Source organism: Schistocerca cancellata, unplaced genomic scaffold (assembly GCF_023864275.1).
Source record: "Schistocerca cancellata isolate TAMUIC-IGC-003103 unplaced genomic scaffold, iqSchCanc2.1 HiC_scaffold_756, whole genome shotgun sequence".
NCBI lineage: Eukaryota > Metazoa > Arthropoda > Insecta > Orthoptera > Acrididae > Schistocerca > Schistocerca cancellata.
Window position 1 is genome coordinate 15119 of NW_026046767.1, and position 144179 is coordinate 159297.

The window sequence follows — 144179 nt, forward strand, 5'->3', positions numbered from 1 at the left end:
ATGGTTGTCGTGATAAATAGTTACTTTATTGACCGTAGCACTCGTAGAGATGTACTGGTTCGTCGTTAACAATGTCACGATGCCAACTGGAGAACGCGTTTTTATCAGTAAAAAAAATTATGTTCATAGTTGCTACATAAGAATCTAGACAGGTGAACATTATGGAATCAGAAAAAAAAGGGCGATGAGTGGCGACTCGCTGATAACTTACGTTGCGAAGCCATCAGAGTGCAGCATGCGATATAGTACTGTAGCTACACGTTATCCAGAACTTTTGATTGTTCTCTTCTAATGAGACTGTACGCAACAAATACAACTGTGGTGGACGCGCCACGATAAAGTAATTTGTTACACAAAACACTTACTTGCTGTCACCTGGTGCATAACACTGCGGTTTGTGGAATATAATTAGCTGTCTTTTCTTAGGGCTCAACCTACATTTCCTTTTTACTGAGTTAAGATATAGTGGTTCAAGTTCCTATGTGATCTAATGATACATGCTCTCGTTTATTTCCTTAATAGGGTTTGAGGTAAATCCTGGATTATTTCCATTAAAAGCGAACAGCAAATATCATTCCGGATTCCCTCAATCAAACTTTTGGTTCGTCTCGGAACATTGTAGTTGACGGATGTTTGTCGCTAATCTTCCTTGTGTTCTTCTTTTCCCAACATTGCTCGTTGACTGCAAGTATCGCACAGTGGTTAAATAGTCGCATTTCGTCCCCTCTGCTAATTATCGTGTACGCTGACGAAGATCGCAATTGAAAGTTATAAAAAACATACTTCATCAAAGCCTGTTGCTCTTCCCCCATGCGCGGAATACTTCACATCGAAATGATACTACTCTAAACGTGAATATCATTTTCTCACACGACTAGTTTAATGCTGTTCACCGCACACACAACACAAGCTTATTCATGCCGCACACCTGCATTCACCCTGACACTAATACCCAAGAAACGAAAAAGTCTCGAATCAGAGACTTTTCCTCTTTTATATTCCGACTTTTAACGCTTAAACAGGGCTCCTGAATATTTTCATACATGTAACATTCAACAAATCGCCCAAAATATTAACCTAGAACATCAAATAAAAAGTGACATTCCATAATTACACTAATAGCTACCAAGCTACAATTTCGTTGCAAAATCTCTACGAACATACGGGCCGATTTCATTTTTGCCTGCAGTGGTACATACCAAACTTCAGTATTCCATGAATCATATGCTGCATGAGGAGAGTCCACAACGCCGTTGTTGCTACAGGGTGTTCACTCGGTCTATTGAAGATCTTCTGCGCTGGAAACTGACCTGAACCACAGTGAGGTGACAAAAGTCACGGGATAGCGATAAACACGTGTACAGATGGGGACAGTATAGCGCACACAAGGTACAAAAGGGCAGGGCATTGGCCGACCTGTCACTTGTACTCAAGTGGTTCATGTGAAACGACTTATGGCGTGTTTACGGCACACACGATGGGAAATAAGCGACCTTGAAGCGGAATGGTAGCTGGAGCAAGACGAATGGGACACTCCACTTCGGAAATCGTTAGGGAATTCAATATTCCCAGATCCGCAGTGTCAAGAGTGTGCCGAGAGTACCAGATTTCAGGAATTATCTCTCACAATGGACAACGGAGAGGCCGAAGGCTTCATTTAACGACAGAGAGCAGCGGTGTAAGTGTAGAGTTTTCAGTGCTACGGTATAAACAACACTGTGTGAAATAAACGCAGCCACAGAAACTAATGCAAGACGTCCGACGAACGTATCCGTTAGGATAGTGCGACAGATTAGGCGTTAATGGGCTATGGCAACACAATACCGACCCTAACATCTTTGCTAACAGCACATAGCCTTCAGCGATTCTCTCGGGCGCGTGATCACGCCAGTTCGACTCTAAACGACCGGAAAACGGTGGCTTGGTCATATGAGTGCCTATTTCAGTTGGTAAGAGTTGATAGGACGATCGAAATGAGGCTTAGAACCCCATTTGCAGTGCCCAGGGTCCTGTAGTCAAACTGAACTGATCATGGACTGGAGATCGTTACTGTCGTGTACCTGGAGATAATTTCTAGCCATTCATAGACTTCATGTTCTAACACAACGACGCAATTTTTATGGATGACAATATGCCATGTCACTGGAGCACAATTGTTTGCGATTCGTTTGAAGAACATTCTGGACAATTCAGGCAAATTATTTGGTCACCCAGATCGCCCAACATCTATCCCATGGTATGTATATGGGACACAGTCGAGATGTCAGTTCGTGCACAAAATCTTACACCGACAACACTTTTGCTGTTGTAGAAGCAGCATGGTTCAGTATTTCAAGAGGGGCTTTAGTTGAGTCTGTGGTACGAGTTGCTGCATTACGCATGACGATAGGAGGTCTGACACGATGTGAGGAGACATCCTATTACATTCGTCACCTCACAATAAATAAAAAAAATTAAATGATGAGCGAAAGTAGCCCACATCTTTTGGAAAAGAGGAAGCTGCATTGGAGGAAATAAACAGGATGTAAGAATGGGAAATTACTCGCCGCGAACAAAGTGAGTATGTTAGTTATCGTTTCGAATTGAGACGGCAGTGTGCGTACGATTTTTGATGCCTTAAAGTTAAATGAGATTCTAGTAACTGAAACTGAGTGCCCTGGTCGTGGTTACAAACTAAGCAAAAACTTATATTCAAATAACTATCAGGACGTGCATCTCAGAGATCGAGGATATATAGATTTTCATTATAGTTTATGTTAGTATCATTTGGTTTCAGGGTATCATTTTTGTCCATTAGTGAGGGCAACGGAGCCGAGATTTTGATTCGAATAACTGTATCAATGATAATTGACACCTAGGACGTAATTCTGAGCATATCCGCTTGGATGAAACAATACGAACTGATGGAAAATGTCTTAGTGGTTTTCAAAATAGTGGTATTAAATGAAAGTTATGTGAGGCATTATTTGTTAGGAGTGAATTGTATTTTCGAGACACGTCGTTACTGCTCAGAGAATAGTTCTGAGGGACTAACTTCATGGCTATAAAGACGTTCCAAGGTTGTAAGAATGAAAGGCTATTATGGACAATGTTCCGTTTATTTTGTTTCTGTAGGTGATTCGTGCCATCACAATCGTTTGTGGCCGATGCGTTAATCGACCATTATAGAAAAACGTCAAATGGGTATGCACAGGGGAGAGAGATTAGCAGAGGCTAACGGGTGAATTAGTTCAGAGAAATATTATGTATCATCCACGCATTTCACAGCCACTTTCCATGTATACTGATGTTTGCGGTTATGAGATAGCTCTGGAAATTTTGACAAATAGACGTTAAAGATCAGTAACCAGTAAATTGTGGATTGGGCGTGGTTGTGCAGGGAAATAATAATTTTGGAAATTGAAGAAGGCTGCACTAGAAAGAAAAGGAATGTGATATGGGAGGAACATTCTTAAATAGTCTATAGCCACGAATTTATTTAAAAATAACTGTGCGAAGTTGGAAAGGATATCCACATGTGAGTGATTGCTTCACTATGAACTCCTCAGACATTCCAATATGGTAAACCACCATTTAATGCACTACGGTTATGAGTCATTCTTGTCGATGAAAGAGCAAATAAAAGTTACATTATTTAGAACAGCACTAAACTTAACCTAACGGATTCTGAAAGACATTCCACTTGCTATAAATATTTATGGAGGATAATAGTTCAAACAGTTGCACTCTCGAGCTGTAAGGTAGCCCTTGTAAATGCAAATCTCGTGATTGAATGCAATGACGTGAGACACCACTGCTGAAGTGTACGATGCTCAGTACAATGGAAAACGAAAGTAATGTTATTCCATTAGAATTAATAGTACTAGTATAAAGTCATTTCCTACAAGAAGTGACTTTTCCTTTTTTACAATGTTATACGTGTAAATTATTTTCTTGTTGTGTGCGACAGATAAAAGGAATGAGGTGCCTGCCCCGCCAAGAAAATTTGTTTACTAGTTGCAGTTACTTAATTATTGATTAAGGTGTATTTTAACCAACTACTGAGCAAGTGACAGTATACGGATGTATGCTTTTATGTGAATGTGATTCTACAAGATTTGTTGTGTGGGCGCAAGTGATGCAGCACTGTAAAGTTGGATGCAGTAAACCTTAAAGTATGATATTCGCAGGAACGTCGATTAAGTTTATTTCAGCGATACAGCAATTACTTAAAGAATGAAAATCTGATGGCGATTCTTCAACGCTTGTTGGAATGCTACGTATATTATACTCAAGTAAGCTAGAAAGTTGTCTTCGCTCAATAATAACGGAATAAAGAAATCAGTGTGATAGCTGACATACAATATTGTTAAGTGGATAGACAGAAGTTCTTCAGATATGTTAGGGAACCCCAGCGAGGTCAGTTCAGATGTTTGTGGTCTCTCACTTGAGTTACACTTCGGGAAATGACCGAACGGGTTGCGATCTCAGATGGGTAGGAAAGAGGAAGTGAGAATTCCAATTGCTGATATGGTAAAAAAAAAACCTTAGCCCCCCTCTCTCATCTCACATACCATCCGAAGGAAGAGGAACAGCTGGTGAATATCTTCACAACCGTCCATAATTCATCTATCACTGTCTTCCGCAACGCTAGAGACCGAGCTACGTTCATCGCCCTACTAAAGAGCTTTAAAAATCAAATATTATTTTCAGAAGCCGTATCGATAAAAGAACCGAACATACAACCACAAAGAACATAAATATTACACACAAACAAATATATAAATATTACACAAATTTTACACACAATAAACTTAAAAAATCGTTAGTTCCAGTCCTGTATGTCGTAAGTTTTTTATATACTGGTAGTTGGTATCATGGTTTTCGTACTCAGGTTGAGTACCAGGAATTGGTCAACATATACAAACAGCCATTCCGAACTGTTTTAAAAACAAAGCGTAACGAACGACTCAAAACACTTTCCTTGGAGTCTGTTATTGAACACAAGCGACGTTTATCATGATGTTGACTTACGATTCTACCTTAATTGTTGGTCACTCACACCCAACAAATGCAATAATGGTTCAAATGGCTCTGAGCACTATGCGACTTAACTTCTGAGGTCATCAGTCACCTAGAACTTAGAACTAATTAAACCTACCTAACCTAAGGACATCACACACATCCATGCCCGATGCAGGATTCGAACCTGCGACCGTAACGGTCACGCGGTTCCAGACTGAAGCGCCTTTAACCGCACGGCCACACCGGCCGGCCAACAAATGCAATATAATTGTACAAAATTAGTGGGGTACTTAATTATGGTGTCCCATATGTAGTATCGACACAAGACAGCCAAGTGTTGTAGAGATATATTGGGTGGACTCGAGAGATGATTCGCTTTCGCGACAGTGAAATCACACAGAACGACTGAGAACACACTTCCCTGCACACAGCTACGGTAGAGAGTTTCCCAGTTTGTCACCTCATACACTTCACACACAAGGTACGGTACAACATAACCAAAAGGGGATCGATTTTGTAAACAAATTATTAATTTCATGCAGGATGCATCACTGTTGTCGACAATATATTGCGTTTTCTCGGATAATATGTAAACATCTCTTTTCAAAAATGTTGGGGTTTCTGAGGTTGATGATATCTTAAAGGATCGGTCTGTAGTTCTCGAAGGAGTTGACGTATTAGCCAGTGAGGAAATTGTGCAGGGAACCGAGTAGATGGAAGTCAGAAGAGGCAGCGTCCATCGATTAAGGTGGTTGGGCAACACATCCCAAAGAAAAGGACTCAGGTTTTGATGCGTCACCATGGAGATATGTGGTCTGCAGTTGTTGTGGTGAAAGATGACATCGTGTCCAAAATCCGCTCATTCAATGGCGGACACTAGATCTCTGAAGTAATAGTCTAATTCGGACGAAGTTCGTAATACAAGACGTCTTCGCAATCCCACCAGGCGCATAGCAGAATCTTTCCGAGAAGCATCCCTGGCTTAGGACCCGATAGAGGTGGCTGCCATGTCTTGCGCCACGATTTATTCTTCCAGGCGTTGTTGTACCCGATCCACTTTCCATCTTCAGTTACCAGTCATTAACGAAAAGGAGCATTGTGACTGCGTCTCAGTAAGAAGCCACAGACGGACACGCTCTGAATGAAATTCGCTTCTCTCAGTTCATGAGGAACCCACGCATCGCGAATATTTACGAACCCAGGTTCTCCAGGTTCCTGGCTGCAACAGCAAGAGCGTCATGGATCTCCAATGCCAACACCCGCGTTGTCATTTGTGGATTATTGACTATCATATCATTAAGCCACAACACATCTGTAAACGATGGCTGACCAGATCGGATGTTGGTGTATTAGGGCCAAATTCCAGGTCGAAGTCCACTAAACCACTTCTGACTTTCTCGAGCCATTAGTACATCTATCCATTATACATCACAACTCTTCTTCCTGCTGTGTGAGGCGGTTTTTCCCATACGTTAGTAAAACAGCGTAAGATAGCGCTAACGTCCTTTGCTGCTTTCCGTGTCTTGTAAAGACACATTCATGCTGTTCCATGCAACGCCAGGCACAAATACACATTGACATATCCAATGTTGCGACAGTTTGTCGATCTTTGGTGCGTTTTCATATTTTTTACAGCTGGATGGTACACGAGATATTTAGATGTCTCAACGATCCTTAAATGTTATAGTTTGGGATTTGTAATCGGTCACACATGCCATCGGAAGTCCACTCTCCACACAAATTCCATATACTATCTGTGTTAAAAGTCACGGAGCAACTACATTTATAATGTTTTGTTAAGTATCACACTTAAACATATATTAAAAGTACGAAGAATGTAGATAAACACACGTGAATATTACGATTGGGCGGCATCCATAGATATGAGTATAGTACTCACTACCAGTTACCTATAAAAGCAGTACGACTCTTATGTATGCATGGAATCGTGAGCTGGCAGAGAGGCAGGAGTGTTAAATGTATCTGACATGCCGAATATTTATCAAGTGTCCGGTATCACTGCATTCACATCGATTATACAATAGATGCTCATCTGCAATATGAACATTCCTAATTCCAATAAACATATGCTCTGCATTCGAGATTACTGCAACCATAACATCCCTGGCGATAACATAGTATTGAACTCTGTCTCCTTCAGTGAGTTTGTGTGATGCCATTTGTTTTACTGCCACTTTCATTCTGCTTAAAAAAATGAAACCAACTTTCGTCTATGAAAATTTTTTTTTTGCAGAATCGTCTCTCCCTCTTAATGGAAGTGCTGCATCAGTTGGGATGCAGTTCTTTTCCTTGCTTCTTCATTCTGGTCGGATAAAGTTCTTCTCAATCAAGCTGTACAAACATATGAGTATCCCAGTGGTTGAGTAATCGTCATCACGCTGCCTTTACTGAGTGAGGAATCGAACTTCTAACATTGGTGATATCCACCGATGCATCACTGTACGCAGTTGTCGTTTTTCGTGAATACGAATGGGTATTTCGCCGTACACAGTTGTCACTTTTTCATGAATACGAATGGGCGTTTCACCTTCTGAATTCAAAAACTCTGTCACACATCGATGCCTAATACGGACACCGATGATAGCCATTTTGCAAGCGACTAAAATGTAGGCATCTGGTGAAGCAGAAAGTTACTATGCCAGTAGTTTGAAAAAAAAAGCACTCAGTAATAGCGCAACATTAATTAGTTCACTTCCAAAACTGTATTAAAAGAGGATGAGGTAGATAGCATTCATTCTGGAATGACCTCCTTACACAATACACAATGAAACACTAATAGTTTATACCTCATTGCTTAATGGCAAAAAATTCTACTTCCCTCATATTAAAAATCGACAATATTCTTGTAATCACATTTTGTGGTTCTGAACATCACCGTTTTCAGTACACATGAAATATGAATAATAACGTCTCGCGTCACCGAAAATTTTATATTTTATTAAATCACACAGCGCATTTCGGATCCAGTGTGCCCATTAACGTTTTACCTAACCTTTTGCTGAGCCCTTCAATCTAAGCCGTTCTTTTATTGGCATACATGAAATGGTTCCATTGCCATGCAACCATCTTATCTACAGGCTTACTCTTATCAAATTTCAATTATGGTGCGAATGTTATATGATTCAGTCTTTCCTACTGTTGCAGGCCATTAATAATAGATACCCTGTGCTTCACATTAATCATATTACAAGCCAGAGGGCTATTTTACTGGTTGCTCTTATTAAATAAGTTTCTTAGGCCATTATTTGTATTTTTGTAAAACAGTGAGGTATTTTGTGCAATACATGATAGTCAGGAACACAGTTTCCAAAAGTATGTGGACATTCCGATTTTAAATCCCATTACGACTTCACTAGCTTTTTTGTAGACTTGTCTATTTATACTACTTGAGTCTACAGATACGATGAGCACCGCCTCATTATTTAACTTTAGGAGATGTTTTTGCTGTGTGCATACCTTCTATTTTTCTTTAGAATATATAGCTATTGATTGTACCACCATTGCGCGTATGTTAAGTATGTGACTCGGTGAATATCACGTTAATCATCTGTGATAAGATCACATATTCAGTTGTATACAGGGTCATAAACTGTCGTATAGCTTAACACATCAAGACCTTACTTAACTACTTAGGATAGCAGCCTCTTCATACAATACAGCGCACAGCACCGAGATGATGCGAAATGTGCGTTCCAGTTGTGAGAGGGTTACATGTTAACCTTATAAATTCTCAATTTAAACGATCTCGAAGGAGATGAAAAATAGTGGAAAACTTCCAAAAGGGTCCTGTCAGACTATTTTAATATATGTAATGTCAGCAAACGTTGATTGCTTATGGTGCAACTGCACAGCATTTAACTCTACGCACACACCTTCCTCTATATCCCACAGATATGAGTTGATCAAAATGTTACTTGTTATGTAGTGCCAGATAGTAGCGTTATAAAGTATCATAAGACATGTAAAGTGCTAATTTAAACGGCTATTTTTTAAAAATTACTTAAATATCTATCAGTTAATTCAAGCTTTGTGGTTTTATGCAGGTGTATAGCTGTATGCTCGAGCAGATGAAGTGACTAACAATTCATCTGATTGTGTAATGTTACCAAACTGGTTTCTGTCTACTCTCTGATGTGTTAAGTTTAGCCCTTATGTTGTGCAATATCTTGCCCACGCGCGAGGCGATTTCTGTGAAGAGACATAACTGCAGGCAAGCCTTGCGGAGATTTTTGACGGATCCTACCTGCCGATATCAAGCGTGCCGTTATCCACTAACATGCAGGGCCCGTCTTTGGGTTCCGAGCAGACGACTCGAACCATAGTGTGAATGTTAAACCGGTGGATTTTCGTGACTTATCCGGGATGCCAGGACTGTGCTGCATGCTCAACACAGCAGATATCACAGGCGACATATTTCTGTCGTTTCGACTATGTGTCGTAGAAAGTAATGTGTACAGTGCAGCGCTTTTAGGCACTTTTCCGTATGGTGAATTTTGGGACTTTGTAACTATTTTTGAAAGTTGAGGCGAAGTTAGCATGCACGACAAGAGGAAGAAATTTGGGGCAGACACCGGTGACTTATACGCCATGCGCTCATACATTTCTCAAAAGAAACATCAGTCAGTGGATTGCCGAATATCAGAACACTGCCACATGGGTCTGACTCAGAAACGTGGGAACTTCTTTGAGATTATTGAAATGACGATATGCTGGGAAGACGGTGCTCTTGATCCTTTGTCAAGTAGAGTAACTTCAAATACCGGTAAAAAATGGTCGCAACACAGTTAGGGGTGATACAATAATGAAGAGTGAAAACAATTTTTTATTGACTCTCGCCGGCGAGTTTGATTAGATAAGGAGTGATCAAAGGAGGGATCACAAAATTACGTTTGAGGGCGTTTCCATTTAAGTGTTTATGGAAGCTAGCGGGGCTTCAGTGCACATTTGTAAACACTAACATGTAGGCAACGAATCTGTGAAGGATTCGTGTGTTCCCGAAGTGCACGCCGTAAATGCACAAATGTGAATTATGTCGACGTTACTACCAAACGCATCCAAAGAGAATGAATGCGATGTTATTCTTTTCATAGCTGCTGAAACCAACGCTCGCAGACACTCTTCGGAGAATGATCAACACTTGTCTTGTGACAGCGAGAGCGAGAGCACCAGCAGCAGCACAGTACTGTTTGTATAAAGCGTTTATTTTGCATTTTGTTTACGACCTTCCACTAAGGAAGGGATTCTATTTGTGTTTATCTGCTCTGCATAGTAACTAACAGTTCTTGATAAAACTTTACGTAGTTTTCGTGTTAGATTTCTTAGTGTTTTCTTGATCGTTTAGAACAGAAAGCGCCCTAAAACCGTCATTTGTTTGTTTCGCGGCCGTTAGCCACTAGTCACTTGAATCAGCAGTTGTCTTGTGACAGCGAGAGCGAGAGCACCAGCAGCAGCGAGTACTGTTTGTATAAAGCGTTTTTGTACTTATTTGCTGCGCTTAGCTTTTAAATAGTTTTTCTGGGAAAACCTAGCGTAGTTTTCGCTTCAGTGAGTGTTTCTTGATTATCAGAGTAGCTCATCAGAAGATTATCTTGGGAATTTGTCACCGTATAGGGTAGGGTAAACATAGTCATGTGTAGGGACTGTGGTTGTTGTGAGCGGACGCAAGGAGAATTGGCCACTCTTCGGGGGCAGGTGGAGGCTTTGTCTGTTAGGCTCATCGAGCTCGAGGCGCAGGCGTCGGCTCGTAGTGGCGTTGGGGCAACTGTGGTGAGACCTATGCCTACTTCGGTGGCCTTGGAATCACATGGAACCCCTGATGTCGCTGCGTCTTCCGGCAGTGAGCATCTTACCGGTCAGCCATCACTCCAGGGTGAATGGCGGACAGTGGTGGGCTCGCGCGTGCCTGGCCGAAAGGCGAAGGTGGGATCTGGCCGTGTGGCAGCTGCCTTACCCCTTTCCAACAGGTACGGGGTGCTTCCTAGTGGTGATGACATCGTTTCCGAGCCACCACAGGATGCCTCGCCTGTTGGGCCAGTGGCCGATTCTCCGGCAAGGTCCCGACAGTCACAGAGGGCGGGCCTATTAGTTATAGGGAGCTCCAACGTTAGGCGGGTTATGGAGCCCCTCAGGAAAATAGCGGGTAGGTCGGGGAAGAATGCCAGTGTGCACTCGGTGTGCTTGCCGGGGGGTCTCGTCCGTAATGTGGAGGAGGCCCTTCCGGCAGCTATTGAACGCACTGGGTGTGACCGGCTGCAGATAGTAGCACATGTCGGAACGAATGACGCCTGCCGCTTGGGTTCTGAGGCCATCCTTGGTTCCTTCCGGCGGCTGGCTGATTTGGTGAAGACAACCAGCATCGCACGCGGAGTGCAAGCTGAGCTTAATATCTGCAGCATAGTGCCCAGAGTCGATCGCGGTCCTCTGGTTTGGAGCCGTGTGGAGGGTCTAAACCAGAGGCTCAGACGACTCTGCGACTATAATGGTTGCAAATTCATCGACCTCCGTTATTGGGTGGAGAACTGTAGGACCCCCCTAGACAGGTCAGGCGTGCACTACACACCGGAAGCAGCTACTAGGGTAGCAGAGTACGTGTGGCGTGCACACGGGGGTTTTTTAGGTTAGAGGGACCCCCCCTTGGGCGAAACGATAAAATACCTGACGGCTTACCAGAGAGGACATTATCATCGTTGATAAAGAACGTCCGTCCTCAGAGACCAAAAACAGGAAAAGTTAACGTAATATTGGTAAACTGCAGGAGTATCCAGGGCAAGGTTCCTGAATTAGTATCTCTTATTGAAGGAAATAGTGCGCATATAGTATTAGGAACGGAAAGTTGGTTAAAACCGGAAGTGAACAGTAACGAAATCCTAGACACAGAATGGAATATATACCGCAAGGATAGGATAAACGCCAATGGTGGAGGAGTATTTATAGCAGTAAAGAATTCAATAATATCCAGTGAAGTTATTACCGAATGCGAATGTGAAATAATCTGGGTTAAGCTAAGTATCAAAGGTGGGTCAGATATGATAGTCGGATGCTTCTATAGACCACCTGCATCAGCAACCGTAGTAGTTGAGCGCCTCAGAGAGAACCTGCAGAACGTCGTGAAGAAGTTTCGTGATCATACTATTGTAATAGGGGGAGACTTCAATCTACCAGGTATAGAATGGGATAGTCACACAATCAGAACTGGAGCCAGGGACAGAGACTCTTGTGACATTATCCTGACTGCCTTGTCCGAGAATTACTTCGAGCAGATAGTTAGAGAACCAACTCGTGAAGCTAACGTTTTAGACCTCATAGCAACAAATAGACCGGAACTTTTCGACTCCGTGAATGTAGAAGAGGGTATCAGTGATCATAAGTCAGTGGTTGCATCAATGACTACAAGTGTAATAAGAAATGCCAAGAAAGGAAGGAAAATATATTTGCTTAACAAGAGTGATAGGGCACAAATCGCAGAATATCTGAGTGACCACCATCAAACGTTCATTTCTGAGGAAGAGGACGTGGAACAAAAATGGAAAAAATTCAGAAACATCGTCCAGTACGCCTTAGATAAGTTCGTACCGACTAAGGTCCAAAGCGAGGGGAAAGATCCACCGTGGTATAACAATCATGTACGAAAGGTACTACGGAAACAAAGAAAGCTTCATCATAGGTTTAAGAGTAGTCGAATCATAGCTGATAAGGAAAAGCTGAACGAAGCGAAAAAGAGCGTAAAGAGAGCAATGAGAGAAGCATTCAACGAATTCGAACATAAAACATTGGCAAACAATCTAAACAAGAACCCTAAAAAGTTTTGGTCATATGTAAAATCGGTAAGCGGATCTAAATCCCCTATTCAGTCACTCGTTGACCACGATGGCACCGAAACAGAGGACGACCGAAGAAAGGCAGAAATACTGAATTCAGTGTTCCGAAACTGTTTCACTGCGGAAAATCGTAACACGGTCCCTGACTTCAGCCGTCGCACGGACGCCAAAATGGAAAATATTGAAATAAACGATATCGGAATTGAAAAACAACTGCTATCACTTAGTAGCGGAAAAGCATCCGGACCAGACGAGATACCCTTAAGATTCTACAGTGATTATGCTAAAGAACTTGCCCCCTTTCTATCAGCAATTTATCGTAGATCGCTGGAAGAACGTAAAGTACCTAGCGACTGGAAGAAAGCGCAGGTCGTTCCCATTTTCAAGAAGGGTCATAAATCAGATGCGAATAATTATAGGCCTATTTCGCTTACGTCAATCTGTTGTAGAATAATGGAACATGTTTTGTGTTCTCGTATTATGACGTTCTTAGATAATACAAATCTCCTTCATCATAACCAACATGGATTCCGCAAACAGAGATCATGTGAAACTCAGCTCGCCCTATTTGCCCAAGAAATTCACAGTGCCGTAGACACTGGCGAGCAGATTGATGCCGTATTCCTGGACTTCAGGAAGGCATTTGATACGGTTCCGCACTTACGTTTAATGAAAAAAATACGAGCTTACGGAATATCGGACCAGGTTTGTGATTGGATTCAGGATTTCCTAGAAGAAAGAACACAACATGTCATTCTTAACGGTTCAAAATCTGCAGATGTAGAGGTAATTTCGGGAGTACCGCAAGGAAGCGTGATAGGACCTTTATTGTTTACAATATACATAAATGACTTAGTTGACAACATCGGTAGCTCCGTGAGGCTATTTGCAGATGACACGGTTGTCTACAAGAAAGTAGCAACATCAGAAGACTCGTACGTACTCCAGGAAGACCTGCAGAGGATTAATGCATGGTGCGACAGCTGGCAGCTTTCCCTAAACGTAGATAAATGTAATATAATGCGCATACATAGGGGCAGAAATCCATTCCAGTACGATTATGCCATAGGTGGTAAATCATTGGAAGCGGTAACGACCGTAAAATACTTAGGAGTTACTATCCGGAGCGATCTGAAGTGGAATGATCACATAAAACAAATAGTGGGAAAAGCAGGCGCCAGGTTGAGATTCATAGGAAGAATTCTAAGAAAATGTGACTCATCGACGAAAGAAGTAGCTTACAAAACGCTTGTTCGTCCGATTCTTGAGTATTGCTCATCAGTATGGGACCCTTACCAGGTTGGATTAATAGAAGAGATAGACATGATCCAGCGAAAAGCAGCGCGATTCGTCATGGGGACATTTAGTCAGCGCGAGAGCGTTACGGAGATGCTGAACAAGCTCCAGTGGCGGACACTTCAAGAAAGGCGTTACGCAATACGGAGAGGTTTATTATCGAAATTACGAGAGAGCACATTCCGGGAAGAGATGGGCAACATATTACTACCGCCCACATATATCTCGCGTAATGATCACAACGAAAAGATCCGAGAAATTAGAGCAAATACGGAGACTTACAAGCAGTCGTTCTTCCCACGCACAATTCGTGAATGGAACAGGGAAGGGGGGATCAGATAGTGGTACAATAAGTACCCTCCGCCACACACCGTAAGGTGGCTCGCGGAGTATAGATGTAGATGTAGATGTAGATCCATCGTCCCTTCGTCCTAAGAAGTTCAACGGACAGCAATTTGTTGTTTTGGTTACCGGTGCCCATTGCTTCAAGATTTCACTGACCCTGGTGTCTTACACATTGGGGAACGGTAATGGGCTACACTGGAGAAATGACGGCCCGTTATTAACGCGAAATATCCGCAAAAATTGCGTGATTGACTGTGTTGTGACTTGGCAAGACAGCCAAGCCACTATGATTGGTAGCCGAAAGGCACGCGTTTAGCTCACGCAGGTTGGCGTGAGGTCTGGAACAGTTAAAGGAGTTGAGTGTAGTAAAAATAATTCGTAGCTGCTGGAATACTTAACTTTAATCCATAATTGGTGAACATCGGTCTGACGGTACACGCATCACAAGATAAATAGCAAATGGTAATGGCGCCTTGCTAGGTCGTAGCAAATGACGTAGCTGAAGGCTATGCTAACTATCGCCTCGGCAAATGACAGCGTAATTTGTCAGTGAACCATCTCTAGCAAAGTCGGCTGTACAACTGGGGCGAGTGCTAGGACGTCTCTCTAGACCTACCGTGTGGCGGCGCTCGGCCTGCAATCACTGACAGTGGCGACAAGCGGGTCCGACGTATACTAGCGGACCGCGGCCGATTTAGAGGCTACCACCTAGCAAGTGTGGTGTCTGGCGGTGACATCACATTCCTCCCCCGCAAATGGGCGAACGGTTGTGATATAAGGCTTCCGCCCGCCGTGGGGAGGACCCCATGTTGACGTATGCGACGAGGTGGGGAGCCCAACAACAGGCGAGGCTGTGCCACCCGCACCCTGCCATTCAGGCCGCGGGGAGCTAGGAAACGCCTGAAAACCTGCTCCAGGATGCACGCCAACATGCGGTGTATGCGCCCGTAGAGAGACAGGAGGGGCCGAAGGGTCGACCTCCATCGGGCCGGGGCACCCTACGAGCGAAGACGACATATGGTCCGCAGCGGGCAAGAGTTCCATGTTGGAGGACATCTGGTCACGGGAAGCGATCGGCGGCGCGTGACCCAGGGAGGCGCTCGGCGGTTGCAGCGACGCGTCCACTGCGGGCGTCGCCGGCGGGAGAACAGGCGGCGGCGGCGGCGGCGCGTCCCCATGAGGCAAAATGGAAGGCAGCGTCGGTAACACCTTGTGCTGAGGCGAGCCAGTAGATGGGCCCCAGGGCGGTGACCGGACGTAACCGTCGCTGAAAGCAGACGGGGAGCGGCAGATCCCGTGCGACGACAGAGGCGCAGCTGATTGAGATGCCGACGCACCTCACCAGAGGCCCCCAAAACCAGATACATCGCGCGGACGAGGCAGTGAAGAATGCGCCCTTCAAGCCAACGCCGTGATCCTCGATAGTTGCGATAATATACAACGTCGCCTGGGGTAAAACCAGGTGTCTGCCGCTGCACAGGAACCTGATGCGGCGAATGTAGCAAAGACATCAAGGTGCGATGAGGGCGACCGTGGAGCAACTCAGCTGGCGAGCAACCATCTCGTGGCTGAGAGCGATACGAGGACAAAAAGAGCAATAACTCGTCCTCCCGAGAATGCGACTCTTTCAACTTCAACATCTGTGACTTGAAAGTCCGGACCAAACGTTCAGCGGCACCGTTTGACTGTGGCGAAAACGGCGCGGACGTCAGATGTTGAATACCTTTGGCCTTGCAGAATGACTGAAATTCTGCAGACATGAATTGTGGGCCATTGTCAGAAACAATAGTCTGTGGAAGACCTTCAATGCAAAAGATAGCGGACAACGCTTGGATGGTGGCAGAAGACGTCGTGGAAGACATCCGGACAACAAAAGGAAAATTAGTGAAGGAATCGAAAAGACCCAATCATCGAGCATTCAAGAAGGGACCAGCAAACTCGATGTATAGGCGTTGCCACGGAGAAGTGGCTTTTGGCCATGCAAAGAATTTCCGCAGTGGTGCGGATTGTTGTTCGGCACACGCCATGCAAGAAGAGCACATTTGTGTAATCGGAGCATCGATTCAGAACCAAGTACAGTGCTGACGAGCAAGTTGTTTCGTTCTCACTATACCCCAATGTCCTTGGTGGAGAAGCTGTAAGACAGAGGACTGTAACGAACGTGGGACCACGACCCTGGACAGATCATTATCAGAACGCAACAGCAAAACATCACGTCGTACAAAAAGTCGCTCCTTGTGAGCAAAAAATCGGCGAACCAATGGATCCTCGATCCGTGACTTTGACAAGGGCCATTGCGTAGCAACAAAACGCAGAACGGTAGCAAGGACAGGGTCGGCAGCTGTGGCTGTAGCTACACGACGAAAATCAATCGGAAACGATTCGACCACGTCATCGGTTTCCGAATCAATTAACATGCAAGCAAGCTCGGAGGAATCGAATGCTCTATCCTCAGCAACAGGCAAACGGGACAACGCTTCGGCGTTTCCGTGCTTAGCAGTGGACCGATACAAGATATCGTAGCGGTACTGCGAGAGGAAAATAGACCAGCGAATGAATTTCTGCGCTGTACGTGGAGGTACAGGCCTGGTCGGATGAAAAAGCGATGTCGAAGGTTTGTGGTCGGTGATGATGGTGAAGTGACGACCATACAAGAAATCATGAAACTTTGTAACACCAAATACGAGAGCCAATGCTTCTTTCTCGATCTGTGAATAATGTCTTTGCGCAGACGAGAGCAATTTGGACGCAAAGGCAATAGGGCGATCTTGCGAACCATCTTTGTGCGCAATCACAGCACCGATCCCGAAATCCGATGCATCCACCATCAACAAAAGGGGTTTCTGGGGATCGAATGGCGTAAGGCAAGTATTGGAATGCAACGCCGATTTCAACTGGCGAAAGGCGTGTTCGCCTTCCGTCGTCCAGACGAACGGAACACCTTTACGGCGTAAGCGTTGAAGAGGAGCTGAAATGGAAGAGGCATGGCGCACATAGCGATGATAATAATTGATTTTGCCCAGCACACTCTGTAGCTGCTTCAAATTCTGCGGCGAAGGCAAGTCTTGTATGGCACGGAGGTGCTCTGGACTAGGATGTATGCCTTGGGCATTGAGTACATGTCCCTGATATGGCAAATCATGAGCAAAAAACACACATTTGTCCTTCTGCAAGCGAAGACCATGTTGTCGCAAGACCTGAAATAATGTTCTGAGATTGGCTAAATGTTCGTCTTCCGTCTTTCCGGAGATCACAATATCGTCCAGATAGTTTGCTGCAGTAGGGACCGACGCACAAACAATTTGTAGATATTGCTGAAACAATGCAGGGGCGGATGCACACCCGAATGGCAGTCGTTTGAATCGGTACAAACCAAGATGCGTGTTAACCACCAAAATGCGCTGGGATTCTTCGTCCACCGGTATTTGCAAGTACGCATCTGCTAGGTCCAGCTCGAAAAATATTTACCCGGGCACAGTTTGTCAAAATGGTCTTTCGGGCGGGATAAAGGAAAAGTTGCAGTCACTAGTTGTGGATTCACTGTTGCCTTGAAGTCCACACAAAGTCTCAATTTTCCGGAAGGTTTTTGCAAAATGACTAAGGGTGATGCCTAGAGGGAAGCCTGCACACGTTCAATAACACCTTGAGATTCCAAATCGTGTAATGTTTTTGCGACATCATCACGCAATGCGTGAGGAACATTGCGCGCTCTGAAAAATTTCGGTTGCGCGTTTACTTTCAGTTCCAAACGTGCTTTATAGTTCGTAGCGCAACCGAGGCCCGGTGCAAATATTTCTGCAAATTCTTCACATAGACGAGAAACACTGGCTGAAGGCACAGTCTGGTTCATTGATAGGACCTGGTTTACGATAGACAAGTTAAATAACTGAAATAAATCGAAACCAAACAAGTTCACTGCAGAAGAAGAACGAAGAACGTAAAATGACACAAGTTTTGTTTGTCCCTTGTATGTTGCAAGAAGGCTGCACTGTCCTAACACTGGGATCGCTTGTCCGGAATAACTAGTTAGCTTAACATTTGCGGCACACAACGGAGGTGTGCCCAGCTGTTTGTATGTGTCGTGATTGATCAACGAAACAGCAGCTCCGGTATCGAGCTGGAATGGGATCACCTTACCGATAAAGTCCAAGTCCAAAAAAAGTTTATTGTCCTGCTGACGACAAGAGCGACTGTCTCGTGCAACGTGAACTGACACTGGTACAGAATCACTTGCGACTGGACGGGATTTCCTGCGATGTCGAAACACACTATTTGTGGGACGAACACAGTCACTGTTAGAGAGAGTAGCACTTGGCAGAGTGGAATGAACTACGTGAATTTCCATGGGCGAAGGTTCTGGAGCCCGAGTATTCTTGGTTCGATTCCGGCGTGAAGCAAATGGCCTGGAATGGTTGTGAGTGTCTGATCGGAGCTTTTTCTGGCAAACACGTTGAACATGTCCTTTTTTATTACAGAAGAAGCAAATAGCCTGGCATGACGGGCAGTTCCCACGCGAATGTCTAGTAGCACACCGCGGCCATGATTTCACTGCATATGTTTGCTGACACGTGGCTGAGAGCCAGGCGGCATTGGCTGGTCGCGAGAACTGTTTACTGTTCCGTGCAGCTCGCCCGGCGGGCCAGTTAACGTGACACACAGGAGGCGAAGTTTCAAATGATTCCTGAGCAAAGTCAAGTGTGTCCTGCCGATCCAATATGTCCATCACTTGTTGAAGGGAGGGACTGACTAGTTGCAAAATCTGTTCCCGTATACGAACGTAAGAAAAGTTCCGTGCAATTGCATCACGTACCATAGTATCTGAATAAGGGAGTCCACATGCACACTCAAAAGCACAATCCCTAGTAAGGCCTTGCAAGGTTGCAACCCACTCCCGATTAGTCTGACCGGCCATACGTTTTGTACGAAAGAATGTATACCGTTTGGCAACTACATCTACCGATTCTTTGAAATATGCATCTAATGCAGACAAAATGTCCTCGTAGGACAGAGTTTCTACGTCGCGTCGGGGAAATAATTTCACTATAACACGGTACGTCTGGACGCATACGGATGCTAACAAAAAGACTGACGCTCATTACCTTGAATTCTGTAGGCGGCGAGATGGAATCCTAATTGGCGTAACCACTCCGTCCAGCTTTCCAGTGCCGCATCAAAAGGACGAAAAGGTGGTGCAACTGTGTGTTGTGGCTGCGGTAGCGGTGAAGCGGCGGCTGCCGCATCGTTTTGCAGTGCACGTTGACCCTGGACGAGCTGTCCAAGGGCATCCAAGAAGGCCTGTGTCTGCTGATTCTGCAAGCGATAAAATTCGGACAGTACATCTGGACAATGTGGCGAAGCCATTACACATATAAATCAATACGAACGCAAAATTCTCGTCGCCAATTTGTTGTGACTTGGCAAGACAGCCAAGCCACTATGATTGGTAGCCGAAAGGCACGTGTTTAGCTCACGCAGGCTGGCGTGAGGTCTGGAACAGTTAAAGGAGTTGAGTGTAGTAATATTAATACGTAGCTGCTGGAATACTTAACTTTAATCCATAATTGGTGAACATTGGTCTGACGGTACATGCATCACAAGATAAATAGCAAATGGTAATGGCGCCTTGCTAGGTCGTAGCAAATGACGTAGCTGAAGGCTATGCTAACTATCGTCTCGGCAAATGGCAGCGTACTTTGTCAGTGAACCATCTCTAGCAAAGTCGGCTGTACAACTGGGGCGAGTGCTAGGACGTCTCTCTAGACCTACCGTGTGGCGGCGCTCGGCCTGCAATCACTGACAGTGGCGACACGCGGGTCCGACGTATACTAGCGGACCGCGGCCGATTTAGAGGCTACCACCTAGCAAGTGTGGTGTCTGGCGGTGACACCACAGACTGTTGTGGCTTAATGATGACACATATCTGAATATCGCAAATGTCGTAACGCAGAATTGTTGGTGTCGTGGGGTTTCCTACCCTTGGGTTTCCTACAAGCAGTGGCGCTATAAACCTGTCAGAGGCCCGGGCCGGCAAAACAAATTGTGGCTCCCCTTTATGCCCCCTCCCACCCTCCTCACCACACAGAAGTTCCAGGAGAGTTTCAAACGCAAACGGAAGGAAGTCCCACATTGCTTATCATCTTCATTTTGTGTCGTGATAATTTACAAGGTATAACGCTATTTTACGTAACACTGAAAGTGACTGCTCTCGTAATCTCGTTGCTCTTATTTAATAGCTATGTGGCCCCTTATACGACAGAATTCATTACATGATTTCTGTTGTTCGAATCTAATATTTATGATTCGAAACTAAGTCGGCGTAGAGCAAGCGGGATGCATAAAAATAAATCTCTATTTCCCAAACCAAGAGGATGGTCACTGCCTACATAAAACGTCGTTCAGCGCATTGTGGAGGGTACTTTACTTACGGATTTCAACAAAAGCCACAGTGTTGCTCCGATCTTGATGAAATTTTGTACATTCGATCTTCAAAACTAGGGGAACCTCACCGTCTACGTGAAATTTCATACAATGTATTGCGGAGGGTACCTAACAACAGAGTTACACACTGTTCGACTGATAGCTTGGGAGTTGGCTCATGTAAGTATGTTTTCATGGTGAAGGCATGCTGCATGGCGGAGGGTTGACCTACCTTTAAATAAATTCAATATCGTTTCGTCAGTCAGCATGAAAGTTGGCAGACGTACGTATTTTTTCATAGACAGGGAAAGAGGAGATGGTATGATGGAGGCGGAGGAGGAGATATTCAGAGAGAGGAGAACGTGATGGAGTCGGGGACGGGGGAGGCTCTGAGCACTATGGGACTTAACTTCAGAGGTCATCAGTCCCCTAGAATTAGAACTACTTAAACCAAACTAACCTAAGGACATCACACACACCCAAGCCCGAGGCAGGATTCGAACCTGCGACTGGAGCGGTCACACGGTTCGAGACTGTAGCTCCTAGAACTGCTCGGCCACTCGGCCGGCGGAGAGGAGGTCCATCCAGAGAAGTGAGAGGAGCAGATTAAGAGAGAGGGAGTAGCAGGTAAACAGAGAAAGGGGAAGGTGGTGAATTACTAATGGAACACCATAATAAATACTTAACTTATGGGTGTTATAGTGAATATGATGTACTATTAAAAAAATCGAACGAGGAGGTGGACAGAGACAGAAAGATGGATGGAGAAGGACAGGAGAATGGAGAGGAGGAGGAAGTGTTGTGAGAGAGGGGGCAGATGGAGGAGATGGAAAGAGAGACAGATAGGCGGAAGGAGGAGTTGGGTAGAGAGACGAGATAGGACTAAATGGACAAGAGATATGAGGGAAGAGGGGATGAACTGATATAAAACTGGGATGAATAAATATCCTGACAACGCTGGGTTTCCTGTTAGTAATTAGATAAAGATTTACACGACAATGGACGTGTTCACCTGAAAGAAATTACAGAATATTTTCCTATGGTTAGATGCGGTGTATAAAGTCTCGATAACTAGAGTGTTGTTCTTGATGTCTACAGATGATAAAATTCGTTGCTTAATATAGATGACTCCACCAAAATTCATCTAGTGGGAATTTCATCTTTATAAAATGGACTACGTAACAATAAGCTGAAAAATTCTCCTGATGGAGCACAATAAAGGCAAAGATGATCGTGGTTAAAAGACTCTGACAGAAAAGAGGGCAATCAGCTCTTTGAGTCCTCATTCCTCCTTCCTCATCAAAAATTCGGGAAGCTTCACAGCACGAGTGACCATGTTATATAATAAATTTCCCAAGTAAAATTTTAGTTTTGTTGATCTATAAATTCAATAAATAGCAGATTTTGTTTAGAACTTTAGAAATACCGTTAAAAGCGTACTTTTGTGAATGAGATCAGCCAAATACAAATAATAAGTTTCGTATGACATATATGACGAAACTCCAGAATCGGCAAGTTAACTTTGCGAAATTATTGATGCTAGAAAAATATGTGCTGTACTTACACATACCGTTTTAAAACAACAATAGTTTTAAGGCTCTCACCAATTTTTCACACAGAACATCACGGTAAATTTTTTATCATCCAACTAATCGAATCTCTAGACCCCCTACGTGGTGACGCTCTTGTTTCCGACTGCAAATAAATATCGTATCCCTGAACTTTCAGACTGACATGAAAATAAGAACATCCCTTGACATTTTATCCAGGCTTAGGACTGGCTATGCACGTATTACATAGGCATGTTTAAATGTTTTTTTTTTTCATTTTATTTATTTTTATTTATTTATTTACTTTGTTTGTGTTGTTGTTTACTATTTTGTTGTTATTGTTGTTGTTCAACATTACAGTAGCAAATTCATAACCTTTTTTTTCTTATCAACCATAAACTCATATTCAATTATTTCTAAAAAGGTTAGAGATTTTAAACACCTTTTTAAATCTCCAGAGTCATCATATGTTTTCATAATGTTTTTTAATCTTTTGTTTAGGTCTGCGCACCTCTTCTCTCTATTTTGAAGAGGTAGGCCAATGGAATCTTTTTTAATTTCAAAAATAGTGTTCACTGCCTCCTCCTCCAGCTTTTGAATCAAAAAGCACACATTTGGATGTTTCTAGTTTATTGAGGAGTTCAGTTTTCTACGCCAACCTACGACAGCAATCGTGGCTCTGTGTTGTTGGTTAAAGAAATTCCACATTTCAAAAGGTATATTAGGATTTTCCATCCACTGATCAGCCATATAGTATTTAAATGCTGTGATCTTCCCTCCACTGACATTTATTTCATTATTAAAATCCACGCTTCATCAGCAACGTTAAGTGGAAGATGTGCCACTGCAGCACTCATGCGATAAGACAATCGCGCTTCCTCTCTATCCCTGTAGTCTTCCATTAGTCCCAGTTCCTGTATCTTCTTCCACAGACACTGGTTAAAGTGAATATTACAGCCAGAAAGTTGTGTTTCAGGGAACACTGAATTCATAGCTTTAATTTAGCAATTTCAAAATCTATCACTGCAGGTTTTGGTGACCACCGAGTCATCTTAGATGTAAATCAAAAAAAAAGTTTTTCATATGAATTTTTACTTTTTTCTGGCAGCAAAGCAAATAAAACAGGTTATATTTTAGTTGCCTCTTCTGTACTTCCGATGTCGACATGGATTGTGTACAATTGGTTGAACTATTTCGAAGAGCTGTCGAATGTCCCATCCATAAGCACAGTTCCATTGTCACAAAGGATTTTCTCTGCTTCTTCGTAAGTAAATAGTAGAAGTCTCTTGCCTGGAACAGAGCCATTATCAATCTTCAGAAAGCTATTACCTTCCGATAATTTCAAAAGGTCTTCGCTAAGGTGAATTTCCGCACTGGAGCCATGGTTCTGGGTTGTCACAGTAGCTCCTCTTCTCGCCTTACACAATAGAGTCTTGGAGCTGTCATAATTCGGAATATATGCCACGAATTCTAATACTTTATCTTTCAATTCTAGATATTTCTGCTCAAAAATTTGGGCTACAGGCACTATCTTTTCTTCACGAACTGTTTTTCTGCAATTATATAGTCTTTTCATTATCTCCTCTTATGTTTTGTCAGGCGGACAAGAAGTTGCTGTTGAGCAAAGATTTCACCATTTGCAATTTTTAAATGGCCTTTGCACCTACTTCGTTCATAATTTAAGCACATCCAGTTCGTATATTCTTCATTACTCCTGTAAATACGGTAGCGATGACCATCCTTGATAAGACACGTCCTCCCTTTCGTTGTTGTTATCACTCCCATCGTGTGACTGCATAGAACAGAAGTCGTATAGGGAAACGCAAGAAACGAAAGCTATCGACGACGACACTGTCTGAGAAACGGTGATAACACATGCACTCAGGGTGAGTGACTGGGATAGGCAAGCCGTGGGGGAGGCTCAGTTCTCAAACACCTCGTTAGGGAACCAGATGATCGGGACAGCTTCACTACCTGCTGCACCCTTGTAGGAAACACCATGATAGGAAACTCCACGTCAACCCAAGTGGGAGACACACGAACACCCACCCCATGCGATTATCACGGTTTTGGTCCCTCAAAACAGACTTTGAAGGATGGACGATTTTTGTTGTACGAAGATGTGCAGCAGCTAGATAAGGCATTTTCACTCAGTAGTATACGATATTTACCAAACGGGTGTCTTCATAATGGTGCGTCGATTGAGTGATTGCCCCAGTGCTGAAATCGAGTTTGACTAATCGGCGTACTGATTCTGGTTTGTAAGGCTTCGAAAGGAAACATTTTAAGCTTCTTTCTCATATCTTTCATAAATCTGATTTCATATTTTGTAGCTTACTTTTCGATTCACTTTGGCCCACTGTTGGAATGCCATCTACAAAGTGAATTACCTCAGTTTCAGTTGTATGGAATGTGCCAAAAAAATTGGTGAATATGATACGATGTGCTTTAACTAATTCTTTAGCTTTTACATCGTTAGGAAAGCATAAGAACATTTCATATGAATGAGAACAGGCCTCTAGGCCATTTAGCACTGTTTCAATCTTCACTGTTCCATCCTTTATCATTAGTTCATTTTTCCCATTTATCTATCTGACTTATATTTTTCTATTGTGTTTACCTCTGTCCAGCAATCGAATTTAAGTTTTTGCGATTCAACATTATATTTCATGTGGCAGATATCTCATTACATTTGAGTTTCCATAAATAACTCAGTCTGTAGCTTTTTAAATAGAACAGATTTGTTTATTTTGTTATTTTGTTTGATGCTCTACTGACACATAACTTGGTTAATTTCAAGTCTACTAATTATTTGGTTGATGTAAGTGGTATTTGTGTATTTGTATGTCTGATGAAGTATAAAGTGTAATACCAGCCACACTATATATAACAAGACAGTAATTTATCACCATTCAGGTTTCTAAAGCTGGATAGTAAGAATCATTATGTAGGAAACAGAGATATGTCAGGTAACACACTTTGAGATCAAAGTCATTCATACTTTAAAGTAACTGTTTATCACCTGAAAAGGATTAATGAGTCAAATGCAACACCCTCACCCCCCCCCCCTCCCCCACAAAAAAATAAAATCATGAATCTTGCAACCAGTGAGAGATTGTATGTGAATCTGATTATCAGGGTCAAGTTATGTTCAAAATGCAGTATTTATGTCATACAGATAATTTTGTCTGTGATAAAGTAATAATTACAGAGATGTTGAAATGCTAAGTTAATGATGAACGTTATTGGGATGTTGCAGTTAGCTGTAATGTAAGTGTAGTCTCACGTAATGAAGGTTACTGTGAGATAAGATATGTTTCGAAAACACACAAACTTTTCATCATCACAATGATTATAGCATTGTATTCAACATGATTATAAAGTTCATAATTTTGCATAACTATTTTAAATGTCACGTTAATTCTGTAAAAATGTTAATATCTGGGTTAGTGATATGCAGTATGTTTCGAACCATTAGCCATACATCTACTGAATATTGTCAATTATTTATTTAAGCGTGGGTTTGTTTATTGACAAGAATGTTATTAATTTGGCAACTGTGAGTGGTTTTGTGTAATAAAAGAAGGTGACATGTAGAGTTAGAAATTATGATGTAACAAAAACAGCCGGTTTTTGTGATCAGTTATAGAAATAAAAATCAGTTTCAGCATGTATGAAACATCACGAGAGAATGGCATGAGTGACCTGGTTGATTCTTTGTAGTTGATGTTATTTTCTGGGTAAGGTTAGTATGAAAGAAAGGAAGTTTTTGGAAAATTCAACGGAGAAGTCGGATATTAATATCAAATACTGCACCAATGAAATAACATTAGTCAAGATCGACTCGATAGAATAGACTGATTTTCATCTTTTTTGCGTTCGTAAATCTCAGGAGAAGGTTTGCACGAAAGAAAATATATGGAAAAGCAACTGGGAAATTTGGAAATTAAACTTAATTCTCGAAGATCATCACGTGAGAACGGCTCGGCCGTTTTGTAGTGTTCGTAATTGTGAATGGTAATGCTATTTTTCTCATAAAAAAGAAAAGAAAATAATTGCGATCTGTTTGACAGTTCTAATGTCACACGTTTTCAGGAAATGGAGTTAGTTGTGAGAAACAGTTTCCAAAGTTTAAGCCGGAAAAAGAAGTACATCCAACGTAATTCATAAGAGTAATTTATCGAGGTAAACCTCAGAAATGGATAATAATTAAAAAATTGATTTAGCACTAGGATATTTACGAGCTGATGCAGCAGGAGGGGAAAAGCTCATTCAGAGGAATTTAAAACGTGTGACGATTTCCTGAAAAAATTAAGAGTAAGTATTGGGCCACAAGTTCGTAAAAAAAACTGACACTAGGTAATCATAGAGGGTGGAATTACTGGTAGTTGGGAGCTCCAATGTTAGGCGCGTTCTGGTGTCCTACAATTACATGGCTGCCAAAGAGGGGAAGAAAGCCAATGTGAACTTCGTGTGCACACCGAGTGGAGTCATTACAGGTGTGCAACCGGTCATTCCGGATGCAATGAAGAGCTCAGGGTGGATCGGAAGAAATTGTCTCTGGTTTCGAGCACCTAACAGAAGTGGTAAAGACTGCCAGTCTTGCATGTGAGATGAAAGGGGAGCTCACCATTTGCAACGTAGTCGACAGGACCGATTGTGGACCTCTGCTAGAGAGTCAAGTGTAGGGTCAGAATCAGGGGCTTGCGACCGTGTAGGCTGCAGGTACCTCGTCTCTTTCTATGCAGATTGGAGTGAAAAAAAAATATTTTTCAATTGGAGGAGAAAGTTGGTGATGATCGTCTTTTTCTATGCAGGCCGGAGTGACAAAAAATATTTTTCACTCGGAGGAGAAAGTTGGTGAATGAAATTTCGTGAGAAGATTCCACTGCTTCTTATCTTTCTCTTCAGCTATTCTATTTTCTTTGAATTTTCTCCTACTATCTTGGAGAGATTCATGAAGGATATCTGTTAAAAGGGGTACAGATATACCTACATTTCGAATATTTAAGTATAACGTAATTTTTGTAATTCGTAGGAAGGTAAAGATTTAAAACAAAAATCGAAGCAAATATCAGCTTACGACAATAATTAATTATTTATTTCTACAATCTTTATGAAAATGACCCAACTACTTTTATACATTTAACATGTAGGATTTCGTAGTTTCTTCATATAAAGAATAGTTTTCGGTTTATTTATGTTTTCTAAGAACGGTTAATACAGGAATGAGAAATATATTTTGCTAAATACAGTAATACCCGTCACATGTTGTGTGTATATAAAATGACTAAGTACTCAAACGGTTGTTAACATCCACGAAGATGATTAACAAAGACATTAGGACACATGACAACAACTAAATGACATGTAACGTGTGACTACGAGATCTCTACTGGGTGGGTTAGGATCAGTGTTCGGGGTCTGAGATGGTGAAGCTGTGAGAGTTCGGTCCTTGCGACGTCACAATCGAGATCCGTAGCAGATGGGGAACCTACGAAGGGGGAGTGGATAGGGAGTGTGTATTTGGACTCAATCGTCTTTTTCTTCTCGATCCTAAAGCACTTATTCTTACACTTTCTTTTCTTTCCTTTCCACTAGGAGTAGAAATCTATTCTCCCTCTCCCCATATGCATATGGTACTACATCTGTAACCATTCTCAAAGGTGAAGCCGGTAGATCACGACAAAAATGTCATAGAGGGACACCGAAAAGCTATTTCTTTTTATTAAGCCTTCAGATCCTCGTGTAAGTTGAGTGGCTGGAGCTTATAGTAGTGACGCCTTCTAAAAAGAGGGGGGGGGAGGGAGTGGATTGGGAGACATGACAGAATGAGCTACAGAGTGACATAATAATACATGTTAAGTTCTTCATAGGTACTTGTATAGCAGAAAAACAGTAACAGTTTGAGACATAGGAGTTACAAGAGATGAAAAAGAAGTAAGAAATATTTTATATAGATGTCAGGTAAGATCTCTATGCTGAGAAGGAATCTAAAATATTGTTATTTGTAAAAGCCGTATTGTCAGAGACTAGGCGTATTATTGTAAGCATGAAGCTGGAGTATATCCAGATTTGGAGAGCGGTAATATGATGGGAGGGTAGATTTACTTAGGAAGAAGGGGACCTATATATGAGGTCAGGTTTATCCAAAGAAGGAAGGACCTGAGCCATTTTGGTAGGTATGAGAGGGTAGGTTAACCTATGGAAGAGGTAATCTATATATATGCTCATGTGGAACGAAGGAAAGCCGAACCTGATCTTTTTCAATTTTCGATGTTAATCTTTGGATTACTTATAAGATTATCCACAATGACGCTAATTGTGTAAGTTATTCCACAGGAATCCTTACATCTTAGTGGGGGAATCTGTAATGGTAGGTAATACTATAAAGCACAGAAACACGTCTCACTATGCGTGAGAAAAATGTTATCTTAATTAGTAGTAGAGTAAAGAGGCTCTATTGAGCCCTGGTTTACGTAATCTGGACTGGCCAGCGAGGGCTCACTAACAGTGTGTGCTCGTGCTTTGGGAGTGGTTTGAACTCCAAAGACGAATGGGGCCTGACGACAACAGTCAAGCACATAATAGAAATGAATGTGGTTGTGTAGACACTATGTCATTCTGTCTGGAATCAAGTACGAACTTATTTTTTTGGTGAAGGTCTGAAGCACCATATATGAACAGGATATCTGTAAGATTTCGTTAATTATCAGCAGTTGTGAGTTTGTAATTTGTTTGAATATGGAAGAATTACGGAAACAGTTTTTGTGGTTTCGTAGTGAGTTATTTAAATGTAGAAGCTCTCTTATAGCCCTCACCCCACTGCAGTCGGAAACGGAGTCTGCGGTTAAATACGCGGCACTGCATAGCATGACCACACCATCAAGAGGAAACCAGATGGTGACCGGGAAATTCGGAAAAGAATGGGATCGAGCACACACTTCGCATCTCGCAGTATATCGATAACGTAAAGTCAAACACCAAAAACAACCTACTCCAGGTGCATATTTCAGAAAGAAAAGGACATAGAAAAGGGCGAGGAAGAGATTGACAGAGGGAAGGCGAGGAGGTTATGCACAGAGAGGTGGGAGGAACAGGAGATGTATGGAGAGAGAAGAGGGACGAGAAGATGTGAAGAGACAAGAGGGACGAAGAACTGAAGATGTGTGTGCAATTCCAATACGTATTTAGCAACTGCAAAACACTGCCGAGTCCCTGGCGGATTAATAATAATTAACGCAGGATTCCTTGAGGTGTCATCCGAGGCACCTTTAGAGCACAGCAGATTGTCGAGGATATTTTATGCCCCATTTTGTTGCCCTTCATCCCAAGCCATCCTCGCCTTACATTTCAGTATGGTTGGGCCTGCCTTTGCACGACCAGAGTTTGTACTGCTTGGCTTTGTGCTTGCCAAATCCTAACTTCACGATCTAAATCGTCTGATCTTCCCCATTATTGAGAATGTTTGGGATATTATGGGAAGTTCCCCCAGCCAGTTTAGAATTTTGACGATAAATATACCCATTGGACAGAACTCTGCACCAAATCCCACATTATCACATTCAACAGTTCACCCCATTAATGCCAAGCCGAACAACTGCTTGCATTAGGGCAGAAGGTGGACCAACGTGTTATTCAATTTCTCAGTTGGTCGGGTTGTTTCTCTTGAATAAATCATCCAATCTTCCTGAAAGTTTAATCATATGTAAGTCACAGATAATGAATTCCCACTCGGCAAATTCTCTCATTCCGTATCCATTTTTTTCTGTCTTAGTGTGTAATAGTTACATCAAAAGAAGCTAATGTAGCACCTACAGGATTCTGTAGTTCTGAAACATTAATGATACAGTCATTTGTGTTCTTTATTCAGGATAACTCATTCCTTGAATTTTTTGGATTATGTGGTTTTTGCATTTGGATTTGAACTCTCGGTCTTGAGTTAATGCAGCTCATTATAATACATTTTCTTGCTAGAATTGTTTAAGCATGAACCTGAATTGATTAACGTTATTTCCGTATTTCTTCTCGAAATTTACTCTTGGATCTTGATCAAGCTCAGTGATGTTGTTTTCTAGAAGAACAACGTCAATGTCTGACATATACATCATTTTTCGTAACTACATAATTACTAACTCGTACTTTCTCGATAACTGAATCGTTAGCTTCGTTGTGTTGAGTGCAGAACGACCTGTGTTTGTGTCCTGGTACGTCCTCAAATGTTTTTGAGGTACTGAGGTGCCTCAAGATCTTAAATAAGAGATAGCTCAACTGAAGAACCAGTTGCACTATCAGGATTAATCTGCTCAAAATAACGACTGGAGGGATTGGTGACACACTGGTCACATGTCCCACGAACACAGAATACTGCTTGTTTCGCATCATAAGGCTAGTCAGAACAAGTCTTAGGCCTAGCTTCTGATTAGCGTTTACGTTTTACGTTTCCTTAGTCAGCTTTCAGCGTCATGGCATTGTTAAGTTTCATGTTTAAACTATGAAAATATTTCTCTCTTCAGAAACAGATTTCTGGTTTCGTTAATGGTCATTTATGTCCTTGTGAATGGTTTTACTAGTATATCTCATACAACAATCTGTTCATGATATTTAATTCTACTGAGTCAGTTGACTTCTTAATGTTCATTATGATGAATTGTATGCTACTGTTGATTACCTGTGTCTTACATTGTGCTTGAACCATCTCCTGAATAATTGATATTCTTTTTTACTAAGAGACTTCGATAGCCATTGCTGTGTCTGTAATTTAAGGCATTTTTTGAATTTAGAACCATACTTGTGAAAAAATAGTTTATAATACTAATACATAACAAGTTTCATCTCCAGTCTTCTCTTATTATACTGTATTGCTGAAGTGTTTCGCAAACAAATGTGCGCCTAAATGATCTGGTGATCAATTACGGCAGGAATTAATCGACATTTCCTGACATTAAAATATTAGAAACGTACTCCCCGAACTTTTTGATAATTTTCCATTGCTTTTCATCTATTTACAGTTCTTTGATTCGCAAATTTTAATTTAACGCTAAAAATCTCACAATGGGAACGTAGATTTAGCGTCACATCGCTCTAAGGCCAATATAAATAATTTATTAAATGATTTCTGCCTAGGTAATGAACCTGGGATCAGAAATATATTGCGTGACTTCAAACACCACAAAATTTTCTATCATTCAAGGGTTATTGTTAATACTTACATAGTGACGGCTTTGTACATGTATTTGTATGAAATAAATTATAAGTAAATGGGGGTTAGAGTTATGTCTGAATAGCAGCTAAAATACGTATATAAAAATTTAGAAACAGAAAATTTTTAAGGTCACTTGAAACTGATTCATATGTAGTTTTATCATGATACCATTCAGTGTAAAGGAACTGTAATAAATGAAAAATTATGTGAAGTCACTATACCACATGTCATACTATAATACATAGTGTGTGTAACAGTGTAATACGTAACATTCAAAAGTCATGAAAGCAGCTAGTGAACGAGAAAGAGACATGGAGGCAGACGAAGCCTTCAAACAGATAACGTAATGTTAAGACAGATCCTTCGAAGGCAGATTTTAAATTCTAAAACATTTCCGTTACCAGATGTGTAGTCGGACCATAGATTATTGCTTATCATCAGCTGATTTAAACTGAAGAAATTGCAGAAATATGGGTTATTAAAGAGATTGGAAGTTGATAAGTTGAAAGACACAGATGTTACTGCAACGCCCAAAGGGAACATTGATAAACGATTACCTGATACAGGAGCAAGGAACACAATAAAAGACGAATTAGTAGCTTTGAGAGACTGTGTATTAAAGACAGCAAATAACCAAATAGGCACAAAAAACTAAGCCCAGTGTAAATCCGTGTATACCGTGCCATATATCTAATTAACTAAGGAAAGGTTAGAATATAAAAATAAGCAAATGATAGGCAGAGAGAAATAAAGGCGTCGGAAAACAAAATTGACAGAAACTGCAAAATGTCAAAGCAGGAATGGCTATAAGAGTAATGCAAGAATCCAGGAGTATGCCTAACACGGGGAAAGGTTTGGATAAAACGCAAGGAGCGGAAAGATTGCTACAGCTTGTACTGAATCAAGAGTACAGTCGAACGACATGAAAGGGAAGAAGTAGTTCAATTGAAATGAGGCAGTACAGCAGCCTGCCCCCTTATGTTATTAACGCTGCATAATGAGTAGGCAATAAAGGAAACCTAGAAGAAATTTGGAAAAGGAATTTAAGTTCACTGAGAAGAAACAAAAATTTTCAGTTTCGCTAATGAAGTTTTAATCTTATCAGAGAGACTTGTGGACCTAGAATAGCACTTTTGTGAACGAATTGTCTTGGAAAGAGGTTGTAAGATGAAAAAATTTAAATGAAGGATAGTGAGCTGAAGTCGTATTAAATTATGTGAGACTGAAGCAATTAGAATAGCAAACGAAACACTAAAATAAATGAGTGTTTTGCTGTTTGGGCAGGAGAGTAACTAATTAAGGTCAAATTATTTAACGTCTGATATAGGTTTAAATGCTAGGAACCCTTTTGTGAAACTATTCCTCTGGGTGTAGATTTACGCAGAAATGAAAGACAGGAACTTGAAGAGAATACAAACTTTTGAAATATGGTACAACAGGAGAATGTTTAAGATGAGATGGATGGTCCTCATAACTTCTGAAGAGGCGCACAACTGAATTGGGGTAAAAAGAAATGTACAGCAATGTTCAGTAAGGGAAGCACTCATTTGCTATGATACGTCTTCATGCCTGAAGGAGTCATAAAGTTAGTAATAGAGTGTTGGAAGTTAATACAGGAGACCACGATTTTGAATGCAACTAAAAGACTCAGATGGATGTAGGTTACAGTAGTCATTTGTAAATGAAGATTTTTGCACAGAATAGAGTAACATGGCGAGCTGCATCACATCAGTTTTCAGACTAAAGACTCCAACAACAACAGTTTATTTTTCTTGATTGCTGAAACTCTGTATAATAATACACAGGTCAGGCTGCTTGGGTTCAGTCTGACTTTCTTTGTTTAAACTAATATACTGAACCTATATTGGACGAAATGCCTCTGAGACTAACATCGTCATAATCTCGTGATGTGTCTGATCTTGTTAAAATTCACACCTGTGCAACGTCGCAGTAAATCATTATGATAAGGAATAATACTGAATACGAAGTGAAAATTTGACTGAAGAAATAGCTTATTAATCTTTTCCGATTGCTTTTTCCTACTTAGCAATAGAGTCGACATTTTTATATAGCTTTCGGTACTTTTAACGACATTTTGGTCTTTGGGTGTAATTACTGACCTCATTACTCATCCTAGTAAGAAATCTGTGCTCCATCTGGCTGTGTCTATCGTAGACATTATGTTCAAGTGCCATAATATTTTCAAAATGTTTGCGTAGCATGTAAATGGAACAGGAAATGGGTACTAGCCAAGAATTTTCCTAGCTGGATACGGAAAAACGCCGCAAAGCAACATCCAGGCTGGCCATTTCACCAGCTCTCGTCGTTAATCAGGGGCTGGCTCACTTCTCCGTGTTGCAGAAGCTGGCTGGTAAAGACTTGCTACTAATGTTAATTTTTAGTAAATGCTTCGAATAACCTTTCGCTTATTAACAGTGAGGATGAGGTCTTGCTCTTTGGTTGTTTTATTATCTTTTTCAACAAGTGGACATTCACTTGTAGTGAATACAGCAGTCGAATAAAGGAATGTAAATCCAGTAGAATACAATACCTCTATTTGTCTCTTTAGAATTGGGGTTTGCATTAAACGACATAAGTCCAACATATAAGCTCGCTAATAATCTACAATTACGCATTAGCTGTATAAAATAGCTGAAATTCAGTTTCATTGTACGCATGTGTCAATTAATTTTATGGAATAACCTCCAATAGGAGACTCATAATATGGAACTAAAAACTGCTTAAAACGAAAATCAAGAAATCTGACCATAGTAATAAAACAAATGTTTTAGCAATGCTGGAATTTGCCTGCCTCAGGATTGTTTCCAAAACAAATGTTTTACTAACACAGCCCACCGAACCTGTACCCTATGTAAGTGGCTGCTAGCAAGAGAGCGTCTGCTACTGCCTAGGGGGTAGGCAGCCAGTAATATAGCTTTCAGTATTAAGAGTAAAATTTCAAGAGATCTAACAAACAGTGCACTTACCAGGACAAAGCAAAACAGGACCGAAGATTTTTACTTGGCACTGGTAGTACATTATAGAAAGCTAATTACAACCCACCATATTTAAAGGTGCAAAATTTCTCTGTACTGATTAGGTACCCCAGAAAATGTAGGAAATTACAAGTCAGTCTCAATAGCATAATCGTTCACAAAGATAATGAAAATTAAGCTAATGAATCACTTAATGCGGATTTTTCAGTAAAGAACAGTTTGACTTTACCCCTAGAAAATGGTCAAAATGTTTGGTTTCACCGTTTACATTAGCAGTTCCAGAAAAATCAATTGAAGGAGATCATATAAGTGAAGTTCCCAGACCCAGCTAAAACATTTGACACGGTTAGCACGCAGTATTGTAAAGGAAACTTCATGGGAATAGAATCATGTAGACAGTAAAAAATTTTCTATCCTATCTAGAAAACTGAATGGAAAGCATTGAGATAGTTTTAAATATTGAAACATTTAGATGTGTTATGAGGCATCTCCTACAGCAAAAGTAGTAGAAGCAGAGATTCAGTCCATTGGGCACAATACCATTCCGCAGGCGCGGCTCGTGGTTTCTATATGGAGAAGGCTGCGGCATTTATTGGTCGGGGCCAACATAGACCTCGGGGTACGCTACAGATTAGTCTGACATAAACAACTAAGAATTGAGGGGGACGGGGTGGGCAGATCACTCTCTACCCATAATTTTACGTACTGTATCTTTTATAATCAGGTATGAAATATCATTAGAAGCTAACTTCGAGTTAGAATCTTTGGTCAGTGTTTTTATACATCATCATTACATTTACTGACACTTTGCAGCAAATCATATGAAAAGACGCGTTTCGGAGAGATCTTTAATGCGATGAATGTTAACTTTGCGGCTGCTTAATATTTTTGGTGTTTTCAGTTCCAAACGTAAGGCGTTTATTGTGGTTACCTCCAAAGCTCAAAGTTTACGAGTTCGCATGACGATACTGTGATGTTTTGGTGACGTCAAAGGTCTTGTGCTGTGATTGGGTGGCATGAGGAATCCGTGCAACTACCATATTAATTCACTTGTTTGAGAAGCGAACAGTTCATATTTAGTGTGTATCATGAAAATATGCATTTATGTGAAATTGCGCACTAAAGATCTCTCCAAAATTTTTAGTACGGTTTGTTGTGCTAAAGTACACAAAACGTGAGACTGTAGCGCAACTCACTGTACCGGTACCAAAAGTTATTCGTTTCGGAAAATGTCACCACGTTTATGACTGGCTAAACATGATACTACCCTTTTTACTCACTTCACTTAATAGGCTAAGTAGGACTTAATATAAAGAAATTACCTCTTATCAATTATGAGAGCACTGTCGCTTACCTCAATTCATTTGCTTATAGACGAAGTCAGCTCGTCTCCCCTTCTGCGCAGCAAAATGGTCTATGACTATTTCATTCAAATTTGGTCGATTCAGTAATTATTTTTCTAGAGAACACATTGGAAACGCACAAAGTCTGTCCTCATTCATAGTGTTGCGTAAGAATGTTTTCACTCGCTTTAACGCAGAGAAGCAGCGTTCTGCTTCTCCTGTCGTCATAGGAAAGGTTACGATTATTTGCAGAAGTTCTACACTTTCAGGAAAAGAAAAGTTCAACAAGGTCAAAGCACCTGACGCCTTCATAAAATGTTTTTGGCTGTACAACACGTTCATCTCATGACGTAGATATGAAGACTGTAAATTGAACGAATTAACAGCTATTTTAAGCTCTTTTTCCGGAAAAATAGTTTGATGATTTGCAAACAATGATGGATCAAACAGCTGTACAATCGATAAGTGATCATTGGAACTGAATCGTTCTCTGAACTGAGTTGTGATGAGGTGGCAAACGTTTCGTGCACACACTATTCTTGATTCTGTGAAACGTCCCCGTTCTGCTGTTGGTTCCACCTGTTCCCAGGGATCGTCAGTTCCAAGTGAGGTCCTAATTTGCTGGACAGAATCTGCAAAGTGCGATACATATTCAACAGTTTTCACTGCATCAATATTCCTCTGCTGCAGTTGATTAAAGAGAATGTCACAATGAGGCATGACTGTATTAAAAAAGTTTAACCAGAAGAAGAAATCTTCGTCTTGCAGGCAACCCTTCAGTCCCATGGCCTTATTTATTATCTTGTCATCATCATCAATAATTCTTTCTAGGCACTCAACAACTTCCTTTTGGTATTTGTACACAGTGGTTACGCTCAGTGATTTAAAATTCCATCTGATGGACAGGTAGGAATACGCTTCTTCACTACTTCATCAAGAATGGCTGCACGGCTAGAAGACCGGAAAAAACGAAACGTTTGCTAAAGAAGATCCGCACTTGTTCATTGCCCGTCACACAACGTTCAACAATTAAATTTAACTGATGGGCGTAACAGTGAATAAAGTGAGCATTACTGTACATTTGTCTAATTCTAATTTAACTCCAGTTTTATGGCCACTCATAACAGGAGCACCGTCGTAACACTGAGCTGTCAGTTTTTCAGGTGTTTCATGTACATTCATTTTCTCTGGCTCGCAGAGAACAGCTGCAGTTACATCGTCTGCATTGTGACTTTTTGGGCGTACAAAGGAAATAAATCTTTCTTTCTGCACAGTCAGTAGTTTCATCAATTTCTATTGCGAGAAATTTTGCTTTCGACAGTTCACTCCTGATGAGATTGAGGCATACCTCATCAATTGATTCCAGGAGTTCATTTTGAATTGTCTTCGATAGCCCTAAGAAAACACGGTTGTCTGATTTCTCATTGTGCTGCTTCAAGACGCAGCCCAGTTCTGCCATAAGCCTGACTAATCCTCGAAAAATTCCTGGGTTTTTGGAATCTTCTGTTTCGTCGTGGCCCCTTAAGGCAAGCTCGAATTTGCCGCAAAATTTAATATAGTTTATCAGTTTACCCTAAATATACCGATTTTTTGATACATTTTCATTATATATCTTCATATTACCTCGGTAAGCACTGTCTAATTGGCACATAATGTCCACTTTCCCTAGCATTGAAAACTCAATGAAACAATTTAAAAGTTTTTCACTGGAATTATGTTTTTTCACCTTTGCGTGAAAATTCTTTAAGTCAGTGATACTAGCTTCAGTCCAGGCACAATCAGTACTGTTTTTAACAAGACAGGCGAAACAGAAACATGCATTTTTCACTTCACAACCACACAACCACTCAGATGCATAGTACATTGCTCTATTAAAACAGCGTTTGTATTCTTGCCTAGATTTGCACTGTTTCTGTTCTTGATTGATCGTTAGGTCGGGTCTGGGTGCACCAAGTTCTCTCACTTTCATCCTATGGCCGTGTTCCAAGTTTTTGCCTATTACATTGCACACTGAATTCATATTGCGCTGGTTTCACACTCGCGGTATGTCACAGATATTCACAAGCAAGTAAAACTCACTAAAATCTTGCAAAATACACTCCGAAAAGGAAACTTGCTATTATCACACGGTATCAACAAAAGCAGTCAGCATCAGCTAGCAAGGAAAGTAAAGTAAGAGGACAAATTTCTCGCGCTTTGTCCTGTAATCACTTATGAAACTCTCTCTCGCTAGATGGCAGTACTGTTATGTTACTGTAGTCTAGTGCACTGTGGCGGGATATTTGCAACCTTATTCTAAATGTGGATAAAATAGCCAATGGCTGAAACAAAACAACTATGTAAAACATTATCAAAACGATAATTTTAAACGTCGATTAATGACGCATCGAAGCGTTGTAGAGATGTGCAGAGACAGAAGTTGGATAGCGAAGTTTCGGCCACTCTACATTCCTTTATCACATAGATAGTGGAACGTGAAAAACGTGTGGTGGTTGGTACGACACCCTTAGGTTGAAAGCTCTGAGCCTTCAGGTCGCCCATAAAGAGCAGTACTATGTAGAAGCCACGCCCCCAAACCGCTACTACATGCAGCTTACGAACGTTCCAAGGCGCAGCCTAAACACTACTAACTGTTCGGAAAACATCTATCAATACGAACAGTTCCAAAAACGTTGACCGTCATTTTTTTAATCAGAATGGGAAATATGTGAAATTCGTCCTGATAAATTAAATTATGTAAACGGAGTCAAGATCATTACATATTTTTCTGTGTGTGGTGATACACTCCTTCACACTAAAAAATGTATCAAACTCTCAAGCATAAAAAATAATTAGTTATATCTGCCATTTAACACAACTGTACTTCATAGCAATGCTTACTAATTTGAGGGAGAGCATGCACAGCAGAGATACTGCTGGCCGTAACATGGAATTATATCAAACAAATTTTCAGACACAAACCTTCATCAGACTGATGCTGGCTTTCTACAGTTATCTCTGCTGAGGGATTATACATTTACTATCTTGAATGGGAGGCTGACTGCATAGAAGAAGTTTGCTTCTTATAACCATTGGAACTGTAAAGAAAAAGGTGATGGTGTGGCACTGGACTTCCATTTCTATTACCATCAATCGTCACATTATCCTTCTGGTCATCAGTGAAGTTTTTCTACAATAGAGAAGCATAAGAAGAGAATTATAGCTTCATATCCTAACAGCAGGTATAAGCACAGCAGCAGCAAAGAGAGAGAAACGTAACAAGGGAACATCTGCAAAACTCTTGTGTTTCCAGCCCTGAAGACAGTAGCAATAAACTGATGAACACATAGTAAAAACACCTGGAAACACTAACAGTGGATAAATCAAATATGGAAATATTTATCTACTATTAAAAACGAATCATAGCGTTTCCGGTTGGGGTGTCAAGTTTTCTGAATCAAGTTGAGTGAGCCGGAGTAGAGCATTTGGAGCATATGATTGCAAGAGGGAATCCACACATTTACGACATTAGTGTAAGGGCACACACGTAACTGTCTTATTGAATCGCACGTGTACTAACAATGCATGTTTAAAAGTGTAAATAGAAAGTTCTTCATCATGCTGTTCTTGTGGTCTTCAGTCCAGAGACTAATTTTCTGCAGCTCTCCATGCTAGTCTATCATATGCAAGCTTCTTAATCTTCCAGTACCTACTGCATCCTACATCCTTCTGAATCCCATACTAAATTGGTGATACCTTGATGCCTCAGAATATGTCCTACCAACCGATCCCTTCTTCTAGTCAAGTTGTGCCACAAATTTCTCTTCTCCCCAGTTCTATTCAATACCTCCTCATTAGTTATGTGATCTACCCATCTAATCTTCAGCATTCTTCTGTACCACCACATTTCGAAAGCTTCTATTCTCTTCTTGTCCAAACTATTTATCGTCCACGTTTCACTTCCATACATGGATAAACCCCTTACAGATACTTTCACAAAAGACATCCTGACACTTAAATCTATCTCGATGTTAAGAAATTTTTCTTCTTCAGACACGCTTTCCTTTCTTTATCATATGCGACTGTAGTTAATGCAAACTAACAAATGACCAAGCCGGACGCTGTGGTCGAGCAATTCTAGGCGCTTCAGTCCGGAACCGCGCTGCTTCTATGGTCACTACAGTTGCAGGTTAGAATCCTGCCTCGGGCATGAATGTGTGTGATGTCCTTAGGTTAGTTAGGTTTAAGTAGTTCTAAATCTAGGGGACTGATAACGTCAGTTGTTAAGTCCCATAGTGCTTAGACCCAGTTTTGAACAATGTGCAAACAATTTCAATAACAACACTCAACGCTAGATAACTAATCAAATTGTCATGAAAATTATAACAACTAAAAATTAAAAAGTGATGAGGTATTTCCAAAAGACGCAGAGTTGTGTGAACGTGCCTGTTTGACAACTACCCATTTCACGTTTATTATAGACGCTTCTTCACAATTATCTGTCAAGAATATAGATCGCTGTGCGAAATTTTTGCAGTGGTAGAAACACAGAACCGTTGTGTTGGCATTCATCAAAACACCAGAAAGTAATCCCCATCAGTTGTTAATAAACCGAATTCATAACGCTATGGAGCCTTTCAGAATACCTAACCCCCATTGGCTTCTCATTTGAAATGATTTTGTACGATAATTTTATTGGTTATTGAGTGTTGGGTGTTGTCATTGTTATTATCAATGTCTCTATGCTGTGGTTGTCATTCACAGAAAGTTGTTTGCATTAATTAAGACTCTGACTACTAGGAATTTCAACCGTGTTATGATTGATGTTGTAGATGCCACTTCATTACATAAGTCATCGATAGTTTAATCAAGACACGCGGTTATAAAGGATGAAACACTGATAATTAAAAATGAGTTCACATCATTGTAGGTTCCAGAAATATTTTTATCCACTGACTCGCTGTTGTTGTTGTTGTTGTGGTCTTCAGTCCTGAGACTGGTTTGATGCAGCTCTCCATGCAACTCTATCCTGTGCAAGCTTCTTCATCTTCCAGTACCTACTGCAGCCTCCATCCTTCTGAATCTGCTTAGTGTATTCATCTCTTGCTCTCCCTCTACAATTTTTGCCCTCCACGCTACCCTCCAATACTAAATTGGTGATCCCTCGAGGTCTCAGAACATGTCCTACCAACCGATCCCTTCTTCTAGTCAAGTTGCGCCACAAGCTCCTCTTCTCCCCAATTCTATTCAATGCCTCCTCATTAGTTATGTCATCTACCCATCTAATCTTCAGCATTCTTCTGTAGCACCACATTTCAAAAGCTTCTATTCTCTTCTTGTCTAAACTATTTATCGTCTATGTTTCGCTTCCATACATAGTGACACTCCGTACAAATACTTTCAGAAAAGACTTCCTGACACATAAATCTATACTCGATGTTAACAAATTTCTCTGCTTCAGAAACGCTTCCCTTGCCATTGCGAATCTACATTTAATATCCTCTCTACTTCGACCATAATCAGTTATTTTGCTCCCCAAATAGCAAAACTCATTTACTAATTTAAGCGTCCCATTTCCTAATATAATACCCTCAGCATCACCCGATTTTATTCGACTGCATTCCATTATCCTCGTTTTGCTTTTGTTGATGTTCATCCAATATCCTCCTTTCAAGACACTGTCCATTCCGTTCAGTTGCTCTTGCAGGTACTTTGCTGTCTCTGACAGAATTACAATGTCATCAGCGAACCTCAAAGTTTTTATTTTTTCACCATTGATTTTAATGCCTACTCCGAACTTTTCTTTTGTTTCCTTTACTGCTTGCTCAATATACAGATTGAATAGTATCGGGGAGAGGCTACAACCCTGTCTAACCCCCTTCCAAACCACTGCTCCCCTTTCTGTACAAATTGTAAATAGCCTTTCTTTCCCTGTATTTTACTCCTTCCACCTTCAGAATTTGAAGAAGAGTGTTCAAGTCAACATTGTCAAAGGTTTTCTCTAAGTCTACAAATTCTAGAAACGTAGGTTTGCCTTTCCTTAATCTATTTTCTAAGGCAAGTCGTAGTGTCAGTATTGCCTCACGTGTTTCAACATTTCTACGGAATCAAAACTGATCTCCCCCGAGGTCGGCTTCTACCAGTTTTTCCATTCGTCCGTAAAGAATTCGTGTTAGTATTTTGTAGCCGTGGGTTATTAAACTGATAGTCCGGTAATTTTCACATCTGTCAACACCTGCTTTCTTTGCGATTGGAATTATTATATTCTTCTTAAAGTCGGAGGGTATTTCACCTGTCTCATTCGTCTTGCTCACCAGATGGCAGAGTTTTGTCAGGACTTCTCTCCCAAGTCTGTCAGCAGTTCTAATGGCATGTTGTCTACTCCCGGGGCCTTGTTTCGACTTAGGTCTTTCAGTGCTCTGTCAAACTCTTCACGCAGTATCATATCTCCCATTTCTTCTTCATCTACATCCTCTTCCATTTCCCTAATATTGTCCTCAAGAACATCGCCCTTGTATAGACTCTCTATATACTCCTTTCACCTTTCATCCTTCCCTTCTTTGCTTGTACCAAGGGTTTCCATCTGAGCTCTTGATATTCCTGCAAGTGGTTCTCTTTTCTCCAAAGGTCTCTCTAATTTTCCTGTAGGCAGTATCTGTCTTACCCCTAGTGATATACGCCTCTACATCCTTATATTTGTCCTCTAGCCATCCCTGCTTACCCATTTTGCACTTCCTGTCGATCTTTTTTATTTTGAAAATTTGGTATTCCTTTTTGCCTGCTTCATTTAATTCATTTTTGTATTTTCTCCTTTCATTAAGTAAATTCAGTATCTCTTCTGTTACCCAAGGACTTGTATGAGCCCTCGTCTTTTTACCTACTTGATCCTCTGCTGCCTTCACTATTTCATCTTCCAAATCTACCCATGCTTCTTCTACTGTATTTGTTTCCCCAATTCTTGTCAATCGTTTCATAATGCTCTTCTCGAAACTCTCAACAACCTCTGGTTCTATCAGATTTTCCAGGTCCCGTCTCCTTATTTCCCACCTTATTGTAATTACTTCAGTTTTAATCTACAGTTCAAAACCAATAGATTGTGGTCAGAGTCCACATCTGCCCCGGGAAATGTTTAAAACCTGTTTCCTAAATCTCTGTCTTACCATTATATAATCTATCTGAAATCTTTCAGTATCTCCAGGCTTCTTCCATCCATACAACCTTCATTTATGATTCTTGAACCAAGTGTTAGCTATGATTAAGTTATGTTCTGTGCGGCTCCCTCTTTCGTTCCTTATCCCCATTCCATATTCACCTACTACGTTTCCTTCTCTTCCTTTTCCTACTATGGAATTCCAGTCACCGATGACTATTAAATTTTCGTCTCCCTTCACAATCTGAATAATTTCTTTTATCTCATCATACATTTCATCAACAATCGTAGTCATCTGCGGAGGTAGTCGCCATATAAACTTGTACTACTTTGGTAGGGGTGGTCTTCGTATCTGTCTCGGCCACAATAATGCGTTCAATATGCTGTTTGTAGTAGCTTACCCGCATTCCTATTTTTTATTCGTTATCAAACCTACACCTGCACTACCCCTGTTTGATTTTGTACTTATAACCCCGTATTCACCTGACCGGAAGTCTCGTTCCTCCCGCGACCGAACTTCACTAACTTTAACCTATCCATTGCCCTTTTTAAATTTTCTAACCTACCTACCCTATTAAGGGATCTGACATTCCACGCTCCGAACCGTAGAACACAGTTTCCTTTCTCCTGGTAACAACGTCCTCCTAAGTAGTCCCCGCCCGGAGATCCGAATGGGGGACTATTTTACCTCCGGAATATCTTACCCAAGAACGCCATCATCATTTAACCAGACAGTAAAGCTGCATGCCCTCGGGAAAAATTACGGCTGTAAATTACGGCTGTAGTTTCCCCTTGCTTTCAGCCGTTCGAAGTACCAGCACAGCAAGGCCGCTTTGGATAGTGTTACAAGGCCAGATCAGTCAATCATTTAGACTGTTGCCCCTGCAACTACTGAAAGGCTGCTGACCCTCTTCAGGAACCACACGTTTGCCTGGACTCTCAACAGATACCCCTCCGTTGTGGTTGGACCGACGGTACGGCTATCTGAATCGGTGAGGCACGCAAGCTTACCCACCATTGGCAAGGTCCATGGTTCATGGAGGGGTGGGGGGTAGTAGACTTCTATAAAATGGAACATTTTGGAAGAATGTGGAACCTAGACATGCCTACAACTGCACACATTGTAGCGAAATAAGGTTTAAAATCTTACCTGCACAGATCTAAATGAAGAAAAAGAAAATTGACTCCAGCTATAGTTGAATGCTCATGCTTTACATCCTAAACTGTCGGCCTATCCACTCAGCTATTGAAACAGATGTAAAACGCTCGTCGTCGTGGTAATTCTACCAACATGAAGTCTATATATTTCAACCATTTCAGAGTGCTAAAATAATAATTTTCAAAATAAATGATACATTTAGTTAAATTGCAGAGAATCTTGACGTGTACTGTACCCTAACTATTATATTATTTCTATTTCACGATGTAAACATGAAGACGAATATGCACAGAAATGGTTCAAATGGCTCTAAGCACTATGGGACTGAACAGCTGAGGTCATGAGTCCCCTAGAATTTAGAACTACTTAAACCTAACTAACACGGACATCACACACATCCATGCCTGAGGCAAGATTCGAACCTGCGACCATAGCAGCAGTGCGGTTCCGGTCTGAAGCGCCTGGAACCGCTCGGCCACAGCAGCTGGCTAGTTGCACAGACTGTCAGAGTTGTGAATAGTGGTACTTCTGAACTTGGGCATGTGCAATACTCTGTTCTTGGACACTAAATTATTTGGGCTGGGCAATCTTTTTGCCTCTCACTGTACTCAGATACTGCAAGCATTTGCACTGGCTGTAAACTGACCATGTATTCACAAGTTATAGTTTCACAAGTAAAACTGTATTGCTCTGCCATCAGTTGATGACAGGCAGCACCACTTTTTGAGCTAAATAAAGGGATGTTGTGCTGATGCATCGCAAATATTTGTTGTTGGGAAGTGTGCGAGTCAGAAAAGAAAAAACGGAAAAAGGAAACTGTTCTCGTGCAAGGAGAAAAATTTGTAACATGTTACGTAAAGACATTTAGAAGGCTACTAAATGGGAAATGTAATCATGGTATTATATGAAACACAATGTAGCACTGTGATTGAATATTATGTAATGGATAAAGCAGTACTCGTTAAAATTATGCAAAATTGTTTATTTATTTTTCATAGTTCGTTGAAGCACAATAAGTGTTCTCACATCAGTGCACATGCATTGATCGATGTAAGGATAAAAGTGCACAAGCTTGCTTTTGAATCAGTCTCCCACCCTCTCTGTTTCCCAGATTTGACAACATGGAAATTTTTCTCTGCTTCCTAAACTCAAAATGTGGAATAAACTCTTCACAGTTTTCTCAAGATTTGAAAAGGACACTATGAAAACAAAGGCGCTTTTCGTTGCGGCGGAGGCTTCTCACGAAATTGAAGTCAACAACTTTCTCCTCGGAATGCGAAAATATTTTGTTGACGCCGAATTACATAGGCAGAAGCGATCATCATAATAAAGTAAGGGAAATCAGAGCCGGCACGGAAAGATACAGGTGTTCGCTTTTTCCCGCGCACTGTTCGAGAGTGGCATAATAGAGAATAATTGCGAAGGTGGCTCGATGACCCCTCTGCCAGGCAGTTAAGTGTAATTGGCGGAGTATCCTTGTAGATGTAGATGTGGATGAAAATCAGTAGCTCACTGTCACGGTCACAAGCGTTAGTATGGCTCCTGTTCAATATGGTATGATGCCTCACAACATGACGCACAAATGGCGACCGTATACACGGGCAGCAGGTGTTGCAGCGGGTGGAGAATACCCTCGTGCAGCTTATTTGTGTGATCAGACTTCCTCAAATTTTAACAGTGATACATACTGATAGGTCTCAGCAGCAGTTTCGTATGGAATAAGTGATCATTGTATATTATACTTCGCATATAACTGTTTATGAGAGCTCTCTCGTTTATGGTCGGTATTTTTGAGCACTTCAATTGAAATGGTGGAAACTTTGCTTATCCTCAACAGCCAATATGCACACTTACCTAAATTAGCAAATTTAATCGTGAGAACTGTTGTACTTAACTTGTGTTACCGGCTTCTTCATATGCTGCATACATATTGTTGTGAATTGGCAGGAGCCAATTCACGGAGTTTGGAGGAAGCCGAAAGGAACCGCGATTAAGCTCACGCAGGCTGGCGTGAGGTCTGGAACAGGTCAGAGAAATAAGACTAGCAAAACAAGAGTAACTGGTAGAATACTTAACTTTAATCCACAATTGTAGAACATAGCTCTTGTTACTGTACAGGCTTCGCAATATTAATTATCAAATGCTATGGCGCCTTGCTAGATCGTAGGAAATGACGTAGCTGAAGGCTATGCTAACTATCGTCTCGACAAATGAGAGCGTATTTGTCCATGTAGCATCGCTAGCAATGTCTGCTGTACAACTGGGGCGAGTGCTGAGACGTGTCTCTAGACCTGCCGTGTGGCGGCGCTCGGTCTGCAATCACTGACAGTGGCGACACGCGGGTCCGTCGTATACTAGCGGACCGCGGCCGATTTAAAAGCTACCACCTGTCAAGTGTGGTGTCTGGCGGTGACACCACACATATAATTACAAACAGACATCCAGAAAGGCATTACTTATGCCATACGTGACTAAGCGCCTTGTTAGATGTTGCTTCCTACCAGCTAAAGGCTATGCTACACTCCTGGTTGACGTCCCGAGCAACAGTGGGCGAGAGCTCGCTAGATACTTGTCACAAGCCGCGGATCGGCGTAAGCGGCGCTAGTCGCGACTCGCGGGGCCAGCGATATCTATTACGGACTGCGGTCGATATCTGCAACCCCTAAAAACTCAGGTATCGAACGCTGATACCACAAGAACAAAAGCAGAACATACAATCGGAATATCTGAAAGCGTAGGTCGGAATGTGCAGTCAATTCAGCTGATTAACGTTTTGACAACATACCAATTCCCGTTGGAACATTTACTTTGCGTGTCTGTCACTGGATGTGGACCTCCGAATGGAAACCTAATATTCAACAAAGGAGATGGCAGATATGGTCTTCTGCTAAGGGAATCCACATGGAAGCAGCCTACTGGCATGCAACCTCTGTGATGCAAAATAACCACCACGCCGTATACTATCCGCAAAGATGTTTATTAGACTACTCCAGAGACTCTCAAAAACGGGATCCTTTTGCACTACGAACACGTAATCGTTGAAGATCTTGAGGAACGGGAATTAGAACATGTAGTATACAATTCTGGAAAGGGTTTCTGTAAAATATCTGCCGTGGAAGATGTTCCTAAGTTTATTGCCCAGACAGTCATCCATAAATAACAGATCTATCCCCAACACGCGCAGCGAGTCCGGGCTCTGGTACCGAACGATCGGTGAGGCAGATTACAATTCTGCCAGTGGCTTCTCGAAAATGTGTTGATGGTCTGTAGTTCACAACAGCAGCTGTTGTTTGTTGATGAGGCAGGCTTCACGACACACAGTACCGTAATTTACGGCAATACGCACATATGGGTCGATGCCAACCAACATGCACTTGGAGAGAGACGGCTCCAGCACACATTTACCATCAGTATTTCTGTTGGTGTCCATGGACCCCTACGTTCTATGCAACACAGTGAATGGTGTTTGGTATCGTCACTCCCTTCAGAACCAATTACTTTTGTTACTGGAGAATGTGCCACTACATAAACGACTAGGAATGCGATACATGCATGATGTGGTACGGGCCCACTTGGAATTTCGGGTATGTCCACACCTAACACCAATCTTTCAGTAATGATGAATTGTTCGCGAGGCCAATTCCTTCACCTGACCATTCTCCTGACCTGGATTTACGGTGCCTGGGATATTTAAATAATTGGTGCTTAGGTCAATGAAAATCATTTGCGTCGGCATTGATGTACTCGTCCATTTCTCTGAAGTCGTGAGGTATAGAAAACAGAGTGTTGAATGTCGTAATATATGGAACATAATTAAAATTTCATAAAAAGATTGTTTCGAGTGGAAGTACGCATTTGCCCCATTTTGTACAAATAAAACGGTTCAGATTGTCATATCTACGATAAATGAGGTAAATGGCCTCACAGATGACAAAAAATGTTCATGTAGGGTTGTCAGCACTCTGTTCAGTAGCGACCGTGACGGGTTTCGACTGTAGGCAAATCACGTCGCCGGTGTTGGTCGGGTGTGTGTGGCGTACTAGTAGTGACGGAAGTTTGAGTAAAATTACCAAATATGCAGCAACCAGTCGCAAAACCTTATATTATTTATTCACTTTTGCAAATCGACTTTAACTGATTAACATCCATCATCGATGCTACACATACAAGAATAAAAATAATTAATAACAGTGACCGAATGAATAAATGTACATAAAGCAACGTAAACCAATTAAATGTATATAGACGCATTAAACCATTTAAAATGAACATACAAATTTACCTTTTAACCAATATGTGCCCTGAGTAGTAATACTGTCTTAAGCAGAGCTCAAACATAAAGTCATACATCGAGAATTGACTATGATAACGAGAAACCGTAAGGGGGTGCTGCAAAGCAAACCCGCCCTCTATGCGAAAAGATAGAGCTAAAATAAAAATTACAAGAAGAAGAATGAGGTACGACATACAAAGTGAGGTAAAATTTAATGATGTAACACTAAAATTTACATGAAATGGATATATTGACAAAGATGTCAACCACATAGTACAGTTATATACACCAAAAAGCGATTGTACAAATTAGTATAAAGGAACAACTGCTTAAGACTGTATTACTACTCAGGGCACATGTTGGTTAAAAGGTAAATTTGTATGTTCATTTTAAATGGTTTAATGCGTCTATATACATTTAGGTTCGCAGGAGAGCTTCTGTAAAGTTTGGAAGGTAGGTGACGAGATAATGGCAGAAGTAAAGCTGTGAGGACCGGGCGTGAGTCGTGCTTCGGGAGCTCAGATGGTAGAGCACTTGCCTGCTAAAGGCAAAGGTCCCGAGTTCGAGTCTCGGTCTGGCACACAGTTTTAATCTGCCAGGAAGTTTCATATCAGCGCACACTCTGCTGCAGAGTGAAAATCTCATTCTGAATACATTTAATTAGTTTACGTTGGTTTGTGTACATTTATTCATTTGGTCACTGTTATTAATTATTTTTATTGTTGTATTTGTAGCACCGATGATGGCTGTTGATCACTTGAAATCGATTTGCAAAACTGAATAAATAAAACATGAATTTGCGACTGGTTGCTGCATATTTGGTAATTTTATGGTTTACGGTCGATGCACGACCTGGGAACCACAGGGAGCCCACCATTGGGAAATCTGATTGTCTTCGAAGAGTTAAATGTGGCAAATCGCATAGTAAGTGACATTTAATAATTGTAACAAATGTTTGACGTTTATTGCGAGATTGCTTCCAGACCTAGATGTGAACAGCAACGCACGAGTGTATATCCTCGATTTTGTGTTGCTACGTTGGGTAGACTACTGCACGAATTGCTATTTTACTGATGTTCGCTGATAGTAGTCTGGTTGCAAATTCTTATATAAAATACGACAGAGGTGGAGTACTCTTCGTTAATTTGGTGTTGATAGCGAGCGTACCGCCAATTTTGCGACGGTCGGTCCCTCTACAACAAATCACGTAACATCTGTGACGGGCAGGATAACTTATGATGAACTGCCTGGTACTTAAGAGACACAAGTTGGAGCCAGCATGTGGGCCGATGGGACGTGTGACAGAGTCTTTGGCGCCTTGGGGAAACTCCGGCCGCATGTAGAATGACACTACAAAGATAGATAAAAATACAAGCAATAGAGTTACAGAGGAGGCGGTAGTCTTCTTTTTAAGGGAACATTATGACTATAGTGTCTGCTGAGACGCGCCACCGTTATCATGTCATACTTTTAAATTATAGAGCTTAAACAATCATTATGTTGTGCGAAATTTGAAAAATTATATCTCAGCAACTCAATATGCGACAGCAAAGAATAACGTGTCAATAGCAAGGTGACGTTGGGCCCTATCAGGTCACCATAGCAGAATCATGATTCTGACGCACAATTTTTAATTTACGAGCGAAAGTGTGTTTTTACACCTAATATCATTATTTTTTTATTAAATAAAGTTACGTTAATAAAAGTAGTGGCATTACTCCGGTTCAGAGATAAGTAATGAAGATTATAACCTTCAAACATATTACTTTGTATTCATTTAATATGGAAAAACTGAAAAAATGCGTTATAGTCTCCCTCAAAACATGAATTACAAGTGAACTGTTAAAGGTAGAAAGAAATCATGTTACAAAATGAAAAGTTTAGAAAATGTAAGTAACAATTCTTATATAATATTTGAATAAAATGTTGAAACTGTAATTTTTGTACTTAAAATACATTGTCTTTCTTGATTCCCTTAGTAGGACACGAAGGGTATAATAGGCGGCAGCCATTCTGGATCGGGGATTGTGTGATCTCAGGTCTGGATGATATAAGACTTTTGTCGCATTTTGGCTCGGGAGTCTCAGTGAGTATTGAGTTTTGGGCTTATAATTTTTCGCCTAGGTTCATGGTCTCGATTTAGAATATTTTTGTATAGACCGGCGTTCGCGGCCTTGCAAATTTTCGGCGATACACAACGTCAGTACGCAGAAATATGCCGAGTTTACTTCAATTCTTAGCATAGTTTAGAGGCCGTTCTGACGTGGAACATTTTCCGTTTTCTGGGGATATGCTTAGTCAGTGAGTTGAAGTTGTGAAAATTCTGCTGAGATTCGTCAGGTGAACTTTGAACATTTTCCAGATGAGAAAAAGTTGAAGTAGTTTTGTGTTGAATCACACTCGCACACTTTGAAATTATTTCGTGGTGTTGGACCTACTCAGTCAACTATGGTTGTGATGTATTGGTAAGTCAGACACTGTGGATTCGTGTTTCAGTTCTATCGTTTGCTTAATAACATCGTCCTTCCTGTTCATACCTATTCGGAACAATAACTTTGCGTTGACATTCGCTACCGTGATAATTAAGTGTTTGGCGTCTAAATTTGATTTTCTTTAATGTAATACCGTTCCGTGGAAAACGTATATATATAGAGTTGTATTTTCACGGAAATATTTCATGTGTTTTAGTCAGCAATCCCTGCCTCATTTTATGCAGATATAATTAAAATTTATTAACTACTGACTGTTGGTTTATGAGACTAGTATTTATGCTAGCCCCACAGACCATACGGAAGCCCGATTTACTGAATCCCCGCCATACGCTGCGAATGCCTTCTGTCTAGTGTGATGGGTGCGTCACTTGCTTCATATCTTTCTTTAATTATTTTGTGTACCATACACACGGGGGTGGCTCAGATCTCAAACGCATACTTCGCAGAATGACCAAACAGTGAACGACACACAATATGCAAACTCCAATTCTTTCTGTTGCGCTAACATAACCCGTCATATGTTTATAATTTAGCATGAGCATACACCACCTTGTCACGTAATGCAGTGATTCAGTATCCTGTTATGTTAAGAATATTTTAACAGGTGTCTGTAGAACCGACCATTTAACTTGCATTTGTGTGTTTACTTTTCCATAGGTTTCCGAATTGTTAGAGTGTATGTTGGGAACACATTTACTCTGAATTACTTTCTCCCAAAAAGTCTGCTCGGACAGAGTGTTTGACTGTTTTCTGGAGATCGTCTTAAGTGGTTATTTATGTATTTTTATGCTCGTAACATGCTATTTTCCTTCTTGAAATTCAGTATTCTTTTATAAAAACGGAAATGAAATTTTAAAGTTTTGTGAATCTGATTATAATCATTTGAAATGTTATTTTAATTCTGGTAAGATGTTAATTATAGGATAAAGGATAGATAGTTATGGAGTGTAGTGTATTGCATGTGTTTTAACTTGTGCCGTGTATTTACAGAGAAATGAAAATTATGAATAATCTGACTTATTGAGATATGATACTTGACAAGAACGATATTAAAAGTGGCAACTATGACAGCTTTACTACTGTAAGCAAAAGTTGATAGACAAGTATACTTAGAACTTATAGTGTGACAAAAATAGCAAGTTTTTGTGATAATGGATTAAATAAGGAATATAAAACGATGAAATGTTGTCGCTGCCTTTATTTGATAACATGTTGCTAAAATGATTAAGAAAGTGCTGATAGATAATTAGAGCTGTTTTTCCTGAAAACAAATGAAATGTATGCTTTTTACTTAAATCGATGTGAACAGCTCTCATCAGTCCTATTTCATAAAAGTCTACTTTCAGTATGTAGACAACTTTCACAAGAAAGTAGGCAGGTGATTACGTATTGTGCCTCAACCGATATGAGAATTTCTTGATCGGAAACCATCCATAAATTGTTTATGGTTATGATATAGGAAGCAAGTAATAGAGTGTTTCTTCTTCCCCTGAACCCACCGCCGCTTTCGTGTGAGACTCACTGCTGAGTATTCTTTTCCCAGCAAGTCCTTGATAGTCCAAATGACAGTACAGGTGATTCCTTTCGCAGACATTATGAAATGATACAAGAAACAGTCACCAATGTATAACAAAATACGTTAATTCGAGCAGGGCAGAGTGTTGTATGGAGGATAGTGTGCCTAGAAACGCAAAATTTTTCTGTTTGGTGCTTCGTTCTAATGACCAATTGTAGAATCATATCAAGGAACGTAACCACAGGGATTTCCAGCACTGCCTATTGATTTCATTCTAGCTATGAGACATGAGATTACGCCCCGAGCAGTGTTTGTAAATACTTGCAAAGGAAATGCTTTTATTTAAGTTTCTGTGACCCTAAAATAGAAATATGCGTTGATACTAGCTTCCAATTTAAAATATTTGTAACTTGTAACTGATTTGTGAAAATGCATCTGCTTCTCTTGATTCCCTTACAGCTATTTGGTGTGTAGTATAATAATCACGTAACACATGGACTGTTAGATACATTACTGACAGTTTTTTCTTGTTTGGATATTTTTATTAAATTTGAATAGAACATTTGTTCCTAAGTCCATGACAATGTTGCACTATGGAATAGTGTTCCATATTTGGAAAATGCTTGCATTCGATACGTAATTTTTCTAATTTCAGAAAAGAGTGCAGCACACATAAAATGAATGGTATTATATCAAAACAGGTCAACTATCTTTAAGAAACTCTTAAAAGTGTTCCAAGGTACAACACTGTCCCTTGATGACTCTGCTCGATTTAGTATGTACGTTGCATAGTCCGTTAAGAACACTTCGTGGTTTGTGGTGATTGCCATGAAGATTAATCGGAGAAAGTTTCATGGAGAGTTGATAAGCGTTCTAGTAGGGAAAGAATGGACCCCGATGCGAATGTTTGAAATGAGTGACAACATTTTCGTCATATATAGTTGTGAAACATTCAAAATATGATGCTATAACATACATGAGTGAGAGTGTTACAGCGTTCTTCTTCAAAGCTGGTGCTTTCACTTTAACACGAAATTTAGCGTCATCATGTGCCTAGAGCTGAAATGTCACATCAGGAACTACCAAAGGATGCAAGACATAAGGAAAGAAGTTAAAAAATAAGTCTTGAAGGCACAGAAGAACGTGAGTACAGTTCTGGAATGTTCTAAGAAGGGACAATTGAGGAAAATACAAGTTTAACCCTTGAATTAATTTTCGGGAAACCACCTTTGTGACACTTATGTACCTCTTTTCACGATGCCTGTGATATAATCGATTATTATTTGGCCCATAAATTTCTCCAATTTTAACAAATAAACATAAAGGGCTGAATTTTCAAACATTTATTAGCTAAAACATGTTGTTCTGAGTCCTAAAATAACTATATGTATTCCTAGCAAAAAGAAATCAAATGTCCTGAAATCCTGTTTTATCAAATTCATTCAAATTTACTTATGTATTATTATTTTTATGTGTGTAGACATAAGGCACTAGTTTGGTAGTGATTGGTTTAATAGATAGAGAGAAAAAGGATCTTTAATTACATGAAGTGTATTACAATTTATAATTTATAATAAGTTATGAATTCGTATAAAAATTCTCAAAACTGAATTTGGCATTGTATTGTAATACTGCTAACCATCACATAAAATTTTATTTGTTGATCTTTAATATATAAGGCACACTGTATGGCAACTGGAAAATATGCATTTCATGCACAATCATCCTTAGGATAACTAAGCAAGCCGGTATATTGCTACCAGCAGGAGATGCGAGTTTGAATGCCAGGCTACACAAAGTTTCATATATCGTGCCAAATTAATTATAAAAACTCCCTCCTGGAAGACGTCCCGCTAACACCGTCTAACATCTCCTCTACAGTTGATAATGGCCTGAATTCGGTGTAGAAGAGTGTCCATGCGTTTTTCCACATATGCTGTATCACTCACTGGTGATGAAGTTCCAGAGAGGTACCAGACTGTGTGGGCATAATGATTGTTCCTTTAGTCAACAGTTCGAAATACTCTCAGATATATTCTAGATATTTAAGACAGAGTAATTTAGTGAACAGGTCGAGGAGTGCTAGGGTATCTGAGTATTTTTCAGATTTCTAAAGGAAGTACATTAGTCGAGTGCCTTCATTGATAGTGTCTGTAATGTTTTAAGAATGTTCCTTCAGACATGCATGCATGTGTGAAGTCACAGACACTGCTGACAAATCATGAACCATATTCACAAATTTTGAATACAGTACTACCACCACTTCGGTATTTATCAGAAAGAAAAGGAATGTGTGCTCCACTGGGACTTGAAGCCGGATATACAGCTTTACGTGAGTGGTCACCAACCACTTTTTATTTTGCCTTAAGAAAGCAGAGGAACTAGCTTCAGGCTGGTGGAAAGAACGTGGACAGTGGTCCAAAACCCAAGGCGCAGCCAAGACGCCTCCCACTTCTTCACCTTCGACCGCCCCCTGAAAGACTATTTTTTCCTTCAACTCCACAATCTGTGACTTAATGTTAATAAAAATCATTTCTGTTGTAGAGAAGCCATTGTAAACAAATTAAATAACGTAAGTCACCACAACGTCAAATGAAATGAAAGCACACGTAATTCGTGCGTCCATCTTATTGCATGAGGGTATCTCGAAATACACAAGAACAGAAAAGGAAATGGAAATAGCTTATTTGTATTGCTTTCGCAACGACACTACAATCGAATGAAACCAAAACAGTGTTGAAGCAAATCCTGCACACCATCCCACGTACTCTTCCCGTTCGCAGTGTTGATTGGTAGCAAGTTGATAACCAGTTCTCCTCATATCATGGGCCACTAAAGGGATCGTCAGCCTTTGCCACAGTACTCTAGAAATGTGAGAGTGGTTTTAGGAGCAACTACGCAAATTATTACTGAAGAGATGCTCCTAGCGAGGAGTGTGTTCAAGTGTGCTATGATTGCCTTGGAGATATCGCCAATAGTTGACAACTATCTGTCATCATCTCGGAATAAGTAGTAAATGCAAATGCCTTTGAAGAACATGAGAGCTGAGTCTTCTTGGTCTGGAAGGAAGTATCCATTGGCCATAGGAGGAGCTAGTGTTCAGTCGAGCAAAGTGAAGCGCAAAGGTTGCAGACGAAGATCTTCAGCACCAGCATACATATGTGAAACTTTTATTCACATTCTAAACGGTGTTCATCAGCGTGAGGGTGTTCATCAGCGTGCGGGAAGTGGCACTGTGGAAAGAGGGAAGACTCTGTCAGCAGAATAGAGTGCCACCGGTATCTCGTTGCGTATTTCCATTTGACAACGTGGGTACCACATTGCTTGTATCTGTGTAGGGAGGTAGCGCCGTGACACTACCCTGAACACCTCAGACAACAGCGTTGCCATGTTTTTACACTGAATCACTTTACAATTGATGAATCTGAGCCATGAGCAACAAATATCTCTCAGCTTGGGAGCTTGAGTGGTGGTAAAACCAGGGCGCACATATCTATATTTGAGTATGAATTCCGAGACGTCCGAAACAGTGTAGTGACGTGCGTTATGGAAACATGTGACAGGATGGATGTGGGCATCAGTTACTCTAAAAGATATCCAGTACGTGAATTATGCTGACGGGTCCACAATCACGCCGTTTTGGACAAATATAAGGCTGCAGCCATCGCTCATACATTAACAAGTTCCAGCCTGCCCTCGTGTGGAGTGACTGTGAGGGTGTTATACCAGACTTTAAATAGGAATCCAGCTGTAAAGTAATAGACAAGCGCCGCCTGCAGACTGCATGCTATCGCAATCGGTTGTGGTAGAACTTAAGCCAATGTGTATCACCTTGGTCGCCATGTGAAGATTAAGGCATTCAACACGATGCAGTAATTCCATGTGTCACAGTAGTTTCTGGCAAAATTCTGTGTGCATCACCTGCACAGTCATCTATAGTTCATGGTAGATGTGTATAAGTAATGTCCAAATATCTGATCACATCCACCTGTGGGAGGGGCACTATGCATCATTCCTGGAGGCCCCTTCCAAATGCAAAGCCGCAGTTTTGGATACATTCTTGTTTCTTTTCGCCGCCAATCGAAATCATTTGTTCTATTGAAGCCCGTGGCTCAACACATCATGTGACAGGCCAGCAGTATAACGACATTAGCATTCCCTACGATACAGAAGACGTGTTCACTGAATTTAGTCCCTGAGTGTCTGCTTTTCAGCAATCATGTGAGCGGTTCCCATGCGCTTGGTTACAACGTAATGGAGAGTGGTCATTCTTGACGAAACGAATGACACATTGGCCAAAAGCCGACGCTACATTATGTACCAATACATGGGACCATGCTCCACATAAGAGGCGTGAAAGTTTGTCAAGGGAGTCAGGTGGGAAGCCCATTAGTCCATTCGTGCCAGAAATGATGTGAGAAACGTGTGGTTCATTCTCTCCACCATTGGGTGAGGGCAGGGGGGGGGGGAGAAGTAAAAGGCTGTGAAACACCCTACATTCTCCAGCGGCTGCTTTTATGTTGGTCTCCCATTCCTATGTCGTTTGCTACACTGAAAGGATTTGTGGCAAGACTCTTTATGTACGCTGCCAGATGCTGGGTGAAGATCTCACAGTCCGAATTTAACATTCTAATCGGATGGTAGTCCTCGCTAGTTCATCTTCTTGAAGTCTTGTGTATCAAAATGAGTAGTCTACTAGCAAAGGCAGGTGACGCACAAAACATGGGGGACATTAGATGTTCGTACATGAAGATCATCGTTAGCGTGTGGAAATTCCGATAGATTTCGAAACGCATACCGTGTGGCCTGGGCGACACGTTATGTAGACCGTTGTCTATCACGTCCTCAACGTCGTCTTGCGAAGTCTCCGCTAAAAGCGTCGATGCTGCTTTGCTGTTGGGGGGTGACTGACATGTGCTGGCAAACGTCGTTACATCGTGATCCTCTATAATCTCTTTCTGTAAATGTCGTCGATAACGGTTTCAAAGGCATCCACCATGGCTGTCTGGATCGTTAAGAGTCGACCACCCAGCAAAATGATGTCCTTGAATAGCTGTCGTTGGGTTCGATGCATATCGAATACGATGTCGTGGCGAGGCAGAATTTCGTCTCTCGCTCTGTTTTGATGTTGCGACCATACAACCACTACTTCTAATTTTCCCAGTCTAAGAAACAATATTTTGGCTTTAATTCGGCGGCATAATTTTTCAGTCAGGTGGCAGCAGTTGGGATGCGAGTTTTGAAGCATCGGGTAATAAAAGTCTGAAGTATGGCGATGCTGTGTAGTGATTTCCATTCGATACTGTATTAGCAGCCACCGGAACGCCAGTGTTACACATTGCATCCATCATGCCAACATCAAAAGGAATTGACAGTCTACCCGTGTAGTCGGGATAAACTGATCGAATTCTCCAACCAGAGGTGTGCCGCATTCACCTCCTACATCCAATGGCTACTTCGTACCTGTTGTGGCTGGAGGGTGACACTACACATGAAGGTTATATGTTGTGAGAAGCCAAGCAGCCATCGTTCGGCATCTGACAACTCTGGCACAAGAACATATGGGACATAGGGTCGATTAAGACAATTGGCAAAGTTACAGATAAGATATGTGTATCCAGGGTGGTCAAATTGCACTTCTTCCCAAATATCAATGGGAAGCAGGTCTCATACCAGTTTCCAAAACTATTAGCAAGACGTGACATGTGGGTCCTGGTCTTTAGAGTGGAGCACACAGTTAATATCACTGCCACGGATATATTGATCCTAACAGTGAAGACGGAGAGAAGTGACTCCCTCTGAGTAGACTGAACAGATCTGTCATCTCTTGCGGGTTTTTAATAAGTATGAAAGATAGAAATACACGTACCCAGCGTCATGATTGTCAGCCCCCTGGCAGTTACAATGCCATCATGCAGTTGAATCGCCATACTGTTCCAGTCTGATCACCCAGTATCATATATGTGACATAACCACAGAAGCGGCTAAGGGATGCAATGCACATTTCTTGCAATGAAGCAAAGTAAATATATCTGGCACACGAATCATCCCTCGCACCAGATGGATCTTTACCATTGTTCCAAGACTATTAAGATTGATTGTGAAGATAGGATAAACCTGTCGCCGAGCTGTGGACGCCAAGTTATTGTTTATGTCGGCAGCGTCTGGTGAGCATCAGGTTATTAAGACAACTGTGGGCGTCCGAAGCAGCTTGGCTGGAACCGTTCTTAAAGTGCCAGCTCCAGCAGCGCGTGTCATCTTGTCATCCCCACACCACTGAACACAGAACAAGAACTTATTCCATTGTCTTCTCAGTCACAGGATGGGTACCCTCATTCCAGCACATGGGGGTCAGCAAACTTGTCACGTATCAATCTATGATCGCTCAGCTGCAAGTACAAGCAAAACTTTCTGTGTCCCATTCTGTATTCCCTCACTGCAGCTGGCAGCGGCTGTCTGTTTGAGAGCATTGTTCTGGCAGCCTAAGGAGTCCTCTGGTGGGTGGTTTTGAAGCTGCCCTGGCACCTCAGGTTACAGTACCTTGGTGATCAATTTACTCAGGAGTGCCTTTCTGTGTCAGATGGATGCAGTGACTCTCAAAGCTCTGTCAGAGAGGCCGCAGTTATGAAACTCATCACCTCTCGGCGGAGGTGGCGTCGTCGTTGTGAATTATACGGCACTTACAACGGGCGTTTCATCTTCCCAGTGCATCATAAGATACTGGGACGGGTCGTCAGGGAGTGTCAGGTGACATTGCGAAGTGGCAGTAGTCGTGGGGGCTGAAAAGTAACTCTCAGAAAGCACTGTCAGCTGCTACAGCGGCGCCATATCCACCAGCGGTACTTGCACTATTCTACAGTGGATGCATTGTAATTGGAATGCACCTCTTTCCCACATCCAGAGTAGCTTTTTAGTTGTCCGTCGTAAATGACGATGCCATGGTAGCTAGTGATGTACAGAGATGATCGAACATGTGCCGTATTTTAAGTTCACTTCAAGCCTGTCGGACTCTATTTATGGTAAGTTATGTTTGGAATTACGTCCATCTTTCCTCGACATGACTATCTAACATGCCAGATGGGAGAAATGCCCACTCGGCGTCTTCTGCTGGGAGTTCAAATGGAAGTTCGAGTATCCTGCTTGTGCAGAGCATGACTGACGCCCACAGTACCTACACTGCCATCAGCGTGGGAAACGCAGAGACCCTGTTTCTTCTCCCAAAGAGTCTGTCTATTTTGTGTTTGTGATGATCTTTACACAGACTATACTACTGAGAACATATAAATATATGCTAATGATGTAAATCGCCTGGATATTGACCTTTTATTGTAAAAATCTTCCTATTTTGAATGCTTTTCGTCGAGCAAATACGCTTGGGTACGGAAATGTGAGCATTGATCTTCTTTATTGCTTTTCCATGTTGATCTATATGCTTAAACCGGTGCACACGAAACAGCCGATTGCTGAATATACATCATGAGCACACCTTTCGCTGTGAGGAAATAAACAGCACTTCTGAAGCGCTGCACTGCCAAAAGCAAACGGTACCACTTTGGCTATAGAGCACGTATCACAGACAGATCCAAAATTCAGTATGTCCCGGTCCTTGGCTCATATAGTGCATCCATAATAATCTGATTCCCACACGTGGAAAGAAGTTAGCTGTCTCGTCAGGTTGCCTTGTCTTTCAGATAAATTACGTTCAAGGAGTGTCTGTATTTGACAGCCTCTGTAAAGTTCAATGTAGTGTTCATCTGGCAATCATAAATGTTTTGTAAAGCTGGATGCACTGTTGTTTCAAACGTGCTTGCATGTCCAAAGGAACAGATTTTGATGACGAAATATAACAATGCTACACCGTGAAATGTATTCGCGAAATGTGAATATGGAGACACCACAACTATATAATTTACTGGGAACAAATGAAACTTTGTGACGGCCAGGGACTCGAACCCAGATTTCCGGGTTCATGCGAACGATCCTATTAATCGTTCCGCAATCCTAGTTCAATACGTCCCAGTTTACACTTCCCAAAGTGCTACCACTATTATTTGATTCTTAGGCCAGGACAGGATTATTTAATTTTCTCGACAAGGTTCCTTCGCTTGGGCATGAAATTCTTCAGTGCAGTGTCCGTACATGAACGTATCTGTCAAGGATGGTACACTGTTCCTTCATTCACGCATGTATGTCCGAAGGTACATACACTGCAAACAATTAATAGTCGTATAAAATATTGACAATCATTTGAAAATTGGAGTACGGTGTTGCCGCAGCTATAAAATTTACTGAAATGAAATGGCAAAGTGTGCTGCGCCGGAACGCGAACCTGGATATCCTGCTTTGTGCAACAAGTTTATGGACTCTCTACGTCTTTGTTTGTCCCGTCTCTCGAACCGTTGTTGCGGCGGTCAGTTTGCTGCTCGGCTTTCAGATTTGAAACTCTCAGAGGAGAATCTCGCAGGCAGGGCGTTTTCCGAAGAAGCGCTGGTCTTCCTACGACGAAGTAAGGAAGTCCCATTGTTAAAAGTTATAACTGTTGGTTTTTGTGTAACTGCATGTGCGCACTTAAATGAAGAAATTTCTCGACCTACACGGCTTCGAGGACACTATCATTTCTTGTCCACGATTTGATGATCGATATTGATCTGCGTGGGCTGTAGTCGATCGTTGACCATTACAGATGGCAGCTTTGAATTGGAATCTCCTACTGACAAAATTCAGGGTGCCGTACTGCAACATGGAGGGCACTCCCGTACAACTTCCAAGATAGCACACAGACTGGATACGTAATTTTGTGTAATGCATACTATATTGAACAGAACATATCCCTTCTCAAAGGGGAAGAAATTGCGGCAACTGTCCCACTCGTCCTTTAATTTTTGTTTTCTTATTGATATTTTTCACAAAAGATCGTATTGTTTCGCATATATGGAATATGAGGGATAGCAAGGTGAAGTCCCGCGTGTGTTTGCGTGGGCTTTAGTAGGATTTCTGAAGTTTTTTTGAAGAAAAAATCGAAGGATAGAATGAAGGTAGTGCTTGCTTTCATAATTGCAAAAAAAGTTTTTCGTGCATGTCTTGTGATGCAAAATTGGCGTAATTAAAAATTAAATAAACTGAAGTGGCAAGGAGATAACAAACCCACTCAGTTGTCTAATTATTTCACCGCATTACGTCTGTCTACTAAGAGTAGCGTTCTTATGGAAGTTACAAAAAGAAAATCCGTCTGAGGGATCGCGGCTTGGTGCCAAGACCAGACAATCTGCGTTCGGGAGTTCCCCCTCTATGCAGCGGGCAATGGCCACCGAGCACTGGCCGCACAGCGCCAGGCCCACTGTGTGCGTTTCTGCACTCGCACTGGCCAGCACCAAATTATTTAATACTGTATGTTATTTAGTATTGTAGTTTTCAGCCCGAAGTATTTTCGAAAGGCCGAGTGAAAATCGTGCCGTAAAAACAGTGTCAGACCCTTGTTCATGCAGCATATGACTTGAAGCTTATGAAGTGTGTAATTTATTATCCCACGCAACACATATCCGACAAAAGTAGATTTATGCACACGTACGCGCCAATTTTGCTTTGGTTGTGGTTACCCAAATGCCATACCTGTATATTACAACTGCATTTTTTTTTTTTTTAATTTGACGCTTTAGCCTTGTACTTCTGATAAAATGTTGACTATTCGAAGCTTATGAAGTGCGTAGTTTAAGAGTCAGACAATGTAGTGGAAAACGGGAAAAAATTGATATGGATACTTTGTTTAATTTTGACAGATTTTCGTCATATATTTGAGGTCATAAATTGTTACTTTATTGACCGTATCGCTCGTAGAGATGTACCGCTCCGTCTTTAACAATGTCACGATGCCAACTGGAGAAAGCATTTTTATCAGTAAAGAAATTTTCTTCATGGTTGCTGCATAAGAATCTAAACAGGTCAACATTATGGAATTAGAAGAAATAGGGCGATGAGTGGTGACTCGCGGATAAATTCTGTTGCGAAGCCAGCACAGTGCAGCAGGCGATATCGTACTGTAGCCACACGTTATCCAGAACTTTTGACTGTTCTCTTCTAATGACACTGTTCCCAACAAATATAGCTGTGATGGGCGCGCCACGATAAAGTAATTTGTTACACAAAACACTTACTTGCTGTCACCTGGTGCATAACACTACGTTTTCTGCACTATAATTGGCTGTCTTTCCTTAGGGCTCAACGTTCATTTTCATTTTATGGGGTTAAGATATAGTGGTTCAAGTTCCTATGTGATCATAATGATACATGCTCTCGTAGATTTCCTTAAAAGGGTTTGCGGTAAATCGTGGATGATTTCCATTAAAAGGAAACAGCAAATTTCCTCCTCGATCCCCTCAATCAAACTTTTGGTTCGTCTCGGATGACCTTGTAGTTGACGGACGTTTGTCGCCAATCTTCCTTTGTCTTCTCAATTTTCCATCATTTCATATTTCGCAGTTCGTCTCCCCTGCTAATTATCGTGTACGCTGATTCAGATCGCAATTGAAAGTTATAAAAACATACTTCATCAATGCCTGCTGTTCTTCCCCCATGCGCGGAATAATTCACATTGAAATGATACTACTGTAAACAGGAAATTTTTTGTTTCTCACGCGATTAATTTAATGCTATTCAACCCATTCATGCCGCATAACTGCATTCGCCCTGACACTAAATCAGAAGAAATGAAAACGTCTCGAATCACAGCATTTACTCTTTTATATTCCGACTTTTAACGCTTAAACACGGCTCCTGAATATTTTCATTCATGTAAAATTCAACAAATCGCCCAAGATATTATTCTAGAACATCAAATAAAAAGTGACGTTTCATAATTGCACTAGTAGCAACCAAGCTGACAATTCTCCTTATAAATTCTCTACGAACATATGCGCCGATTTCAGTTTTTGCCTGCAGTGGTACATACCATACTTCAGTATACCATGAGTCGTCTGCTGAATGGAGAGTGTCCACAACGCCGTTGTTGCTACACAGTGTTCACTCGGTCTATTGAGGATCTTCCGCGCCGCAAACTAATCTGAACCACACTGAGGTGACAACGGTCACGAGAGAGCGATAAACACGTGTACAGATGGCGACAGTATAGTGCACACAAGGTACAAAAGGGCAGGGCACTGGCCGACCTGTCACTTGTACTCAAGTGGCTCATGTGAAACGGCTTATGGCGTGTTTATGGCACACAAGATGGGAAATAAGCGACCCTGAACGCGGAATGGTAGTTGGATCGAGACGAATGGGACACTCCACTTCGGAAATCGTTAGGGAATTCAATATTCCCATATCCGCAGTGTCAAGAGTGTGCCGAGAGTACCAGATTTAAGGAATTATCTCTCACAATGGACAACGCAGAGGCCGAAGGCTTCATTTGACGACAGAGAGCAGCGGTGTATGAGTAGAGTTTTCAGTGCTGCGGTATAAACAACACTGTGTGAAATAACCGCAGCCACAGAAATTAACACAAAACGTAATACGAACGTATCCGTTACGATAGTACGGTAAATCTGGTGTTCATGGGCTATGGCAGCAGACAACGGAATGAATACCTTTGCTAACAGCACATCGCCTTCAGAGATTGTCTTGGGCTCGTGAATACGTCAGTTCCATTCTACACGACTGGAAAACCGTGGCTTGGCCACATGAGAGCCTATTTAGTTGGTAAGAGTTGATAGGACGGTCCAAATGTGACACAGACCCCACGAAGCCGAGGGCCTAAATTGCTAAGAGGGCACAGTGCAAGCTGCTGGTGGCTCCGTGATGGTGTGGTCTGTGTTTATATGCAGTGGACAGGGTCCTGTAGTCCAACTGAACTGGTCATGGACTGGAGGTCGTTACTGTCGTCTACCTGGAGACAGTTTCCACCCATACATAGACTTCATGTTCTCAAACAACGATGGAATTCTTATGGATGAAAACGTGCCAAGTCATCGAAACACAGTTGTTCGCGATTCGTTTGAAGAACATTCTGGACAATTCAGGCGAGTAATTTGACCATCCAGATCGCCCAACATCTATCCCACGGAATGTTTATGGGACGTAATTGAGATGTCAGTTCGTGCAAAAAATCTTGCACCGACAACACTTTTGCTATTATCGATGGGTGTAGAAGCAGCATGGATCTGTATTTCTGCAGGGGATTTGTTGAGTCTGTGGCACGAGTTGCTGCATTTCTCCTGACAATGGAAGTCTGACACGATATGAGATGGCATCCCATTACTTTCGTCACCTCACAAACAATAACACATAAAGTAAATGATGAACGAAAGTAGCCCGCATCTTTTGGAAAAGAGGAAGCTGCACTGAAGGAAATAAACAGGATTTAAGGTTTCGAATGAAGACAACAGTGTGCGTACGATTCATCATGACTAAAAGTTAAATGATATTGTAGTAACTGGAACTGAATATCCTGGTCGAGTTAACCAACTAAGCAAAAACTAACACATTGAAATAACTGTCAGAACGTGCATCTCAGAAATCGAGTAAATATAGATTTTCATTATAGTTTTCGTTAGTATCGTTTGGTTCCAAGACATCATTTATGTCCATTTATGAGGGCAACTGAGCCGGGATTATGATCAGAATAAATGTATCATTTGATTATTGACGCCTAGGACGTAATTCTGAGCATATCCGCTTGGGTTAAACAGTACGAAGTGATGGAAAATGTCTTAGTGGTTATCAAAACAGTGGTATGAAATGAAAGTTATGTGAGGCATTATTTGTTGTGAGTGAATTGTATTTTCGTGACACGTTGTTAGTGCTCAGAGAATAGTTCTGAGAGACTGAGTTCCTGGCTATAAAGGCATTCTTCCAAGAATGAAGGGCTATTATGGGCAATGTTCTATTTTTTTTTTTCTATAGGAGATTCGTGCCATCACAATCGTTTGTGGCCGATGCGTGAATCGACCACTATAGAAAAACGTCGTATGGATATGGACAGGGGAGAGAGATTAGCAGAAACTACGGGTGAATTAGTCCAGAGAAATATTCTGTATCATCCACGCATTTCACAGCCACTTTCCACGTATACTGAGGCGTGTGGTTATGGGATAGCTCTGTAAATTTTGACAAATAGACGTTAAAGATCAGTAACCAGTAAATTGTGGATTCGGCGTGGTTGTGCAGGGAAATAATAATTTTGGAATTGGAGAAGGCTACCCTAGAAAGAAAAGGGAAGTGATATGGGAGGGACTTTCTTAAACAGTTTCTAGCCATTTGTTGATTTAAAAATAATTGTGGAAAGGAGATCTACATGTGAGTGATTGCTTCACTATAAACTCCCCAGACATACCAATATGGTAAACCACCATTTTATGCACTACAGTTATGGATAATGCATGATGATCAAAGAGCAAATAAAAGTTAGATTATTTAGAACAGCACTAACCTTAACATAACGGTTTCTGAAAGACATTCCACATGCTATAAAAATTTATGGGGGATAATAGTTCAAACTGTTGCACTCTCGAGCTGTAAGGTAGCCCTTGTAAATGCAAATCTCGTGATTGAATGCAGTGACATGAGACACTACTGCTGAAGTGTACGATGCTCAGTACAATGGAAAACGAAAGTAATGTTATTCTATTAGAACTAATAGTACTAGTATAAAGTCATTTCCTACAAGAAGTGACTTTTCCTTTTTGACATTGTTATAAGTGTAAAGTAAAAGAAATGTATGCTAACTGATGGATTGAGCTTTCGAGTCAATAAGTGTAATATTATTTTCTTATTGTGTGTGATTAAGAAAGGAATGACTTTCCTGGACCGCCGGTGTAGAATATAAGGTTACGATTTGCAGTAACTTAATTATTGAGTAAGGTGTATGTTAACCAGCACCTGGACAAGCGTCAGTATACGAATATATGAGTTTATGTAAATGTTATTCTGCAACATTTGTTGTGTTGCCGCAAGTGCTGCAGCACCGTAATGTTGGATGCCGTAAACCAGAAAGTATTATACTCGCAGGAACGTCGATTACGTTTATTTCAGCAAAACAGCAAATACTTAAAGACTGAAACTCTGATGACAATACATCAGTGCTCGTTGGAATGCTACGTAAAATATACTCAACTAAGCAAGAATGTTGTCTTCACTTAATAATAACACAATAAAGAAATTCGTCTGATAGCTGACATACAATATTATTATGTGGATAGCCAGAGAAGTTCTTCGGATATGTTAGGGAAGCCCAGCGACTTCAGTTGTGATGTCTGCAGTCTCTCACTTTAGTTACACTTCAGCAAATGACAGAACGGGTTGCGATCGGAAATGGGTTGATAAGAGGAAGGAAGAATTCCAACTGCTGATATGGTAAAAATCCCCTTAGCCCCTTTCTCTCATCTCACATACCATCCGAAGGAAGTGAAACAGCTGGTACGCATCTTACCCTTCAGAACCGTCCATAATTCATCTTACACTGTCTTCCCCAACGCTAGAATCAGAGCTACGTTCATCTCCCTACCAAAGAGCTTGAAAAGCTTAGAAGCTTAGAAGCTGTATCGATAAAAGAACAGAACCTACAACCACAGAGAAGATAAATATTAAACAAGAGTCTATGGCAATACATTTAAATATCATTAGTTCTGGTGCTGTGTGTCATAAGATTTTTTTGTACACTGATAGTTTGAATCATGGTTTTCGTACTCAGGTTGAGTACCAAGAATTGGTCAATATTTTCAAAGGAATAGAGTTTGATTCTTAACGTTGTAGCTTTGGTTACACATACTGAGCGTAACGTATGGGAGAAAATGGTGTCTTCTGTTTCCCAGCAGACAGTGAACAGTGATGTACTTGTTACTTTTACACAAGATACGACTCTGTTTTCAAGTTAAGACCTGAAGCGGCGTTGCTTGGCCGGCCCCCCATCAGTTTTCAGATCGTTTGGTGTTTACCACAAATGGCTCTGGGAAACATAAATTTAATTTTCGGATTTAATCGTCACACTAGCTCTTGCTCTACAATAAAGCTACTTAGGTAGTCAGCTTTGTGCTCTGTCTTATTTTTCTACCTCTCCTTTTTAGTACAAACAGCGATTCCGATTATTTTTTTAAAACAAGGCGTAACGAACGATCCGAAGACATTTCAAAACAGTTTCCTTGGAGTCTGTTATTGAACACAAGCGATGTTTATCATGATGTTGACTTACACTTCTACCTTAATTGTTGGGCACGCACACCCAAAAAATGGAATATAACTGTACAAAACAAGTTGGGTACTTAATCATGGTGTTCCATGTGTATTATCGACAAAACACAGCCAAGTGTTGTAGAATTATATTGGGTTATCTCGAAAGTTCGTTCGCTTTTCGGGACAGTGGAATCACAAAGATCGCCTGCGAATACACTTCCCTGCACACAGCTACGGCAGAGAGTTTGCCAGTTTGTCACCTCTTACACTACACACGCAAGGTCGGGTACAACATAACCAAAGAGCGGATCGATTTTGTACACAAATTATTAATTTCATGCAGGATGCATCACTGTTGTCGACAATATATTGCGTTTTCTCGGATAATATGTAAACGTCTCTTTTGAAAAATGTTGGGGTTTCTGAGGTTGATGACATCTTAAAGGATCGGTCTGCAGTTGTCGAAGGAGTTGACGTATTAGCCAATGAGGAAATTGTGCAGGGAACCGAGTAGATGAAGGTCAGAAGAGGTAGCGTCCATCGATTAAGGTGGTTGGGCAACACATCCCAAAGAAAAGAACTCAGGTTTTGATGCGTCACCATGGAGATTTGTGGTCTGTCGATGTTGTGGTGAAAGATGACATCGTGTCCAAAATCCGCTCATTCAATGGCGGACACTAGATCTCTGAAGTGATAGTCTAATTCGGACGAAGTTCGTAATACAAGACGTCTTTGCAATCCCACCAGGCGCATAGCAGAATCTTTCCGAGAAGCATCCCTGGCTTAGGACCCGATAGTGGTGGCTGCCATGTCTTGCGCCACGATTTATTCTTCCAGGCGTTGTTGTACCCGATCCACTTTCCATCTTCAATTACCAGTCATTAACGAAAAGGAGTATTGTGACTGCGTCTCAGTAAGAAGGCACAGACGGACACGCTCTGAATGAAATTCGCTTCTCTCAGTTCATGATTCCTTAGTACACTGGACTCGCATTCGGGAGGACGACGGTTCAATCCCGTCTCCCGCCATCCTGATTTAGGTTTTCCGTGATTTCCCTAAATCTTTTCAGGCAAATGCCGGGATGGTTCCTTTCAAAGGGCATGGCCGATTTCCTTCCCAATCCTTCGCTAACCCGAGCTTGCGCTCCGTCTCTAATGACCTCGTTGTCGACGGGACGTTAAACACTAATCACCACCACCATCAGTTCATGAGGAACCCACGCATCGCGAATATTTACGAACCCAGCTTCTCCAGGTTCCTGGCTGCAACAGCACGAGCGTCATGGAGCTCCAATGCCGACATCCGCGTTGTCATTTGTGGATTATTGACTATCATATCATTAAGCCACAACACATCTGTAAACGTTGGACGACCAGATCGGATGTTGGTCTATTGGGGCCAAATTCCAGGTCGAAGTCTACTAAATCACTTCTGACTTGCTCGGGCCATTAGTACATCTATCCACTATACAGCACAATTCTTCTGCCTGCACTGTGAGGTGGTTTTCCACATACGATAGTAAAACAGCGTAAGATAGCGCTAACGTCCTTTCCTGCTTTATGTAGCTTGTAAACATACATTCACCCTGTTCCATCCAACGCCATGCACAAGTACACATTTACATATCGAATGGTGCGTCGGTTTGTCGATACTTGTTGCGTTTTCCTATTTTTTACAGAAGGATAGTACACGAGCTCCTTAAATGTTATAGTTTGGGGTTTGTATTCGGTTACACATGCCATCGGAAGTCCACTCTCCACACAAATTCCATATACTATATGTGTTAAAAGTCACGGAGCAACTACATTTATAATGATTAGTTAAGTATCACACTTAACCATATATTTAAAGTACGGATAATGTAGATAAACACCCTTGAATATTAAGATTGGGCGGCATCCATAGATATGAGTGTAGTACTCACTACCAGTTACCTATAAAAGCAGTACGACTCTTATGTATGCATGGAATCGTGAGCTGGCAGAGAGGCAGGAGTGTTAAATGTATCTGACATGCCGAATATTTATCAAGTGTCCGGTATCACTGCATTCACATCGATTATACAATAGATGCTCATCTGCAATATGAACATTGCTAATTCCAATAATCATATGCTCTGCATTCGAGATTACTGCAACCATAACATCCCTGGCGATAACATAGTATTGAACTTTCTCTCCTTTAGTGAGTTTGTTTGATGACATTTCTTTTACTGCCACTTTCATTCTGCTTAAAAAAATGAATCCAACTTTCGTCTATGACATTTTTTTTCCAGAATCGTCTCTCCCTCCTAATGGAAGTGCTGCATCAGTTGGGACGCAGTTCTTTTCCTTGCCTCTTCATTCTGGTCGGATAAAGTTCTTCGTAATCAAGCTGTACAAACATATGAGTATCCCAGTTGTTGAGTAATCGTCATCACGCTGCCTTTACTGAGTGAGGAATCCAACTTCTAACATTGGTGATATCCACCGATGCATCACCGCACGCAGTTGTCGTTTTTCGTGAATACGAATGGGCATTTCACCGTACACAGTTGTCACTTTTTCATGAATACGAATGGGCGTTTCACCTTCTGCATTCAAAAACTCTGTCCCACAACGATGCCTAACACGGACATCGATGATAGCCATTTTGCAAGCGACTAAAATGTAGGCATCTGGTGACGCAGAAAGTTACTATGGCAGTAATTTGAAAAAAAAAACAAAGCATTCAGTAATAGCGCAACATTAATTAGTTCACTTCCAAAACTGTATTAAAAAGAGGATGAGGTAGGTAGCATTCATTCTGGAATGACCTCCTTACACAATACACAATGAAACAATAATAATTTGTACCTCATTGCTTAATGGTAAAAAATTCTACTTCTCTCATATAAAAATCGACAATATTCTTGTAATCACATTTTGTGGTTCTCAACATCACAGTGTTCAGTACACATGAAATATGAATAATAACGTCTCGCGTCACCGAAAATATTATATTTTATTAAGTCACACAACGCATTTCGGATCCAGTGTGCCCATTAACGTTTTACCTAACCTTTTGCTGAGCCCTTCATTCAATCTAAGCCGTTCTTTTATTGGCATACATGACATGGTTCCATTTCCGTGCAACCATCTTATCTATAAGCTTTGTCTTATCAAATTTCAATTATGGTGCAAATGTTTAAATGATTCAGTCCTTTCCTACTGTTGCAGGCCATTGATAATAGATACCCTGTGCTTCACATTAATCATATTACAAGCCAGAGGGCTATTTTACTGGTTGCTGTTATTAAATGATTTTCTTAGCCCTTAATTGTATTTTTGTAAAACAGTGAGATATTTTGTGCAATGCAGGATAGTCAGGAATACTGTTTCCAAAGGTATGTGGACGTTTCGATTTTAATTCCCATTACGACTTCACTAGCGTGTTTGTAGATTTGCCTCGTTATACTTCTTGAGTCTACAGATACGACGAGCAGAAAACTACTCATTTAACTTTAGGAGGTGTTTTTGCTGTGTGCTTACCTCCTATTTTTCTTTAGAATATATATAGCTACTGATGTTTATCACCATTGCGCGTATGTTAAGTATGTGACTCGGTGAATATCACGTTAATCATCTGTAGCAAAATCACATATTCAGTTGTATACGGGCTCATAAACTGTCGTATAGCTTAACACATCAAGACGTTGTTTAACTACTTAGGATAGCAGCTTGTTCATACAATACAGAGCACAGCTGGAAACGTTTGCTTTTCACCAAGATGACGCGAAATCTGCGTTCCTGTTGTGAGAGGGTTTCATGTTAACCCTATAAATTCTCAATTTAAACGATGTCGAAAGAAATGAAAAATAGTGGAAAACTTCCAAAAGGGTCCTGCCAGACCATTTTAACATCCGTAATGTCAGCAAACGTTGACAGCTTATGGTGCAACTGCACAGCATTTAACTCTATGCACACACCTTCTTCTATATCCCGCAGATAGAGCATCTCAAGAAATGATCAAAATAATGATTTTTATGTAGTGCCAGATGGTAGCGCTATAAAGTAGCATAACACATGTAAAGTGATAATTAAATGGCTCTTTTTAAAATTACTAAAATAACCATCAGTAGCGGAAGGTGCCCGTTAATTCAAGCTTTGTGGTTTTATGCAGGTGTATTGCTGTTTGCTCGAGCAGATGAAGAGACTAACATTTCATCTGATTGTGTAATGTTACCAAATTGGATTCTGTCTGCTCTCTGATGCGTTAAGTTTAGCCCATATGTTGTGCAATATCTTGCCCACGCGCGAGGCGATTTCTGTGAAGGGACAGACCTGCAGGCAAGCTTTGCGGAGATTTTTGACGGATCCTACCAGCCGATATCAAGCGTGCCGTTATCCACTAACATGCAGGCCCCATCTTTGGGTTCCGAGCAGAGGACTCGAACCATAGTGTGTATGCTAAACCGGTGGATTTTTGTGATTTATCCGGGATGCCAGGCCTGTGCTGCATGCTCAAAAGACCAGATATAACAGGCGATATATTTCTGTAGTTTCGATTATGTGTCGTAGAAAGTAATGTGTACAGTGCAGCGCTATTAGGCTTTTTTTCTTATGGTGAATTTTTGGATTTTATTTTTTTATTGATGAAAGTTGAGGCGAAGTTAGTGTGCACGACAGAAGGATGAAATTTGGGGCTGACACCGGCGACTTATACGCCACGCGCTCATACATTTCTCAAAAGAAATATTGGTCAGAGGATTGCCGAATGTCAGAACACTGCCACATGGGTCTGACTCAGAAACGTGGGAACTCATTTGAGATTACTGAAATGTCGACATGCTAGGAAGATGGTGCTCTTGATCCTTTGTCAAGTAGAGTAAGTTCAAATACCGGTAAAATAATGGTTGTAACACAGTTAAGGGTGAAACAATAATGAACAGAGTGCAAACAATTTTTTATTGACATTTGTTGTTTCGGTTACCGATGCCCATTGCTTGAAGATTTCACTGACCCTGGTGTCTTAACAATTGGGGAACGGTAATGGGCAACATTGTAGAAATGTCGGCCCGTTATTAACGCGAAATATCCGCAAAAATTGCGCGATTGACTGTTGTGGCTTAATGACGACACACATCTGAATATCGAAAATGTCGTAACGCAGAATTATTGGTGTCGTGGGGTTTCCTACCGTTGGGTTTCCTACAAGCAGTGGCGCACTAAACCTGCCAGAGGCACTGGCCGGCAAAATAAATTGACGCTCCCCTTGGTGCCCCCTCCCACCCTCCTCACCACACAGGAGTTCTAGGAGAGTTTCAAACGCAAACGGAAGGAAGTCCCACATTGCTTATCATCTTTATTTAGTGTCGTAATAATTTACAAGGTATAACGCTATTTTACGTAACACTGAAAGCGACCGTTGCTCTTATTTAATAGCTATGTGGCCCCTTATACGACAGAATTCATTACGTGATTTCTGTTGTTCGAATTCATTATTTATGTTTCGCCACTAAGTCGGCATAGAGCGAGTGGGATGTATAAAAATGAATCTCTATTTTCCAAACCAAGAGGATGGTCACTGTCTACATAAAACTTCGTTCTGTGCGTTGTGGAGGGTACTTTACTTACGGCTTTCAACAAAAGCCATAGTGTTGCTCCGATCTCGATGAAATTTTGTACATTCGATCTCCAAAACTAGGGGAACCTCACTGTCTACGTGAAATTTCATACGGTGTATTGCGGAGGGTACCTTACAACAGAGTTACACACTGTTCGACTGATAGCTTGGGAGTTGGCTCATGTATTTATGTTTTCGTGGTGAAGGCATTTATACAAGTCAACGTATGCTGGATGGCGGAGAGCTGGCCTACCTTTAAATAAATTCAATATCGTTTCGTCAGTCAGCATGAAAGTTGGCAGATATACGAATTTTTTCATAGACGGGGAAAAAACAGATGGTATGACGGAGGCGGAGGAGGAGATATACAGAGAGAGGAGAACGTGATGGAGTCGGGGAGGGGGGAGGAGGATGGCTGGTTCAAATGGCTCTGAGCACGATGGGACTTAACTTCTGAGGTCATCAGTCCCCTAGAACTTAGAACTACTTAAACCTAACTAACCCAAGGACATCTCACATATCCATGCCCGAGGCAGGATTCGAACCAGCGACTGTAGCGGTCGCGCGGTTCCAGACTGTAGCGCCTAGAACCGCTCGCCCACTCGACCGGCGGAGAGGAGGTGCATCCAGAGAAGTGAGAGAAGCAGATTAAGAGAGAGGGAGCAGCAGGTAAACAGAGAAAGGGAATTACTAATGGAACACTGTAATAAATACTTAAATTAGGGGTGCTATTGTGAATTTGATGTACTATTAAAAAAAGCAAAGGAGGAGGTGGACAGAGACGGAAAGATGGATGGAGAAAGAGAGGAGTATGGAGAGGAGGAGGAAGTGTTGTGAGAGAGGGGACAGATGGAGGAGATGGAAAGAGAGACGGATGAGCGGAAGGAGCAGGTGGATAGAGAGACGAGATAGGACTAAATGGACAAGAGAGATGAGGAAAGAGGGGATGAACTGATATAAAACTGGGGTGAATAAATATCCGGGCAACGCCGCGTTTACTGTTAGTAATTAGATAAAGATTTATGCGACAATGGACGTGTTCACCTGAAAGGAATTACAGAATATTTTCCTATGGTTAGATGCGGCATATAAAGTCTCGATAACTAGAGTGTTGTTCTTGATGTCTACAGATGATAAAATTCGTTGCTTATATAGATGACTCCACCAAAGTTCACCTAGTTGGAATTTCATCTTTATAAAATGAACTACGTAACAATCAGCTGAAAATGCTCCTGTTGGAGCACAATAAAGGCAAATATGATCGTGTTTAAAAGACTCTGACAGAAACGTAGGCAATCAGCTGTCTGAGTCCTCATTCCTCCTTCCTCATCAAAAATTCTGGAAGCTTCACAGGACGAGTGACCATGTTATATAATAAATTTCCCAAGTAAAATTCAAGTTCTGTTGATCTATAAATTCAATAAATAGCAGATTTTGTTTAGAACTTTAGAAATGCCATTAAAAGCGTACTTTTGTGAATGAGGTCCACCAAATACAAATAATTAGTTTCGTATGACATATATGACGAAACTCCAGAATCGGCAAGTTAACTTTGCGAAATTATTGATGCTAGTAAAATGTGTGCTGTACTTACACATACCATTTTAAAACAACAATAATTTTAAGGCTCACAGCAAATCTTAGAATTTTTCACACAGAACATCACGGTAAATTTTTATCATCCAACTATTCGAATCTCTAGACCCCCTACGTGGTGACGCTCTTGTTTCCGACTGCAAATAAATATCGTATCCCTGAACTTTCAGACTGACATGAAAATGAGAACATCCCTTCACATTTTATCCAGGCTTAGGACTGGCTATGCACGTAGTACATAGGCATGTTTAAATGTTTTTTTTTTTCATTTTATTTATTTTTATTTTTTTATTTATTTTGTTTCTGTTGTCGCTTACTTTTTTGTTGTTATTGTTGTTGTTCAACACTACAGTAACAAATTCATAACCTTTTCTTTCTTATCAACCGTAGACTCATATTCAATTATTTCTAAAAAGATTTTAAACATCTTTTTAAATCTCCTGAGACTTCATACGTTTTCATAATGTTTTTTAATCTTTTGTCAAGATCTATGCACCTCTTCTTCCTTTTTTGAAGACGTAGGCCAATGGAATCTTTTTTAATTTAAAAAATAGCGTTCACTGCCTCCTCCTTCAGCTTTTGACTCAGAAAGCACACATTTGGATGTTTCTAGCTTATTGAGGAGTTCAGTTTTCTGTGCCAACCTTCGACAGCATTCGTCGCTCTGTATAGTTGGTTAAAAAAATTCCACATTTCAAAAGGTATATTAGGATTTTCCATCCACAGATCAGCCATATAGTATGTAAATGCTGTGATCTTCTCTCCACAGGGCATTCATTCCATTATTAAAATCCACGCTTCATCGACAATGTTAAGTGGAAGATGTGCCACTGCAGCACACATGCGACAAAACAATCGCGCTTCCTCCCTATCCCTGTAGTCTTCCGTCAGTCCCAGTTACTGTATCTTCTTCCACAGACACAGAGCTGTCAAATGTCCCATCCATAAGCACAGTTCCATTGTCACAAAGGATTTTCTCAGCTTCTTCGCAAGTAAATACTAGAAGTCTCTTGCCTGGAACAGAGCCATCATCAATCTTCAAAAAACTTTTACCTTGCGCTAATTTCGAAAGGTCTTCGCTAAGGTGAGTTTCTGAACTGGAGCCAGGGTTCTGGGTTGTCCCAATTGGTCCTCCTCTCGCGTTACACAATAGAGTCTTGGAGCTGTCATAATTCGGAATATATGCCACGAATTCTAATACTTTATCTTTCAAATCTTGAAATTTCTGCTTAATAATTTGTGCTAGAGGCACTGTCCTTTCTTCACGAACTATTTTTCTGGAATTATGTAGTCTTTTCATTATCTCCACATCTGTTTTGTCAGTTGGACAAGAAATTGCTGTTGAGCAACGATTTCACCATTTGCAATTTTTAAATGGCCTTTGCACCTACTTCGTTCATAATTGAAGCACATCCAGTTCGTATATTCTTCATTCCTCCTGTAAATACGGTAGGCGATGACCATCCTTGATAAGACACGTCCTCCCTTTCGTTGTTGTTATCACTTCCATCGTGTACACTGCATAGAACAGAAGTCGTATAGGAAAACGCAAGGAACGAAAGCTATCGACGACGACACTGTCTGAGAAACGGTGATAACACATGCACTCAGGGTGAGCGACTGGGGTAGGCAAGCAGTAGGGGAGGCTCAGTTCTCAAACACCTCGTTAGGGAACCGAATGCTCGGGACAGCTTCACTACCTGCTGCACCCTTGTAGGAAACCCCATGATACGCTACTTGCAGCACCCTTGTAGGAAACCGCACGGTAGGAAACTCCACGTCAACCCAAGTGGGAGACTCGCGAACACTCACCCCATGGGATTATCACGGTTATGGTCCCTCAAAAAAGACTTTGAAGGATGGACGATTTTTGTTGTACGAGGATGTGCAGCAGTTGGTAAGGCTTCTTCACTCAGCAGTATACGATATTTTCCACTCGGGTGGCTTAATAATGGTGCGTCGATTGAGTGATTGCCCCAGTGCTGAAGGGAAGTTTGACTAATCCGCATACTGACTCTAGATTGTAAGGCTTCGAAAGGAACCATTTTAAGCTTCTTTCTCATATCTTTCATTAACCTAATTTCTTATTTTGCAGCTGACTTTTCGATACACTTTGGCCCACTGAATGCCATTTACAATTTGTCTGTCATCTCTTTGTTCAATCTACTTTTCACTGTCTTGTCCATGTAATGTTCATAGATTAATTTTCACGGTCGTCTCCACACTAACATATATGTGATCCCGATGGTTTTCCAGAATTGACCTGAAATTCCGTTGTCTGTAGCTAAAATACGCTCGTGTGTGGCCAGTTAATAATAGATTTTGCATAGTTTCTGGTAAGAAGGTTATCTTGTGTGCTTGAAAACAGGTTTTGAAACTGCTGCCTGAATAGGCAGAAAACTTGAGCGTTCTATTTTATAAACCCCACTGTTGAGTTTTAAGGAGTCAGTCTTTATTGCTGTGGAATAATAGGTATCGTAACTCATTCACAGTGGAGAAAGAACTCGTTATTTTTTTAAAAATAATTTATTCCATTTGGCCCAGACGTATGATGCCTTATTTTGCGTATGACCTCTTTTTACCTTTCGGACCCATTAACCACGTCAGTATTTTTTTTCCTTCATTGTGATATATTTGGTTGGAAGTGTATTTTTTCCAAAGTAAGTGAGTGTGATTTGTAGAGTGTAGCCCTAAATACTACGGGCGGTGAGTTAGCATGAAGCGTTCTTTATTTCTTTGTGTTGTTGATTTTAACAGTAATGAAATTTATGCTTCTCTCATCCTCATGCTAAACTATAATGTCATACCTGTGTGCAAAAGGTTTCATTATGTATGCAACTCTTCAGTATCCTCCCTGTGCCACTATGTAGTAGCAAGACCATCTTTCTTCCGGTAAACTTTGCCATTAAAAGTATGCTAATTATGTGACAACATTACTTGCATAATGTCGGTAACTTCGGATATTTCGGAGGCAGGACCCTTTTTATGTTCTACTAAGTTTTGAAGAAAATAGCGAAATTGGTGACTATTTTTCCGTTTTCACCACATACGTATCTCCAAATGTGTCTACTATTATTGGAGTTAGTTTGTTTCCACTTCTAGCATTTAGATATCCCTTATAGAAAATCTGATTTTTATTCATACTGTTTAATATTACCTGCAATAGTTTGAAAAAGACCTTAGAGCAGTCAATATTCCCCTCATGTTGGACGTTAGCTGCTATTATTCTTTGGATTGCTCTTGTATCTTTAATTTGTAATAGAACAGTGCGTCCTTTTTCATTTCATAGTCAAGTGTTTTACCTTATTTTTTTGTAGGAATGTAGATGGTAACACATTTACTTGTTCTTCTTTCTACATTTACTCCGCTGTAGATCATAGTATAGCCATATACATACCTAGTTCCAGATGTTTTTCTCTGTAATACCTGTCAAATCTGTTTCCTTTCCTTTCAAATGTTTTGCTAATTCGAATTCCTTAACACCAGTTACCTAACGTACAAGGAGAAAGCTTTCCAAGCTTCCTTAAAACACTGTCTCTCGCTCCAATTTCTCACCCATATCGTAACCCGCTAATCCGTCCTTTTCTCGAGGCTAGACTATGTAGTGGAAGTACGTTTATTTTGTCTCTGAATGGGTTACTAGCCCATCTCTATTACAGGAATTTTCCTATGTATGGTCCTAACACTCACTACACTGACACATATAAGCTGATTTATACCTAAAAACATTTTTTTTCTTTTTCCATTTTGGATAGCAAACAATGCCATACTAAAATTGTAGTGATCATTGTCTAAACACAATAAAAGTTTGTCTGTTTCATGGTGGACCACTGATAAAGAGTTGTCAAAAAAATTTATAAGCCTACAAAACTTATCCTTGTGGCGCTTAGTAGACCCCAACCGAGCGCCTCCCCAGGCGGCGGATAGGTGAATGCCTCCTAGATATAGGTGGTACCGAGAAAATGAAATACTCGGGGCGAACCAAAACTATCAGTAGCGTCTGTTCCCACAGTGGGCGGCTATAAATGGCGTCTGCTCCACATGTCAGTGGCGGCCTCAACCAACCTCCTGATCTGGAAAGTCAGGTTGTACATCAGTATGGTAAAACGAGAAAAATCTCATTATCCCAGCCCCCAGTCAATAGACTGGGACCGTCGTGAGCATCGGATTCCGGGGGCTCACGGACATCATGAGAAGAATCGGAGCTCCTCAAACTCCCTCAAGACCACACGCAAACACTACATCGGCACACTCAGCGTGAACGCACTGATGAAGACAGGAAAAATGAAACAACTGACAGATACTCTTGAAAAATTTCAAATCAAAATATGTGCACTGCAAGAAACACGATTCACAGACGAAGAGCATTTCAACACGGAGAATTTCCGAATATACAAAGGAAAACCGTCGAGACAACTGAAAAACCTAAGACTTTTTGGCACAGGATTTGCAGTACACAGGTCCATCACGGACAGCAGAACAGACTTTTCGTCACCAAACGAAAGAATCAGCACCATCACAGTGAAATCAGCCAACAAATCCTACACAATAATAACGCACATGCTACGACTATTGACAACAACAGGAAAAACCCGGACGAAATTGATGACTTCAGGACGACAATGGAAGAAACTATCAGAAAAATTCCTGCACCTAGAGTCAAAATAATACAGGGAGACTCCAACGCCAATACTTGGAAAAGAAAAGATATACAGACATACCGCAGGAAAACATACTCCACACAAGGACACAAACAAAAACGGAAAACACCTGATAGACTTTTGCAAAAGCCACGACCTCGCCATTATGTCAACAAAATTCAAGAAACCAACGCGGAAACTTACCACATGGAAATCCTCCAGCGGAAAGCAAGAACTACAAATCGACCACGTAATAGTCCAGAAAGACTCACAAAAAGAAATTTTGAACATAGACACACGTAAAGGCGGAACCAATTTGGTACCTGAAAATGATTTTACAACACAAACAGAACCTGATCATTACCTTTGTCCACTTCAAAAAGTCGTACGACTCTATCGACGGGAAAACTCTCTTCAAAATTCTAGCAGAATACAAAGTAAACAACAAAACACGGGCCATCATAGAGCAAACTTTAACCAACACGACCTCCAAAGTAAGGTTCTGTGGGGAACTATCAGAGCCCTTTGAAATTCTCACAGGTGTCCGAGAAGGTGATGGCCTCTCACCTCTCCTTTTCAATCTGGTGTTAGATAAGGTAATAAAAGAATGGGAAACATTACAACAGGGGATAACCTTAGGAAACCTACAGATTAAAGCCTGGCATTTTTTGAAATGCTATGATATTTATGAGTGGCTTGGCAATGAATAGTCGTGTAACATAGAATGATATTTATTTTGATTCATGTGACGTACATTTACTTGGAAGTGCATACAATTTATTTTAGTAAATGAGGGGATGTTTATTGACAAGAAAGATATTTACATGGCAACTATGAATGCTTTTGTACTATGAATAACGGTTGCCATTTATAGGTAAAGCAGTGAATTAGTGATTATATTATGATAAAATTTTGGTGCTGTCTAAATCTTGTTACCAACTGCTGTTATGGACAAACAATATGTGATAGCTAATAAGAGATGGAAACATTAACGATAATACAGTGAGATTTAAGGCAGAACCTGCTTACCCTTCACTTTGTGTGATCCCCTTATGCTATGGACCTTGAGTTCACAGGGTACCTCATCAATACAGATATCCATACCGTAGATACAACGACAGTGGATGGATCTCTGTTGAAATATGGGACAAACATATTTCCCCTGAAGAGAGGGTCAAGCCTCTCCGGCAGTTGCCGGGCATCATTCTGTGTCATTGGCTGATCTGGACATGTAACTACAACGAAATCGAACCTGCTGTCACGGTACAGTGAAAGAGCTGAAAGAAAGTGGAAACTACAGCTGTAATTTTTTCTGAGGGCATGCAAATCTAATGTATGTTTAAATGATGTCGTTACCCATTCACACCTCTGGGTGGAGATATCATGAGAACGATAACTGTCATTCTATAGATTCTATAGTGTTATGTTAGACTGCTAATCAGGTAGGTTAGAAAATTTAAGAAGACTGAAGTTAGATATAGTGGGAATTGGTGTAATTCAGAAGCAGGAGGAAGGAGCAGCTCTTCTGGTAAGATGATTTCAGGGATATAAATAAAAATGAAATATGGTAATGGAGGAGTAAGTTTAACAATGAATACCAAAGTAGGAAAGTGCTGAAGCTGCCCTGGACCGCACAGTGAAGAGACTGACACTAAAGCCGCATCTGCCACTGTAGCACCAGTTCATGTGATAATTAGTTCTGCGGATGATGAAGAGATTGTAGAAATGTGTGATGACACGAAAGAAATTATTCAGATAGTTCAGGGAGACGATAATTTAACTGCGATGGCTGGCTGGAATTCGATAGTTGGAAACAAGGAGGAAGAAGCATAGCAGGTGAATATGGACTGGGGGGAGGAATGAAAGAGGAATAGCTTACTAGAAATCTGCATAGAGAATAGTTTAATCATCGCTGACACTTAGTTTCAGACTCATGAAAAAAAGAATGTATGCTTGGAAGAGACTTGGAGACACCTTAAGCTTGCAGATTGATAATACAATGGTAAGACAGAGACATCGGAAACAGATTTTAAAACATAAGACAATACAGGGGCCAGATGCAGACTCTGGTCACAGTTTAGTGCTTATCAACTATACGCTGAAAGTGAAGAAACTGCCAAAATGTAGGACATTAAGGAGATAGGACCTGGATAAGGTGAAAAAACCGGGGGTTGCTGAAATATTCATAGGGTTCATTAGGCGACGATTGACTGTAACAGGGAAGAGGAATACAACAGAAGACGAATGAGTAGCTTCGAGAGATGAAATTAGGAGGAAGGGCAGAATTGGCCGTAATTTTGATGATTTATTAACAGTCGCTAAAATACATTCATATGTGGTCAATTATTGGCAGATTTTCCGAAGTTTTTCCGTAAGAAGGCAATCTTGTATGTTTCGACATAGCTTTTGAACCACCTGCCTGAGGGGCCAGTAAACTGGAGCAAGATATCTTATATATCACACTTTTGTTCACGTTTAGAGAATTTTATTTATTATGTGGACTAGAAACTATCCTCACTTATTCACAGTGGAGAAAGAAATTGATATTTTTTAAAAATATCAGAGCAATTATTTGTGAAATTCGGCTATTTAAGTGATGCTTCATTCTTGTGTATTCGTGTTCATAGAGTGCATTTTTTCTGTGTAGCAATTGACCATGGGAATATTTTATTATTGTGGCAAATTCGGTGGTAATTCTATTTTCTTCCAAATTAAGTGAGTGTGCTTTGCGAAGTGCTGCCTAAGTGATCCATGTTTGTGTGGTGCGAATTGGTGTTATATGCCTTCAGTTTTTATTGTATGTTGTAGATTTTAATAGCAATGAAATTTATGCTATAGTCGTCCTCATGCTATACAATTAATTTCATACCATCGTGGAGAATATTGTATTGTGTAAGCAGCGCTCGAGTCCCCTCCCTAGTGTACTCATGTACAAGCAATTGATCATCAAAATACATCAAGTAGTATACTGTTTTTTATGGAGCCTATTTACTCCCTTGAAAATATTAATTTCCAAATGAATCAGAGGTACATTTGTCAGGAAGCTTGATCTGGACCCTCTTTCTGCTGATAAACTTTCCCATTAAAAGTAAGCTGACTGTGAGACTATATCATTTGCAAATGCTGGTAACTTCTCATTTTTCTAAGACAGACACCCTTTCCTGTTTTACTAAATTTTTAAACAAAATAGCAGAGTCGTTGAGTATTTTTACGTTTTTCATTACACACGTTTACCCATATGTGCCTGCTACTATTAAGTTTGGTATATTTCCGACGCTAAAATTTAAATTTTCCATAAAGAACATGATGTTTTTATTCAAGCTCTTAAACATTACTTGTAATTATTTATGAAAGTCAATATTTCCTTCTTGTGGAGCATTTGTTTCTATTTTTCTTTGGATTACACTTGTACCTGTAAGTCCTACTAATACAATGCGTTCATTTGCGTTTCCTAGTCAAGTACTTTACTATATTATACACTCGCCCTGGAGATGGTAACATTTTTACTTCCTTTTTGTTCGTTTTTCCCTTATTGTAGATCAAAGTACAGTTTTTTATATATTCATTTCCGGATTTTTTCTTCTTTGTTTCTGTAACTGATGAAAAGTATGTTCTACATTCTGTGAAATGTTTCAACCATCCCTTTGTACGCTCTGCTGTTTACTATCTTGTCCGTGTAACGTTCATAGATTAATTTTCACTAAGGAGGTCTTTAACATGCAATTTTTTATGTTTTGCGATGAAGTCATTGGTTCACTCCTTCATAATACTCGAAACAACTAAAACTTCCTGTCACTGGAAAACCATGAGAGACCGCTCGGAATTTCTTAGTGTAACCACTCGTAAAAATCCATTCTTGGTGGGAACGCCTAATTTGCGAACTGCGCATTATACCTTGAAGGTCGTGTCCACACTAACATACATGTGAGCCCGGGGGGTTTTCAGAATTGATCGGATATTCCGTGGCCCATAGCTAAAATATACTGTTCTGTGGCCAGTTAATGGTAGATTCTCCATTGTTCGGGTAAGAAGGCAATCTTGTGTGCTTGGAACCAGTGTTGGAAACTGCTGCCTGAATTGGCGGTAAAATGGAGCACGATAGTATATTAACCCCAATGTTGAATTTTACGGAAACAGTCTTTATGCCGTAGACTAATAGATACCCCAACTCATTCGCAGTGGAGAAATAAATCGTTGTTTTTAAAAACTGCTTGGCAATAACTAGTGATGTTTAGCCCAGATATCTGTTGCCTGATTTTGAGTACGACATTTGTTCATTTTTAATTTCCTTGTACATTATATGATACTATGTAAGCAACTCTTCATTCTCATCTCTTGCGCCAGTATGTTGTAGCAAAACCTTCTTCCTTCTGGTAAACTTTCCCATCGAAAGTAACCGAATTATGCAACCATATTCCCTACATAATGTCAGTAACTTCCTATACTTCGAAGGCAGATATCGTATGTACTCTACTAAGATTTGAAAAAAGACAGCAAAATTGCTGAGTGTTTTCCGTTTTCATCATAATCGTTTCACCAAATGTGGCTACTGCTATTGAAATTCGTATCTTTTCACTTCTATCGTCTTGGTCTCCCGTGAAGAAAAACTGATTTTTACGCAAGTTACACAATATCATCTGTAATAGGTTGCAACAGGCTTCTATTAGTTGATGTTTCCTTCATCTGGAGCATTAGCTGCAATTATTCTTGGTATTGGTTTTGTACCTTCAATCTATAACAATACAGTGCGTCATTTTGAATTTCATAGTCAAGCGTCTTAGCTTACTATTTTCTTGCGATGTAGAGGCAACAGCTTTACCTTCTCTTTCTTCGTGCTTTACACCGCTGAAGATCTTGGTATAGTCGTCTACAATTTAGTTCCACATGTTTTCTTATGTGTTTCGGTAATTTATGAGAAAAGTCTATTTCATGTTCTTTCAAATATTTAGCTGATTCGAGCCCCTTAAGATCAATTCCCTCATGTACTAGAAGGAAGATTTCCCAGGTTCATTAACCCATTGTCTCTTGCTCCTGTTTCCCCCCCTTGTCGTATCCCAGTTATCCGTTCTGCAATTTACTTTCTGTTACATCAAGTGCTGTATACCTTGACCTACAAAACGTATACTGGGTACTCCAAGTACGTTTATTCCGTCTCTGAGTGGGGTACCGGCCCATCGCTACTACAGAAATTTTCCCATGAGTGATCCTACCACCCACTACACTGTCATCTATCAGCTGATTTAGCATCTATGAACTTTTTTTCCTTTTTGAATTGTGGGTGGCAAACCAAGTCGTTCTGATGTTGTAGCGATCATTGTTTAAACTTATATAATTTTTTGTGCGTCATGGTGAACCGGGAAGGCGAGTTGTCAAACAAATTTGTGAGCATATCAGATATATCAAACGCATTATCTAGAAATGTGGATAAGCTGTGGAACTCAATACCAGACCAAACATTTGCGTGAAATTTGCAGCAGTTCATCATTATTGAAGTATCAGAATTTAAAGTGGAACTGAGCACAAAAGGTGCCGCAGGAGAAATTTTTATATCGATATCTTTGAGAAGAGTGTGGAGAGGCGAAAGTATCATGTTTGGTAATTTCATGATAATAATTTAAGTAATTGTACATATGGATTTTCTTTGTGTTACTGGATATTGTGAAGCTTAGATTATGCCTGTGTCATTTCTTAAAAGTTACTGAATTGATAGATTATTGTGGAAGACTTTTTTCCAGATGTTAATTCTCTTCTCAACATGTGAGTGAGGTTCATTTTTTCCATTGGTTTGCAGCAAGGTACACGGCTGGTTGTGAAATTGTTATTATAAAGTTAGTTTCATGTGTAATACTGGATATGTTTATGAATGTAGGTTTCATTATGACCCTACTTTGACTGATATTTTACTTATGTACAGAAGTGCATGACAAAACTATATTGTGGTGAAACTGAGGACAGTAACAGCAGCACCAACAAAGCCAAAGGCACCTTATACCTCTCCGCTCCATCTGTAGAACGAAGGAAATAACACTGACGGCCAAAATGCTGATACTTGAAAGTAATGTAAAATCTGTGCTTCTGTGTGAATGTGAAACATGGAAAGTGACAAAGCAGCTAATCCCTAAGCTGCAGACATTCATCAACAGATTTCTGTGGAACATCCTGGAGATAAGGTGACCAAATGTTACCTCTAACGAAACACTCTGGGAAAGAAGCAGCAAGAAGATAGCTGAGCTGCTGATAAGAAGAAGGAAGTTGACATGGTTAGGACCCACATTTAATAGACCAAAGAAACACATTGCGTAGGAAGCACTTTATCGGATGCTGTATGGACGATGAGGACGGGGCAGGCTCAAGGTGAGGTGGAGATTATCTGGTAAAGCACAAGGTCAATACCAAGGAAGAGGATGGGAGAAACTGAAAAAAATATCAGAAGACAGAGCAAGATTGCAATCCTTTATTGCAGGCCAATGCTGTATAATTATCTCATTTTTTTTTTAATTTACCTATCTAGCCTATCTTTTTCTGCTGCTTCAACACTCTGAGCACTACTCCAATTACTTTTTTATCATTTAAATATTATCTCACATTTAACAAAAACCTAAGTACATTTTAGATTACATACTTCAACCATTCTGTAGCTTTTAAAACTGAACAGGCTTCTTTCTTCATCCAGCTTGCTTCAGGCTCAACTCAGATGTAACTCCATTAATTTTAGTTCTGGTAATTCTTTCGATGACATAAATGCTACAGCGTTATGGACAAACATGTTGCTGTGTTGAACAATAAATCCTAACAAAAAACATTTCTAATGTAAAAAGACAGTAATTATTTATCATTCACTTTTCTAAGGTGAAGTACTAGCATCATTATGTAGAAAACAGGTATGTGTAAGGTACAATAACGTAAGTACATGGATGGTCTATGTAAGGGAGATGAACTTGAAAACAATATAAACTGCTGTAGAAATGGGGGAGCCAACAAAGACCAAACTCTTCCATTTGGTGTGCAAGATGTATGAGACAAGCTAAGTGCCCTCAAACGTCAAGGAAAATATAATAATTGCAATTTCAAAGATAGCAGATGCTGACAGATGTGAATATTACTGTACTATGAGTTTAATAAGTCATGGATTCAAATAACAAACACGAATTCCTTACACAAGAATGAGAAAACTGGCAGAAAGAGACTTTGGAATAGATCAGTTTAGATCGAGGAGAAATGTATTAACATATGTGGCAATACTAAGCCTGCGGCTTACCTTAGAAGATAGTTTAAGGAAAGGCAACCCTCTTTTTATAGAATCTGTAGACTTACAGAAATATTTTTACATTGTTGACTGGAATACTCAAATTTAGAATGTAGCAGAGGTAAAACACAGGGAGTGAAAGCTTATTTAGAACTTTTACATAAACCAGACGGCTGCTGCAACTGTCAAAGCGCGTGAAAGGGAATCAGTGATTGATAAGGAACTGAGACGGGTTTGTAACATATCCCTGATCCTATTCAGTGTATACAAAGAACACGCAGTAATCAAAACCACAGCAAAATTTTGTGCAGGACTTATAGTTCTGGGAGAAGAAATAAAATCTATAAGATTTGCCGATGACAATGTAGTTATGTCAGAAACAACAAAGGGCATAAAAGAGTAGTTGAAACGAACGGACTGCCTCTGTCGATCCATCGTGGTTACGGGACAGCGGCTGGTCAGATATTTATGGAAAACAAATCTCCCAACAGCTGTACGTTTTTAGAAATTATTATTTTATTTACACGACCAGTTTCGGCATCCCATTACTGCCATCTCCAAGTGGCTACATGTTACAAACGAGTATACGTTTCGTAGGTGTCAAGGTATACAGCACTTGACGTAACAGAAAGTAAATTGCAGAATGGATAACTGGATTACGACAAGGGTGAGAAACAAGAGGAAAGGACAATGGGTTAATAAACCTCGGAAAGGTTCCTTCTAGTACATTAGGGTATTGATCTTAAGGGGCTCGAATCAGCTAAATATTTGAAAGATCATCAAATACATTCTTTTCATAAATTACCGAAACACATAAGAAAACATGTGGAACTAAATTGTAGGCGACCATACTATGATCTTCCCCGGTGTAAAGCTCGAAGAAAGACAAGGTAAAAATTCTCAAAAGCTTACAAAATGCAGTGTGCAGCGTTAAGAAGAGAAAGTGTGCACACAACTCATAACAAAGCATTGAAACTAACTACTTTCACCCCACAGAGCTATAATCGAACGTGCCAAACATTATAAGAAAGCTTAATAAATCAAAAGCCCAAAGGAATAATACTTGTAGAGCTTTGTTATAAAAAAATCCACAACATTTACAGATAATAATCACTCTAGTTCTTGTCAAAAATTATTCCCATTGAAGATAAAAACTCGCGATATGACATATGGAGTACACAGCAACGCGCATTCCTACAGCCTAAGTAGCACTAGTGATATTTCAGAAGTAGTTACCACAATATGAAAAAACGCTACCAGAGGCAAAATATAACTGCCGACAAATTATTAAATGAACGGCAGTAAACTTGCAGGGGATACTCATAAAACATCTAGAATGCATCATATTATATCTGAAGTGGAGAATGAGACGTCATGACTTGATGTCCCTTAAATGCCACTTAATTGGGGGGAAAATAGTACAGTGGAACAAACAAAGAACCCCAAACACCAAATTTTTATGTTGACGATATATTCCTCGTTTTTAATAAGTGTAAGGATGAGTCGATCAGGCTACAATGAATTTTTAACTCTTTACACTAAAATTTTAACTTCATTACGGAATTTTTGTTGAGAGCTAGCTTAACTTTTTGGATTTACTGGTAAGCAGGATGGCCAGTGTTCAGAAGACTGGATTTTTCGAAAGCCAACAACAAGAGATGTCATTATTGCTGCGAATTTTAATCCTCCCCGATTACACAAGAATCGTTTCCTTTGTTCAGTGTCTCACAGGTTAAGACAATTGGCAATTCACCAAGTGGAAACCGACAGGCAGATATCCACCACTGTACACATAGGGACTTCTAATGGATGTAGAGAAAGTAATATTATGGAAATGGGTGAAAAAATTTTGTCAAAGACTCACTAAGAAACCAGTGTAAAGAAGGAAGATGTCAGATACGTTGCTAAGACCCACGTTGGCCCAACCTCTCTGAACACTAGTAATGAGCTTAAAAAGCATAATATGGTGGTAAGTTTCAATGCTATTGACAGACTGGGGAAGCTCCTTCGACATAGCATAGAGCAGCCTGTTACTACATTTTTCAATGGCCGGTCTACAAAATTGATCGTGGCGCTTGTGACTGATTTTACATCGGACAGACTGGGAGCGAGTCCAGGACCAAAATAGGGAATAATGTTATCCTAGCTGTGGTAGTGTACTAGGACCTCATTTACGTCAGTGCACCCATCAGCTTCGTGGCACAGAAAACAAATTACAGTCTTCATTATGAAAGTAAATTTGTTTAACTGGATATCTTGGAAGACTTAGAGCTTTTCATACATAGAAGACCCTTCCACGAAAGTTTACTTAATGAACACATCACTGGAACAAGAAACTGTTTTTTCATAATTTTAATAATGTTTTCAGAAGCGATTGGAAGTAAAAATCGCACACTCTTTGCGGCCACCCTTTATAACAACAAATGTACAGTGACGTATGCTGCAGTTTTGATTATATATGCATATTCTGTAATTTTCACATATGTATTTTTGGTGTCATCTTACAAGTTTTTATGCCTTTTCGCTTTACTTTTGTCATTGTAAGTAATTTGGATATACAACTGTTTTAAACATCCTTATGATACTGGCGGCGAAGCCACCTGGTGTTGTGTTAGCCCAGGTGTCCCCTATCGGCTGCAGCGCGCATTAACTGCCACTCTGGCTCTGGAAAATTTGGTTTCTGTCTATGCGAGTGGGAAGCTATTGTACCTGAAATACCATATGCATTTCTTGATGTACGGTATTTACAACTGCCTCTTGAGCTCGTAAAATTGCGTATGGTATGTACATTTTCGCCTACTGTGAGACCTTCGACTTATTTTAATTTTTGTACCTATGTTAACCATGCAACTGTGTATACTTGCATTCGTATTATGGGAAGAGTTTGTAATCTCAAACTTTAATTGCTGACAGGTCACCAGCAAGAAATCCCCAAAACAGCTACACGAGTTTTTCAGCAACCAACAAGCACTTTTAGAGTCAATTTTATTATATTTGTCATGGTTACCTTCTGGGGCCAGAAATTTCAGTCTTAGATAGAACAAATGATCGTCCTTTTTGCGCCAGTATGAACATTACCTAGTATCCTTTTGCTTTGTAGTCCGGTTGGCTTTCGTACACTCACTTTGCTTTTAACCTGACCATTTCCCTCACTACCTTCTGTGCTATAGCTTTCTGTGTGTTAGTTCCTATCTGGCTGTGTTTCATCATTCGTTACACAGGTTGGTATCTTGTATTCACAAGTGAACAGTAATGACATAGTCAAGTGAGACCCCTTATGGTTGACATGTTTCTTGGGGTTCTCTGCTTGTTCCTATGTAATACTTTCCGGCCAGTTAGCTGACGTTTTAGGAACAACAAGTCATATCTTTTTATCTTTATTCTGGTGTATAGTTTTACGCCCTCAAGGTATTTCATGAGTATCGCCTGCATATTCTTTTGTTACCGTCATTTACTTAGAAATTATGTCGCCCTTTGGGTTTTTCCTCTGTTAACGTTTATTGGTACTGTGTTGACTTCATCTGATCTATCACTCCTGCTGATAATATTTAGATAATACGTATGCTGAATATAGTGTACTCCACAAACAGAGAGATTTTAACTTCAGTGAGAGTAGTTTTTCGTAAGAACTAGGGGGATTCTCATCTATAAGAATTATGGGTATTTTTTATAAATATCTAGACAAGATATATTCGCTTGACCTTCTGATTTTGTACATATTCTATGTTTGGTATGATCTATTACAAGTCTATGATCTCAAAGGAACTAGTTTCGATGCTAACCAGTGGGTGTACGTAATCTGCTTTGTTGGGCTTTTTGTGCATGGGTACACGTCTTAACGCTGCTACTGCATTATATAGATTTTAAGGGCTTTTATTTCTACGCCTCATTTTCTGTCATGTCAACGGCTGTATATCTTGACATATCGTACACGTATACTCGTTGTTTTTAACATGCAGTGGCGTGGAAATAAAATAAAAACTTCTGAAAATATACGGCTGTTTGGTGATTTTTATTTGCCAAAAAGAACGAACAGTGTCTTGAAAAGATGATATGAGAAGTACATCAACAAAAGCAAAACAAGGGTCTTGGAGTGTAGTCGAAATACGATCAGTACCATTAGAAGGTGTAAAATTGACTGCCCTGATTTATTCTGAACAGTGAGTTCTTACACTGGTTATGAAATGCTGTTAAATAGCGTGAGTTCGCCTCAAGTGTGTAGGTTGCTGTTAACATGAAGACAAATGAAAGGTCATATTTCTAATATTATTGAGATTACTGTAAAATATGATAAAGTGTGGTATTTTTGCTATTTCTTATTTTGCACTGATGCATGGTACAAGATAAATTCGTTATGTCTCAACCATCCTTGCATGTTATAGGTTAACATTTGTATTCGGTTACACATGTGATAGGAAGTCCATTCTCAAGGCAAGGACTAGATGCTACCTGTGATGGGAAGTCCGCTTTGAACACAAATACAAGATTTTTTGTGTTGTAAAAGTCAAGGTTAACTGAAGTAATAATTTTTTGTTAACTATCTCAGTTCATCATATAGTTAAAGTAGAAAACATGTAAATTAACAATCGTGCTGCTTAAGAGTGGCCTACATCCACACTATTGTTGCACTGGCAGAGCAGTACTCACAAATGCATTAGCGACCTATTAATTTTAAAAGCTGTCTTAATCATATGCATGTATGGACGGAGTCGTTGCTGAGGTGGGGAAGGTGTGGAAGGGAACTGGTATGCCAGACATTTATCAAGTGTCAGGTGCCAATTTATTCGAATAAAGTGTACAATAGATCTTCATGTGCTATGTAAACATTCCTTCTTCTAACTTTTTGAGTGATGCAAGCAAATAGAATAGTAACAAAGAAGAATAATACCGGAGTACTAAAAAATTTTACTCTGATTCGAGATATGAACCTGTGAAATAACATTTATCGTATTATACGAGGGAAGTCAAAAAGTAATAAACTCCTTTTTTTTAAGATGTTAAGAATGCAACTACTTGGGTTGACAACACAACATTGACAATGAATTTAAATATTTTCAGTATAATTGACCTCTATTCTCATTATCTGGATCAGGCTTTTAACAAAGGCATATACATTTAAATCTTTGGTCCTGTTTCTGAACCATTTGATGAAAGAATGTTTTCACAGCTTCCTCTTCATCAAGGTGAATCCCAAGATGAGCTTCTTTTAGGGCCGAAATAATTGGAAGTTTGATCGTCATTCAAAAGTAGAACAATCGCCATGACTTTCATTAGGCGAAATCTTTGATGATGTGCTTTAAAGTGCTAGGGGGTAGTGAAGTTTCGGTCTGTATTGATTGATCATCCCTGCGCCAAAAATCTACCATAATCACACACTCTGCATTCCACATTACTGTAATCGTAACGTCTCTGCCGACAGCACGGTTTTGAACTTTTCCTGCATCAATGAGTTTCTGTGATGCCATTCCATTAATTGCCTTCTTGATTCTCGTTAAAAAATGAAACCAAGTTTCTTCTTTGGGCAGTTTATTTCTAGAAATTCCTCTCCGTCGAAACGGAAGCGCTGCATGAGTTGAGAGGCCATTCTTATCCTGGCCTCTTTATCATGATCGGTTAACGTTCTTAGTACTCAAGTTGCACAAATAGTCGAGTATCCTAGTTGTTAAATAATCGCAATCACCCTGAACTTACTGAGGGAGGTAATGCGAAACAAATCATACGCAGTCAGCCGGTGACCAGCACGGACGATGTCGACTCGCTGAATGTCGTGTGGAAGCCTTAAAAGCACCAGTCTGCCGCTCAGCGGTTCGTCAGCCGACGGTGTTTGCCCTTCACATTTGTTACAGCGATGAATACATCTCCTAACGTTCCTGATATCCACTGTTGAATCACCGCACACATTTTCTGTCTTCCATTAATACAAATGGGAGTTTCGCCTTGTGCATTCAGAAATTCTATCGCAGAACATCTGGTGACAGGGGAAGTTACTGCGGCACTGGTTTAGAAGAGAAGCGATGAGGAATAGCGACAAATTAAATTTTTCGTTTACCAAACTGTATTTAAGAAGGTGAAAGTAGGTGGCATTCGATCTTGACTAACCTTCGTACATAACATATGATGCAATAGCAATAACCTATATCTCATTGCTTAACGGTAAGAAATAGTTCTCTTTTTACATAAAAATGAAAATATTCATCGCTGGACTCTTCTTGGAACTATATTTCGCGGTGGTGAATGCGACAGTATTCAGTACAAAGGAAGTATGAACAATAACGTCTTGAGTCACCGATTATTTAGTGTTTTATTAATTCACACATCGCATTAATGTTATTGGTAACATTTCTCTCTCTAAGTCCCCTCACTCAGCTTAAGCCTTATTTTATTGTCGTACGTCGCATTTTATTGTCGTTGCCGTGCAGCCACCTTCTTCCCACCTGTTTCCATACGCTAGTAGTCATTGTACGAATATGTAAATGATTTAGTCTTATGCTTCTGTTGCAGGCCGTTAAGGACAGATATCGGACTCGTTCCATGCATCATATTACTGGTGCTGAAAGGTACATTATTGACAGATGTAAAGTAGTAATTTAAAACGAGTTTTTAAAATTTCTAAAATAACCATGAGTACTAGAAGGTGCCAATTCATTCAACCTTCGTAATTTTATGCAAGTGAATTGCTATTTGCTCGCTCAGATGGTTGTTTAATGTTACCAAATTGGTTTTTGTCTTTTTTATGATGTGATAAGTTTGGTCCGTATGCCGTGCAATACCTAACCCACACGCGAGGAGAGTCCAGTGAAGAGCCACAACGCTAGGCAAGCTTTGGGGGGAGATTGTTGACGGATCCAGCCCTCTATCTCACACCCGTCCTTTTCCACTAAAGTGCTGGACACGTCGTTCCGATCTGACCATAGACCTCTAACCAGAGAATGTATGTTAAATTGGCGGGTTTTCGTTTTTCATGCGTGGTCCCAGGACTCCGCGCGGTACTCGAAAGGCCAGAGATCACAGGCGACGTATTTCTGTAGTTGTGACTATATTTCGGCGAAAGTAAGGTGTACATTGCCGGCATTTATTTTCTTATGGTGGGTTTTTGGATTGTGAAACCCATTTATATCGTAGAGAGGAAGTTAGTGTGCACAATAGCAGGAAGAAATTGAGGGTAGTCGTCGGAAATTTATACGCTATGCGCTCATATATTTCTCAAAAGAAATAACGGTCAGTTTATTGAAGAAACTCAACACCTCGCCGTATAGATCTGATTCAGAATCTTGAGAACTCCTCTGAGAACACTCAAACTTCGACATGATTGGAACATGACGTTCTTGAGCTTTGGAAAACTCCCGGAACTCCAAACACTGGTAAACAATTTTTGTAACACAGTGGGGGGATAATAAAATAATGAACAAATAACAAGAAAATTTCTATTGAACACCCAAAGGGTTGTTTTATTTAAAGGATGATCAAAAAGACCGTCTGATTTCGATTGCATTTGAGTGCATATGGAATGCAGCGGGAACCCTATGCGGGTATATAAGCACTAACATATACGCGAGAGATTTGAGTGACATTCGTGTCTTTTCGAAGTGCAATCGGTAAATGCAAAGACGTTTTCGGTAAGAAGGCGGTCTTGTGTGCTTGGACACAGGTTTTGAATCTCCTGCCTGAGAGGCTAGTAAACTGGTGTCAATAATTGATATACCACACTGTTCCTAAATTTTAGGGAATTTCATTTATTCTGTGTTCTAGAAGGTATCCTAACTCATTTACAGTGGAGAAAGGAAGCGCTATTTTTAAAAATTAGTTGAGCAATTAATTGCGAAATTGGGCCTAGCTAAGTCATGCTTTATTTTCGTGCTTTTGTGTGTATAATCTCTGTGTTTTCTGTGTAGCTAATGACCATGGCAATATTTTATAATTTTGCCAAATTCGGTGGTAAGTTTGTTTTCTTCCAAATTAAGTGAGTGTGCTTTGTGGAGTGGGGCCTAATTGTTCTGTGATTGTGTGCCATAAGTTGACGTCATGCATCTTCAATTTTTGCTGTATGTTGTAGAGTTTAATAGCAATGAAAATTAATATATTGTAATCCTCATGCCTCACTATCAATTTCATACCATCGTGGAAACTGTTTTATTGAGAAAGCAGTGCTCAAGTTCCGTATCTTGTGTCATCATGTGGATTCAATTTATCATCAAAATAGTTCAGTTAATATACAGTTTTCATTGGAGACTATTTACTCCCTAAAAACATTATTTTCTAAATGATTCAGAGATACATCTGCAGGAAGCTTGATATACCACTGCACATGGCTGGACCCCTTTCTACTGACAATCTCTCCCATAAAAATTAAGCAGATTATGAGACTATATGTCCTTTTCCATTAAAAGATTTCGTTAAACATTAATATTTAAATAATTTTTAAGATCTATAATAAATTTCGATCTTTACAAATGTGAAATTATTTTATAACGCTAAAAAATAAGAAGAAGCTTCATATTCAGTCGTCTCGCATTATATTATATTTATAAAGTGGGTTAAAGTGTATAAACAAGAGAGCGATTTGAGCAATGTGTTGTGTAGTTGCGAGATCAATTAATGGAAATTCTTGACATTGAAGAATTTAAAACGATATCCCGGATCGTTTTGCAAGTGTTTCACTGTATTTTATTCCATATTCCGTTGTTCAATCCACAAAATTTGGAGTTTAACAGCTACTATTCTTACAAGAGAAACATACAATTTGCGTGACTTCGACCAAGGGCCACTGTAAATAATGTGTTAAGTGACGTCGACCCAGATAATGGACTAACAGGAGCCAAAATGTATCTTTTGACTTAATGAAATTTGACATTCTATGTGACTTAATTGCATAATATTAATAATTTCTTTGAGAGATCTTTGTACATCGGTGAACTGTATGAAATACATGACAAATATTTATATAAATATGTATATAAAAATCTTTATTTTCATTAATACAAAGGGGTTCATAACGGCTGGAAACGAATAATTTTTAGGAATATGGAGATACCAATGAATGTAAAGAAAAGGAAGAAAGTATAGTAGATGAATATTTTGTTAAGTTACTGTAGCGTATTCGAAACTGATTGTAATTTAGTTTCTAATAAAGCAATATGCAATGTTGGTAAGAATGTAATATATCATGTTTCGAAGACATGAAACAGAAATATGGATGAGGAATAGGCAAGGAGACACAGGAGGGATAATGTATTGGTAACTCATACTTTTTGAAACCAGATTTTAAATCCTGAAACATTTCCATGGACAGATGGTGATCATGACATCAGTTTATTGGTTACGAGCATCAGCGTAACACTGAACAGCAAACTCAAGAAATATAGGATACTAACGAGACTGTACCTGAATCAGTTGAAAGAAGCAGAGGTTGTTAACGGGTTCAAGAAGAGCATTAGACAAATGTCGACTGAAAGTGCTGCAAAGTAGCCAACGAAAGTCGAGTGAGTAGCCTTAGGACTCGAAGTAATCAATTTACAAAATAATTAAGTTGGCTGAACGACAAACTCAGTATAAAACCGTACATGAATCACAAAATATTAAATCTAACTGGCGAAACGAGAAAATATGAAACTAGAACCAATAAACAAATTGTACAGAAACAAGCCTGCAGTCGAAGGGCATGGAAACGAGGTAGTGACTGAATACGTAATTACGCAGTTTTGTGGCCTATCCACATACGATATTAATTCTCTATGCAGAGTAGCCAATAAAGGAAAACTAGGAGAAATTAGGAAAAGGAATTTAGGTTCAGTGAGAAGAAATAGTTTTGCGGATGTTATTTCAATTCTGTCAGAGACAGTTACGGACATAGAACAGGACTCCTTGGAATGAGTTGTGTGTTGGAAAGTGGTTTGACAAGAAAAAGTTTTAAACAGGGATGGTGGGCTGTAGTTGCTTCAAATCATGTGAGACTGATGCAATAAGACACTGAAGGGAACAGATGTGTTCTGCTATTTTGGAAGCTAAATAATTGATTGTCACTGCAGTAGTGAGCATTTTATACGTAGACTGGCGATAGCATGACAAGCAGTTATGAAACTGATAAATCTGTTCACATGTAATGTAGACTTAACTATTAGTAAATCTGTTTGAATCTATTTGTCTAGATTTATACCGATGTGAAACATGTACGGAAAGTATTTCAAACAAGAAAACAATAGAGACTCTATAAATGTGTACTACAACAGAACGTCAGTAAAGAAGCATGCAGACACATCTTAAGACATAAAGCAATCAACAAGTTAGTAATAAAGGGATGTGTGGGGCGTACAAATTGTAGACAAATGGAACTAGGTGACAGTAATTTTTCCGCGATGGGGAGGGTTGCATAGGATAGAACAATATGGAGAGCTGGATCACACCAGTTTTCTGACTAAAGACGACAACAACCCAACAACAAAAAAATGTGCTTACTTCACTGCTAAAAGTCTGTATAACAATGCACAGTTCATGCTATTCGGGTTCGATCTGCCTTTCTGTCTTCGAAACTTTTGGCTTCTATGTATATTAAACGAACTGACTCTGAAGTTATCCTTGTAGTTGCGATTGGTCTGATTATCTCAAAATTCAGTTCTAAGCGCGACGGTAGTGAAACGATCAGTAACCTTTTTTTTTACTAATAAGTTTATCTTCATTTTGGAGAACTCAATAATGATAAACTACAACGAATCTCTTTACTAACAGAAATACATGCATCATAATTTTCAAAAGAGTAGCCGAAAAATACTGTGTGGGATAATCTTTCTCATTGTATTACCGACTATAAGGTGCATATTTGACAGAAGAAATATCCTACGTGTCTTTCCTGTTACCCATTCACTTTTAGCTACTGAGTCAACATTGTTATATCAGCTTTGTCTGCGTTAATGACATTAATTTGTCTGCAGGATGCCATTCGTGCAGTCATTACTCAACCTGAGCAGACACTGTGTACCCAATCTGTATGTGTCTAGTGTAGATATGTTCAAGTGTGAAGACATTTTCAGAATGTTTGCGTAGCATGTAAGTGAGGCGGGACGTAGGTACCAGCCCGGTATTCACCTAGTTGGATGTGGGAAACCGCCTAAAAACCACATCCAGGCTGGCCAGCTCACCAGCTCTCACCGTTAATCCGCGATTTAATCAGAGGCTGGCTCGCCTCCCCGTGTCCCGGAAGCTGATACTTTAGCACTGTCTGCTATCCGGGCGGGTAAACACTTATTACTATCGTTAATTTTTACCAAATGCTTTTAATCACATTTCACTTATTAACAATGGGAGTAAGATGTTATCCTCTGGCTGCCTTTACTTTTATGCAACAGGAGAGCTACTTAGGCTTCATTTAATTTGACAATTGTGCGCACAGATAATTTAACACAAGGCTTGCATTACATTATTCCTAGGATGGCACTAAACTGTGCAAAAGGTCCTGGAGCACCTCTATGAGAGTCGAACACAAAAGAATTTCAGCAGCCAGCGAACGACACCTGAACCACATGTTACGTCATCAGTTTCTTCTTCTGTGTGGCTTTCGTTAATCGCCAGGTTTTCCAGTGCTTGCCACCGCACAAGACCTGAACCATGTCTTACCTCGTCCGACTCCTTACCTTTCTCTCCATCTTCTTCTTGCTCCTCCTCCTCTGGCAGCACCTCTAGCAGCCGGCATTCTCTGGGCACAATGTCCTCTGCTCCCTCCAGTGGCGGCGGCTGTTCGAAACCCCCACCTGAGGAAGAATAAACGTGACAAATTAAGAATTGGCTACTATACTGTTTATAAATCACATTTAATTTATCGCTTTTAACTGGGCTTCCAACATTCTGAGTTTCAGGGATCTACTTTCGTACGCAACCTAATGGTCTGGTATCATGACTACATACGAATTACACACACGAGACATCTTTTAAACGGATAAACTCTCCTCTGTCTCGCTTTATCCCCTACAATGCTACTTCGCAGAGTCATTTGCACAATATATTAAATGATTCCGTTATTGGCCTTAATGACATTGGCTTACTCTTTATATACCATTCTTACTTACGCTTTCTCGCAGAGCGCATTACATATGCTATCTCTTTCTCAAAACACAAGTACAAAAATTACACCAATATAAGGTAAATTCGTTTCTCTTTGACTTATAGATATATACGATATAGCTAGCCGGATTAATGCTGTCAGAGTGTCCTTCTTCATCTCAGTAGTCTCACAGAATTGCATTATCACGTAACAAGTATCTAGCTGTCAATTTGCCCTTTTCCGGGTACATCGCTAAGAATAAGACTGTTTCGTAGTTGTCTGATGTCACTATGCAAATCAATGCCCTGATGATCATGTATCAACTGCTACCATTCCTGTTGTAAGCATTTAAGTCACATTAAACAACGTACGTATTACATAATCCAAGAAATGACGGAATAGTTGTCCTAGTACTATGATGAGAAGGGAGACAGAGAAATAAAGTGTTAAGGAACACCAAAACTAGAAACAACACATTCTCGGTGCGCATTCCCAAAACTGATTATTCTCCCTCCATCACTATTCTCAAGCTAGTGTGTAGATAATATCCCTCCACAAATATTCCTCAATTACGTAATGGCATCAGTCGCTTCCACACCTCAAATATGTCTATGAAAACACCACAAGTTAAGAATACTGTTTACAATGAAACAAAAAAATTCTAGAATCTTTACGATGCACATAATGTCAGATAATGTACTACGGTCTTGAATCATTCAGTACCACTAGAATTCACTTTAGATTCAAAATTATACTCTTAGACGAGCTGTGGGTACTTACAATAATATTCTGGCAAACCTGGCCAGTCGCCATCCCAGATATTCTCTTCTCCTTCCACAGGGTACTTATCGCCACAGGAGCTCTGAATTAAGTTAAGAACTGCCTCCAGTTCATCCCTGGAGTAACTGTGTACCAGTGGTACACAGCGAGAGTCCTCCAGACCACCTCCTGTCTACAAAACAATAAAATAATATGTGAGATTCAATTAAATATGTGATCTATAAGAAAATTTTAGTAACGTATGTAAATCCGTAAAACGAAATACAGGTATAGTGATATTCTCCTGAAGCACTATTTGTAATGCGAATGCACACAGAAAAGCAGAATATTATTCACATAAATGCTGATGAAACAATTTTGAAGCCGATACTCACAGGTTCATGCTGATTACATGCATAGTTCGGAGATAGTAAATTTGGAATTGACAAGCCAGCAACGGCCATACCTGTGTACAGACCATTGTAACGTGAATCAAAAAATTGCAATTTTATCAATCACGTTTACCGGAACGGTAGAAAATGAAAAAAAAACATATTAATTGAAACAAATATAGTCGGAAACGTAAGAAATAGAGATGCGAACGTGGATACACAGGTAACAGGTAGACCTAAAAGTGGGAGGGATACAATATGCGTACGCAATTTGTGTGTCTACGTGAATACATTTATGTTAACTCGTATTTATCTACACGCCTTTACATGCATAAAGATACAATTACTCACATAAAACTTCCCTACCTGTGTTGCCAGTTCATACCGAGTGCAGCGATTCTAAAACACTATTTATTAGCGTTCACATCTATCTACAAAATAAGTAACGTCAACGTATCAGAAATAATAGAAAATTCGTAATTCTCATTAAATTGCTATCAGCGTTTTTACTTCGCTTCATGAGATGCAATATCAAATTCTGTTTAGATGGCACAAACTCCCGTAAACGCAGTACAACAAGAATCACATGCACTAATTCCGAAGAAATAAACAAAATAAATAAAGGTGACGAATCGCTTTGTGTCGCTGGAATAAGTGTAATATCGCTGGACGGTAAGCGAGAAACGTTCGCCGCATCGTATCTCGATCTGCTAAATGCTGGGCAACTGCTTAAGCTGTCATGTCATTCGTTACAATATCAAATGTCGTACTCGCATAACACGACGCACAGGACATATGTAGCTTTTACACACGTAAGTCTGAGCCGAAATGGAAATTTGGCTTACCATCGTTTGCAATCGAAGAGCACTCGGCTCGCAAGGCATCGCATCGGCAATCTTGAGCCAACTGACAGGGATCGTTTCCCCGGAAATGAATTTACCGATCGTCAACTGTCTTCATTTGTTGCGTGCGCCATGACGTAACGTGTGTGCTGTGTGCATCCGACTCAGCGAGAAGGTACGTCATGTGGGAAGTAGTTCCGCATCTGCTACAACAATGTTCTGATATGGAACGTCAACACGAGATAGTTATTTCACTGAATGCCTGGTTTTATCAGTTTTTATATATATTTTTGTGTTTCGCGGAGTCCTACTTTTAATTCAATGTGTGATTGAGCAACATTACTTTGATGTTGTATTACAAGAAATGTGTCTAACGAATACAGTGATTCAGGATACTAATGCAACAGCATTGTCCGCCGAATGGTTTGGTACCGAAATTTAACTTATTGATTACATTATTCGTAATGAGCAAATCACCTAATTTCTGAAATCGCTTTGACACAACTTGCTCTTAGATATGACAACGAAACGATGGTGGTGCTGTAAATATCGACCAGTCGGTAATTTCCATGATGTTGGCCTATCGAAGCCGCGGTCTGCAAACGATAGATATCGAGCGTGGAATTCTAAATCGATCACGTGACGGGGGCGGGCGTTATGATAAATTATTTCCGAGATGCTAGGAAAACCAAAACGATTTATGGCAGTAGTGAGTGGATGTCTGGTATTGTAAACGCTTCTTCAGCCGATTGCTTCACGTGGAAGAATCTAATTCCATGGTATCCAATATAGAAAATTGTTTGAATTTTTTATCGGAAATGTGACACTCTACCCATATTTTTGCGTGACATTGACAGAGTCAACCCACGTTACGGCAAAAACGGAATGCTTCCTGTAGCACACACATCAAATGGACTTTCTCATGACGACAACGTCGACGACGATTGAAGTAAGTTGTTTATTTGTAATTACAACTATTTTAGCAACTCTCTTCTTTTGCCGTTTCCGTAGTGACTACTATAAACACGCTCATAACGCCCGCCACCACAGTCCCGTAATCGATTTAGAATCGCAGGTTCGATATCTATGTTTGGTACCCGCGGCTTCGATAGGCAAACATTCTTGGAAATTACCTACATGTCAACAGAGCAGACCAACTCAGGACACTAATATATCTCTGTCGTTAGGCCTGCATCGATATCAGAGGCCACGGGAATAAACATCGTGTCACAGTCGAGACAACATATTAGTCTGTATTCCGTATTATATTCCACATTCTTCAGTGCCTAAGGATTTAGCGCATATGTAATCCGTGAGATCTGTCGGGACTCCAAGGTACACGAGCATTGTTACTCCTACCGAGAGAAATATACAAATACTCTTACACTATGTTAGCCTTTAGCTCCTAGACGCTACGTTTAATAGGAAGAATATTAAACTACTAGTAAAATGCGTTCATCAACTTAGCACCTGTACAATGACGTATTACCGGCTAGCTTCAAGTGAAGGTATGAACAAAAGTAATAAGGATTATTTGTGAAATCTACGTAAATAATTCCAAGTTTCTCTTACTTCAGGCGGTAATAGGCAGGTCAAATATGGAGAGCCTCCATTTGTGCGCACAAAAGTTTTGATTGTTACTTACAGACACGCACGCTGCAGTCGACAGCGTTGAAGACCATTGGTCTGGTAAACAACGTCCAGCACTGAGGTAGTAGTTATGACCCGCTAACGGAAATTTTTCCCCGAAATTCTCAGCAGGCAATGACACTCTTGAGCATTCTCTGAAACGTATGTGGAACGGGACACATAGGAGTGTTTGTGGTGAACCAACTAGATTTCACCTCAACCAAACTGAGAATTACATAAAAAATACTTCTTCCGGGGATGGGGGAGGGGTGGGGGAGTGTGCATGCTTTGCTTGTCTCAAGAGGACAGTGTATTCTAATACGTTTGGAATGTCAGCTAAGGAAAAGATGTATCGTTAATTGATGGTGTTGAATTTGGAATATAGTGAAAGGAACATTTGCCTCAAGGCCCATGTTCCACGTAGCAGTGGACAGACTGGCAGGAATGGAAAAGGACACCTGATGTATTCGGAGATTCTTGTGATTGAGTTCAAAATTAATCCTCTAGTAAAACTTTTTTACGATGTAAGTCATGTCCATGAGCCGAAGCGAGCCAGGAGTTGTCAAGCAAAGCGCCACGAAAGCAGAATTGCGGCGAACTTGAGCCAATTACCGGGGAACAATTCTTTAATTCGATTATCTTCCGACGCCGTCTTTATCATTGCGTTGAAAATTTGATAGAATAATCTTTTAGATGATTGAACTTTTAAAACGCTGTACCAGTTTGTTGATTCAGTAATTGTAACAATGTCACTGTGTTGTGATTGCACCAATGTAGTTAGTGTTCGTCATTCCCCAACGTCATTATTACCTTTGATACGACAGTTAATCCTTTCCGTATTACAACCGAGAGTAGCTGGATTGATTACGTAACAGAACTGATATCATCAAACGAATCCACTACATTATTTTGTAATAGTAATTTAAATTTAATTTTCACACATGGTAGTCTCAGCAAATAATGCAGCAGCAACAGCACATATTATAACTTTTGTGCTGTCTGTTCTGTGATCCCTATTGCCACAAGACAACTGTAATAGACTAACTGATTGAAGCTATCGTGGTATGATTTTCGGAAGAAGCGTAATGGTGAGACAGACAAGGCCACGTGATGAATGTCTCTCCTACTGTTACCTACGAATTGTAGCAATAGTGTGCATCATAAGACCCAGCATCTTGTTAATCTAGCTGAGAATGCCTAAGTAACCGACGTCTGATATCTGGTGTTACGCACTCGGATAACAGTACCATGTTCTTCCCCAAGTGCAACTTGCGGATGTCTTAACTGTCAGGATAGTGACGCCCCATTTCACTGTGGGCAGGCCATTTCATTGTCGGCACATGTGTGGGTGGAGAACAGCAGCGCGTGTATCGTTTGCCGTTTATAACTGGATGAAACGTTCGGAGTGGCCACCGGGACATGTACAAGTAGAGTGGAATTCTGACCAACAGGGAATCGTTCTTTGCACACAGGACCTCCGTCGCAGCACGTGTAGTATCAAGAAAAGGCTCGCAACGCATTGTGACACATGGACAGCTGTTAAGTGTTCGATCAAAGCTCAGGCTGCGAATTAGTTAATGTATTTTACATTCGACGTACATACCAGCATATTTCGGTACGTGGAACTATGACTGAACTGATGTACAGTGGTGACGTCCTCGACGCTTAGTTACGTCCTTGTGTCGGTCCAGTGGTAGTGTGTATCCTCGTACATTAAAGTGTTCGAATACCTGCTATTTGTCTTGCAGATCAACGTCTGCAATAGTGTCCAAGTCATCATCTGGTTGTCCCCGTCTAAATCACAAAGGACGTAGTGGGTTTTTCTCATGAGGTGATCTGATGCTCAGAGTACCATTTATGTACTGATTATAAATCTGCGACGCAATTATTGCCTATGAAATTGTAATTAAACTCCAATGAGCTGGAAGTTTTCGATGGGGCGGTTGACCTTCCAGACTTGAGTCTCATAAAAGACTTTCATCACGTGATCTATGGTATTTTAGTAACGCACATTTCCTGAGATATCTTACAAAAATTTTCTTTCTTCATTTCTGAAGGAATAAAACGGACATCAATGCTTTTCGTGAAACGAGTAGACTATCTAAACGAAGAAAGTTTACTATCTCTGAGTATCATTAGTATAGATTTGTGGCCATAAGGTATTAATGTGAAAACTACCATGAACATAAAACCTGATCACTGAGTAATGGAGATATGCTTGTAGCGATTAATAGGAACGACACGAAATTTTACTAGCGGGCATATTTTACAGGTGTAGAAGACGTACTTAATATGCACAACAAACATGAATCTGGGGCGCTAGAGCTAATGGTACCAGGTGATATGAATTGAGCAATAAACGTTGAATGTCTGATAAAGATTTAAAGTAACTGTTTGTAATCATCGTAGCATATGTGAGTCTTCAACGTCCCCTCTTCCGTTATTCACCACGTCAATTGTAGATAACGAATTATCGTAGCTGTTTCTGTGTAGTAAATAATTGCACTACGAAGTTAAGTTGTGTTTGACGAAGTAATTCGCACATATGACGGTCTTTAGCGACAGGGTGTTGGGGACATAGTCTCAAAGCAGAAATGCACTCAAATTCAGAGGATGCAGTTTTCAAGAAGTCTCCCGAGAGGTTAGGTGAGTGTGGTGGAATTATTCTCTGAAAATAATGGAAATTTTTTCTATTTAGTTTCATTCTATGTAGCTTCATACGGACAGTATAATGCAAGTTGTACTTACACAAAGAAAGAAAAGCACATTAAAAGCACTCGTAGTGAGATGCTGAACATTTCATCATGCCAACATACATTTCCCATTGTTTGAATTTGTCCGTACAGTTTGGTGCATCTGTCGACATTGAAGATATATGAAAATAGCCTATAGCAAATTTTGGAAAAAAACGAGGTGTGCGCATTAAGTTAACAGTACATTTACCAATATAAAATCAAAAATATACTTCTGGCGATAGTAGGAAGTACTCCTTACTACAGAAAATTATAATACAATCTAAAGTAATATTTTCGGCAACCGACTTCCATATGTCTAGAAAGCAGAATCTATTTGACACGTTGACGTGCTTCTCACATGTAAAGTAGAGTGATGATATTATTCTCTTCGTTTCAGCGTGATGCGAGTCGTTTATATTCCATTACGTAAGTGTATGTGTATGAGAAAGATGTACCTAGAGCCATTTGCTTCATTATACCTATGTTTATGCGATTATTATACGACCAAACATCTTTCTCCATTATTACCAAATGCTTGGAGGTAAAATTATGTTATTTTGAAAAGTACTAAAATAAGTGTCATTTCTTTTAGGTAAATGTGATTTTAGGATAATGCATGCTTTCTCATTGCTTAGAGAATCAACTTGAATATTTTACATGTTATGGACCACGCAGGGGATAGACAGGAGGGCTGATCCAAGCAAAATGCACACATCATCAATTCTCAGTGTAATCACTGTTATTATCAACTGAGAAATGTGTGATACAAGTGATCACATGGACCTCATCCGCATATACAATAACGAAATCAGCTCATCTTAGGATTCCGGTGCAAACGTGCTCCATTATAATGTCTTGAGGTAATTCAAGACCATATGCAAACGGTCGGCGTTGATGATGATGATGATACGTTTCTGAACAACCTTAACGGTCCCTCTGCGATAGCCAAATGTTACGCCGAATTGTGTATTACTTCTTGCCTTATGATGCCGCCATCGCTCATCGATGATAATGCAGTTCTTAAGGAAGTAGGTGACTTAATCTTTATCAGAGGATTTTAAAAAGGAAATCAGTGTGTATTAAAACCAAATGTCATTTGCCTAATGAAGTCACCAGGGTCCCTGGTTCGCCTGCTAGCTAGCAATATTCTCACCTCCACTTCAAATCTAACTAGCGATCGTGGTGCCCTCTCAAACACAGATGTGAATTGTGATTACAACCGAGTTCCATTCACGCAAATGTCTCGTGAACATGGTGCTCACTATGCTCAAACACAAGTAGTTGTAGCTAACCATGTCTTCTTTTGTTCTAATGCATATGTTTTTCAATAAGGCATGGATGTTAAAACTTTGTTGTACGCGAATGGTTTCCCCACATTTCATCCTAGTGAGACACGCGGTATCGGAGGTGCCACGCCCGCTTCCTACGCAATTGCTTCCACATCTCAAAACGTCTTAAACTGTCCAAACGAAAGTGGATAGAAAAATTTCTCTGTCTCGTTTGTTTTGCTGCACAGGTATACTATGTAAGATGTCAGGTCTCGCTAATACTTAACTGTTTAATAATGATGTGAGAATTTTGAATGCCAGACCATATTCATGTGAGAATTTTGAACGCCAGACACAATCACAACACGAAACTGTTGTGCTGCTGATTAAATAATGTGACTTCACTTTTTGCAAAATGCGGTGATTATTTTAAATACTGAACAGACATTTCGTATTACTGCAGGCTGCTCTCGGACACATCCACTTCTCTCCCAACATTATTTCACTCCAGCACATGTTTAAATAAAAATTTTGGGGTCTCACAAATAGAGAACAACTAATAAATATGAAGATAAGGCATCTCGCAGCTGATGTGACTGGAAACTTTGCCAATCATTGAGAAATCGGAAAATGGTAAAGCAACGGACTTGATGATATGGAACCCAAAATGCATTGCTTGCATACGTTTTTCCACTCCGCTTTGCACCTAGATGACGCACGTACCGCTAAAACGTGTCACTGATGTCCTCTTCGACATTACCTCACTACATGATGCACAGACGGCGACAATATAGACTTGTAGTAGGTGTTGCAACGTGAGGAGAATACCCTGGTACCGCTTATATGCGCCGTCAAAGTGCCACAGTTTTTAACAGTGGTACGAATTGATAGGTTTCGGTTTGAAATTATTAATTGTTGTATAATATTCTTATGAATTACTCGTTTATGAGAACCCCTCTGTCCCTTATTGCCATTTTTTTCAGTTCAGTTAAAATGGTAGAAGCTTTGCTTGTCCTTGGTACCCAGTATCCGCATTTAACTTATCTATTAATTTAATCGTCAGAACAAAAGCAAAACATCAAGTCAGAATACTCGATACAGGAAACTGATAGTACACGTCTGAATCTACAGCCAATTGAGATAATGTATCGCTATGACAACATACCAGTTCTCGTTGGAGCACTTAATCAAACTGCTGAGATCATTCGTCCCCAGTCTTACACATTACTTGAACTACTTTATGCTAAGAACAACACACACACCCATGGCGAGACAGGACTCGAACCTACGGTGGCATGGCGCCTCAAACCGCAGGGCAACTTCTCGCGGCCACTGAATCCAACTACTGAATGTGTAGTACACACCACAGCAACCAGAAAAGATTGAATGCCCGGTCGTGAAGGACGTAGAATGGTTTACTGAAGTGGCTGAAAATGGTGGACAACGCTTCATGACTCTCGAAATCTCCAGCGTTTCTTCTGAGGCATGAAAACGAGGAGAAAAGAAATCTTCTAGCCAGAAAGGGGGAGAGGCAACATTTCTTCTTAGGCTCAGGGCCACAACACTTCGTTCCAGGCCCGTGGTGCCACTGTCACAGATGATGAGACACGATCAGATTTTTAACACCACAGTCATACTCTGCCCAAGATTGCGCAAAGTGTGCTACAGATGTGTAGTACTGGAAACAATCTTTTCTGGCGACCGCAAATCCCACTGATTATAGTTATATTTTAGTGTGCTACATTCATTCACGCACACAGGAAGTTCAACTAAGTGTGCGCTTAGGCTAATGAACTAGTAGCTGTACGTTCTTTTCTAAGTCTGATTCTTCACGCATACCGCCATTTGTTTGTCAGATTTCGTGCGCGAAAACCGTAACCTGTTGACTGTCACAAATAGATTTCACAGTTACCCAACAGCATAGATTTTGTGTTACTATTTAGTATGCGACTATAAAAAATTCATTGTGAAGTAAATTAAATTCTGATGCGATTCAGTTTATTAACCATTTACAATAATGTTCTCGAAATAATGGACAAACTAGTATTCCAGTCACACTGAAGATATTTCAGTGTTTCTGCTTCGATATTCATTGTTGTCGTCGTCAGTCTCTAAGATTTTTATTTTTTTTTCTTCACAGACTAATACATGTATTTTACATGAGATCTTTGTCTTATTCCTAATTGATTCATATACTGGGAAAATCCACAAAACATTCGTCTGTAATGACGTTTGGAAAAGTGGAAGGATGAAAGGATGAAAAAACGATTCCGCAGTCAGCAATATTTCATAATGTAACATCCGTTACTAGGGGTACTCGCGTTTTCATACGACTCTTATTTTAACACAAAGAGTTAATGATCCAGAATTTGTTAATTTGCATTTCAACTCGACATAACCACTTCAAGTAAAAATTAAAAAAAAATGGTGATGGTGAAGTGGAGCTGCCGACATTACAATTTGCAACCTAGAACGTCGCTCACTGAGCCACACACGTCATAACGACTCACAAGCGGACACTGTTATTTCTAATAATCGCTAATATTTTCAAAGTCACTTTTTTCCTTCCTACGGCAACAAATCTATCGACGTGGTATGTTACGCAGGGTATTCAAATAAAAAGTTGAGAGAGTTTATAGTGGAAATAATATGCATAAAAGGATGGAAAAACATTTAAGTTTCATATGGTGCATTTTTTGTTGTGACACACCATTATATTTCTGTAAGTAGTTTCTGTGTCTGCGACTGGATTACAGCTCCGAATGGAAGCCATATACCAAGTGAAAAGATGCTTCGTATCCCGATTCAGTGCCTTTCAGAAACCGGGTCCTTTTGTTTAAAAAACACAGAATCATGGCAAACCTCAAAAAGCTTTCCCAGCTGGTACGGAACAATGGTTATTAGAACATGTGTACGACAACACTCCAACGAATGCAGTAGAAGGTATTCAAAAATGTGTTGTCTGGGGAGCCTTGCATGAACAGTAGCTCTGTCCCTGACGTATGGAGCGAGTCCAGGCTTTGCTGCCAAACGAGCGACATGCCAGGTAGGAGTTCTGCCAGTCGTTTCTCCAAAAAATCTGCCAGTCGTTTTCCCAAACGAGTGCTCATGATCTGTAGTTAACAGGGCAAGGGTTGTTTTCTGATTAGCTCAGCTTCAGGAGAGACGGTATTCTACTTTTCCGTTATATGCGTATACTGGCCGAAGGAAACTCGGACACACTTGAAGAGACACAACACCGGCACATATTTATTATCCATATTTCAACAAGTTCCAAATGGGACAAGCCACGTTCTACAGAACACTTTGGATGTTACTAAATACCGCCACTTCCATTAGACCTTCTTACCTGTAGAATTTGCCATTCTATGAAAGACTGAAATCGAACTACGTCCATGATGGGACAGCGACCTATTTTCAAATTTGAGAGAGGATACACTTAGACTGAGTATTTTAGGAGTGATGCATTGGTCTGCAGTAGCCAACATCTTGACCAGCCCATTCTCTTGAATTGACTCTGTGGATGTTTGACTTTAGGGCTAAGTAAAGACCTTGGTGTGTGCAGTCCCAATAGTGATTGTGTACAGTATGACAACGCGTGTTTACTGCCTGTGACATAATCCCTGAACAACTAGGGATGTTCCAACCAATGGGTTATTCCATGAGGCCTACGGTGGATGGCAGTGCTACAATGGCTGCCAGTAGCGTTGGGCACATGTTGTGAAGACTAGCGCATGTCCATCGAGATCATTGACAGCAGTGACAGTAAACCATAGTTCCGGAGGTATGAGGAATTAGCAGCATTGCTGTGTACTGCATTCAAATACATACAGTTTCAGGTCACCCACTTCCTCCTGATTGGACTTTTCAGAAGACAGCAAGGAGACGAAAACTTTACACCAAGGCAAATATCATGTTCATATGCTCTCTTCGTCACAAAAAATGAAAGTTCAAATTCCAAGCATTAGTGAAGCATTTAACCCATGCAACAGGTGGCTTCAAATTGGCTTGAAGTTTATATGCTGTTTTGGTAATTGCCATTCTATATAGTTTTCTACCCATGTGGTCTACATTAAAAGCATTGAAATACATTACATGCATTGACCCATAGACTCACAGTTGAAATTCTATATAGTTTTCTACCCAAGTAATCTACATAAAAAGTAGTGAGTTACATTACATGCATCGCATAGTCTCACAGTAAGGAAGAAAATGTAAATGGAGGGAGCTTGCAGCTCACCTTACACAAAAAACACCGGAGGGTGGAGGGGGTAGGAAGGGAGGGCAGACAGCCATTCAGAAACGACTCTCTGAGCAGTGGTCTGTTTCAATTTGAGTGCTTCGTTCTTTCCCCATCCTCTTTTTCACAACAGTGTTAATAATAAGATGGGGTAGTATTAACATTATGTGTTCCTTATTTCATTCACGTAACAGAATCAGACGTTGTGGACTGGCAGTAACACAAGATGTCAGTACTGTATAACATTTTTCAGTCCAGAATAGGAAGAAGAGAGAGCACAGAACGTAATCAAACATTAAAGTGTAAATGTGAATGTACATGACATTATTTAAACGAGTATTTCAGAAAACATTTCATGAAGAAGTATGTTATATTTTCTAGGTGTGGTGCGACTGGACAACTGCTAATTATCTAGTAATCTAAAGCCTATTAAGAACATTCAGAATGTCCAAGACTTCTTATTTTATGTAGCAAAGTATCTACCAGTAAAATGCAGGAAACAAAAGCCAGTAAGTGAAACAGAATGTGATAATACCATTTGTTATTAGATAACAATACACATCACTACCTGTACAATTAAGGTTTAAATTAAAGAGCACAAATAGAAAGCACATACAGATTACCTGGATGCAGAAACAGACAGTAGCATTCATTATATATGTCAGTTAACAGTGTGTTGTAATACCCAAAAGCAGGCTCGTAACATGAAACCAAAGACTGCTGAAAAAATATCAGGGAAAAAGATGGTGCAACACGTAATCCTCAAAAGTAACGTATTATCTAAAGAAATGTTTTATGAGGGCTGAAATTCACATGTTGTCCTCAAAACTAAGCGTATTATGTAAAGAAATATTTTACGAGTGCTGAAATTTACATGTTATACAGTTTCTCAAAGTCACAAATTGTACTAACACAGGTCACTTTACGTTATATGACTACATGCTAGCAATTGTTCCCGTGCTACCGCCTAGGAGTAGGCGAAAATTGATATGTACCACGGATTTTTGTTAAAGAACGTTGATGTGCATTGAACGATGGAGATAGTGAAAATGAATGTCTCTACCTGGCCAGAAATCTGAATAGAAAGCGTTGAGAAACATTTAGCTATTAGAGAAGCCTCTTGCGGATAAAGAAAATGTAAACCCCACAGTTACAAAGCGCTGTATAAAATACTATTACATGTTTACATTAACGAAAGTGAAGAATGTACCACATAATACAAGTGTGTTCACAGAAGACAGCCACATTTTAATTACTGCTAAATAGCGAGACACATATAATATTTGTACCTTTGGTAGTATAAACATTGTTCACAATGAGGAAAGCTACATAGGGGAATGGAAAATCATGAACTTCTGGATAACAATTAAAGATAACCTTTAAAACTCAACATAAATTAGACATTCCTAAACTGGAGTCCCAAATATAAAAATTTTTTGCTGTGTCTCTCGATACATTTCTTCAGTCCAGAGAGTGTAAAACTACAAGCACAGAAAAAACTTGTGTAACGTAATGCATCTCTAATTCCCATTAATGCTAAACATTTTGAGCCAGTGCATCAATAGCAAAGGTTTTACTGATCATAATCTGACCAAATACAAAACATATTTTCAGACAGAATCTCTGTCTCCTCCATACTGCGTTTTCTGCAGCTGCCTCTGCTGAGTTGTTACTGCACTCATTTTCTCCGTAGGGATTCTCATGGCACAGTTAAGGTATCCTTCTGTTAGCTTTTGTAGCTACTTGAAAAACATTGTTGGTATGATATTGGACTTCAGTTTCATTTTGCCATCGCTTTCTCCACCTGATCATCAGTGAAATCTTTCTACAACACAGAAGAGAAAGAAAGCATTTGTATCATGATATCAAAAATACATGTATTGTCATCACTACACTGAAGAGAGAAGGAAATTGCAAGAAAAAATCTGAAAAGACAGTAAAGAAAACTCATGAAAGCCATGTCAAATCATATGGTATCACTAACTGCATGTCACTCAGTGAGGTGTTTGCAACTTAGAAGAGTCTGTCCACATTTGATACATCGCCATATTTTTATTCTATTTTTATAAGGATAAGGTGTGCTATAATATATTGCACACAATCAATATACATGCCAAATGTCACGTCTCACAGTATCGTACATAACGCAATTCGTTTTATAATCTGCTGCAAAACAAAGATCACTTACTTCACATAGATAAGAATACCACGTCCGTTTCATAAGGCTGCTCAGTCACTTATATTACCTCGGTTCATTGGAGTTCTCGACTGCTTCCTTCTTTCCTTATTCCGCAAATATACTAGCGTACAAACTCCACTTTCTCCAAAGTAGAAGATGAGAAAGCAGCACAGAATGGTGGCTGAATGAACAACAAATCGTCAAATACGTATGGCACAACTGAATATCGCTGTTGCTTCAAAACAGTACCGAGTTCACCTCAAAATTCATTCTTGTTTGTACTCGTGTTGAAGCTCGCAGATGTAACACCTGTGCAAAAAGGTGTCTGAATTAAGTTCAAACATATACACAGAGAACCACAACGTTTGTAACTCTGATTGTTTCCGTTGGTCTCCAACACAATAATCAAATCTCAGAAAGCGATACGCCGAGAGAGAGAGAGAGAGAGAGAGAGAGAGAGAGAGAGAGAGATACCTGTGGCAGGAAATGGCGTCGCAGCTGATCAGCCAGTCACGCTCGATTTCGCCTAGGGCCATTCTTTCCCTGCATACAGGCTCTCTAATCACGCATGCTGAAATTCAGATGTCTCACATAATTACGTTATACACACTTCTCTTTCAGTAGTTCTTATGAGCTTGCGGGGTTGTGTTATTCATACCATTACTGCGATGTGCTCCAGGCTCAGCTATAACCTGAAGCATAAGAGCGATCCTCTCAACAGTAACTGTCATTTAGGTATTCAGATTTATCTCCATGGGCATATTTCTTCAACAGATTCAGTATTAACAGACGGAAAGGCAGCACTTGTTCAGATAACAGCTCACAGCAATACTGCACACTGGGCAGAATGCTTCTGGCTGACTAGGAGAGTTCGCTACGCGAAGTGAGTGCACCGGAATAGAGGAGCTAGGTGATACAGTTGTTACGCCATCAACATATCAGTTGGGGCACACGCATGTAACTGTCTCAGTGGATCGCAACTCTCCAAGCATTGTTGCATAGAGAGTGTAAATAGGAAGTTTATTTTGTTATGAGAACATAATTTATCGAAGGTTATCTATGAACAAGGATTCAGATGGTTACGATTTTCAACTGCGTTATGAGTAAAGCTGTGGTTGTCATTTTATTAAATCATCCATTAGATGATGTATAGCATGTACTGCTGAATGTGTTTTTTATGGGAAAAAATCGATTGGAATATCTATGCAAAACTTAAAGCTTAACTCATGTACACACCTTGAGTACGATGTTAAGCCCTTAATCTATCGATACTTTCCTGCCATCTGTACAGTTTTTGTGGCAGATACATAGTCTTTTGTCGACAAGGATATTCTTAAACCACGTGTGCATTAAGAGAGGCTGTAAATAGAGATATGAACCCCGAATATTAAAACTCAGTTCATATCATTTTAACCACTGACTCACATCGGATAACAAGCGGATTATTGACAGAGATCAGCTCATCAGCTGCCTGCAGAGACATTTGAAAAATGCACCCAGTGAAATTTGTACCCAATATGTCTCTCAACTACTTGCTCACTATGTCACAGCCTACCTGCTACATCCCCGACTTTCGTCCTCAGTGGGGTGCTTTGTGGCCCTGTTCCAGACCCGTCGACGCCTCAATGCAAATGAACAACAGCGTAAACAAAATCCTAACGTCGGAAGAAGAAAAAGAGCGTCCCACTTGTTAACATAACAAATATGTGTGAATTCATAAGGGACCAAACTGCTTAGTTCATCGGTCCCTAGACATATACGCTACTTAAACTGACTTTAAGTTATGCTAAGAACAACACAAACGCCCATGCCCGAGGGAAGACTGGATCTTCCGGCGGGAGGAGCCGCGCATTCCGTGACATGAGGCCTCAAACCAAGCGGCCACTCAGTCCGGTTAACCCTGTATAATATTCCCTCTTACATGCGCATTTGGCACTGGCCCTACTGGTTTAAACATTTTATCTTACTGTTCCTTTATGACGGGTATATTCATCTACATCTGTATGACTAAACTGCACTTCTCACTTAAGTACCCAGCAGAGGGTTCATCAAACCACTTTTATGCTGTTTCTCTGTCGTTCTGTGTCGAACAGTGTAGGGGAGAGAAGAACACCAAAGACTTTCCGTGTCAGTTCTGATTTCCCTTATGCTATTACAGTGATCATTTCTCCTTATTTCGGTGAACACCAAGAAACCGCTTACATAACTGGAGGACAAAGTTGGAGATTGAAAGTTTGTGAAAGGTCTCACAGCAACGAGGGGCGCTTTTGTTTCAATGATTGCCACTCCTGTTCGTGTATCATATCAATGACACTCTGTCCCCTTTCTCACCACGACACAAAACCAGCTGCCACAATTTGAACTTTGTTGACGTCCTCTCTCAATCATATCTGTTAAGGATCCCATAATGCACAGCAAGATTCTAGCAGAGGATGGGCAGGCGTAATGAAGAGAGCCTCTTCAACAGATCTGTTGCATCGTCCAAGTGTTTCGCCAATTAACTGCAGTCTTACATTTGCCAATACCACAATGTCATCTACGTGATTGTTCCAGTCAAGTTGCTCGTACCTTTTGTCCGTAGATAATTTGTGAAATTGGCAATATTTAGATTTGTGTGACTCATCGCGAAACTGAAATTTAACAGATTCGCTTTAGTATTCATGTGGACTATCTCTCACTTTACGTTTCTTAGGGTCATTTGTCACTCTTCACACTGTATGGATACTTTGTGTAAATCACTTCGCAAATGGTTTTGGTATTCTGATAACTTTACTAAACAGAAAACAAGCTAAGATGACTGCTGAGATTGTCTCCTAAATATTGAATCTGTTCTGAGCTGCTATTGTGGAAGAATCTCACAATGTGAAATACAAATCATTCCCCATTGGCACAATATGACATTGCTCAATTCTGTTACAGTGGGTAGTGTATTGGGAGCTCTGAACGTTAGATTCGTATTACGAATCTAAGCTCCATTTTAAAAAAGTTACGTACTTCCCACAAATTGTTATGCTATCAACGAAGAGGAAGGCTCTGATTCTATTACACTGTCTTATATCTTGACTAGTAAAAATAGGAATACGATAAAAGAGAATACAATATGCTCAGGCGGCTATTTGCAGACAATAATTCGATACCGATGAATTGCAGGTGTCGTGATTCTGAAATTCATTATGCAGTCCACGTATACTAGACATAGTTGTGACTTTCCTCCTGTACGTTAGTGTGTAATTTTTTTCGTTGTGACAGCTCTCCACCCAGTCAGAGATGGGCAGAGGACTAGACAACCTTCTAACTAATGGAATAATGCTTCTGGAAAGTGATGCCATTCCGAGAGCATTACCTGGAGTGTGTGACCTGACGGCGTACCTCTCTTACTCGACGAAATCAGTTGGACTCAAATGCTACATATCGAAGATTGGAAGATTTGTGAGCATACAACAGGTAAGTGACAATCCGACAAAAGGGAGTAGAGAGGTTAGCTCTGTACCACTAATTCTAAATGTTGTGAGCAAGTATATAATAGCATCCAACACACGTCTCACGATGTGACTTCAGTGAGAAAATTAGGGGCTAATCGAAGATTTTTATTGAGAGGCAATCAGCAGTAGATGTTCCGTCTTTCGTTTTCTCGATAAATAAGGGACAACATTTTTCTGTGACTCTTGTGTGCCTATAAATTGATGGACTGATATATTAATAGGTAGATTAAATTTAAAACTACAGCTATATGCATACTTTGCGAGTCATCTACGGTGCATGGTGGAAGGTACCCTGTACCGCTGCTAAGTCATTTCCCTTCCTGTTCTACCTGCAGATAGATCGAGGGGGAAGAAATGACTGCAAATACGCTTCCGTATGAATGCAAATTTCTCGTATCCCATCTGTGTGGTCCTAATGCGAAAACAACGTTGGCACCAGTTGAATACTTCCGGGATTCCTATTTGATTTCACAGAGCATCCACACACTTATTTGGCAGGAACCAATAGTAACACTTCAAGAGGGCTGTGTTCTGAGATAAACCTCAGTCTGCAGGCTCAGCCACCTTTCGGGCGTTGTGGTCGTCATACAGTTATTTTGATATTGTTCACTGGGTCAGTTCTCAATGGATATTTCGAAAACACACCTCACAACGTTTTGGTTTGCAGGTGGGAGGAGGTGAACCATATTGTTCAACATCTTGGCATTTACCCCAGGGACATTTAAGCGCTCAGTCGTTCTGTAAAGGATGGGGCAACTGTTGTGATTCTGAAATCATTAATAGACGTCCATCAGAGCGGTACAGGTCTGATGTGTGGGCAGAGGTTTGTGACACGGTGGCAGCAGTGGCAGGTATTCACACAGGACCCGGCGTCGGCGGCAGGGACGTGGCGGAGGTGTCATGGGGGTGAAGCAGAAGTAAAAAACACTCCTGGACCTAAAGATTCCTAGGACTCAGCAGCATTAGTTTGGGAGCAGTAAACCGGAAATCTAAGTGACTTGCTTCCACTAGGATGACAAGGTAACCCAGGGACAGAACGTAACTAGCAATGCATATCTTCAGCTGTTTGACGACGGATACCGCCCATATTGGTATCGGAAAAACTGACGACCTAGCTTTGGGAAGCCACCAGTGACGACATAAAAGCGTCTGCAACGGTTAACTGGCGAGCGTAATCTGACTGCATGAAAAAAATTTCTTACCACGTATGGGGACTCTCATGATCAATTTCATTAATTATTCAGACAATTAGATATCAAGGACATGACTTAAGTTGGGTAGAATCGAGGGTGAGACTACCACAGATATAATTATCGAGATGGAGTGGTACATATACATCTACATCTACATTTATACTCCGCAAGCCACCCAACGGTGTGTGGCGGAGGGCACTTTACGTGCCACTGTCATTACCTCCATTTCCTGTTCCAGTCGCGTATGATTCGCGGGAAGAACGACTGTCTGAAAGCCTCCGTGCGCGCTCTAATCTCTCTAATTTTACATTCGTGATCTCCTCGGGAGGTATAAGTAGGGGCAAGCAATATATTCGATACCTCATCCAGAAACGCACCCTCTCGAAACCTGGCGAGCAAGCTACACCGCGATGCAGAGCGCCTCTCCTGCAGAGTCTGCCCTTGAGGTTGTTAAACATCTCCGTAACGCTATCACGGTTACCAAATAACCCTGTGACGAAACGTGCCGCTCTTCTTTGGATCTTCTCTATCTCCTCCGTCAACCCGATCTGGTACGGATCCCACACTGTTGCGCAATACTCAAGTATAGGTCGAACGAGTGTTTTGTAAGCCACCTCCTTTGTTGATGGACTACATTTTCTAAGAACTGTCCCAATGAATCTCAACCTGGTACCCGCCTTACCAACAATTAATTTTATGTGATCATTCCACTTCAAATCGTTCCGCACGCATACTCCCAGATATTTTACAGAAGGAACTGCTACCAGTGTTTGTTCTGCTATCATATAATCATACAATAAAGGATCCTTCTTTCTATGTATTCGCAATACATTACATCTGTCTATGTTAAGGGTCAGTTGCCACTGCCTGCACCAAGTGCCTATCCGCTGCAGATCATCCTGCATTTCGCTACAATTTTCTAATGCTGCAACTCAGATTGGAATGTATACCGCAGAGGCAGGCTGGACAGTGAAGGGGGAGGCGTGTTTATAGCGATAAGAAATGCAATAGTATCGAAGGAAATTGACGGAGATCCGAAATGTGAAATGATTTGGGTGAAGGTCACGGTTAAAGCAGGCTCAGACATGGTAATTGGATGTCTCTATAGGCCCCCTGGCTCAGCAGCTGTTGTGGCTGAGCACCTGAAGGATAATTTGGAAAATATTTCGAGTAGATTTCCCCACCATGTTATAGTTCTGGGTGGAGATTTTAATTTGCCGGATATAGACTGGGAGACTCAAACGTTCATAACGGGTGGCAGGGACAAAGAATCCAGTGAAATTTTTTTAAGTGCTTTATCTGAAAACTACCTTGAGCAGTTAAACAGAGAACCGACTCGTGGCGATAACATATTAGACCTTCTGGTGACAAACAGACCCGAACTACTTGAAAGAGTTAACGCAGAGCAGGGAATCGGCGATCATAAAGCGGTTACGGCATCGATGATTTCAGCCGTAAATAGGAATATTAAAAAGGGTAGGAAGATTTTTCTGTTTAGAAAAAGTGACGAAAAGCAGATTTCAGAGTACCTGTTGGCTCAACACAAATGTTTTGTCTCAAGTACAGATAGTGTTGAGGATCAGTGGACAAAGTTCAAAACCGTCGTACATTATGCGTTAGATGAGTATGTGCCAAGCAAGATCGTAAGAGATGGAAAAGAGCCACTGTGGTACAACAAACGAGTTAGAAAACTGCTGCGGAAGCAAAGGGAACTTCACTGCAAACATAAACATAGCCAAAGCCTTGCAGACAAACAAAAATTACGCGAAGCGAAATATAGTGTGAGGAGGGCTATGCGAGAGGCGTTCAATGAATTCGAAAGTAAAGTTCTATGTACTGACTTGGCAGAAAACCCTAAGAAATTTTGGTCTTACGTCAAAGCGGTAGGTGGATCAAAACAAAATGTCCAGACACTCTGTGACCAAAATGGTACTGAAACAGAGGATGACAGACTAAAGGCCGAAATACTAAATGTCTTTTTCCAAAGTTGTTTCACAGAGGAAGATTGCACTGTAGTTCCTTCTCTAGATTGCCGCACAGATGACAAAATGGTAGATATCGAAATAGACGACAGAGGGATAGAGAAACAATTAAAATCGCTCAAAAGAGGAAAGGCCTCTGGACCTGATGGGATACCAGTTCAATTTTACACAGAGTACGCGAATGAACTTGCCCCCCTTCTTGCAGCGGTGTACCGTAGGTCTCTAGAAGAGCGTAGCGTTCCAAAGGATTGGAAAAGGGCACAGGTCATCCCCGTTTTCAAGAAGGGACGTCGAACAGATGTGCAGAACTATAGACCTATATCTCTAACGTCAATCAGTTGTAGAATTTTGGAACACGTATTGTGTTCGAGTATAATGACTTTTCTGGAGACTAGAAATCTACTCTGTAGGAATCAGCATGGGTTTCGAAAAAGACGGTCATCTGAAACCCAGCTCACGCTATTCGTCCACGAGACTCAGAGGGCCATAGACACGGGTTCCCAGGTAGATGCCGTGTTTCTTGACTTCTACAAGGCGTTAGATGCAGTTCCCCACAGTCGTTTAATGAACAAAGTAAGAGCATATGGACTATCAGACCAATTGTGTGATTGGATTGAGGAGTTCCTAGATAATAGGACGCAGCGTGTCATTCTCAATGGAGAGAAGTCTTCCGAAGTAAGAGTGATTTCAGGTGTGCCGCAGGGGAGTGTCATAGGACTGTTGCTATTCACAATATACATAAATGACCTAGTGGATGACATCGGAAGTTCGCTGAGGCTTTTTACAGATGATGCTGTGGTGTATCGAGAGGTTGTAACATTGGAAAATTGTACTGAAATGCAGGAGGATCTGCAGCAAATTGACGCATGGTGCAGGGAATGGCCATTGAATCTCAATGTAGACAAGTGTAATGTGCTGCGAATACACAGAAAGATAGATCCTTTATCATTTAGCTACAAAATAGCAGGTCAGCAACTGGAAGCAGTTAATCCCATAAATTATCTGGGAGTACGCATTAGGAGTGATTTAAAATGGAATGATCATATAATGTTGATCGTCGGTAAAGCAGATGCCAGACTGAGATTCATTGGAAGAATCCTAAGGAAATGCAATCCGAAAATAAAGGAAGTAGGTTACAGTACGCTTGTTCGCCCACTGCTTGAATACTGCTCAGCAGTGTGGGATCCGTACCAGATAGGGTTGATAGAAGATATAGAGAAGATCCAACGGAGAGCAGCGCGCTTCGTTACAGGATCATTTAGTAATCGCGAAAGCGTTACGGAGATGATAGATAAACTCCAGTGGAAGACTCTACAGGAGAGACGCTCAGTAGCTCGGTACGGGCTTTTGTCAAAGTTTCGAGAACATACCTTCACCGAAGAGTCAAGCAGAATATTGCTCCCTCCTACGTATATCTCGCGAAGAGACCATGAGGATAAAATCAGAGAGATTAGAGCCCACACAGAGGCATACCGACAATCCTTCTTTCCACGAACAATAAGAGACTGGAATAGAAGGGAGACCCGATAGAGGTACTCAAGGTACCCTCAGACACACTGTCAGGTGGCTTGCGGAATATGGATGTAGATGTAAATGTAGATGAACTTCTCTGTACATTACAGCATCATCCGCGAAAAGCCGCATGGAACTTCCGACACTATCTACTAGGTCATTAATATATATTGTGAAAAGCAATGGTCCCATAACACTCCCCAGTGGCACGCCACAGGTTACTTTAACGTCTGTAGACGTCTCTCCATTGATAACAACATGCTGTGTTTTGTTTGCTAAAAACTCTTCAATCCAGCCACACAGCTGGTCTGATATTCCGTAGGCTCTTACTTTGTTTATCAGGCGACAGTGCGGAACTGTATCGAACGCCTACCGGAAGTCAAGGAAAATAGCATCTACCTGGGTCGCATGAACAAATAAAGCGTGTTGGGTCTCACACGATCACTGTTTCCGGAATCCATGTTGATTCCTACATAGTAGATTCTGGGTTTCCAAAAACGACATGATACTCGAGCAAAAAACATGTTCTAAAATTCTACAACATATCGACGTCAGAGATATAGATCTATAGTTTTGCGCATCTGCTCGACGATCCTTCTTGAAGACTGGGACTACCTGTGCTCTTTTCCAATCATTTGGAACCTTCCGTTCCTCTAGAGACTTGCGGTACACGGCTGTTAGAAGGGGCGCAAGTTCTTTCACTTACTCTGTCTAGAATCGAATTGGTATCCCGTCAGGTCCAGTGGACTTTCCTCTGTTGAGTGATTCCAGTTGCTTTTCTATTCCTTGGACACTTATTTCGATGTCAGCCATTTCTTAGTTTGTGCGAGGATTTAGAGAAGGAACTGCAGTGCGGTCTTCCTCTGTGAAACAGCTTTGGAAAAAGGTGTTTAGTATCTCAGCTTTACGCGTGTCATCCTCTGTTTCAATGCCTTCATCATCCCGGAGTGTCTGGATATGCTGTTTCGATCCACTTACTGATTTAACGTAAGACCAGAACTTCCTAGGATTTTCTGTCAAGTCGGTACATAGAATTTTACTTTCGAATTCACTGAACGCTTCACGCATAACCCTCCTTACGCTAACTTTGACATCGTTTAGCTTCTGTTTGTCTGAGAGGTTTTGGCTGCGTTTAAACTTTGAGTGAAGCTCTCTTTGCTTTCGCAGTAGTTTCCTAACTTTGTTGTTGTACCACGGTGGGTTTTTCCCGTCCCTCACAGTTTTACTCGGCACGTACCTGTCTAAAACGCATTTTACGATTGCCTTGAACTTTTCCCATAAACACTCAATATTGTCAGTGTCGGAACAGAAACTTTCGTTTTGATCTGTTAGGTAGTCTGAAATCTGCCTTCCATTACTCTTGCTAAAGAGATAAACCTTCCTCCCTTTTTTTATATTTCTATTTACTTCCATATTCAGGGATGCTGCAACGGCCTTATGATCACTGATTCCCTGTTCTGCGCTTACAGAGTCGAAAAGTTCGGGTCTGTTTGTTATCAGTAGGTCCAAGATGTTATCTCCACGAGTCGGTTCTCTGTTTTATTGCCCGAGGTAATTTTCGGATAGTGCACTCAGTATAATGTCACTCGATGCTCTGTCCCTACCACCCGTCCTAAACATCTGAGTGTCCCAGTCTATATCTGGTAAATTGAAATCTCCACCTAAGACTATAACATGCTGAGAAAATTTATGTGAAATGTATTCCAAATTTTCTCTCAGTTGTTCTGCCACTAATGCTGCTGAGTCGGGAGGTCGTAAAAGGAGCCAATTATTAACCTAGCTCGGTTGTTGAGTGTAACCTCCACCCATAATAATTCACAGGAACTATCCAATTCTACTTCGCTACAGGATAAACTACTACTAACAGCGACGAACACTCCACCACCGGTTGCATGCAATCTATCCTTTCTCAACACCGTCTGTACCTTTGTAAAAATTTCGGCAGAGTTTATCTCTGGCTTCAGCCAGATTTCTGTACCTATAACGATTTCAGCTTCGGTGCTTTCTATCAGTGCTTGAAGTTCCGGTATTTTACCAACGCAGCTTCGACAGTTTACAATTACAATACCGATTGCTGCTTGGTCCCCGCGTGTCCTGACTTTGGCCCGCACCCGTTGAGGCTGTTGCCCTTTCTGTACTTGCCCAAGGCCATCTAACCTAAAAAACCGTCCAGCCCACGCCACACAACCCCTGCTACCCGTGTAGCCGCTTGTTGCGTGTAGTGGACTCCTGACCTATCCAGTGGAACCCGACACCCCACCACCCTATGGCGCAAGTCGAGGAATCTGCAGCCCACACGGTCGCAGAACCGTCTCAGCCTCGGATTCAGACCCTCCACTCGGCTCTGTACCAAAGGTCCGCAGTCAGTCCTGTCGACGATGTGAGCTCTGCTTTCATCCCGCTAGCGAGACTGGCAGTCTTCTCCAAATCAGATAGCCGCCGGAAGCCAGAGAGGATTTCCTCCGATCCATAGCGTCGCACATCATTGGTGCCGACATGAGCGACCACCTGCAGATGGGTGCACCCTGTCCCCTTCATGGCATCCGGAAGGACCCTTTCCACATCTGGAATGACTCCCCCCGGTATGCACACGTAGTGCACAATGGTTTTCCTCCCCTCTCTTGCTGCCGTATCCCTAAGGGGCCCCATTACGCGCGTTTTCTCGCTACTGCGAAATCTGTTAACGAAATCCCTCACATGTGGCCATCGCAATGAATGGACTATATTACCAGATTTATAACGTGACATTTGATATTAACCTGATATTTACATCTCTTCTGTGATAAATATTAAGCTGATAGAAAAGAAATTATTTTTTACTTGGTGGGAGTAACATTACACGGTTTACGGCCTATACTGCACTGTTGTACCAGAAGTAACGATACCTTATCCGTGTGAAAACGCGAGTACGGTCCGATTTCTCCTGGATTTGAAAATATAGTATATAACACAAAGGAATCTACATGTTGTGTGAGATGTTTGAAGCGTATGGACAACAACATCCCAGTCCTGGATTGGCAAAAGTGGATTTTGTAAACTGAGACGAGGTTTGGGTGTGTGGGAAGGGTGCTATGTCTGAAGGAATGAAGGTTATAGCTCTGAATCCACGCCATGCCTGCTCGTCTTGCAGTGTGCAAGCAGTTATCAAGGCCACTTCATGTTAAGTGGCTGACAGGAAGCTGGGAGGTTTGGGTAGGGAAGTGGAGTTCTGGGTGATTTCCCAGGAGGAGGCTCAATACTGAACTGGGATGGGAGCAACATATTATATGACCATTTCTCAAAGTGTAGGGGCAATAGGAGCGGAAGTAGGAGAGAGGGGAATGGAGGGCTTCTCAGAAGGATGGATTATCTCCAAAGGATAATAAATCAACCCCTGGACGTCATAAACCTTTTAGCGGAACAACAGGTGAACGGGAGAGATGTGGTATAATTGATTAGTTTAATTAATTAACATATCAATTTGATATCAAAAGTGAACCAGGAATTGGCTTTATCCCTACTCCTGTGTTACCTTTAGTTGTGTGAAAATGTTTTCAGAATAGTGAAAGAGCCTGTACTATGCCATCAACAAAATGTAATGACACAAAAGGATGAGATTCTTCTTGGTTGCCTACGTGCAGATGCAAAATGGTTGTTGTGTGGTTGCCATCACTACAAGAGCAGCTAAGCAGTTAATTATCATGGGTTTTTTTTACATTTCACTCAGTTATCCAACACACAATATGGATATAGGCCAATTGTTTATCAGTAACTCAACTGTTATGTATCAGTCTTAATGTACAGTTACCACTGTGAGGAAAACTAACCGAAGACTGGACTGAGCAGTTCTGAGTGGATGTTTAAGGATCAAGAGTAAAGTAGGCCTTACTGTTGTCACCAGTAAGTACTGTGAGTGAAGGGAACATGTCTGTTTCGAGACAAAACACACAGCACCTAATATCGAAATTTTCACTGCTGTGTATATGTTCTCAGTGCAATGTCGATAGAAGTCGTTAGAAATCACATGAATTGTAACTCCTTTGTAACAAACCACTGCAGACCACGCACCGTTGAAACAAAATATTCGGCACACATTTAAACTTTCGTCGCTCAGACTTTGATTTACCCTGTATACATATAAAATGACCATTTTTTTTTTGAGAGACAACACATCTTATCCACCTTCATGTATCATATGCCGACCCACAGATAAAACCATATTTTATTTTAAACAACACTTTGTCGAGTAAACGACATGAGATCTTCAAAACTCGTGTTTGTAATTTGGCATTACAGTTAATATTGAAGCATCTCCACTCAGCTTTATCAGCACACACAAAACAAGGGCTGGTTGTGGCTGGTGCTCGTCTGTTCTACCTGCCGGACTAGTTGTTGAGTTGAGGTAGGGAGATCAGCGAAGAATTCCTCGACTTCTCTGACCGCAATTTACACTGAGAGCAGATTTCACTGGGAGCAGTTTACAGTACACTATCTACAAGCATTGAAATAAATCATTCATGAAGACTTACTTTTTAACTGGACCAACTCATTCACTAACCTTTGCAAGTAGAAACCCCATGCAGTAACCTGCTGCTTGTCAAATTCGCGAAATCCCACATGGATTTGGAAGATATTGTGCATCCATATTGAAAAGTAACTAGAGTTGTTTGTGCTTCCACATATATACAGATAAATGGTGCCTGTTCTGTCACACATGTCCGACAGAAGAGAAACAATATATCTATATTTAGAGGAATTGACTATGAATGATGACTCTGATGACTTTCCGAATGTACTAAAAACACCACTTTATTCTTTCTACAGGGCTCATGAATACACAATTAGATTAATCGTGCCCATAGAGATATTTAAACATTCTTCTTGCTCACCTCATGCAAAAGGAACAGGAAGAAGAACTAATAAAAGACACCATGGGATGTACCTCTGTCATATATTTCACAGTGATTCTATATAGTTGGTTGGTTGGTTTAATAGAGGGGGGATGGAAGGGGGGACCAAACTGCTTTGTCATCGGTCCCTTGTTCCAAATAAAACAATACCTCCCGCTTGAGAATCAAATATACGATATGTATAACACAGCACAATTCTAGCACATTGGATCACCAATCACAGCTGTCAATTATAAATTTTTACCAATCACCAGAAATTTTACCTCCACCAACTTTTATGTCAGTCCTAGGTAATTGCATTGATGAATTAAAGTCACCCAACCCAGTTGACATAATCTGCCTCTCTGAAAACCATGTGACCACTGGTATAGGAACTAGGCCTAAGCACAGTGAGAAACTCAGACAGGAGAGTACTGCAAATGTTAGAATAAGGAAAATTTCTCATAAAAGTATAATTAAAAATAATATAAGTATATTTCATGAAAATATTGGGAGTTTAATGAATAAAATAGATGAGCTTCTGGTATGTTTAGAAGATTTAGAAGCTGAGGATGTAATAGATATACTATGCCCATCTGAACATCACACTGTTACTGATATGGATAAGGTAAATGTAAGTGGATATAAGCTGTCTACACATGTAATGAGAGAAAATATGGAGAAAGGAGCAGTTGCCATATATGTCAAAAGTTACCATTGTGCAAAAAGTATAGAAACAAAAAAGTTTTGTGTAGAGAAACATATTGAAGCATGTGCCTGTGAGCTTAAATTAAATAAAGGCACATTTATAATTGTAACTGTATATTGGTCCCCATCAGGGAATTTTCATCCATTTCTTAAAAATTAGGACTCCTTGTTGTGCTATCTGTCAGACAGGGGAAGCAAATTATTATTTGTGGGGACTTCAATGTAGATTCTCTGAAAGAGGTTAATAGGAAAAATGACCTTGAAGTATTACTCAGTTCTTTCAATTTGACACCAATTATTGATTTTCCTACTCAGGTGGTAAAGGATAGCAGCTCACTGATAGATAACTTCTTTATAGACCAAGATAAGTTTAACCAGATAAATGCTCAGCCTGTTTAGAATGGTCTTTCTGATCATGGTGCACAGCTAGTTACAATATATGACATAGGTCCATTCAGTAATACTAAACAGTCCTCCAAGGTAGTACGTTCAGTCAACGATTTAACAATTGCAAATTTCAGGGAAAGCCTACAGCAGTTAGACTGGGATGAGGTGTACCATGAACCTGATGCCAATTTAAAATATAATTTGTTTAATGACATTTTTGAAAATGAATTTGAAAACTGCTTCACCAAGAAAATAGTTAAATATACTTGCAAGAAACCTTGTATCAAACCATGGCTTACTAAGGGTATAAAAATATCTTGTAACCGGAAAAGAGAAATGTATCTGACAGCAAGAAAGAGTAGTGACCCAGAAGCTATCAAACATTATAAATATTACTGTGTTATATTAAGAAAAGGTATTAAAAAATCCAGAAGTATGTGTATCATGTCTGAAGTCAGCAACTCTGATAATAAAATTAAAACAATTTGGAATATTATTAAAAGAGAAACAGGTCAACCAAGAGCACAGGAAGACAGTATTACCATCAAATTGAATGAAAACTTTATGAACAAAAAGTCAGAACTTGAAAATGTTTTCAATAATCATTTTCTAAATGTTGTGGATATAGTAGGGTCCAGGTGTTCATTAGAAGATGCTAGGCTGTTAATGCAAGAGGCCTATGCAATTTGATGCAATTGAAATCTGACCCACTTCTCCCTCTGAAATTAGGAAAATAATAAACTTGCTTAAAAGCAAAACTTACATGGAATTGATGGCATTTCCAGCAAAATACTAAAAGCTTGTTCTCAACAGATAAGTAAGATTCTCAGCCACCTGAATAATAGCTCTCTGGAACAGGGCATTTTCCCTGATAGACTGAAATATGCTATTGTTATACTTTTGCATAAAAAGGGGGTTAGATCTGATGTCAACAATTACCGTCCAATCTCCCTTCTAACTGCCTTATCCAAAATTTTTGAGAAAGTAATGTATTCAAGAGTAGCTTCACATATCTGTAAAAATGAAGTACTAACCAAATGTCAGTTTGGTTTCCAGAAAGGTTTTTCAACAGAAAATGCCATAAATGCTTTCACCAATCAAATTTTGAATGATCTGAATAACCGAACACCACCCATTGGGATTTTTAGTAATCTTTCAAAGGCTTTTTATTGTGAAAATTATGAAATTCTGCTAGACAAGCTCAAATATTGTGGCATGAGTGGGACAGTGTACAAATGGTTCAGATCATACCCAACTGGACGAGTGCAGAAAGTTGAAATAAGCAGTTCTCATAATATGCAAAGATCAGCACATTTCTCAAACTGGGGAACTATCAAGAATGGGGTTCCACAAGGGTCAGTCTTGGGTCCTTTGTTGTTCTTAATACATATTAATGACTTGACATTCTATATTCATGAAGAGGCAAAGTTAGTTCTCTTTGCTGATGATACAAGTATAGTAATTACACCTGACAAACAAGAATTAAATGATGAAATTGTCAATACTGTCTTTCAGAAAATTACTAAGTGGTTCCTTGTAAACGGAATCTCACTGAATTTTGATAAAACACAGTACATACAGTTCCATACAGTGAATGGTATGACGCCATTAATAAATATAGACCTGAATCAGAAGCATATAACTACGGTAGAATATTCCAAATTTTTAGGTGGGTCCATTGATGAGAGATTAAATTGGAAGAAACACATTGATGATCTGCTGAAACGTTTGAGTTCAGCTACTTATGCAATAAGGGTCATTGCAAATTTTGGTGATAAACATCTTGGTAGATTAGCCTACTACGCCTATTTTCACTCATTGCTTTCATATGGTATCATATTTTCAGGTTATTCATGACTGAGGAATAAAGCATTTATTGCACAAAAGCGTGTAATCAGAATAATAACTGGAGTCCACCCAAGATCATCCGGCAGACATTTAGTTAAGGATCTAGGGATATTCACAGTAGCTTCTCACTATATATACTCTCTTATGAAATTTGTTATTAACAACCAAACCCAATTCAAAAGTAATAGCAGTGTGCATAACTACAATACTAGGAGAAAGGACGATCTTCACTAATCAAGATTAAATCTAACTTTGGCACAGAAAGGGGTGAATTATACTGCCAATAAAGTCTTTGGTCACTTACCAAATAGTATCAAAAGTCTGGCAGATAACTAACAAGTATTTAAGAAGAAATTAATAGAATTTATGAATGACAACTCCTTCTACTCCATAGAGGAAATTTTAGATATAAATTAAGAAAAAAAACAAAAAAATTATTAAAAAATGAAAAAGCACAAAAAAATAAAAAAGTTGTTATATTAACTTATGTATGTTGTTAAATTAACTTAATTATGTCATGTATTGGAAAATTTGACTCGTTCCACATCATTACGAAATATCGTATTCATGATCCATGGAACTAGTATTAATCTAATCTAATCTAACAGAACGGAAAGAAAGGAAAAACCACAAGAAAGGAGGAAAGGCAACAAACACTAAAAGGAACAAAAGTGGACAAGAAAACAGCAGAGATATACAAGAAACCGTCAGAATGGGGTAAATGAAGCAGATTACAGTGGCTGGTCGACCACGAAAATAAAAAGGAAAAGCCAGTCACTCTGTAACTCATTAAAACCTCCCCCAGCAATGCACTAGGGCGGAGGACACAGATGGACAAAGGACATGCACTAAAACTCAGATTAAATGATAAAACCCACCCTCACGGATAAAACGTAAAACCAAATCAGCTGATGAGGCGTTGTCTGCTAAAATCAATGGTAACGAGTCCAGTAACCGAAGATGAAGTCGCAGGGCAGCGAAAGGAGGACATAACTGAAGAATATGGGCCACTGTCAAACAGGCGCCGTACTATCACTGAGGTGGGTCTTCACGGTGCAGGAGGTAGCCGCTGGTTGTCCAGGCATGGCCAATGCAGAACCAGCGGAGAAGGGGTACCAGCGAGAGGCCCTCATCAACGACTTCCACATTTTCGTTGTCCCCTTAATGGCTCGCAGTTGGTTGTAAGTACTGAGATTTTGCCATTCCGTCTTCCAAAGCTGAAAAACCTTGTGGCGAAATAACGGATGCAGGTCAGTTGCAGGGATGCTGATTTCCAGAAGCGGTTTCCGTGTAGCCTGTTTGGCCAGCCCGCCGGCAAGTTCATTTCCTGGGATTCTGACACGACCAGGGGTACAGATGAACACTACTAAACGACTGGACCGCTCCAGGGCATAGATGGACTCCTGGATGGACGCTACCAAAGGCTGACGAGGGTAGCACTGGTCGATAGCTTTCAGGCTACTTAAGGAGTCAGTACATAAAAGAAAAGACTCCACGGGACACGAATAGGGATACTGAAGAGCACAAGATACGGTCACAAGCTCTACAGTGAATACACTGCAGGCATCAAGTGAGGAATGCTATTCAATATGGCCGCCGTGAACGTAGGCAAAGTCAACGCGACCATTAGCAATCGAGCCGTCGGTGTAAACCAGTTCAGAGCCCTGTAACATGTCAAGAATCGAGAGGAAGTGACAGCGGAGAGCTTGCAGGTTTAACGGAGTCCGTAGGGCCTCGTGAAAGGTCCAAACGAAGCTACGGCCGAGGCGTACACCATGGAGGCGTACGTGAATGGAGAGTAAAGGGAAGGACTTCAGTTCAGAGAGAAGGGACTATACACATACAGTAATCGTTAGCGCTGACCTGTGCTGCGGATGCAGGAGATGGACTGCCATGGGTGGGAAAAGGAGATGGTAATGTGGATGCTCAGGAGAACTATTAATGCGTGCAGCATAACTAGCGAGCAGTTGTGCAAGTGTGATCTGCAGTGGAGGGACCCCAGCATCCACCAGTACATTGGTCGCCAGACTCGTTCTAAAAGATCCTGTTACTAGTCGAGCCGCGTATTGGTGCACAGGGTCGAGTAAATGTAACGCTGAGGGCGCTGCCGAACCACACTCCCATAGCCAATTGAGAATTGTACAAGAGCTCTGTAGAGCCACAGAATCGTAGAGCGATCTGCACCCCAATTGGTGTTGCTCGGGCAATGGAGGGTATTGAGGTGCTGCCAGCACTTCCACTTAAGCTAACTAAGAAGAGGAAGCCAAGTCAATCAAGCGTTGAAAACCAGTCCTAAGAATCGATATGTCTCCCCTACAGTGAGTGGATCATCATGAAGGTAAAGTTCTGGGTCCGGATGTACAGTATAACGCTAACAGAAGTGCATGACACACGACTTTGCAGCTGAAGACTTGAAGCTGTGGGCTAGAGTCCGTGACTGCGCCTTGTGGATGGCTCCCTGTAGGCGACGCTTAATAACATCAGTACTGGAGCAGCAGTACGAAATGCAGAAATCGCCTGCATACAGAGATGGAGAGACTGAAGGCCCTACAGCTGCTGCTAGACCGTTAATGGCGACTAAAAGGAGATAGACACTCAATACGGAGCCCTGCAGGACATCATTCTCCTGGATATGGGGAGAATTAATGGACGCACCAACTTGGACATAGAAAGTACAAAGCGACAGGAAGTTTAGCATAAAAATCGGGAGCAGGTCCCCGGAGACCCCACTCACACATACAATGTGGCAAAAATATAGTGTTCGCAGGTCGTGTCGTATGGTTTACGTAAGTCAAACATGACAGCAACCAGGTGCTAGCGTCTGGAAAAGGCTGTTCGGATGGCAGACTCGAGGGATGCCAGATTATCAGTGGTAGAGCCACCCTGGCGGATACCATCCTGACATGGGGCAGGAGGCTATGTGACTCCAGGACCCAACTCAACTGCCAACACACCTTACGTTCCAGAAGCTTTTATAGAACGTTGGTGAGGTCAATGGGCTGGTAGCTATCCACATCAAATGGATTGTTACTGGGTTGAGCACTGGCATGATGGTGCTCTCACGCCATTGCGATCAAAAGACGCCATCGCACCAGAACTGGTTGAAGACAATGAGGAGATGCCTCTTGTAGTCAGACGAGAGACGCTTAATCATCTGACTGTGGATCTTATCCGGCCCAGGGCGACATCCAAGGGTCCTGAGAAGATTCCACTCAGTAAATGCGGCTTTATAGTGTTCACTGTGGTGCATAGTGAACGAGAGAACCCTCCCTTCCATCAGTCGTTTGAGGAGGCGAAAGGCTGGGGGATAATTCTCCAATGCAAAGGCGCGAGCATATTGCTGAGCATACAGCTCGGCAACTGCGTTTGCGTTGGTAGTCAACACGCCATTGATGAGAACACTAGGGACACCCGTTGGGGTCTGAGACCCGAAAAGACGTTTATCTTGGTCCAGACTTGGGAAGGTGACGTATGGCACCTCTCCCAACATTCCGGTTTCGGTCTTTGTAAAAGCTGGCGAATGCGGGCATGGAGCCATTCAAAGGCTAAGAGGTGCTGTAGGGATGGGTGCTGCTTATGTCGCTGTAGAGCTCGCCGACGCTGTTTAATGACCTCAGCGGCTTCCAGCGACCACTATGGGACTGTCTTTCCCTGGGGGCACCCCAGAGAACGAGGGATCGCGTTCTCCACAGTAGAAACGACCGCTGTGGTGACCTGGTCAATCACAACATCGATGGCACCATGTTGGGGAGATTCAGCGGTCACAGCAGAGGTGAAGGCTTCCCAGTTGGCCTTGTGTAAAGCCTACTTCGGTAGGTGTCCATGGGCATCACGCGAGAGGAGTGACCAGAAGATGGGGAAGTGGTCACTACCTCACAGGTCGTCATGTACTCTGCAGTGGATAGATGGCAGGAGTCCTTGGATGCAAATTAATAAATCAATTGCCGAGTAACTACCATGGGCCACACTGAAATGTGTGGCGCCCACAGTATTTAAGAGGTAGAGGTTGAGTTGGGACAGTAAATTTTCGACTCCTCTGCCTCGGCCAGTAAGCATGGTACCACCCCACAAGGGGTTATGGCCATTAAAATCTCCCAGAAGTAGGAAAGGTTTGGGAAGTTGACAAATCACAGCAGCCAGGACATTCAGGTGTACCGCACCATCTGGAAGAAGATATAAGTTGCAGGCAGTTATTTCCTGCATCGTCCTTATCATAACAGCAACAGCTTCAAGAGGAGTTTGAAGGGAAACAGCCACAAAGGACAGGGGTTCACACTGCCAGAAACCAGGTTTCCTTGGGGGCAATTCAGAAGGCAGGTGCAAAGCTTAACTATTGCCATAGCTCAGCCCGGTGGTGGAATAAACCGCCGCAATTTCACTGGAGGATGACGTCATTGATAGGCTGGGAATGCATGAAGCGCTCAAGGAGGTAAGGTATTTCCCAGGGTCACCTTCTGCCACCGACTGTGTACCCATGCGATAGACATCCATTGTGTCTGAGTGTCCGGCGAGATCTAGGATCTCAGCAGATGCCCGGATCTCCACCACATCCTCAGATGCAGAGCTTGTAGGGATAGTGGTATTGATGCCACAGCAAGGTCTTGATACTTGGGTACCTTCTTCTTTGTTGGTTTCTCTCGCAGTTCCTTCAGTGTTTCTGGCTGGGAGGACTTCATTGGGTCAGTCTGAGGGACTGATAAGGATCGTGAAGTCCTACAAATAGCTACCTGTGGTTGCTTCAGCCAGTTACAGGTAACTGCTTTTCCACTGGTCGGAACCTGGGAAGGGAGTGACCAAGCGACCCCTTCCTGGCTAAAGGAGCTGAAGAAGACTTATGCTTTTCCAGCTGAGAAGCAGAGACTGATGTCCCTGATGGTTGGGGAGGTGGGTGCTATTCCCAAAGTATGTGGTGCAAGAGCAACATGGAGGGAAGCGCTTCCCACCATCAAGGGGCAGGTGGAGTCTGACAGCTATGAGAGTCAACTGTACGTGGCAAAACAGGAGATGGCGGGGGCGTAGGTTGACGTCATTAGCACAGGGTGGAGCCCCTCATATTTTCGCTTACTCTCAGTGTAGGTCAGGCTGTGAAAGGTCTTGTATTCCATTGCCTTCCGTTCTTTCTGTAGAATCCTGCAGTCCAGCGAGCAAGAGGAATGGTGCTCTCCGTGGTTGACACAGATTGGAGGCAGGGCACATGGAGTATTGGGCTGGGAAGGACGTCCACAATCTCTAGAGGCGGCGCTGGAAGTACAGTGGGAAGACATATGACCAAATTTCCGGCATTTAAATCACCGAATTTGGGGAGGGATATATAGCTTGACATCACAGTCGTAGTTCATCACCTTGACAGCAATGAAGATGAAGGCACCAGTGGCAACCTAATTAACCTCAGGCCCCGATGGACGTGCCAGAAAAAGTGAACACCTCGTCGCTCTAAATTTGCTCACAGCTCGTCATCAGACTGTAAATCAAGGTCCCTATGGAAAACATTACCCTGGACCATATTTAAGCTCTTATGGGGCATGATGGAAACAGAAACGTCCTCTGGCTCGTCACTGACGAGTAGTGCCCATGACTGGGCAGAGGGTGCTGTTTTTATTAAGACTGACCCAGAGCGCGTTTTGTACAAGCCCTCCACCACCCCAAACTTATCCTCTAAATGCTCCACAAAAAACTGGGATTCGTTGACATGAATGATTCCCCATCAGCTCTCTTACAGACAAGGTACCAGGGTGAATAAGCTTCACTTCCATCCTTAGCCATGCGTTCATCCCATGGTGTGGTCAGGGAGGGAAACTGTTTCGGGTCATACTTCTCCACATTGAATTGAGCCCTGGAATGCTTAGAGACTTCTGGTGGGTTGCCATCAGCATGAGATGACATACCACACTTCATTGCATGTCATCGGCCCTCATGCCACAAACTCTGACCAAGGGCCCTCTCCTCGGGTGCCACCCAGCCTCAGCAAGGCCCACCTGGCAGGATGGTCATTGCTGGTAGTCCTGATGACCCAGTTAGATAGGCATCTACTCCTTGGCATACATGGAGACTTAATGGCGCAAGACATCAGCAGAGCGATCCCTGAGCTGTCAGGGGGCTACAACCAACAGGGTACATGGTGACCAAATCACAACAGACTGGCTACCGTGCTGGATAACAGGTGAAAAAATGTCCATGGTCATCATCGGCACAGAAAGTGGCACTGTATAGTGCATGATGGAAAACGCACCTAGGAAGGAGTCCTCGCCCAAAAGACGGAGAAGCAGTAGGACTGCAATGTAATGAGGAGAAAGTGGGCTAAAGATGTCACTGCACAATGGACATGATCCACCAAGTAAGGTGCCCTTCCCCAATTAGCTCGCTCTTCAGAAAAATTTTGAAGAATGGAGGTCAAACCCTACAGGGGACCAACACAGAAAAGCCAAATCTTGTGAGACTCTTTTTAGTCTCCTCTTACAACAGGTGGGAATACCTCTGGCCTATTCTGACGCTCTGACCCGCAGGGGGCTTTTGTAAATAGACGTATTGTAGTGATTATACTATCACATTATCAATTTTGTTTCGAAGCTCTGAAAACATTAAATGCAATTTAGATTCAACTAATAATTTAGAGAGAAAAGGAACAGTAACATAGTTTCCTGAGATATACAAGAACAGGTTGTTGGAATCTAAATGTCATATCACATGTTGATACCATCCCACGGGCCTCACACATTTGGCAACGGAATTAGAAGTTTCCATCATATGTCAACAGCAGACGTGTGGGACCTAGAGGACTTGATGGTGCACGCCTGATAAACCACACCTCCATAACTCTTTACCAAGAGGACACTCTGCCATTCTGATATGGGGTTCGTGGTGGCAGTCACTCACAACACTCGCATATGCAGATTCTCTGATATGACACCTTCATCACACTTGCTTCAGGGTGCCCTATCGTTGTTGACACTGAAATTGCTGGGTTTTTTCTCGTGATGCACTATTTGTAATGAGTCTTCATACATTTGGATGATTATCAGGATGATGGATGATTATAATTTAAGTTTCTTCTTGGCAAATTACATACTTGACTTTGGATCAACGGGATGTACTCAGTGGGTTTTGGTGAGTACGTTTGGGAGTATCAAAATATATCGCATCAGAGTTTTTCGATGGTATCGACTTTAGATGCTTCACGGTTTTGCATCCCCAACGGAAAGTAGATCTTAATACGTGACAAAGATTTCGAGATCATATGTCTACATATTTCGGATACAAAGGGTTTTGATCAGTCAGACAAACTGGCAGGAAGACAGCAGACAGACAACAAAGTCATGCTATTAGAGTTCCGTTTTTACCGACTGAAGTAGGGACCCTAAAAGCAACAATGTTAAATCATTGCTCCTGTTCGTCCTTGTCATGAGTTTCCTTCGAGGTTAGTAATGGTTTGAACAACGGTTTTGTGACTCTCGATGACGACAAGGAGTTCTTCAATATATTCAAATAATAAAAAGCTTCATTCTTACGGTGGTAGCATTGATATCTATATTACACAAGATACATTTTCCGGAAGACGAAAACGGAATTTCGGAAAAAAGACTTTGCTGTCGTGTTTACATTTCAAGGCCGACAGGATGTTTGCTTCAACAGCCGAACATCAGTTTTCTGTTAGTTAGTTGTTTTACGCTAATGATTTAATCATCGCAATGGCTATTTCTCCTCAGATAAATGTTGTATAATATGTTTATTTCTCCTTGTCTGTACAGTCACAACACCGACAACCGAAACGACTTTCAAACATGGTAGCACATTTATACGGGAGCGACATACCATTGTGGAAGAGGAAATCGGGCAGCTAGAACCCCATTTCCATAGTCGATATAGATATGTTTACTTAGCCAAACAGAAACGGTATTGGAAAACCGGTGTACGAAATCCGGTTTTGAATGCTCATGCAAACTTTGTGCCTGCTACACTCAACTGACTAATACACAAACAACAGTACGTGCAGTGTCGGTGACCAGAGTCATGCTGGGACGACCGACAATCCTCACCTCAACTGAGGACCGCTGACGTCACTAGACCCACCAACTGGCTGCCGCGTCATGAGCGTGTTGAGGAGGAGAGAGGGCAGCAGGTGAAGTGCTGCTCCCCCAGCTGCGCTGGTCCTCCCTTCCACAGACAGGCGGCGACCGTCGTTGGCCGCTGCCCTGAAACATTGAAGAACACCAACACAACCTGTGGAGATGGATGAAATCACGAGGGAGGAGGTAGGCACTGCGTTTATTCCATATACAGGCGCACTCCCGGGGAAAAACGCCCACATTTTGAAGAAACACCGGGTCGGAACTGTGTTTTGCCCTCCGAATAAAAGTCGTGCACTGGTGGGGAGCGCCAAAGACGACCTCAGTTTGAGGAAGGCCGGCGTGTACGCGATTCCGTGTCAATGTGGCAAATCGTATATTGGTCAGACGATGTGTACCGTCGAGAATCGATGCCGTGAACACAAGAGGCACACTCGACTGATGTATCCGAGCAAGTCGGCGGTTGCTGAACATTGTTTGTCGAAAATTCACGCTATGTAGTATGAACGCACGAGGATTCTGGTACAGACTTCGAGATACTGGGACAGCGTTGTTAGAGAGGCCATCGAAATTCGCACCAATGACGACCGCATAAACCGTGACTCTGGCTATAATCTTAGCAAGGCTTAGGAACCAGCGATTGGGTTAATCAAGAGTAAATCTAGTAAACGTATAGTTGTGACGACCCCGGCTGACAAAGCCATCACTCCGACGTCATCTCAGACGCTGTCGCAATCTGTTCCACCGTGCGACCGTGGCGCGGGGCGCGGACAGCGGAGGGAGCGCGCCGCGGGCGGAGGGTATTTAAATCGGCCGCCGCCGCGACCGAAACCAGTTCCCTCTGAGCAGCCATAGCGTACGGATCTCCGTGCCGCCACGTTCACAGGAGCTCAGTCCGTCAGTTCACCAGATGATGGCGACATGTATGATCACTGAAATATTGTGCGCCGGTTTAAGGCGTCATGTCATGGATTGCGCGGCCTTCCCGCAGGGTGTTCCAGTATCCCCTCTGGCATGGGTGCGTGTGTTTTTCTTAGCATAGATTTGATTAAGATAGGTTTTATAGTGTGTAGTTCTAGGGATCGATGACCTCAGCAGTTTGGTCGCTTAGAACTTCACACACACTTTTTTCCGCTGTACCTGATGTAGAACAGTGAATTTACCATTGCACAGAACTTGTGTCAACAGTCTTAATTTATCACGAAGGCGATTCATAACCGTTATGATAGTGGGAAAAAGTGAGCAGTGTTTACACATATTAGTGTAAATAAGTAGTACACTTCAGTACCCATCAGTCTAATGGTTAAAGGCAGTTTCCTTCCTCACCACACAATAGGTTATAGGTTGTGACGTGAGGGTTGTTGTAATCACTGCCTTCATGTTGAAACGATTCCCTGCTCATTTGACAGAATGGCCGCACGAAACCGTATACAACATAACACAGTCCCCTTGTGACCAAAGTAATGGTACCAGCATCCATTGCTAAAATATTTTGACATGATTAGGCCCCCTAGGCCAAAATGCAGCTAAAATGCTGAAGATTTACGAAATGTTCGAAACCAGTATGTTACGGTAAATTACCATAGCTTTGCAAGGAAAGAATAAATTTTGCTCGTTCTTAATTCCTTGTTATGTAAAGAAATAATATAACAAAAAGTAATTAGTTAGTATCAAAAACATATTTTTGCATAGTGGGTAGCAAATAATGTTACACTGAAATTGTAGAGATCATTGTTGATACGCATAAATATGTGTATATTTCAATGTGAACAGGTAAGTGTGTTTCCAAATAAATCTGTATACATGCAGATCCTATTCTCTGTAAGTGTTGGCAAATTGTGAATCTCAGTACCAGATATAAAATTTGCTCAAAACGAACAGAATTTCAGTAATAAAGACTTTCGAATTATGATGAGAATGACTTAATTATTTGGGACAGCTAAAACTTCAGAATTTAAAGTAGAATTGAACGTGAATAGACAGGATAAGGGGAAGGAGCAATTGTCATATATCGATCAGTCAAGAAGAAGTGTGGGGATGCACATATATCATGTTTGGTCATTTCGTGGTACTGATTTAAGTGATTGTACATATTGGTTTCCCATTTACTACTTGATAGTATGAAGTTGCGGCTGTCTTTGCGTCATTTGGTAACAATGAGTAAAAGCACAGAATACTGATAATGATCTTTTCCAAATGTTACTTGTAATGTCAGTACGTGGCAGGAGCTATTTTGTATTGTTGGTTTACAACATCATACAGGATTGAAACTTCCTGGGAGATTAAAACTGTGTGCTGGACCGAGACACGAAATCGGAACCTTTGCCTTTCCCAGGCAAGTGCTCTGCCAACTGAGCTACCCAAGCACGACTCACGCCCCGTCCTCACAGCTTCACTTCTGCCAGAATCTCGTCCTCTACCTTCCAAACTTTACAGAAGCTCTCCTGCGAACACTCTGCTGCAGAGTGAATATCTCATTCTACCATCATACAGGGATGGTTATGAAATTTTATATTAATAATACATTTAGTTTCATTTGTGATTTTGGATATGTTTTTGAAGTTACATATGACTGTAATGCGTTAAGACAGATTTTTTACTTATGTATAGAGGTTACTACTTAGCTTGTCACTATATATACAGGAAACGATGATGAATTACCTCAGTTTAAGTTGTATGGAATGTGCCAAATAAATTGGTGAATATGATATGATGTGCTTTAACTAATTCTTTATCTTGTTACATCGTTAGGAAAACATTTCATATGAATGAGAACAGGCTTCTAGGCCATGCAGCACTGTTTCAGTCTTCACTATTCCATCCTTTAACATTAGTTCATTTTTCCCATTTATCTATATGACCTATATTTTTCTATTGTGTTTACCTCTATCCAGCAATCGAATTTAATTTTTTGCGATTCAACATTATCTTTCATATGGCAGAAATCTCATTACATTTGAGTTTACATAAATAACTCAGTCTGTAGCTTTTTAAATAGAACAGATTTGTTTATTTAGTTATTTTGTTTGATGCTCAACTGACACATAACTTGGTTAATTTGAAGTCTACTAATTATTTGGTTGATGTAAGTGGTATTGGTGTATTTGCATGTCTGATGAAATATAAAGTGTAATACCAGCCACACTATATACAACAAGACAGTAATTAATTACCATTCAGATTTCTAAAGCTGGATAGTAAGAATCATTATGTAGGAAACAGAGATATGTCAGGTAACACCCTTTGAGATCAAAGTCATTCATACTTTAAAGTAATTGTTTATCACCTGAAAAGGATTAATGAGTCAAATGCAACACCCTCGCCCCCCCCCAACAAAAAAAAATAAAATCATGAATCTTGAAACCAGTGAGAGATTGTATGTGAATCTGATTATCAGGGTCAAGATATGTTCAAAATGCAGTATTTATGATGTACAGGTAATTTTGTCTGTGATAAAGTAATAATTACAGAGATGTTGAAATGCTAAGTTAATGATGAACGTTATTGGGATGTTGCAGTTAGCTGTAATGTAAGTGTAGTCTCACGTAATGAAGGTTACTGTGTGATAAGATTACTATTATATCTTTCAAAAACACACAAACTTTTCATCATCACAATGATTGTAACATTGTAATCAACATGATTATAAAGTTTAGAATTTTGCATAACTATTTTAAATGTCACGTTAATTCTGTTAAAATGTTAATGTCTGGGTTAGTGATATGCAGTATGTTTTGAATCATTAGCCATACATCTACTGAAAATTGTCAATTATTTATTTAAGTGTGGTTTTGTTTATTGACAAGAATGTTATTAATTTGGCAACTGTGAGTGGTTTTGTGTAATGAAAGAAGGTGACATGTAGAGTTAGAAATTATGATGTAATAAAAACAGCAAATTTTTGTGATTATTTATAGAAATAAAAATCACTTTCAGCATGTATGAAACATCATGAGAGAATGGCATGAGTGACTTGGTTGATTCTTTGTTGTTGTTATTTTCTGGGCGAGGTTAGTATGAAAGAAAGAAAGTTTTTGGAAAATTCAATGGAGAAGTCGGAAATTAATATCAAATACTGCACCAATGAAATATCATTAGTCAAGAACGGCTCGGTAGATTAGAATGATTTTTATCTTTTTTGCGTTCGTAATTCTCAGGAGAAGGTTTGCACGAAAGAAAATATATGGAAAAGCAACTGGGAAATTTGGAAATTAAACTCAATTCTCGAAGATCATCACTTGAGAACGGCTCGGCCGTTTTGGCTCAATATTATTTGTAGTGTTCGTAATTGCGAATGGTAATGCTATTTTTGGCATAAAAAAGAAAAAGAAAATAATTACGATCTGTTAGACAGTTCTAATGTAACACGTTTTCATATCACAAGAGTTATATATGAGGTGGGATCGTGGTTACCACAAGTCTCGGAAAGTTCTCGACTGGTTCATTTAAAATTTTACATAACACTCTAATATTGTGACTGACTCAGACAGATAGGTAGTAGATTTCTCTAACATTTGGAATGTGTAAAAGGGGAAGGGTTTTCTCCACAAATCTCGAAAAAATATGGACCGATTTAATTCAGATTCTCACATGATGCTCTGCTGAACATTCAGATGGAAATGGGCGTTGATAGCGCGAGGAGAAGATGGACGGAAAGAGAGAGGAGGAGGAAGCTCCTCCCCGAGAGATGACAGAAGTTGTAGTGGTATGTGTTGCTATAAAGCACGCAACACGCCTCACTTTCCTTTTACAAGACCGATGAACGATGTTCTTGTGGAAAACGTAACTTTAATTAGTAGTGGAGTAAAGAGGCTCTACTGTGCCTGGGTTTGTTGGAAATTATGTGCAGATATGGGAAATAAATCTATGGGCACAGTCTAGAAAGCGACTACAGACATGTGATTTGGAATGGTCAGTGAGGGGCCGTTAGCAATTTCCAGTCGTGTTTTGGGAGTGCTATGGACTTCAAAGAAGAAACGGAACAGACGACAATGGTCAGGCACAAAAGAATAATGAATGTCGATGAAGTCTTCTTGGGCTATCAGCCAAGTCTGGGCTTGATGTTTAGCAACGATTCAACAAGTTTCCTACTTGCGATATTCAGGCGAAATGTCGAGTTAGTGTCCTGCTCGGTTCTTTATAGCCTTTCATCTGAGTCGGCGGTAAACAGTTTCCAAAGTTTAAGCCGGCAAAAGAAGTACATCCGACGTAATTCATAAGAGTAATTTATCGAGGTAAACCTCAGAAATGGATAATAATTAAAATATTTACGAGCTGATGCAGCAGGAGGGGAAAAGCTCATTCAGAGGAATTTAAAACGTGTCACGATTTCCTGAAAAAATTAAGTGTAAGTATTGGGCCCCAAATTCGTAAGAAACTGACACTACGCAATCATAGAGGGTGGAATTATTGGTAGTTGGGAGCGCCAATGTTAGGCGCGTTATGGTGCCCTTTATGGACATGGCTGCCAAGGAGGGGAAGAAAGCGAAAGTGGAGTTCATGTGCATACCGAGTGGAGTCATTGCAGGCGTGGAACAGGTCTTTCCGGATGCTATGAAGAGCTCAGGGTGCAGCCAACTGCAGGTGGTGCCAATGACATGTGTAGCTTTGGATAGGAAGAAATTATCTTTGGTTTCGAGCGGCTAACAGAAGTGGTAAAGGCTACCAGACTTGCATGTGAGTTGAAAGGGGAGCTCACCATTTGCAGCGTAGTCGACAGGACCGATTGTGGACCTCTGCTACAGAGTCAAGTGGAGGGTCTGAATCAGGGGCTTGCGACCGCGTAGGCTGCAGGTACCTCGACTTTCGCCATAGGGTGGTTGGGTCACAGCTTCCGATGAATGGATCAGGAGTGGTGTGGGTTCATAAACAAATAGGATTGACAGAGTACATCAAGAAAGTCCAAGGGACAGCAGCACGTTTCATACCATTGAGAATTAGGGCAGAGAGTGTCACTGAAATGATACATATTTGCAGTTGACATAATTAAAACAAAGCCGTTTACCGTCGCAGCGGAATCTTCTCACGAAAATTCAATCACCAACTCTCTCCTCCGAATGAAAAATATTTTTTTTCACTCCGATCTGCATAGAAAGAGACGATCATCATAATAAAGTCACGAAAATCAGAGCTCGCACAGAAAGACATAGGTGCTCCTTTTCGCGTGCACTGTTCGAGAATGGAATAATAGTAAATTGTTGTGAAGGTCGTTCGATGAACCGGCTGCCAGGCACTTAAGTATTATTTGCAGAGTAGCCATCCAGATGTCATTATAGACGTTGATTAGATTCTAAACACTATAATAGTTCATGGGATGCACATAAAATGTATACTGAGCGGCATCAGCCTAGATCCAAGTACCTAGATAACCTAGTAGACGAAAAACATTATAACATTAATAAAATAAAAATGTTTAAGTCCTCTGGATAATCTACCCTCTTTCCACTTATAACAAACTATGACCGCCGTGTTGCGACTGGATTGCTTCTTTTCTTTCTCTTTAGAATTCTATGAGGCAATTTCTTCCTCTTCAGCTATTCTATTTTCTTTGAATTTTCTCCTACTATCTTGGAGAGATTCATGAAGGGTATCTGTTAAAAGGGGTACAGATATATCTACATTTCGAATATTTAAGTGTCACGTAATTTTAGTAATTCGTAGGAAGGTAAAGATTTAAGACAAAAATCGAAGCAAATATCAGATTACGACAATAATTAGTTATTTATGTCTACAATCTTTATGAAAATGACCCAACTACTTTTATACATTTCATATGTAGGATTTCGTAGTTTCTTCATATAAAGAATAGGTTTGGGTTTATTTATGTTTTCTAAGAGAGGTTAATACGGGAATGAGAAATATATTTTGCTAAATACTGTAATACCCGTCACATGTTGTGTGTATATAAAATGACCAAGTACTCAAACGGTTATTAACATCCACAAAGGTGATTAACAAAGACATTAGGACGCATGACAACAACTAAATGACATGTAACGTGTGACTACAAGATCTCTACTGGGTGGGTTAGGATCAGTGTTCGAGGTCTGAGATGGTGAAGCTGTGAGAGTTCGGTCCTTCCGACGTCACAATCGAGATCCGTAGCAGAATGGGAACCTACGACGGGGGAGTGGAAAGGGAATCTGTATTTGGATTCAATCGTCTTTTTCTTCTCGATCCGAAAGCACTTATTCTTACACTTTCTTTTCTTTCCTTTCCATTCTCCCTCTTCCCATATGCATATGGTACTACATCTGTAACCATTCTCACAG